The sequence below is a fragment of the Hemitrygon akajei genome, chromosome 17, assembly GCF_048418815.1.
Source record: "Hemitrygon akajei chromosome 17, sHemAka1.3, whole genome shotgun sequence".
Lineage (NCBI taxonomy): Eukaryota > Metazoa > Chordata > Chondrichthyes > Myliobatiformes > Dasyatidae > Hemitrygon > Hemitrygon akajei.
In genome coordinates this window covers 84,748,289-84,871,712 of record NC_133140.1, presented here as the reverse complement: position 1 = coordinate 84,871,712, position 123,424 = coordinate 84,748,289, and the positions used below count along the sequence as shown (strand labels likewise).

The 123,424-nt window shown below is 48.2% G+C and overlaps 2 protein-coding genes across 5 annotated transcripts; one reads left to right on the top strand and one right to left on the bottom strand.

The window, feature by feature from the left end:
* The first annotated feature begins 14,073 nt into the window (after positions 1 to 14,073).
* On the top strand, positions 14,074 to 98,853 carry cmtm4 (CKLF-like MARVEL transmembrane domain containing 4). Of its 3 annotated transcripts, XM_073070433.1 has the most exons (4): positions 14,075 to 14,450; positions 60,576 to 60,752; positions 83,342 to 83,440; positions 93,539 to 98,853. In XM_073070433.1, the coding sequence occupies exons 1-4, from the start codon at positions 14,265 to 14,267 to the stop codon at positions 93,713 to 93,715; spliced, it is 639 nt and encodes a 212-aa protein (XP_072926534.1). In that variant the 5' UTR covers positions 14,075 to 14,264; the 3' UTR covers positions 93,716 to 98,853. The 3 variants fall into 3 exon arrangements, with proteins under 3 accessions (XP_072926536.1, XP_072926535.1, XP_072926534.1); XM_073070435.1 differs by lacking the exon at positions 83,342 to 83,440 and having other exon boundaries at positions 14,074 to 14,450; XM_073070434.1 differs by lacking the exons at positions 83,342 to 83,440; positions 93,539 to 98,853 and adding an exon at positions 68,210 to 68,694 and having other exon boundaries at positions 14,074 to 14,450.
* A 10,964-nt stretch (positions 98,854 to 109,817) lies between these two features.
* cmtm3 (CKLF-like MARVEL transmembrane domain containing 3) lies at positions 109,818 to 120,083 on the bottom strand. Of its 2 annotated transcripts, none has more exons than XM_073070432.1 (5): positions 119,706 to 120,083; positions 118,821 to 118,976; positions 113,336 to 113,428; positions 112,446 to 112,485; positions 109,818 to 110,435 (listed from the first exon to the last, which is right to left on the bottom strand). In XM_073070432.1, the coding sequence occupies exons 1-5, from the start codon at positions 119,820 to 119,822 to the stop codon at positions 110,398 to 110,400; spliced, it is 444 nt and encodes a 147-aa protein (XP_072926533.1). In that variant the 5' UTR covers positions 119,823 to 120,083; the 3' UTR covers positions 109,818 to 110,397. The 2 variants fall into 2 exon arrangements, with proteins under 2 accessions (XP_072926533.1, XP_072926531.1); XM_073070430.1 differs by having other exon boundaries at positions 112,446 to 112,569; positions 119,706 to 120,067.
* Positions 120,084 to 123,424: the final 3,341 nt, after the last annotated feature.

Genomic DNA, 123,424 nt, shown 5'->3' with positions numbered 1-123,424 from the left:
AGCCACCAGGACGAGTGAAGTCTGTCCAGGAGCCAGTGGCACTGAGTTTCTCAGTTCAGCACTGTGGCAATGGCTGCAGGCCGCAGAGACAGGAGCCAGTGGCACTGAGTTTCTCAGTTCAGCACTGTGGCAATGGCTGCAGGCCACAGAGACAGGAGCCAGTGGCACTGAGTTTCTCAGTTCAGCACTGTGCCAATGGCTGCAGGCCACAGAGACAGGAGCCAGTGGCACTGAGTTTCTCAGTTCAGCACTGTGGCAATGGCTGCAGGCCACAGAGACAGGAGCCAGTGGCACTGAGTTTCTCAGTTCAGCACTGTGCCAATGGCTGCAGGCCACAGAGACAGGAGCCAGTGGCACTGAGTTTCTCAGTTCAGCACTGTGCCAATGGCTGCAGGCCACAGAGACAGGAGCCAGTGGCACTGAGTTTCTCAGTTCAGCACTGTGGCAATGGCTGCAGGCCACAGAGACAGGAGCCAGTGGCACTGAGTTTCTCAGTTCAGCACTGTGGCAATGGCTGCAGGCCACAGAGACAGGAGCCAGTGGCACTGAGTTTCTCAGTTCAGCACTGTGGCAATGGCTGCAGGCCACAGCTGCAGGCCCAGTTCTGCAATCTCAGCATTTCAGAGAAATGTGCATGTGAACATGGATGGGAGAGCTGTGCTCTAGGTGCAGGTTAATGGGACTAAAAAGGCCTGTTTCTGTGCTGTAGTACTCTAATTGGACAAAGGAAATATTTCTGTTCAGCTGTGGCTGAGATGGCCATGTTGGTGGGTTAATGGGGCTGGTGAAGAATTGAAGAAAGGAGTCTAAAAGGTACAAAATGAGGGCAGTTAAAATGTAAGAACATAAGTAGGTTTTTAATTTTGTTCAGAATGCACTTAATTGCCAGAGCTTGTATTTGTTGTCCATCCTCAGTTGTCCTTGAATTGAGACACACGCGTGTTTTGGTGTAGAACAGATTTCAATCTCTGAAGGCCATTAGTGGCTAGAAGGTTGTCACAAAAATCCACTGATACTAATTATTTAATTAGTTTTTTTTAAAGAGATGTAGGCCAACAGGAACAGGTACTACCAGCCCAAGAAGCTTATGCTCCCCATTTATACTATGTGACCAGTTAACCTACCAACTCGATACATCTTTGGAATGTGGGAAGAAACTGGAACACCCAGAAGAAACCCATATGGTCACAGGAAGAACATACAGTACTGTGCAAAAGTGAATAGCTCGGGTGCCTAAGACTTTTACACAGAACTGTACATTATTCCTTTCCAGTTACCAAATAACACTTAATACTACAAAGCTAAGTACTCCTATTTCTGTTTCCCAACCACCTTCCTATGGTAACCAATATATAGCACTGTGCAGAAGTCTTAGACACCTTAGCTATATATGTGTGTCATAGAGAACAGCACAGAAACAGGCCCTTTGGCCCATCTAGTCTATGACAAAACCATTTAAACTGCTGACTCTTATCGACCTGCACTGGGACCATAGCCCTCCATACCTTTACAAATCATACACCTATCAAAACTTCTCTTAAATGTTGAAATAGAGCTTGCGTGGACATTTGTGCTGGCAGTTTGTTCCACACTCTCATAACCCTCTGAATGTAGAAGTTACCCCTCGTTTCCCTTAAACTTCTCACCTTTCACCCTTAAGCCATAATCTCTGGCTGTAGTCCCACCCAAACTCAGTGGAAAAAGCCTGCTGCATTTACCTTATCTGTATCTCTCAAACAGTTTTGTATACCACTATCAAATCTCTCAATCTTCTACTTTCTAAAGAATTCAGTCCTAACCTATTGAATTTCTCCTTATAACTCAGGTCGTCCTCCAGACCTGGCAACATCCTTGTAAAGGTTCTCTGTAACTCTTTCAAACCTTGTTTATATCTTTCCTGTAGGTAGGTGACCAAAACTGCACACAAAACTCCAGATTAGTCCTCACCAATGTCTAATACAATTTCAACATTACATCCTATCTTCTGTACTCAGTACTTTGATTTATGATGGCCAATGTGCTAAAAGCTTACCATACAACCTTATCCATCTGTGATGCCATTTTCATTGAATTATGTAGCTGTATTCCCAGATCCCTCTGTTCTACCACACTCCTTGGTGCCCTACTGTTCACTGTGTAAGATCTACCCTGGTTGGTCCTACCGAACGGCAAAACCTTGCACTTGCCTGCATTAAATTCCATCTGCCATTTTTCAGCCCATTTTTCCAACTGATGTAGATCCCTCTGCAGCCATGATAGCCTTCACCACTGTCCACCAAACCCTTAATCTTGGTGTCATCTGCAAATTTGCTGATCCATTTAACCATATTATCCAGACAATTGATATAGATGACAAACAACAAAGGACCCAATACCAATCCCTGCAGCACACTCCCTCACAGCCCTCCAATTAGAGAGGCAACCTTCTACGCCCATTCTCTGGCTTCTCCAACAAAGCCAATATCTCATCCAATTTATGACCTCATCCTGAAAGCCGAGCAACTGAACCTTCTTGACCAGAAAGTTGACCAAGTTCTGTGGGACCTTATCAAGTGCCTTACTAAAGTCCATCTGGACAACATCCACTGCCTTGCCTTCATCCACTTTTCTGGTGGCTTCCTCAAAAGATTGATTAGCAACAGGAGAGGTACCAGCAGACTGAAGGATAGCAAATATTGTTTCACTGTTCAAAAAAGGCTCTAAACAGGATCCAAGAAATTATATGGTTGATAAGTCTGACATCAGTTGTGGGAAAGTTATTGGAAGGTATCCTAAGGGATCAGATATAAGTATTTGGATAGACATGGACTGATTAAGGATAGCCAGCATGGCTTTGTGTGTAGTAGATCTGACAAGTAAAGCCACCCCTTCTCCTTTAATTCCCCCCTGCTCGTCACGTCAAAAACCACTGAACCCTGGAACATTGAGCTGCCAATGCTGCCCCTCCTGCCGCCAAATCTCAGTAATGGCTACAAAGTCATAATTCCAGGTGTGAACTCATTCGCTTTTACTGCGATACTTCTTGCATTGAGATATACGCAGCTCAAGACACTAATTGCACCATTCTCAACCATTTGATTCCTGACTTTGAGGTCTTACCATCTGTCTTCACAACCTCTCCACTAACTGTCCTGGCACTCTGGTACCCATCCCCCTGCAACTCTAGTTTAAACCCCACTGTGCGATATTAACAAACCTTCCTGCTAGGATATTAGTCCCCTTCCAGTTCAGGTACAAGCTATCCCCTTTGTACAGGTCCCACCTTCCCTGCAAGAGAGCCCAGTGCCCACCCTCCCTCCTTGTTACACCACCTCCTTAGCCATGTATTTGTGCTCTTCACTCTCTCCATGGCAGAGCCAATGATGAGCAAGGGAGAGTGGTGGACAACTCTTGTCCATGTTGAGACTCATGTTGACACTCAGGTGGTTGTTCTCACACCGTTTGACAAGCCTCTCTGTACACCGCCCCCTCATTGTGCTGATGAGGCCAACTGTTGCTTGAACTGGGTCTGGCAGTGCAGTTGTGAATCAACAGCGTGAACAGCAACGGACTGAGCATTCAACCCTGGGGGAGGGGTACGGGGGGGCACCGGTCCTCAGCATGACGTTGAGGACAACTTTGACTGACTGGGTTCAAGAAGTCCAAGACCCAATTACAAAGAAGGGTGCTGAGACCCTTCGAGGCCTCTGAACAATGATCATCTTAAACACTGAGCAGAAATGGATGAACAACACCCTGGTGCATGGGGAATCTTTTTCTAGGTGGGATAGGACCGAGTGAAGGGCTGAGGCTATGGCATCATCAGTGGACAAGTTTGAGCGATAGTCGAACTGGAAAGGGTCAAATGTTGCTGGGGGTTTATGTGATCCATTACACGTAAACAAAACCAGAGGAGGTGGTGAGTATTTTAAGATGCCGTTGTACCAAGCAGGTGAGAGACAAGATTGGCAGCAATGGTTTCAGCAGTCTGTGTGTGGGACACAGTAGCCAAGAGACTCAAACAGACTAGGGGTCTGTGAATTGCCCCTACTGTATCTGCCTCTACCACTGTCCCTGGCAATGTTTTCTGCACACCCACCACTCTCAGTGTAAAAAAACTTAACTCTGACAACCCTCTATACTTCCCTCCAATAACATTCAAATTATGCCTCGTCATACTGGACATTTCCACTCTAGGAAAAAGGCTTCCACTCTATTTGAACATGAGATTCTGCTGATGCTGGAAATTCAGGGCAACCATACTGAAAATGCTGGAGGAACCCAGCAGGTCAGGTAGCATCTCTGGAAATGAATAAACAGTCGACATTTCGGTTCGACACCCTTCTTCAGGACTGAGAAAGAATGGGGGAAATGCCAGAATTAGAAGGTGGGGGAGGGGAAGGAGTCCAAGCTAGAAGGTGATAGGTGAAGTCTAATGGGTGGGTGAGGGGGGATGAAGTAAGAACCTGGAAGGTGATAGGTGGGACAGGTAAAGGGCTGGAGAAGAAGGAATCTGATAGGAGAGGAAATTGGAGCATGGGAGAGAGAAAAAGGCACTGGGGGAGGTGATGGGCAGGTAAGCAGAAGAGTTATAATTTCCATAGATGCTGCCTGACCTGATGAGTTCTTCCAGCATTTTGCGTGTTGCTCCACTCTAAGCTTCTTATAAATACTGGGAAATTGTTCCCAAATACTGCCACAAAGGCCATGCACACCTAAGATTTGTCATATTTCTAACCTGCCCCATATATGTAAATGTGGAAAAACTGCCCCATAAAATCAATGAACTTGAGCTACAATATCTATAATTTCCAAACAGACTTTCCTAATGGAAATCTATCTCATCAAATTGGGCCCAGTGCCCATTGGCCTCTCAGTGCCCTTAGCGATTGTTTATGGGACGAAAGTTGTAATTTGAGGCCTTAAACTGACCTGCCCAATTCTTAAGTAAAAATTCACTTGGTAATTTCACAAGGGGTGTGGTTTGTGTTTATGTGAAGTTGATTTGCTGCCTTCTGGCAGAACTACTGTTTTTGACAGTTTCTCTCTCACAGGAAGGCAAGTTTTTTTCATAAGTGAGGTTGTCATTAGTAACTGGTGGAAATTACATAAACCAAGTACTTTTCAGGTCATTTTCTGAGCAATGCTTCCATAGCTTTTTCTGCCTGTTAGACACACCTTAAAACCCTTCTCTGGAACGGTGGTGTGGACCTTTATTTATGTATTTATTGAGATATAGCGCAGAGAGTAGACCATTCTGTCCCTGCGGGCCAGGCCCCTGATTTAACTAGATAATCCTGGGAAATTTACAAAGACTAATTAGCCTACCAATTGCTACATCTTTAGACTGTGGGAGGAAACTGGAACACCCAGAGGAAACCCACACAGTTATGGGGAGAGCGTACAAACTCCTTACAGACAGCGGTGGGAAATGAACCTTGGTCACCTGTGTTGAAAACCACTGCACTACTGTGCTGCTCTTATGATGACTGACCAGAGGTCTAAGTTCATAGTTCCCTGAAGGTGGCATAGGGTGATAAAGTAGGCACATACCATAAGGCAGGATTAGGCCATTTGCATATCGAGTCTGCAAAACCATTCCATCATGGCTGATTTATTATCCCTCTAAAATCCCATTTTCCTGCCTTCCCCGTATAATCTTTGATGCCCTGAGTAATCAAGAACCTATCAATCTCTACTTTAAACATACCCAATGACCTGGCCTCCACAGCCACCTGTAGCAATGAATTCCATAGATTCAACACCTTCTGGCTAAAGAAATTCCCCCTCATCTGTTCCAAATGGACATCCCTCTATTCTGAAGCTGTATCCTCTAGTCCTAGACTCTCCCACTATAGGAAACATCATTTTCACATCCATCCTATCTAGATCTTTCAATATTTGATGGGTTTTAATAAGATTTCCCCCTCATTCTTCTAAACTCCCACAAGTATAGGTCCAGAGCCATTTAACGGTCCTCATATGTTAACCTTTTTGTTCCCAGGATATTTCTCATCACCCTCCCCAGTGCCAGCCTATCTTTTCTCAGATAAGGGGCCCAAAACTCCTCACAATACTGCAGGTGCAGTCTGACCAATGCCTCATAAAGTCTCAGCATTAATTCCTTGCTTTTATACTCTAGTCCTCTGGCGGGGATGTACACCAAAGAATTCAGCAGTATGTAGACCATTTGGAAATATGGGCAGAGAGTTTGAAATGAGGTGTTACACTTTGCGAGGTCAAAATGTATTGGAAAAATACATGGTTGACTGTTCCTAATCAGAATATAGTTTTCCTAAATTTGGAATCCTTGCTGATAGTCCGCCAGCTGCTGATGTAAGACTCACTGGTCTCTAGTTCACAGGATTAGTCCCGTTACTTTCCTTGAACAAAGGAGTAACATTTGCCACCCTCCAGTCTTCTGATACTACTGTGTCCAGTAAGGACACAAAGATCATCACCAACAGTACAGCATCTGTCTCTTTCTCCTCCCATAGTAAACTGGGGTATATCCTGGGGACTTACCTATCCTAATGTTTTTCAAAAGTCCCAACACTGCCTCGTCCTTAATCTTGTCTAACTTTCATCGGAAGTAGCCAGTCTGCAACCAAACCAGAAAGACCGGTTATCTGAAATTGTTAAATCCAAGGTTGACTCCTGGAGGGCTGTGCCTCATTGTGACTTGACATGATGGTTAGAGCTTGCTCAGAGCAAGGGTTAAAAGACAAAGTGTGAAGGTGACTGAAACCTGCAGCCTCATGGTTGCCCTTCCAGACTACACCGAGATCAGGAAGATAGGTCAGATCAGACATCAACAGTTTTTCCCAGGGTAGAGGACAGATTTAAAATGGACCATAAGGTGGCATGGTAGCAAGGTGGTTATTGAAACATTTTACAACATCAATGATCTGGGTTCGTGTTGGTGTCTCTGAGAGGGTAAAACCTGGCTAACCATAGAGATAAGCTGTTAGCAAGGTTAACTGGTTCGTGACTAAATGGGGCAATTAGAGAGTGAGAATGGAGACAAAATTGTGAAATACAGAGCAGGAGGGTGTGGCTGGCAGCTGATGTGAGACGCATCCTCCACTCCCCAAGAGAGAAAGAGGAATTAAAGAGAAAAGAAAGCTGAGCCAGATTGACAACGGAGTGCAGGTGCTGGAACCTGGGGCAAGACAAAGTTCCTGAAGAACTCATTGAACAGGCGGCATCTGTAGAGGCAGAAGGATGACCGAGACCTGGAACTGACAGGAAGCTGAAATAAAGTTAGATGTGGCCCTTGTGGCTAAAGGGATCGGGGGTATGGAGAGAAAGCAGGTACAGGGTTCTGAGTTGGATGATCAGCCATGATCATACTGAATGGCGGTGCAGGCTCGAAGGGCCGAATGGCCTACTCCTGCACCTATTTTCTATGTTTCTAAATCAGAACAGATTAGGAAGCACCGTGGGGTGTGCCCTGGAAGTGAAGTGCAGTCTTGATGATGTTCAGCAGGGTCTTCAGGAATGTTAACTCCACTAGGACAGAGAGGTTGGGAGAGACGGGAAGAGAGGCTGAGAGAGAGGGGAGAGTGGGCTATCGAGAGAGAAAGCAGATTGGATGATAGGGGATAGAGAGAGTGAGCTGGAGAGGGAGAGAATGGGGATAGAGAGAGGGTTTGGAGGGGAGAGGAGAATAGAGAAATAGAAGATGGGAGAGAGGGCAGATGGGGTGATTGAGAAAGCAGATAGAGAGACATGGGCAGACAGTGAAGGGGACAGAGAGAGAAGGATATAAGGGGGATGGGTAGAAAGGGAAATACAGGGGGTGATAGAGAGGGGAGTGGATAGAGTGAGGGGATAGAGAGGGAGTGGATAGAGTGAGAGGGATAGAGGGGGGAATGGATAGAGTGAGATGGATAGAGTGAGGGGGATAGAGGGGGGAATGGATAGAGTGAGATGGATAGTGAGGGGATAGAGGGGGGAATGGATAGAGTGAGGGGGATAGAGGGGAATGGATAGACTGAGGGTGATAGAGGGGAATGGATAGAGTGAGGGGGATAGAGGGGTAATGGATAGTGAGGGGATAGAGGGGGAATGGATAGAGTGAGAGGGATAGAGGGGGGAATGGATAGAGTGAGGGGGATAGAGGGGGAATGGATAGAGAGGGAGTGGATAGAGTGAGGGGATAGAGAGAATGAATAGAGTGAGAGGGATAGAGAGGAGTGGATAGAGTGAGGGGATAGAGAGGGAGTGGATAGAGTGAGAGGGATAGAGGGGGGAATGGATAGAGTGAGAGGGATAGAGGGGGAATGGATAGAAGTGAGGGGGATAGAGGGGGGAATGGATAGAGTGAGAGGGATAGAGGGGGGAATGGATAGAGGGGAATGGATAGAGTGAGGGGGATAGAGGGGAATGGATAGAGTGAGGGGGATAGAGGGGTAATGGATAGTGAGGGGATAGAGGGGGAATGGATAGAGTGAGGGGATAGAGGGGGAATGGATAGAGTGAGGGATGGGGGAGTGGATAGAGTGAGGGGGATAGAGGGGGGAATGGGCAGAGTGAGGGGGATAGAGGGGTAATGGATAGAGTGAGGGGGATAGAGGGGGGAATGGATAGAATGAGTGGGATAGAGGAGGAATGGATAGGGTGAGGGGGATAGGGGAAATGGATAGAATGAGGGGATAGAGGAGGAATGGATAGGGTGAGGGGGATAGGGGGAATGGATAGAATGAGGGGATAGAGGGGGAATGGATAGAATGAGGGGACAGGGGGAATGGGTAGAATGAGGGGATAGAGGGGGAATGGATAGAATGAGGGGATAGAGGGGGAATGGATAGAATGAGGGGATAGAGGGGGAATGGATAGAATGAGGGGACGGGGGAATGGATAGAATGAGGGGACATAGGGGGAATGGATAGAGTGAGGGGGATAGAGGGGAATGGATAGAGTGAGGGGGATAGAGGGAGGGGTTGGTGGGAGGAGTAGGGGAGAGGGGAGTGATGGGATTGTTTTGGGAGTGCAGATTGGAGATGATGGAGAGAGGGGAGAAGGGGGGGTAGGGAAGGGAAGAAGAGGGGGGTAGTATTGTTTTGGGAGAGTGAGAGGGGATTGGAGATGATCGAAGGGGAGTGTGGAGGGAGGGGAGAAGGGTGGGGAGGGGGATTGGAGATGATCGGAGGGGGAGAAGGATGGAGAGGGTGAGGGAGGGGATGGGGAAGGATTGTTTTGGGAGAGTGAGAGGGGATTGGAGATGATCGGAGGGGGAGAAGGGTGGGGAGGGGAGGGGGAAGGATTGTTTTGGGAGAGTGAGAGGGGATTGGAGATGATCGGAGGGGGAGAAGGGTGGGGAGGGGGAAGGATTGTTTTGGGAGAGTGAGAAGGGATTGGAGATGATCGGAGGGGGAGAAGGGTGGAGAGGGTGAGGGAGGGGAGGGGGAAGGATTGTTTTGGGAGAGTGAGAGCGGATTGGAGATGATCGGAGGGGGAGAAGGGTGGAGAGGGTGAGGGAGGGGAGGGGGAAGGATTGTTTTGGGAGAGTGAGAGGGGATTGGAGATGATCGGAGGGGGAGAAGGGTGGGGAGGGTGAGGGAGGGGAGGGGGAAGGATTGTTTTGGGAGAGTGAGAGGGGATTGGAGATGATCGGAGGGGGAGAAGGGTGGAGAGGGTGAGGGAGGGGAGGGGGAAGGATTGTTTTGGGAGAGTGAGAGGGGATTGGAGATGATCGGAGGGTGAGAAGGGTGGGGAGGGTGAGGGAGGGGAGGGGGAAGGATTGTTTTGGGAGAGTGAGAGGGGATTGGAGATGATCGGAGGGGGAGAAGGGTGGGGAGGGGAGGGGGAAGGATTGTTTTGGGAGAGTGAGAGGGGATTGGAGATGATCGGAGGGGGAGAAGGGTGGAGAGGGTGAGGGAGGGGAGGGGGAAGGATTGTTTTGGGAGAGTGAGAGGGGATTGGAGATGATCGGAGGGGGAGAAGGGTGGAGAGGGTGAGGGAGGGGAGGGGGAAGGATTGTTTTGGGAGAGAGAGAGGGGATTGGAGATGATCGGAGGGGGAGAAGGGTGGGGAGGGGAGGGGGAAGGATTGTTTTGGGAGAGTGAGAGGGGATTGGAGATGATCGGAGGGGGAGAAGGGTGGAGAGGGTGAGGGAGGGGAGGGGGAAGGATTGTTTTGGGAGAGAGAGAGGATTGGAGATGATCGGAGGGGGAGAAGGGTGGGGAGGGGAGGGGGAAGGATTGTTTTGGGAGAGTGAGAGGGGATTGGAGATGATCGGAGGGGGAGAAGGGTGGAGAGGGTGAGGGAGGGGAGGGGGAAGGATTGTTTTGGGAGAGAGAGAGGATTGGAGATGATCGGAGGGGGAGAAGGGTGGGGAGGGGAGGGGGAAGGATTGTTTTGGGAGAGTGAGAGGGGATTGGAGATGATCGGAGGGGGAGAAGGGTGGAGAGGGTGAGGGAGGGGAGGGGGAAGGATTGTTTTGGGAGAGAGAGAGGATTGGAGATGATCGGAGGGGGAGAAGGGTGGGGAGGGTGAGGGAGGGGGGGGAAGGATTGTTTTGGGAGAGTGAGAGAGGATTGGAGATGATCGGAGGGGGAGAAGGGTGGGGAGGGTTAGGGAGGGGAGGGGGAAGGATTGTTTTGGGAGAGTGAGAGGGGATTGGAGATGATCGGAGGGGGAGAAGGGTGGAGAGGGTGAGGGAGGGGAGGGGGAAGGATTGTTTTGGGAGAGAGAGAGGGGATTGGAGATGATCGGAGGGGGAGAAGGGTGGGGAGGGGAGGGGGAAGGATTGTTTTGGGAGAGTGAGAGGGGATTGGAGATGATCGGAGGGGGAGAAGGGTGGGGAGGGTGAGGGAGGGGGGGGAAGGATTGTTTTGGGAGAGTGAGAGAGGATTGGAGATGATCGGAGGGGGAGAAGGGTGGGGAGGGTTAGGGAGGGGAGGGGGAAGGATTGTTTTGGGAGAGTGAGAGGGGATTGGAGATGATCGGAGGGGGAGAAGGGTGGAGAGGGTGAGGGAGGGGAGGGGGAAGGATTGTTTTGGGAGAGTGAGAGCGGATTGGAGATGATCGGAGGGGGAGAAGGGTGGAGAGGGTGAGGGAGGGGAGGGGGAAGGATTGTTTTGGGAGAGTGAGAGGGGATTGGAGATGATCGGAGGGGGAGAAGGGTGGGGAGGGTGAGGGAGGGGAGGGGGAAGGATTGTTTTGGGAGAGTGAGAGGGGATTGGAGATGATCGGAGGGGGAGAAGGGTGGGGAGGGTGAGGGAGGGGAGGGGGAAGGATTGTTTTGGGAGAGTGAGAGGGGATTGGAGATGATTGGAGGGGGAGAAGGGTGGAGAGGGTGAGGGAGGGGAGGGGGAAGGATTGTTTTGGGAGAGTGAGAGGGGATTGGAGATGATCGGAGGGGGAGAAGGGTGGAGAGGGTGAGGGAGGGGAGGGGGAAGGATTGTTTTGGGAGAGAGAGAGGATTGGAGATGATCGGAGGGGGAGAAGGGTGGAGAGGGTGAGGGAGGGGAGGGGGAAGGATTGTTTTGGGAGAGTGAGAGGGGATTGGAGATGATCGGAGGGTGAGAAGGGTGGGGAGGGTGAGGGAGGGGAGGGGGAAGGATTGTTTTGGGAGAGTGAGAGGGGATTGGAGATGATCGGAGGGGGAGAAGGGTGGGGAGGGTGAGGGAGGGGAGGGGGAAGGATTGTTTTGGGAGAGTGAGAGGGGATTGGAGATGATTGGAGGGGGAGAAGGGTGGAGAGGGTGAGGGAGGGGAGGGGGAAGGATTGTTTTGGGAGAGTGAGAGGGGATTGGAGATGATCGGAGGGGGAGAAGGGTGGAGAGGGTGAGGGAGGGGAGGGGGAAGGATTGTTTTGGGAGAGAGAGAGGATTGGAGATGATCGGAGGGGGAGAAGGGTGGAGAGGGTGAGGGAGGGGAGGGGGAAGGATTGTTTTGGGAGAGTGAGAGGGGATTGGAGATGATCGGAGGGTGAGAAGGGTGGGGAGGGTGAGGGAGGGGAGGGGGAAGGATTGTTTTGGGAGAGTGAGAGGGGATTGGAGATGATCGGAGGGGGAGAAGGGTGGAGAGGGTGAGGGAGGGGAGGGGGAAGGATTGTTTTGGGAGAGAGAGAGGATTGGAGATGATCGGAGGGGGAGAAGGGTGGGGAGGGTGAGGGAGGGGGGGGAAGGATTGTTTTGGGAGAGTGAGAGAGGATTGGAGATGATCGGAGGGGGAGAAGGGTGGGGAGGGTTAGGGAGGGGAGGGGGAAGGATTGTTTTGGGAGAGTGAGAGGGGATTGGAGATGATCGGAGGGGGAGAAGGGTGGAGAGGGTGAGGGAGGGGAGGGGGAAGGATTGTTTTGGGAGAGTGAGAGCGGATTGGAGATGATCGGAGGGGGAGAAGGGTGGAGAGGGTGAGGGAGGGGAGGGGGAAGGATTGTTTTGGGAGAGTGAGAGGGGATTGGAGATGATCGGAGGGGGAGAAGGGTGGGGAGGGTGAGGGAGGGGAGGGGGAAGGATTGTTTTGGGAGAGTGAGAGGGGATTGGAGATGATCGGAGGGGGAGAAGGGTGGGGAGGGTGAGGGAGGGGAGGGGGAAGGATTGTTTTGGGAGAGTGAGAGGGGATTGGAGATGATTGGAGGGGGAGAAGGGTGGAGAGGGTGAGGGAGGGGAGGGGGAAGGATTGTTTTGGGAGAGTGAGAGGGGATTGGAGATGATCGGAGGGGGAGAAGGGTGGGGAGGGTGAGGGAGGGGAGGGGGAAGGATTGTTTTGGGAGAGAGAGAGGGGATTGGAGATGATCGGAGGGGGAGAAGGGTGGAGAGGGTGAGGGAGGGGAGGGGGAAGGATTGTTTTGGGAGAGTGAGAGGGGATTGGAGATGATCGGAGGGGGAGAAGGGTGGGGAGGGTGAGGGAGGGGAGGGGGAAGGATTGTTTTGGGAGAGTGAGAGGGGATTGGAGATGATCGGAGGGGGAGAAGGGTGGAGAGGGTGAGGGAGGGGAGGGGGAAGGATTGTTTTGGGAGAGTGAGAGGGGATTGGAGATGATCGGAGGGTGAGAAGGGTGGGGAGGGTGAGGGAGGGGAGGGGGAAGGATTGTTTTGGGAGAGTGAGAGGGGATTGGAGATGATCGGAGGGGGAGAAGGGTGGGGAGGGGAGGGGGAAGGATTGTTTTGGGAGAGTGAGAGGGGATTGGAGATGATCGGAGGGGGAGAAGGGTGGGGAGGGTGTGGGAGGGGAGGGGGAAGGATTGTTTTGGGAGAGAGAGAGGGGATTGGAGATGATCGGAGGGGGAGAAGGGTGGAGAGGGTGAGGGAGGGGAGGGGGAAGGATTGTTTTGGGAGAGTGAGAGGGGATTGGAGATGATCGGAGGGGGAGAAGGGTGGGGAGGGTGAGTGAGGGGAGGGGGAAGGATTGTTTTGGGAGAGTGAGGGGATTGGAGATGATCGGAGGGGGAGAAGGGTGGAGAGGGTGAGGGAGGGGAGGGGGAAGGATTGTTTTGGGAGAGAGAGAGGGGATTGGAGATGATCGGAGGGGGAGAAGGGTGGGGAGGGTGAGGGAGGGGAGGGGGAAGGATTGTTTTGGGAGAGTGAGAGGGGATTGGAGATGATCGGAGGGGGAGAAGGGTGGAGAGGGTGAGGGAGGGGAGGGGGAAGGATTGTTTTGGGAGAGAGAGAGGATTGGAGATGATCGGAGGGGGAGAAGGGTGGGGAGGGTGAGGGAGGGGAGGGGGAAGGATTGTTTTGGGAGAGTGAGAGGGGATTGGAGATGATCGGAGGGGGAGAAGGGTGGGGAGGGGAGGGGGAAGGATTGTTTTGGGAGAGTGAGAGGGGATTGGAGATGATCGGAGGGGGAGAAGGGTGGGGAGGGGAGGGGGAAGGATTGTTTTGGGAGAGTGAGAGGGGATTGGAGATGATCGGAGGGGGAGAAGGGTGGAGAGGGTGAGGGAGGGGAGGGGGAAGGATTGTTTTGGGAGAGAGAGAGGGGATTGGAGATGATCGGAGGGGGAGAAGGGTGGGGAGGGTGAGGGAGGGGTGGGGGAAGGATCGTTTTGGGAGAGAGAGAGGATTGGAGATGATCGGAGCAGGGAGGGGCTGGGATGGAGTGTTTGGGGCGGGGAAGATGGGAGGAGGGAGGGAGGGAGAGAGAGAGCGGGAGGTGTCGGGGAGGCGGGCGGCAGAGAGAGGGAGCTCGAGTCCCGGTCATGTTGCAGCGGCTCCGTCTCCACACAAAGTTTGCCGGCGGCCGCGCTCCCCGGGTTGTTGGCGCCGCCGATCCGCGCTGCATCCCCGCCGCTGCCGCTCGGTGCCCCCGCCCGTGAGCGGGGATCCCAGCCGCCTGGATGATGAGGAATTCCCGGGAAGCGGACGGGTTCGAGGGGGAGGCGGCCAGCACGTCCATGATGAGCGGGGCGAGCAGCCCGTATCAGCCGACCACGGAGCCGGTGCTACCCGGCCGCCGGCTGAATCTCAGGTGTGACCCCGACTACCTGCGCTCCACCCTCGGGGTGCTCAAAGTGCTGCAAGTGGTGAGTGCGGGGCGGCTGGGGAGGGGAGCTCAAGCACAGACATTCACAGGTAGAGACAGACAGACGCACAGAGAGAGGACACACACACACACACGCACACAGACACAGAGACACACAAACACACACACAAGCACACAGACACAGACACACACACAAACACAGACACACAAACACACACACAGACACACAAACACACACAGACACACACACACAGACACACAAACACACAGACACACACACACAGAGACACACAAACACACACACACACACAAACACAGTCACACACACACACACACACACACACAAGCACACACACAGAGACACAAACACACACACACACAGTCACACACATGCAGACAGACACACACACACACAGACTTATCCACACTACATGTAACAATGCTGCTGAAAGAAATGGAGGAATAATGGGGAATTGTGGCCCATTTGGACTAACTTCAAATGTTGGCAAGATGCTTGCTGCGATATTTTATGGAAGATGTGTTAACGGCGCACTTTGAAAATGAAGTGCTTATGCAGAGTCAACATGGAATTTAGTTGTGTTTGGCAAATCTAATAGAATTTCTTGAGATGTCACTAGCAGGGTGGTAGAGCGCCTTCCGGCAGGCAGCTGGACATAAGGTTCACGGAATAGGAACTCCTGGCGCTCTCGGGGACAGAGTCACTGTTCGACAAAATGACGGGAAATTGTATTGGAGCGAGGTGTTTGTGACAGGTTTGTACCGGGTTACGAACAGGACCTCAGCTGTTGGTAACTTACAACTTGGAATCGGTTCACCATTGTGACGGGTACCAAGGTAGAGTGAAAAGCTTGTGGTGTATATTGTTTATCCAGATCAGGTCATTACACGGTGCGCTGAGCTAGAACATACTGTACAGGCCCTGTGGCCCACCATGTTGTCAACCTTTCAACCTACTCCTAGATCAACCTAACCCTTCCCTCCTACATAGCCCTCCATTTCTCTTTCATCCATGGGCCTGTCTAAGAGTCTCTTAAATACCCTGAATGTATCTCTCTGCCACTAGCACTGGCAGTACATTCCGCACACCCACCAGTCTATGTAAAGAAACCTACCCCCATACTTTCCTCCAATCAGCCATCTCCATGCTGGGAAGGAGTTTCGGTTGTCCATGATCTATGCCTCTTGCCATCTGGTAGACCTCTGTCAGGCCACCTCTCTTCCCCCAGCTCCAACAAGGTAACGAGGTAGAACAAGTTAAAGTAGTGACAGTGCAAATCAAAGTGTTGGTTACAAAGTGCAGTGCAGGTAAATGATAAAAGGCAGGATCATAACCAGGTAGATTGTGAGGTCAAGAGTCTGTCTTATTGTACGAGGGTCTGATAGAAGCTGTCCTGGAGCCTGGTGGTTCGTGCTTTCAGGCTGTTGTACCTTCTGCCTGATGGGAGAGGGACGAGAATGTCTGGGGTGATTCTGCTGGTGGCTTTACTGAGACCAGGAGGTACAGACAAAGCCTATGGTTTCTGTGATGGGCTGAGCTGTGTCCACAACTCTTTCCTGTTCATTGTGGTTACTGGCAAAGCGTGGCCACAGACAGCTGTGAAGGCAAGTGTCTTTGAGTATACTTAAAGCAGAGGTTGATAGGTTCTTGATTAATCAGGGTGTCAAAGGTTATGAGGAGAAGGCAGGAGAATGGGTTTGAAAGGGATAATGGTGGAATAATGGAACAGGCTCAATGGACCGAATGGCCTCATTCTGTTCTTATGGTTTTTTGCTGCTACAAACAGTGTTTATGCGTATCCATACGTCACTGCATTTTCGTGCTGTGTAAGCATGCAGGTACAGCAGGCAGTGAAGAAAGCTAATGGCATGTTGGCCTTCATAACAAGGGGAGTTGAGTATAGGAGCAAAGAGATCCTTCTGCAGCTGTACAGGGCCCTGGTGAGACCCCACCTGGAGTATTGTGTGCAGGTTTGGTCTCCAAATTTGTGGAAGGACATTTTTGCTGTTGAGGGAGTGCAGCGTAGGTTCACGAGGTTAATTCCTGGGATGGCAGGACTGTCATATATTGAAAGATTGGAGCGACTGGGCTTGTATACACTGGAATTTAGAAGGATGAGAGGGGATCTGATTGAAACATATAAGATTATTAAGGGATTGGACACGCTAGAGGCAGGAAACACGTTCCCAATGTTGGAGGAGTCCAGAACCAGAAGCCACAGTTTAAGAATAAGGGGTAGGCCATTTAGAATGGAGTTGAGGAAAATCTTTTTCACCCAGAGAGTTGTAGATCTGTGAATGCTCTGCCTCAGAAGGCAGTGGAGGCCAATTCTCTGGATGCTTTCAAGAAAGAGTTAGATAGAGCTCTTAAAGATAGCGGAGTCAAGGGATATGGGGAGAAGGCAGGAACGGGGTACTGATTGTGGATGATCAGCCATGATCACAGTGAATGGTGGTGCTGGCTGGAAGGGCCAAATGGCCTACTCTAGCATCTATTGTCTATTGCGCTGACAATAGGCTTGATTTGACCTTTCCTGTCTCCAGTGGCTCCTCACGTCAGTGACCTCATTCATCTTTAATGGGCATTGTACTCTCCCTCATCACTCTTATACTTACAATATAGAACAGCACAGGCCCTTCGGCCCACAATGTCATGTCGACCTTTTAATCTACTTCAAAATTAATCTAACCCTTCCCTCCCACATAACCCTTCAGTTTTCTATCATCCATTTGCCTATCCAAGAGTCTTACGTGTCCCTAATGTATCTGCCAAGCCATGATTCATCAGGCTAGGGTGCTTTATGCTGCAATGATAAAAATAGGTTTGGCTCAACGGGGACCAGCTGAATTTTTTCAGCCTCCTGGGGAAGTTGAGGCTTTGGCGAACTTTCTTGGTCATGATATCAACATACTTAGAAATGGACAGACTATCGATGAAGTTCACCATTCAGGAGTTTCAGGTTCTCAGCTGTCTCAGGCTCAACGCCGCTGATGTAGGCAGAAGCACCTCCACCCGATGTCGGCAGAGTGTCTGCACCAGCTGATATACCAACATGACCAAGTCTGCTGATGTACTTGTGTAGAATGATCTGTCTAGGTGGCAAAACTGTTCACTGTCGTATTTTGGTACATGCAATAGTGGTTATTATTCTATAGATTAATTGAGTGTACCCTCAAGAAAATGAATCTCAGGGTTGTATATGGTGACATATACAGTATATACATTGATTATAAACTTACTTTGAACTCTTAATAAACAACTCTAACGTCAGCACACACGTAAATGCTGGAGGAACTAAACAGTTCAGACAGTATCTATGAAGAGGAATAAACAGTGTCTTCATGAAGAGTCTTGGCCTGAATCCAGAGCACCCAAGGGAGACCCACCCTGGTGCAAACTCCATACAGACAGCACTCGACTTCACTTGCCCCATCATTGAAAAGTTCCTACAATCTATGGGCCTGCTTTCAAGCACTCTTCATGTTCTCGATATTTATTGCTTATTTATTATTATTATTTCTTTACTTTTGTATTTGCACAGTTTGTTGTATTCTGTACTCTGGTTGAATGCCCAAATTGGGCAGCCTTTCATTTCTTTCAGTTATGGTTATTATTCTATAGATTTATTGAGTATGCCCGCTAGAAAATGAATCTCAAGGTTGTATATGGTGACATACATGTAGTTTGATAATGAATTTAGTTTCAACATTGAACCGAAGGTCAGGAATGACCCTGGACCCCTGAGGCTGTGCGGCAGAGTCTCTACCAGCTACATTACTGTGTTGTCCTCTTAACTTGCTCTGCCTTCGGGCACTCATCACCAATCGCTCTTGGGCTGTGTGACTTGAGTCATATGCATCACTTGCTTTGGTGGGTCTGGAGTCACGTATAATCCCAGACCAGGTAAGGACCACTATGGGAAGTGGTGGAAGTAGGTAGGTCAGAAGTCTTTGAGAGTTTCCATTCCAGGCCCACCAGACTCAAAAACAGTGACTTTCCCCAGGCAGTAAGGCTGATCAACACCTCCACCCACTAACCCACCTCTCCACACCCCCCACCACCACAACTGAATCATTTCCTGTCAGTCACCACTCGTATGCCTGGAGTCACTTTATGAACATACAAGCAGCCTGAAGGCACACACTCAGCGATTCAGGAACAGCTTCTTCCCCTCTGCCATCCGATTCCTAAACAGACGTTGAATCTTTGGATACCACTCACTTTATTTAATATGCAGTATTTCTGTTTTTGCATGTTTTTAAAACTTTATTGAATATATGTAATTGATTTACTTGTTTATTATGTTTTATTTTTTTCTCTCTCTCTGCTAGATTATGTATTGTATTGAACTGCTGCTGCTAAGTTAGCAAATTTCATGTCACATGCCGGTGATAATAAACCTGATTTTGATTCAGTCTATGTGTATAGGCTATCTTATGTATTTATATTTATTGTGTTTCTGTATTCTGTTCTTTATTTCATCATGTGTTTTTTTGTGCTGCATTGAATCCGGAGTAACAATTATTTCATTTTCCTTTACCCTTGTGTACAGGAAATGTCATTAAACAATCTTGAATCTTTACCATGCAGTGATGGAGAGATGGAGTTAGGTGCAGGCAGAAGGAATTGAGTTAAATTTGACAGCGGGTTCAAAGCAGACTTTGTGGGCAGAAAGGCCTGTTACTGTTCTGTGCTCTGACACTGCTTCACCCTCCCTTACCTTCCCACCAGCTCTCCCCACTCTCCTCTGTTCTCTGCATCTTGAAACATTCTAAGTTAAAGATTCACTTTATTCGTCCCATGTACATCGAAACATACAGCGCTGCTTTGAATCAGTGGCCAACACAGTCCGACTGTCACCACGTTTCCAGCGCATACATAGCACGGCCACGATTTACTAACCCTCACCCATACGTCTCTAGAATGTGGGAGGAAACTGGAGCACCTGGAGGAAACACATACGGACATGGGGAGAATGAACAACTCCTTACAGAGAGTGACAGGAATTGAGCCTGGGTTGCTGGCACTGTAAAGCATTACACTGGGGCTGAATGTGGGCCAGATAATCTATCCCTGTGCTGTACTGTACTATGATCTATCACTGCCTTACCCTCCCCATCACTCCTCCTCACCCCTCCTTCCCTCACTCTACCCTCTTCTTGGAATCTTATATGCTGCCGAAATAGACTACTATGAAAGCTAGGATGTACTGCTGAGGCTTTATAAGCCATTAGTCAGACCCCACTTGGAGTATTGTGAGCAGGTTTGGGCCTCTGATCTAAGGAAGGATGCGCTGGTATCTGAGAAGATCCAGAGGAGGTTCACCAGCGATCCCAGGTATGAAAGGGTTAATAACATGTGAGGAGCTTTTGATGGCTCTGGGCCTGTACTCACTGGAGATCAGAAGAATAAGGACGGTTCTCATTGGAACTTAATCGGATATTGAAAGGCCAGGACAGAGTGGATATGGAGAAGATATTTCCAATAGAGGGAGAGTCTAGGACCAGAGGGCACAGCCTCAGAATAGAGGGGTGTCCATTTGGAACAGAAATTTAGCCAGAGGATGGTGAATCTGTGGGATTCATTGCCACAGGCAGCTGTGGAAACCAAGTTATTGAGTATATTTAAAGCAGACGATGATAGACTCTTGATTAGTCAGGGTGCCAAAGGTTACAGGGAGAAGGAAGGAGAATGGGGTTGAGAGGGATAATAAATCAGCCATGATAGAATGGCAGAGCAGACTCGATGGGCTGAATGGACTAACTCTGTTTCTATGGCTTATGATCTTATGCTGCCGCAAACAGCCTTTCGTTGTATTCGTACCTCACTGCACATGACAATAGACTTGATTTGAACTTTCCCATCTTCTGTGGCTCCATACATCAATCTTTAATGGGTCCTTTTCTCTCCCTACTCACTCTTTTGCCCTCAACATAGAACAGTACAGGCCTTCGGCCCATGATGTTGTGCAGACCTTTTAACCTACTCCAAGATCAATCTAACCCTTCCCTCCTACATAACCCTCCATTTTTCTTCCATCCATGTGTCTGTCTGAGTCTCTTAAATGTCCCTAATATATCTGTCTCTGCCTCCACCTCAAGCAGTGCGTTCCACACCCACCCACCAGTTTGTGTACCTACACATCTCTGACATCCCATATACTTTCCTGCAATCACTTTGAAATTATTTATTGTTTCATTTTTTGTTTTTTATTTAGAGATGCAAGGTGGAGTAGGTTATGCAGCCCCAGCCATCCCCAACAAACCTGATTAAGCCTAATCTACACACGGGAAAATTTACACTGACCAATTAATTATCCTACCTAGGATAGGGGAGGAGACCGGAAAACCAGGAAAAAACTGACTCATTCCTTGGGGAGGACGCACAGAAATGCCAGAATTGAACTCCGAACCCTGGAATGGCCCAAGCTGTAACAGTGTCGCACTACCCTACAGTGATACCTATGCCCCCTTGTGTCAGCCACTTCCACGCTGGGAAAAATGTCCACTCAATCTGTGCCTCTTATTACCGTGTACACCTTGATCAAGTCCCCTCTCACCCTCCCTCACTCCCAAAGAGAGAAGCCCCAGCTCACTCAACCTTTCCACGTGAGACGTGCAAAATGTCTGATATGTTGTGCAGATAGTATGAGACATACTATTGTCCCACTGGTAGGATTTCTTTCAGTTTACTTTGACATCAGCTGCTAAAGCTGTCTTATGTCCACTTTTTTTGCCCTTGCCATTTGCTTGCGGTATACTCCCTGTATACTCCAGGGCTTCATACGGTCCAGGGGTTTACGGAGCATAACAATTAGTACAGTTTGCAGTGTGCAGTTCGGATGTCAATTCCAGCTTTGTCTGTGGAATGTGTGGGTTTTCTCCCACAGTCCAAAGACTTAGTGGGTGGGTTAACTGGTCACTGTAAATTGTCCTGTGATTAGATTCGGGCACTGTGTTGGACCTACTGTATTGCTAAATAAACAAACAAATGGAGAAATAAAGAATTAAGACATAGATGCAGAATTAGGCCATTCAGCTCATTGAGTTTGCTCGGCAGTTCCATCGTGGCTGATTTTAAAAAATATGTACCTTATTGAGATACGGTGCGGAATAGTTCCTTCCAGCCCTTCGAGCCATGCGGTCCAGCGATCCCCAATTTAATCCGAGCCTAATCATGGACAATCTTCATTGGCAAATTAACCCAACAATTGGTACATTTTTAGAATGTGAGAGGAAGCTGGATGAAATCCACGCGGTTATGGGGGAACGCACAAAACTCCTCACAGACAGACAGGACCAGGGTCCCCAGTACTGTAAAGTGTTGTCCCAGCCACTACACTTCCCTCTCAGCCCCGTTCTCCTGCCCTCTCCCTGTGACCTTTGACACCCTGACTAGTCAATAACCTATCAACCTCCGTTTTACATGCACCCACTGACTTGGCCTCGGCAGCCTTTTGTTGTGATGAGGTGTAACTCTGTGCTGACCCTCCCTGACGTGCTGCACACCACTGGAGCGTGTGCAAGGCCGGCTGGCTGTCGGCGTCTTCCGCAGAACCAGCTCAACTGGTTGCACGAGTCCAGCAGGTTCAGCGGCAGCTCTGGAAGGAAGTTCAGACGGACAGGGCGAGTAGTCTCCCTATAAGAGAATTCATCGCTGTAAACATATATAGCTAGGGTGCCTGAGACTCTTGCACAGTATTCTTATTGTCAACATGGAGCAGGGAGTGAGTTTGTAAATCTGTCAGGAGCAAAGAATTTGGAATGGTGAGGGTGGAGCGCCGTGGGAGGGGTGTGGGGCAGGTGGCAGAGAAGGAGTGCCGGGGCAGGGGGTGGCGTGGGTATAGACTCACCCAGTCCTGAGACACCAGGCAAGGTCATTTGGTTCCAAACAATTGGTTTATTTATCATTACAGAATGCCTCTTTGGTGCTTCCCGCTCCCTCCCCCTCTCCCTTTCTCTTTTCCCAGCCATGATTCCTCTCTCCCCGCCCCCTTCCCGCTCTCAGCCCACGGTAGAGACCCAGATCAGAATCAGGTTTATCATTGATTCCATGTGCCATGAAATTTGTTTTTTCACGGCAACAGTGCGATACATAATATTACTACAGTACTGAGCAAAAGTCTTAGGCCCCTTTGCTACTGTATTGGTATATATGAGGCCTGCCATTGGTCAGTGTCAGTCATCGATATTACATCCTAACTATCTATGTGATACCCAAGCCAGGGCAGTGCGAAATGGAGAGCAAGCTGTTGCCCATGTAGCAGACTCCCCCCTCCCCACGCAGCTGATGAATCCAAAGGAACGGCAGAGACCGATACAGTTTGGCAGCAGTGGTGTCTCAGGAGTCGCTGGTCAGTGTTGAACTCAACATAACACTGCCTTAGGAACCTCAGCTCTGGACTCTTCCTCAGGGTTTACTCCCGAAACCTTCCCCGTGAGTGAATATAGCCGCAAGGCAGTGGTGTTTTGAGATCAGACTTTTCCTTCTCTTTGTTGAGCTGCCGACTATGGTTGATGAGCCCCGTTTGCTCGAAGCGACTGGTTTTAAGGAGCCTTTGCCCCTTCTCCTGTCAGTAGAAATGGTTCTGCCGTGCTTATTAGCTGGGCCACACATGAGGGCCGGGAGCTGGACTTGGTTGTCAGAGGCTATTTGAGATACACACCATTGGGAGCATTTAATAGGGAATGGGAGCTTGTCCCCACCACCATCCCTGACTAAGGAATCAAAGTATATACTGTATATATTACAATTTCTTATTGTAAACACTCAAAAACTTTTATAGTTGTACCGTGGAGAGCACTCTGACAGGCTGCATCACTGTCTGGTGTGGAGGGGCTACTGCACAGGACCAAAAGAAGCTGCAGAAGGTTGTAAATCTCTGGGCACTAGCCTACAAAGTACCCAGGGCATCTTTAGGGAGCGGTATCTCAGAAAGGCAGCGTCCATTATTAAGGACTCCCAGCACCCAGGGCATGCCCTTTTCTCACTGTTACCATCAGGTAGAGGTACAGAAGCCTGAAGGCCCACACTCAGTGATTCAGGAACAGCTTCTTCCCCTCTGCCATCTGATTCCTAAATGGACATTGAATCTTTGGACACTACCTTAATTTTTTTAAATATACAGTATTTCTGTTTTTGCGCGTTTTAAACAATCTATTCAATTAATGTAATTGAGTTAGTTACTTGTTTATTTATTAGTATTTTTATTTTGTTTACTTTTTTCTCTGTTAGGTTATGTATTGCATTGAACTGCTGCTGCTAAGTTAACAAATCTCACGTCACATGCCGGTGATAATAAACCTGATTCTGATTCTAATCTATAGTATATATTATGTCTTGCACTGTACTGCTACCACAAAACAACAATTTCATATCTATGTACACATCATTTATCTGCCAAAAGAGGGTAAAAATAGTGAGGTAACTCATCCCTCCCACATCACCGTCTGATATTCGTCATCCATGTTCCTCTCTAAGAGTCACGTAAATGTCCCAAATGTACGTATCTGCCTCTGCCACCAGCCCTGGCACCTACTTCAGTGGAGATTTGCGAGAGTGGGGACTGCAGATCCCGGAACCTGGGGAATTAAAAACACACAGAGCTGGGGGGAGCCCGGCAGGTCGAGCAGTGTCTGTGGAGGAAAATACTGATGTAAGGAATGATCTGTATGGATGGCATGCAAAGCAAACAGTTCCACTGTAGCCGGATGCACGTGACTCTCAGAAATCAATTCTCACTTGACTCTGTCTTGCTGCCTTGGGAAAGCAGTCAATGTTATCAAAGACCCCACCCACCCCAGACATTCTCTCTTCCCCACCCCCCAAAGAGGCAGAATGTACAGATCTTGAGAATGCATTACCAGAGAATGAGCGGAGATTTCATGGAGGTGGACAGATTTATGAGGGGTATAGATAGTGTAAGTGCAGGCAGGCTTCCTCCAGTGAGGTTGGGTGAGACTAGAGCATGAGGTCATTGATTGAGAGTGAAAGCTGAAATATTTCGGGGGAACCCGAGAGGGAACTTCTTATTTCAGAAGGGGGTGAGGGTGTGGAATGCTCGTCAGTTTGATTTGGTGCATTTCACTGTGTGTTTTGATGTGAATGTCACAAGTAAAGATAATATTTCTTTCTAATCTTTCTGAAAAGATTCATGGTACATTTATTATCAAAGTATGCATGAGGTATACAACCCTGAGATTTGACTCCTGCAGGCAGGCACAAAACAAAGAAACACCACGGAACCCCTTCAAAGAAAACATGTAACGCCCAACGTGCAGAAAAAAGCACAAATCACGCAAACGGCAAACCTCAGAATTAAAGCATCAAACTGCAGAATCCTTGAAGTAGTCTTGGAATGTTCAGTTCAGTTCAGTTTAGGGCTGTCATTCGTTAACTGCAGGCCCCAGGGCCAGTCCGCCCTGAACGAAACGGCAATGAAGCGAGGAATAACCAGAGCCACATCATAACATGACCCAGAGTCCAATCCACAAACCCCATGGATTGAACCTTGCACAAGGCCCAAGCCCCCTGCATGTTCCTCCGGCAGCGGCAAGTCAGAGCGAGACCGGTCAAATGTAGGCAGCGGTGCTAAATTGCTTTCCGCTCTCGTCCTTGTTGAATTCAATCTCGCTCGACACTTTGATTAGCGAGTACTGGAACCCATCATGGGCCCGCGCTCCATTAGGCCGCCCGCTCTGTTCTCAATCTCACTCTCAACCACACCGAACTTCCTAAAATGGCAACTTATCCTTCCAAATAGTAATCTTAACGAGACAAAAATACACAATGGGATTTCTGGGCAGTCAGAATCTTTATCCCGAGGAAAGATGTCAAATAGTTAAGGACATTTTTTTTTCAGATGAGAGGGAGAGAGTTCAAAGGAGATGTGTGGGGTGAAGTGGTTTTTGTGGTGGGAGGCTCAGATGTTGATAGAAGCAGGCGGTGTTAGAGATGCTGTGAGACGTGAATATGGAGGGATGTGGATAATATGAAGGCAAAATTGATGGTGATTAATTTGGAACACGAAATCCAGAGCAACACACACAAAAGGCTGGAGGAACTCAGCAGGTCAGGCAGCATCTATGGAAATGAATAAACAATTGACTTCAGCAGGACTGGGAAGGATGTGGAAAAACACCGGAATAAAAAGGTGGGGGAGGGGAAGGAGGACGCTGGAAGGCGATGGGTGAGACCGGGTGGGTGGGGGAAGGGGAGATGAAATAAGAAGCTGGGAGGTGATAGGTGGAAAAGGTAAAGGAATTTGATAGGAGAGGAGAGTGGACCATGGGAGAAGGGGCAGGTGAGGAGAAGAGGTAAGGGGCCAGAGTGGGGAATTGATGAAGAAGGAAAGGGAGTGGGGGAAAAAGTTACCGGGAGTTGGAGAAATCAGTGTTCATGTCTTCAAATTGGAGGCTGCCTAGACCGAACATGAGGTGTTGATCCTCCAACTTGAGAGTGGCCTCAGTGTGGCGGGAGAGGAGGCCATGGACTGACATGTTGGAATGGGAATAGTTTAAATTGTCATCGTGCTCAGTGCAGATACTGTGGGCCAAGGGGCCTGTTCCTTTGCCCTGCTGTGCAGGTTGCTGATAGCCAGTTACCGAATTCCTCTCAATAACTGATGATTTTCCCCTTGCATTCTCCAAATTCTTGAAAGGCCCCGATAAAGTGGCCATCGAGAGGATGGTGGGGAGTCTAGGACCAGAGAGCACAGTCTCGCAACACAAGGACGGGCAATTAGAACACAGGTAGAGTGGCCATGAAGAGGATGGTGGGGGAGTCTAGGACCAGAGGGTACAGCCTCACACACAGCCAATTAGAACGTAGATAGGGAGAAATTTCCTTAGCCTGAAGGTAGTGAATCTGCGGAATTCATCGGTACAGACGGCTGTGATGGCCACGTCATTGGGTATGTTTAAGGCAGAAGTTGGTGAGATATTTATTAATCAGGGCATCAAAGTTTACGGGGAGAAGGCAGGGGAATGGGGTTGAGAGGGAAAATAAATCAGCCGTGATGGAATGACAGAGCAGACTCAATGGGCTGAATGGCCTAATTTTTTTCCTATATCTTACATAGGCCATTACAACACAGTATAGGCCCTTCGGTCTGCAATGTTGTGCTGTCCTTCTAACCTACTTCAAGATCAGCCTAACCTTTCCTTATATAACCGTCCATTTCTCAGTCATTCTTGAGCCTAGGGTCTCTTGAAAAGTCCCTAATGTATCTGTCTCTACCACCAGCCCTGGCAGTGTGTTCCACATACCCACCACTCTGTGTAAACAGAAACCTTATGTCTGTCATCCCCCCAGAACTTCCTCCAATCACTTTAAACTTAAGTCTCCTGGTATTAGCCATTTCAGCCCTGGTCCACTTGATCTATGATTCTTATCATGTTGTACACCTCGATCAACTCACCTCTCATCCTCCTTCGCTCTAAAGAAAAAGGCTGTAGCTTGCTCAACCTTTTCTCTCATGTCTTATAGTTTCTCTCTGTATGTGTCTGGGAGCTGATCGATTTATCGATGCCTCCTTCAGGAATAAAGCAAGGATTATGGAAATCATATAATCGGTCTGAAAGGTGTGTAGGTGTAATTTCCCCTTACTGGCTAAGCAATGCTCAGAACCGGAATCTGACATTCCTGGTTTCAGGCAATTCAGAGGGAGAATTAAGTGAATTTTGTGTTTACGTTGGGACGGTGAACGTGATAGGGCAGTGGCGGCGGACTCAACAGGAACTAAACGCGTACACGTTGAGGGCTGTGGGGTAAAAGCGGGGTGGGGGGGAGGTGAAGGGGCGGTTTACCAGCCAGTCGGCAGACGCTGATGTCTGCCTTCTGTGCTCTGTCTCCACTGTGAAGCCTCTCCTCTGGGCTCGTGTTTGTTGTGTGGTAACCACTTGTTAGAGGCGGCCGTTGCCGTGGTGACTGGAGCTGTCCCCGGTGGTAACTGAGCTGTTGCAGATGGGTTGTTCTGGTGAAATACTGTAATCCAGATAACCGCGACGTAATTAGGAGCTCCAGCTCCGGGCGTCACTGCTGTGTTCCACCTCCTTCACTTGCTCTCTCGAATGTGATGGTGGCACTGTCTGTATGCTGCAGTGTGAGGGGTGACTGGCCTTTTCCCCTCGGGGTGGGTGAGACCAGAACTGGAGGTCATGGCTTTGGGGTGAAAGGTGAAATCTTCAAGGGGAATTTGAGCGAGAACTACTCCACTCATTGAAGCCAATAGAATATTGAAAGGCCTGGGTAGGGTGGATGTGGAGAGAGTGTTTCAATCATTGAAACCTATTTAATATTGAAAGGCCTAGATAGAGTGGACTTGCACAGGATGTTTCCTATAGAGGGACGTCTAAGACCAGAGGACACAGCCTCAGAATAGAGGGATTGCCATTTAGAACAGAGATGAGGAGGAATTTCTTTAGCCAGGGAGTGGTGAATCTGAGGAATTCATTGCCACAGATAGCTGTGGAGGCCAAGTCACTGGGTATGTTTAAAGCGAAGCTTGATAGGTTTTTGATTAGTCAGGGCATCAAATATGGGGAGAAGGCGGGAGATGGGGATGATATAAATCAGACATGATAGGAGAAGACTCGATGGGCCAAATGGCCTAATTCTGGTCCTATGTATTATGGCCTAAGATGTTGCGAGTGTGGAATGAGCTGTCAGTAGAAATGGTGGAAAAGGATTTGATTTCAACATTTAAAAGAAGTACAAGGACAGCATAATGCAATTGGACTGCCAGTGATCGGGGTTCAATTCCAGCCGCTGTCTGTAAGGAGTTTGTACTTTCTCCCTGTGACTCTGTCTTGAGTCTTACAGGCCCATCAGAGCAGTGCTTATGTTGGTTTCCGTGGCGTGAAGCGACTGAGAGTATGAGACTCTTCCCCCGGATAGGACGCCAGTCTATCGCGAGGTTAACCCCCAGCATTTTGCCGGTACCCATTTCAGCTGGGTGGACTGGAGCAGTGTGTGGTTTAAGTGCCTTGCTCAAGGACACAACACGGTGCCTCGGTTAGGGCTGAAACTCACGACCTTCAGATCGCTAGTCCAACACCTTAACCACTTGGCCACGCGCCACAGAGACATTTGGGGTAGTAAGTTAATTGGTCACATGGGTGTAATTGGGCTGGAAGGGCCCATTAAGGTGCTGAATCTTTGAGAACTGAAATATCGATAGTATGGATTGGAGCAAGTGCATTGTGACCGTGATTCGGAGATTTGGACAGGCTAGTAATCAGCACTTTGTGCTGCGGGGCGTCCGAGACAAGGATGGCACGTGTATAATGTGAGATGGGAGTTTTAAAGGAGAGCTGAGGGCTAAGTTTGATTTCACCCAGAATGCGGTTGATAGTGGGAACTTGCTGATAAAGTCCAATACAGTTACTGCATTCCAGAGGCATTTAGACAGCGCAGAATAGGCAGCAAGTCGAAAGATACTGTCCTAGTGTGGGCAAGCAAATAGCTGGTGTTGGCGATGGGCTGAAGGGCCTAATGTTGTAAGGCAATGACGTTGTGACTGTTGGTCACTCTGGGCTCCACTGCCTCACTTTGGCGTGTTGGTCACTCTGAGCTCCACTGCCTCACTTTGGCGTGTTGGTCACTCTGAGCTGTTACTGCCGAGTGCTTACTCTGGTCTGACCTGCTACTGGACAGTGGCCATTCTGAGTTCGTATCGGTCACTCTCGTCTTTCTGAGCTTCTGCTGGTCACTCTTGTCTCTTGGATGCTTTTGAACATTCGTCTCTCTGGGATGCTGTCGGTCACCGTTAGAGCATAAGTTATAGGAGTGGAATTAGGCCATTTGGCCCATCGAGCTGGTTCCACCCTTTCATCATGGCTGATCCAATTTTCCTCTCAGCTCATCTGCTGCCTTCTCCCCGTATCACTTCGTGCCTTGACCGGTCAAGAATCTGTGAACCTCTGCCCTAAATATGTGTAGAGACTTGGCCTCCGCAGCCTCTGAAGGCAATGAATTCCACAGTTTCTCCACCCTCGGGCTGAATAAATTCCTCCTCATCTCTATTCTGAAAGGATGTCCCTCTATTCTGAGGCAGTGTCCTCTGGTCCTAGACTCCCCCACTATAGGAAACATTCGCTCCACATCCACTCTATCAAGGCCTTTCAACATGTGAGAGTTCTCAGTTAGGTCACCCTCATTCTTCTGAATTCTAGTGAATACAGGCCCAGAGCCATCAAATGCTCCTCATATGAAGCTGTTCAATCCTGGAATCATTTTCATGAACCACCTTTGAACCCTCTCCAGTGTCAGAGTTTCTCTGGTCACCCTGGGCTGCCTTCGGCCACTCTGGTCACCCTGGGCTGCCATCGGTCACTCTGGTCACCCTGGGCTGCCGTCGGTCACTCTGGTCACCCTGGGCTGCCATCGGTCACTCTGGTCACCCTGGGCTGCCGTCGGTCGCTCTGGTCACTCTGGGCTGCCGTCGGTCGCCCTGGTCACCCTGGGCTGCTATCGGTCACTCTGGTCACCCTGGACTGCCGTCGATTGCTCTGGGCTGCCGTCGGTCGCTCTGGTCACTCTGGGCTGCCGTCAGTCGCTCTGGTCACCCTGGGCTGCCATCGGCCGCTCTGGTCACCCTGGGCTGCCGCCGGCCGCTCTGGTCACCCTGGGCTGCCGCCGGTCACTCTGGGCTGCTATCGGTCAGTGGTCACCCTGGGCTGCCATCGGCCGCTCTGGTCACCCTGGGCTGCCATCGGTGGCTCTGGGCTGCTATCGGTCAGTGGTCACCCTGGGCTGCCATCGGCCGCTATGGTCACCCTGGGCTGCCATCGGCCGCTCTGGTCACCCTGGGCTGCCGCCGGTCGCTCTGGTCACCCTGGGCTGCCGCCGGCCGCTCTGGTCACCCTGGGCTGCCATCGGCCGCTCTGGTCACCCTGGGCTGCCATCGGCCGCTCTGGTCACCCTGGGCTGCCATCGGCCGCTCTGGTCACCCTGGGCTGCCATCGGCGGCTCTGGTCACCCTGAGCTGCTGTCGGTCAGTGGTCACCCTGGGCTGCCGTCGGTCGCTCTGGTCACCCTGGGCTGCTGTCGGTCAGTGGTCACCCTGGGCTGCCATCGGTGGCTCTGGTCACCCTGGGCTGCCATCGGTGGTTCTGGTCACCCTGGGCTGCCGTCGGTCGCTCTGGTCACCCTGGGCTGCCGTCGGTCGCTCTGGTCACCCTGGGCTGCTGTCGGTCAGTGGTCACCCTGGGCTGCCATCGGTGGCTCTGGTCACCCTGGGCTGCCGTTGGTCGCTCTGGGCTGCTGTCGGTCAGTGGTCACCCTGGGCTGCCGTCGGTCGCTCTGGTCACCCTGGGCTGCTGCCGGTCACTCTGGTCACCCTGGGCTGCCGTCGGTCGCTCTGGGCTGCTGTCGGTCAGTGGTCACTCTGGTCACCCTGGGCTGCCGTCGGTCGCTCTGGGCTGCTGTCGGTCAGTGGTCACTCTGGTCACCCTGGGCTGCCGTCGGTCGCTCTGGGCTGCTGTCGGTCAGTGGTCACTCTGGTCACTCTGGGCTGCCGTCGGCTGCTCTGGGCTGCTGTCGGTCAGTGGTCACTCTAGTCACTCTGGGCTGCCATCGGCCGTTCTGGTCACCCTGGGCTGCCGTCAGCCAGTGGTCACCCTGGGCTGCCATCGGTGGCTCTGGTCACCCTGGGCTGCCGTCGGCCAGTGGTCACCAACGGCCGATCTGGTGTCCTTGGTTTACAGCACTGCTGTCCAGCCTGGAATGTCTCTGGGTGCAGTAATTTGTCAGGCCGGCCTCTTCCTGAGCCACATTACCATGGAAACCAGCGGCGGATAAGGAAACACTGCAACATCTGTGTGGCAAGCTCTGAGTGCACTGGGCCGTCTCGCTGTAATCTGAGCAATTTTATTCAGCCGGGAGCAAATTCCAGGCAACCTCGGTGCTGCTGCTTTGAAGGAGTTATCTCATTCTAGGCCACAGTGGATTCCTGAACTTCGTGGGCACAGGATGACACATTTCACAAACTCTAAATCCAGCCTGGTCTGTTCCTATTTACACAGCTCAAAGCATTGGCATTTGGTAGCCCCCCCTCCCCACCTCTGTATCACTCTAAGAACATCTACCCCCACCACCTCCTCCTTCTCTCAGTGCCTGCAGGCCTCTTTCTGTCCGTGAGTGCTCCCCTCCAGTGAGGAGACTCCTTAGACATCTTTCACCCTCGGGGGTGGGTGTAGAGTGGGCTGGGGCCAATGTTGGAGGGCAGCAGGGGCATTTTTCCCCATGGAGGGGTTGGAGATGACCCTCTGAATCATCTCATAGCAATCAATGACTAGTTGTGGCCGCAGACCTGTTAGTGGGATCTTGCTGTGCACAGATGAGGTGCTTGTTTCTTTTTGTTTCAATGTGGCCTTCATTGCCTGAGTTACCACACCAAGAGACCATTCTGCCCATCTTAGTAGAGTAATCCTATCAGCCCAATTCTCTTGTTTTGGTAAACTGGTTTATTACTGTCACGTGTACCAAGGTACCGTGTCTTGCATATAGTTCATGTAGATCAAATCATTACACAGTGTATCGAGGTAGTACAAGGGAAAGCAGTAACAGAATGCAGAATAAAGTGTTACAGTTTCAGAGAAATTGCAGCGTAGGCAGGCAATGATGTACAAAGTCATAACGAGGTAGACTTGGAGGTCACAGATCCTTCAGTTGTCTTACAGCAGCGGGATAAAAGCTGTCCTTGACCCGGTGGTCCGTGCTTTCAGGATTTTGCATCTTCTGCCTGGTAGGGGGAAGAGAGAATGCCTGGCGTGGGTGAGGTCTTCGATTGTTCTGACTGCTTTACTGAGGCAGTGTGAAGCGTAGGCAGAGTCCGTGGAGGGGAGTCTGGTTCTGTGATGTGTCCACAGCTCTCTGCAGTATTATACAGTCACAGGCAGAGCAGTTGCTGTGATGTACCCCGATAGGGTGCTTCTCCTTCCCTTTCCCTCTTCTATTCCCTACTCTGGCCTCTTATCTCTTCTTCTTACTTGCCATGGTGCCTCTCCTTCTTCCCTTTCTCCTATGGTCCACTCTCCTGTCCTACCAGATCCCTTTTCTCCGGCTCTTTACCTTCCACCTACCCTTACAAGATGAGTGGTAGGGCACTGGAGCACGGTGGAACGCTCTAACTTCGGATAGTGGGGGAAACCTGTACTGACACTGAGGAGAAAGGCAGTTGTCATAACACCACATCACTAAACTCTCTAGCTCCTTCCTGAACTATGACTCATGGTTATTTGGGATACAGCCCGCTACAGCGGTATCATCTGCAAACTTGTAGATGAAGTGGGAGCAGAATTTGGCCACGCAGTCAGGAGTGTAGAATAGAGGGCTGAGGATGCAAACTTGTGTGTTTTGAATAATCATGGCAGAGGTGTTGCTGCCTCTCCTTACAGACCATTGGTGGGGAAGTCAAGGACCCAGTTCCAGAGGAGATGTTGGCTTCCAGGTCGAGGAGTTGCAGATGAGTTTGCTTGGAGTTATGGGTGGAACTGCAGTCAATAAGTCATAGTCTGACATGGGTGTCTTTCCTGACCAGATGCTCCAGAGGTGAGTGTAGTGCCAGGGAGAGGGTAGTCCTGCTTTGGCGGTAGGTGAATTGTAGTGGATCGAGGTTGTCTGTGAGGTTGGAGTTAATGTACTCAATGAGTAGTCTTTCAAAGCACTTCATGATAGTGGAGCAGACAATCATCAACACAAGGGAGTCTGCAGATGCTGGAAGCCCAGAGCATCACACGAAATACTGGAGGAACTCAGCAGGTCAGGCAGCATCTATGGAAAAGAAATCTGAGACCTGGGGAAAGGTCTTGGCTTGAAACGTTGACAATTTATAGATGCTTTCTGACCTCTTGAATTCCTCCAGTGTATTGTGTGTGTTTTGATGATTGTGGATGCCAGTGCTAACATACTAATGATTGGTTTTTGCACAGGGTTTCCTGCCCTCATCCCTCTCATTCTATTATCTGTTATTTATGGTTTATGAGTATACACTTGGATTATTGTGGACAGTTTGGTTGTCTTGTTTAAGGAAAGACATCTGGAAAAGGATGTTGCCAGGGCTTGAGGGATCGAGTGGCAGGCAGAGGTTTGATAGCTAGGACTTAATTTTCCCTGGAGATGGTTGACCAAGAGATGATCTTGCAGAGGCGTGTAAAACCATGTACGTGGAGAAGATGTTTTCAGTTCTGGGAGAGTCTTGGACCAAAAGAGACAACCTCAGAATAAAAGGATATCCCTTTAGAATTGAGATGAGCAGTAATTTCTTTAGCCAGAGGGTGGTGAATCTGTGGAATTCATTGCCACAGACAGCTATGGAGGCCAAGTCATTGGGTATGTTTAAAGCGGAAGTAGACAGGTTCTTGATTAGTGTGTGTGGCAAGGTTACAGGGCGAAGGCTGGAGAATAGGGTTAGGAGGGATAATAAATCAGCCATGGTAGAATGGCAGAGTAGACTTGGTGAATGGTGTGGAGGCTCCCAAGCAGCTGCTACCTTTGTTGAGAACTGGTCTATGCACATCACTGCTCAGTCTCCTACAGATGTGCAGTGGACAGGTGGGCTGCATAGCCAGTAGTCAAAACTGCCCAGCGCATCACCAGCACCAACCAACCCGACATCAAGGACACGTGTATACTGAACGGTGGCAGAAAAGGGCCAGTAACATCATGAAGTATCCCACCCACCCTGCTCATGGACTGTTTGTCCCTCTCCCATAAGGGAGGAGGTTATGTAGCATCCACACCAGGACCACCAGCCTCTGAAACAGTAACTTCCCCCAAGCAGTAAAGGCTGATCAACACCTCCACCCACTGACCCACCACTCCACACCCCCCACCACCACTACTTTATCATTTCCAGTCAGTCACCTGATGTACAGATTCTCTTGTGCCTAGCGTCACTTTATGGACACACAATCGATCTATGTATATAAACTATTTTATGTATTTATAGTTATTGTGTTTTTAAATTATTGTGCCCTTTATCTCGTGATTTTTCTTGTGCTGCATCAGATCTGGAGGAACAATTATTTTGTCCTCATTTACACTTGTGTACTGGAAATAACATTGAAAAATCTTGAAGTCTGCACTGTTCTAATTTCTGAATGGACATTGAACCTATGAACACTACCTCACTACTTTTTTTCACTTTTTTCACTTATTTAACTTTTTAAATATATATATTTCTTACTGTAATTTAGTTTTAATGTTATGTATCGCATAACAACAAATTTCACCACATATGATGGTGATGTTAAACCTGATTCTGACTGTGTTCTTTGTATAAGGAAGGGGATTAATCATCATGTTCAGCACAGATGTTGTGGGCCGAAGGGCCTGTTCTGTGCTGTACTGTTCTATGACTCAGGTCTGTTACAATTTCGACCACCCTCTGCCTCCACAGATACTGCCTGTCCCACTTGTATCCCTCCAGCTGTTTGCATTCGGCTACCGTTTTAACCTTTCTCCCTTCTGACCCCTGCCTCACGTCCTCCACCACTGCCCCACGTCCCTCATTTCCCACACCAAATGCTGGAGGAACTCATTAGGACAGGCAGCACCTCTGAGCAGTCGATGTTTTGGGCTGAGACCCTTCATCAGGACTGGAAAGGAAAGGGGAAGAATAAGAAATTGGGGTGTTGGGGAAGGGAAAGGAGTGCAAGTTAGAAGGCGATTCCCCCTCTGCTTCGTCCCCCTTCCTTTCCAGAAGGGTCTCAGCCCAAAACACAGATAGAATTCTGGATGGCATAAAGACAGGTGGAGGGGCAATTAGTGTCGAGAAAGCAGGGAATCTGCAGGACAGGCAGATGAGGAGGATTGGCAGTGAAATTGCAGGTGAAGTATGGTGTTGGGAGGTGATGGTCCCACACTTTGATAGAAGGAATAGCCTAGTTCTGCTCCTCAGTCTTTGGAAACATCAACTCTTTATTCCCCTCAATTGATGCCTCCTGACCTGTGAGTCCCTTTAGTATTGTGTGTGTTTTGCTCTGGGCTTCCAACATCTGTAGAAATTATTATGTTCCTCATTTCTCACCACCTCATTCCTCCATGTACCCACTTGACCTTTCCCTTGGGTGGTAATGACCCGCCCCCTCGCTGCTGACATGGATCAGATGGACCGAGTGGCCTGGTTCTGGACTCTGTTTTGTGCGCCGAGAATCCTGCCAAACCCTGGACAAGTTTTTATTTGTGTTCAGTGCCCCTGTGCTTCAACAGAACAGTTTAAATTTACTCCAGAAACGCTGCTATTTTTTCCCTGGAATGCTCTTTGATTAAATTCTCTGTAATACCGAACTGCTGGTTTATTTTCTTTGACCTGTGGAATGTTACAAGCTGGCCTTAAATGCTAAACTGGCTGTTGTTTCATCGCAGCTTGTGAAAGTGAAGAGATAATCAGTCTCCTTTTCTTCACTAAGCCATTCCAGGAAAGTCTGCAAAAAGGCAAATCTCTTTTCTTAGGACTAAGTCTGCCTCGTCCAGGTGACCCCTCAGTCAGTCCTGGGAAAGTGGCTGGGGGATATCAGCAGGGAGTCAGCTTTCCCAGCCAGTGTGGCGATGCACACTGATAGAAGGAATAGTTCAATCCTACTCCTTGGCCTTTGGAAACGTTGACTCTTTATTCCCCTCAATAGATGCTGCCTGACCCGCTGAGTTCCTCCAGCATGTGGTGGCCTCTTATTGAATGTAGAATCGTAGAACACTGCAGCACAGGAACAGAGCCATCAGTCCATCTGTTCTGTGCTGAGCTATCACAAACAAGAGAAAATCCACAGATGCTGGAAATCCAAGCAGCACACACAGAATGCTGGGGATCTCGGCAGGCCAGGCAGCATCTATGGAAAAAAAAGTACGGTCGTTGTTTTGGGCCGAAACCCTTCGGCATGAATGGTCCTTCCCCCGAGTCTTGCCAAAGGTTCTCAGCCCGAAACTGTTCATTAGTATGCCTAGTCTCATCGACTAGCAGCCAGACCATAGCGCTCCATACCCCTCCCATACATGTACCAATCCAAACTTCTCTTAAATGTTGTAATTGAACCCACATCCACCACTTCTTCTGGCAGCTCATTCTGCGTTCTCACCATGCTCTGAGTGAAGAAGGTTTCCCTTAAACATTTCACCTTTCACCCTTTACCAATGACCTCATGTTTGCATTTCATCGAATCCCAGTGGAAAAAAAGCCTGCTTGCACTTAACCTATCATAATTTTATAAATCTGTGTTAAATCTCACCTCATTCTCCTTTGATCTAGGGAATTACGTTCTAAGTTTTCAATCTTTCTTTATAATTCACATTCCTCAAGTCCTGGCAAAGTCCGTGTCAATTTTCTCTGCAGTCTTTCAATCTGTTGACGTATTTCCTGTAGATAGGTGACCAAAATTGAACTCAACACTCCAAATTAGACCTCACCAACATCTCATACAACTTCAACATGACATCCCAATTCCTGTACTCAGTGCATTGATTTATGAAGGCCAATGTGCCGAAACAACACACACAAAATGCTGGAGGAACTTAGCAGGTTCAGGAAGCACCTATGGAAATGAATAGATAGTCGACGTTTGGGGCTAAGAGCCTTCTGCAGGACTGAGAAGGAAGGGGAGATGCCAGAATAAAAAAAGGATGTGGGGAGGGGAAGGAGGCTGGCTCAAAGGTGACAGATGAAGCAGGGTGAGTGACAACCGTGGCTGACGAGCGAAGTTAAGGACTGCATAAAAGCCAAGGAAAGGGCTTATAAAGTAGCAAAAGTGAGTGTGAAGTTGGATGATTGGGAAGCTTTTAAAATCCAACAAAATGCAAGTAAAAAAGCTGTAAGAAGGGAAAAGATAAAGAATGAATGCAGACTAGCAGGACAGCAGAAGCTTTTTTCAATTATATAAAACGGAGGTGAGAGTTGAAAATGATGCTGGTGAGGTAGTAAAGGGGGACAAAGAAATGGCAGATGAACTTAATGGGTACTTTGAATCTGTCTTCACTGTGGAAGACAGCAGTGTGCCAGAGGTCTGTGAGTGTCAGGGAGCAGGAGTGAGTGCCATTGCTATTACAAAGGAAAAAGTGCCAGGCAAACTCAAAGGAATTAAGGTGGATAAGTCACCTGGACCAGATGGACTACATCCCAGAGTCCTGAGAGAGGTTGTTGAAGAAATGACAGATGCATTGGTCATGATCTTTCAAAAATCACTTGATCCTGGCAGAGTCCTGGAGAACTGGAAGAATGTAAATGTCACTCCACTCTTTAAAAAGGGAGGAAGGCAAAAGGAAGGAAATTATAGGCCAGTTAGCCTAACCTCAGTGGTTGGAAAAGTGTTGGAGTCTGTTATTAAAGATGAGGTTTCGAGGTACTTGGAGATGAATGTTAAAATAAGTCAAAGTCAGCATGGTTTCTGTAAAGGGAAGTCTTGCCTGACAAATCTGTTAGAGTTCTTTGAGGAAGTAACAAGCAGGGTGGACAAAGGAGAGGCAGTGGATGTCATTTACTTGGATTTTCAGATGGTGTTTGATGAGTTGCCACACATGAGGTGCTTAACAAGATAAAATCCAGTGGTGTTACAGGAAAGACACTGGCTTGGATAGAGGAATGGCTGACAGGCAGGAGGCAGCAAGTGGGAATAAAAGGGGCCTTTTCTGGTTGGCTGCCGGTGACTAGTGGTGTTCCTCAGGGGTCAATATTGGGACCGCTACTTTTCACATTGTTTGTCAATGATTTGGATGGTGGAATTGATGGCCTTGTGGCAAGGTTTGCAGATGATATGAAGATAGGTGGAGGGGTAAGTAGAATTGAGGAAGCAATGTGACGGCAGCAGGACTTAGGCAAATTGGAAGAATGGCCAAAAAAGTGGCAGATGGAATACAGTGTTGGGAAATGTATGATAATGCACTTTGGTAAAAGGAACAATAGTGCAGACTATTAACTAAATGGGGAGAAGGTTCAAACATCAGAGGTTCAGGGTACTTAGGAGTCCTCGTGCAAGACTCCCAGCAGGTTGAGTTTGTGGTAAAGAAGGTAAATGCAATGTTGGTATTTATTTCAAGGAGAATAGAATATAAAAACAAGGAGATAATGCTGAGGCTTTATAAGAAACTAGTCAGGTTGCACTTGGGGTATTGTCAACAGTTTTGGGCCCCATATCTCAGAAAGGATGTGATGTCATTGCAGAGAGTCCAGCGGAGGTTCACAAGGATGATTCCGGGAATGAAGGGGTCAACGCGAGGAGCATTTGGCAGCTTTGAGCCTGTACTCACTGGAATTTAGAAGAATGTGGTTTGGGGGGGTCTCACTGAAACCCACTGAATGTTGAAAGGAGTAGATAGGGTGGACGTGGAGAGAATGTTTTCTGTGGTGGGGATATCCAGAACTAGAGGGCACAGCCTCAAAATTGAGGGGCAACCTTTTAGAACCGAGGTAAGGAGGATTTTTTTCAGACAGAAAGTAGTGAATCTGTAGAATGCTCTGCCACAGAATGTGGTGGAGGCCAAGTCCATGGGTATATTTAAGGTGGAAGTTGATCATTTCCTGATTGGTTAGGGCATCAAAGGATATGGTGAGGAGTCGGGTGTCTGGGGTTGAGTGGGATTTGGGAACATCCATGATGGAATGGTGGAGCAGACTCAATGGGCTGAATGGCCTAATTTTGCTCTTATGTCTTATGGGTGGGAAAGGTCAAGAGCAGGAGAAGAAGGAATCTGATAGGAGAGGAGAGTGGACCATAGGAGGAAGGGAAGGAAGAGGGCAGCTGAAAAGAGGTAAAAGGTCAAAGTGGGGAATAGAGGAAGGGGGTGGGGTTGGAATTTGTTTACCGGAAGGAGAAATCAATATTCACGCCATCAGGTTGGAGGCTACTCAGATGGAATATAAAGTGTTGCTCCTCCACCCAGAGCTTGGCCTTACCTTGGCACAAAGGGGGTCATGGACCGACGTGTTGGAATGGGAATTAAAATGTTTGGCCACCAGGAAGTTTCACTTTTGGCGGGTGAAGCGGAGTTGCTCGATGAAGCAGTCCCCCGGTTTAGGTTAGGTCTCACCAGTGTAGAGGAGGCCACATCGGGATCAGCAACCCCAGCAGATGGAGTGTCACCTCACCCGGAGGGACTGTTTGGGGCCCTGACTGCAGGTGAGTCACCTCGTCTGCTTGGAAGGAGAAGTGCCGGCAGGGACAATTGGATGAGGGAATCACGGAGGGAACGATCCCTGTAGAAAGCACAGAGAGAGGTGAGGTATAGATATGTTTATTGACGAAATTCCTCTGGAAACAGGAGTTTTCTTTACGACCCTATCAACCTCTTTCAAGGAATTATGGATCTCTTTGTTCCACCGCACTCCAGTGCCCTACCACTCACCTTGTAAGTCCTCCCAGAGTATCTGCATCTGATAACTTGTTGAGGAATGTACTTTCTCTCTGCAGTAACGGTGCTGTTTAAGGTACGATGTTGCAACACATCTAAACCATTCATCCTTTGACGAAACTGCTGAAATGTAGAACTTTGAATGCAGAATAGTACAGGAACAGGCCCTTTGCTCCACAGTGACAAACTGTACTAAATGCAACACACACAGAACGCTGGAGGAACTCAGCAGGCCAGGCAGTATCTATGGGAAAGGGTACACAGTCGATGTGCTGGGCCAAGACCTTTATTCTTTTACATTGATGCTGCCTGGCCTGCTGAGTTCCTCCAGCATTTTGTGCATGTTGCTCGGATTTCCAGCATGTTTGTTCTAAATGTATTATGCTGAACCATATTAAGTTTGAACTACATGGTAATGTGATACTTTACTAAAGTACTTTGGACTTTACTGCAGCAGCGACTGAGGTTGAATTCCTGCTGCTGTCTGTAAGAGATGTGCATTTTCCTCCTGGCCCTGTGGCATTTCTCCAGATACCCCACTTTCCAAAGACATAAGGACTTAGGGGTAGTAAGTTGTGGGCATGCTGTGTTGGCATCCTCGGACTTAGTCATTCGTTGATGCAAATGATGCATTTCCCTGAATGTTTTGATGCACATACAGATGACAAAATAAATACAATCTCTTTATTTTATATTTTAATCATTTCTGCCTTCACATGATCTGTACCCCTCCCCTCGCACGATCCACATCCCTCCCCTTGCACGATCCACGTCCCTCTCCTCGCACGATCCACGTCCCTCTCCTCGCACGATACTGTCCCTCCCCTTGCATGATCCAGTCCCTCCCCTCACATGATTCGTGTCCCTCCAGAGCAAGGTGAATCTGTGGGATTCACTGCCATGGACAATCACTGGGTATGTTTAAAGCAGAGTTTGACAGGTCTTTGATCAGCGAAGGCATCAAAGTTGCAGGAGATGGGGAGAAAATGCGGTTGAGAGGGATAATAAATGGGTCATGATAGAATGCTGTGCAGATTAAATGGCCAGAATGGCCTATTTGGTTCCTATATCTTATGGTCCTAATGTCTCTGTAAGTCCCTGTCTCTTTGGAGTGTAGAAGGTTGAGGGGGGACTTGATAGAGGTATTTAAAATTATGAGGGGAATAGATAAAGTTGACATGGATAGGCTTTTTCCATTGATAGTAGGGGAGATTCAGACAAGAGGACATGAGTTGAGAGTTAGGGGGCAAAAGTTTAGGGGTAACATGAGGGGGAACTTCTTTACTCAGAGAGTGGTAGCTGTGTGGAACAAGCTTCCAGTAGAAGTGGTAGAGGCAGGTTCGATCTTGTCATTTAAAGTAAAATTGGATAGGTATATGGCCAGGAAAGAAATGGAGGGTTATGGGCTGAGTGTGGGCCAGTGGGACTAGGTGAGAGTAAGCATTCAGCACGGACTAGAAGGGCCAAAATGGCCTGTTTTTGTGCTGTAATTGTTATATGGTTATATGTAATATAAAAAACTTGCCCGCACACCTCCTGTAAATCTTTCTCCTGGATGGGCCGAATAGCTGTACTATTCAGTGGTCAGTTCTGCCAGAGAGTGACTGCCTGACCTTGCCCACCATGCTGGGCCACAGGTGGGGGCTTGCAAACAGGCTTGTCTCTCAGTTTCTCTAACGAGGGTTAGCACTTTGATAGGTGACCTTGAGCTGCAAGTCAATGAGTATCCGCCCATTTGTTTTGTGTTTAATGTTCAACCGGGAGCTGCCAGTCAGTTGCCCAGATACTGAATCTTCACAAGTTCGAGTCACTGCTCTGCACACAACAAAGGAACAAATCAGAATCGGGTTTAATATCACCAGCACATCACGGTAGTCGGTAACTTAGTGGCAGCGGTACAGTGCAATACGTAATAATTTTTAAAACTATATATTACAATAAGAATTGCTTATAAAAAATTAAATAAAATAAGTAGTGTAAACAAAATTAGTGTTTATGGGTTCACTGTTCATTCAGAAATCTGATGGCAGAGGGGAAAAGCTGTTCCTGAATCACTGAGTGGGTGCCTTCAGGCTTCTGTATCTCCTACCTGATGGTAACAGTGAGAAGAGGGCATGTCCTGGGTGATAGATAGATAGATAGATACTTTATTCATCCCCATGGGGAAATTCAACATTTTTTCCAATGTCCCATACACTTATTGTAGCAAAACTAATTACATACAATACTTAACTCAGTAAAAATATGATATGCATCTAAAATCACCCTCTCAAAAAGCATTAATAATAGCTTTTAAAAAGTTCTTAAGTAGTTTACTTAAATACGTTGAGTCCTAACCCCGGCACTTTAACGTATCTTACTCCTGGCAGTTGAATTGTAAAGCCGAATGGCATTGGGGAGTATTGACCTCTTCATCCTGTCTGAGGAGCATTGCATCGATAGCAACCTGTCACTGAAACTGCTTCTCTGTCTCTGGATGGTGCTATGTAGAGGATGTTCAGGGTTTTCCATAATTGACCGTAGCCTACTCAGCGCCCTTCGCTCAGCTACCGATGTTAAACTCTCCAGTACTTTGCCCACGACAGAGCCCGCCCTCCTTACCAGCTTATTAAGACGTGAGGCGTCCCTCTTCTTAATACTTCCTCCCCAACACGCCACCACAAAGAAGAGGGCGCTCTCCACAACTGACCTATAGAACATCTTCAGCATCTCACTACAAACATTGAATGACGCCAACCTTCTAAGGAAGTACAGTCGACTCTGTGCCTTCCTGCACAAGGCATCTGTGTTGGCAGTCCAGTCTAGCTTCTCGTCTAACTGCACTCCCAGATACTTGTAGGTCTTAGTTGATGGGGGTCCTTAACGACGATGCCACCTTTTTGAGGCATTGCCTTTTGAAGATGTCCTGGATTCTGGGGAGGCCAGTGCCCATGATGGAACTGGTGGAGTTTACAACTTCCTGTAGCTTTTTCTGATCCAGTGCAGTGGCCTCTCTGTGCCTGACAGTGGTGCCACCAGTCAGCATGCTCACTGCGGTACGAAGTGACACACGCATAGTGTGAGCTTGGTGGCCTGGTAGCTGCAGACATTAACCTGGGCTTTGACTTCTACTGCCAGATGCCAGCATTGCCTCGTAGTGCAGTGGTTAGGTTCTCACTGTGTGCTGTGTCTTTCATGGTCTTTCATCTGTGCTTAATCTGTGGGGAAGACCCCTTTACAGGGGTATACAGGGATATCCATTACGGTGGTCAGCACTGGGACTGCTACTTTTCACATTGTTTGTCAATGATTTGGATGGTGGAATCGATGGCTTTGTGGCAAAGTTTGTGGATGATACAAAGACAGGTGGAGGGGTAGATACTGCTGAGGAAGCAATGTGATTGCAGCAGCACTTGGACAAATCAGAAGAATGGGCAAAGAAGTGGCAGATGGAATAAGGTGTTGGGAAATGTATGATAATGCATTTTAGTAAAAGGAACAATAGTGTGGCCTATTATCTAAATAGGGAGAAGGTTCAAACATTAGAGGTGCAGAGGGACTTAGGAGTCCTCGTGCAAGACTCCCAGAAGGTTAATTTGCAGGTTGAGTCTGTGGTAAAGAAGGCAATTGCAATGTTGGCGTTTATTTCACGGGAAATAGAATATAAAAGCAATGAGATAATGCTGAGGCTTTATAAGACACTAGTCAATCTGCACTTGGAGTATTGTCAACAGTTTTGGACCCCTTTTCTCAGAAAGGATGTGTTGTCTAGTCAAGTCACTTTTTATTGTCATTTCGACCATAACTGCTGGTACAGTACATAGTAAAAATGAGACAACGTTTTTTCAGGGCCATGGTGTTACATGACACAGTACAAAAACTAGACTGAACTACGTAATAAAAAACAACACAGAGAGAAAAAAAACCACTACTCTAGACTACAGACCTACCCAGCACTGCATAAAGTGCACAAAAACAGTGCAGGCATTACAATAAATAATAAACAAGACAGTAGGGCAGTAAGGTGTCAGTCCAAGCTCTGGGTATTGAGGAGTCTGATAGCTTGGGGGAAGAAACTGTTACATAGTCTGGTCGTGAAACCCTGAATGCTTCGGTGCCTTTTGCCAAATGGCAGGAGGGAGAAGAGTTTGTATGAGGGGTGCGTGGGGTCCTTCATAATGCTGTTTGCTTTGCAGATGCAGCGTGTAGTGTAAATGTCTGTAATGGCGGGATGAGAGACCCCGATGATCTTCTCAGCTGACCTTACTATCCGCTGCAGGGTCTTGTGATCCGAGATGGTGCAATTTCCGAACCAGGCAGTGATGCAGCTGCTCAGGATGCTCTCAATACAACCTCTGTAGAATGTGATGAGGATGGGGGGGGAGGTGGGAGATGAACTCTCCTCAGCCTTCGCAGAAAGTAGAGACGCTGCTGGGCTTTCTTTGCTATGGAGCTGGTGTTGAGGGACCAGGTGAGATTCTCTGCCAGGTGAACCCCAAGAAATTTGGTTCTCTTAACGATCTCTACCGAGGAGCTTTCGATGTTCAGCAGTGACTGGTCGCTCCGTGCCCTCCTGAAGTCAACAACCATCTCTTTTGTTCACATTCAGAAACAGGTTGTTGGCTCTGCACCAGTCCGTTAGCCGCTGCATCTTGTCTCTGTATGCTGACTCGTCGTTCCTGCTGATGAGACCCACCCTGGTCGTGTCATCAGCGAACTTGATGGTGTGGTTCGAGCTGTGTGTTGCAGCACAGTCGTGGGTCAGCAGAGTGAACAGCAGTGGACTGAGCACACAGCCCTGGGGAGCTCCCGTGCTCAGTGTGATGGTGTTGGACGATTCTGTATTGATGTAGACACACAAGCCACCACCGTGAGTCTTACCGGAGAGAGCTGTATCCCTGTCTGCTCGAAACAAGACGAGCCCGTCCAGCTGAATGGCGGCATCCGAAATTCCATCAGTGAGCCACGTCTCTGTAAAAACATACGCACAGCAAACTCTGTACTCCCGCTGAGTATCTCATTGGAGAGAGTGCAGAGGAGGTTCACGAGGATGATTCCGGGAATAATTTAACATATGGGGAGCGTTTGGCAGCTTTGGGCCTGTACTCACTGGAATTTAGAAGAATGCAAGGAGAATCTCATTGAAATGACTAGATAGGGTGGATGTGAAGAGGATGTTTCCTATGGTGGGGTATCCAGAACTAGAGGGCACAGTCGCTCAAAATTGAGGGGTGACCGTTTAGAACAGTTGAAGAATTTTTTTAGCCAGAGAGTAGTGAATCTGTGGAATGCTTTGCCACAGACTGCAATGGAGGCCAAGTCCGTGGGTATTTTTAAGACAGAAGTTGATCATTTCCTGATTGGTCAGGGCATCAAAGGATGTGGCAAGAAGGCAAGTGTATGGGGTTGAGTGGGATCTGGGATCAGCCATGATGGAATGGTGGAGCAGATCCGATGGGCTGAATGGCCTAATTCTGCTATCCATAACCATGATTATTCTTGGCAAATTTTTCTACAGAAGTGGTTTCCCATTGCTTTCTTCTGGGCAGCATGTTTACAAAACAGGTGACCAAAGCCATTATCAATACTGGGGCCGGTGGTTGCATAACCAGGACTTGTGATATACACCGGCTGCTCATATACCTTGCCCAAGGGGGACCTATGGACTAGCAGAGGAAAGGAGTCCCTCTCACCTCCTTTGGTAGAGATGTATCTCCACCCCACCACCCCGGTGGTTAAGTTACTTGTCCGATAATCCAAAGGTCTGGATTTATGATCCAAAACAAAACTTTAAATCTGACCAAGGACTTTTGTGTGGAAGTTAAATTTAGTTAATAACTAGTCTCAGTAACAGTGAACTGTTAGACAGTCAGACTGTTGTAAATTAATCTGGAGAGGGTACAAGGAAGTTTCAGGAAGTGTACACACAGAATGCTGGAGATCAGGCAGCGTCTGTTGAAATGAATAAACAGTCGACGATTTGGGCCGAGACCTTCTTCAGGACTGGAAAGGATGGGGGACGATGACAGAATGAGAAGTGGGGAGGGGAAGAAGTACAAGCTGGAAGGTGATAGGTGAAGCCAGGAGAATGGGGAAGAAGGGGGGTAAGAAGTAAGAAACTGGGAGGTGATAGGTGGGATAGGCAAAGGGCTGGAGAAGAAGGAATCTGATAGGAGAGGAGTGTGGAGCATGGGAGAAAGGGAAGGAAGAGGGGCACCAAGGGAGCTGATAGGCAGGGGAGGAGAAGAGGAAAGGGGCCAGAGTGGGGAAGTGGAGAAGGTGGGGGTGGTAGGGGGAAAATTCAGGAAGATGTTACTGAGACTGGATGGTTTGAGTTATAAGGAAAGTCTGGATAGGCTGTGACTTTTTAAAAATTAGAAATGCAACTTGGTAACAGGACTCTCTAGCCAAGTGAGCCCAGGCTGCCATTTACATCTCTGTCACCAACTAGCCCACTCACCCGTACGGCTTTGGACTGGAACATTCGGAGGAACACAGGGAGAACGTACAAACTCCTTACAGACAGCGGCAGGAACTGAACCCCGGTTGCTGGCGCTGTCATAGCCTTATGCTGTCAGCTAGGCTACTGTGCCTTTAACAAGCGTTTTCCCTTCCGGAGAGCTTGTAGAGTTTTACAAAATCATGAGGGGTGTAGATGAGGTGTACGGTCACAGTCTTTTTCCTAGGGTAGGGGAGTCTAAAACTAGTGGACAGGTTTTGACTGGGGGTGGGGGGATTTAAAATGGACCTGAGGAGCAATTCCCTCCTATTTTCGGGATATGGGAGGGAGTCTATCACCTCCTATAGCCCCTGACCACCCTTCCCTCCCATTCCACCACTAGCACAAAAAGATTGGTTAGCATGGAAGAGTGGGGCCAAAAGGCCTGTTACAGTGCTATCTAACTCTATCCCTCTGAAGCAGAACACTCGAAGGTCACTTGCGTAGTTGTAGGGCGAAAACGTGCAAACTCCACATAGACAGTGCTGGAGGTGGGATTCGAACCGGTGACTCTGAAGTTGTGAGGTGGTCACTGCAGCGCTGTGCCGCCCTGGAGCTTCCCAGGAAGGGGTGACCTGTGCGACCATTCAGCCTTGGGGCTGCCTGCATGTTTGGTGCAGCCATCCCATGTCTCCCCTTTCCACGGCGTTCCTATTTCCCTCACACGAGTGCATCGAACTGCCAAGGAGGGCGAGGGTCGGAGGAAATCCTAGGTGTGGTGTGGGCTGTTTGAGCCCCAGATTTGGGATGGAGTGGGGGTGAGAAGCATGTCAGGAGGCGAGGAACTTTATTTTGAGAAGCAATGCCGAACAGGCCCCTCCGGCCCAATGAACCGAGACACCCAGCAACCCAGCGATTTAACCGCAGCCTAATCACAGGACAATTTACGATGACCTATGAACCTACTAACCAGAACGTCTTTGGACTATGGGTGGAAACTGGGGCACCCGGAGGAAACCCACGCAGTTCATGGGGGGAATACACAAATTCATTAAGAATCATTCAGCCATGGAATGAACTCTGAACTCCAGAATGTGATGGCGTCATGCTAACTGTTGTGCTACCGTAGCAGTAAAATGGAGTCTGGAGGGAGGTTTACAAGGACAGGGCAATGTAGTTAATGGAAAACAAGATGAGGTTTTGCAGTGCCCTTTGCTTTCTAGATATTCAGTGTTCCAGAACGACCCCTCCCCCAGTGTACGGATTAACCAGATTTTTACAGCTCAACACCCTAGCTGTCAGCATTTAAAAAAAATTATTTCCTGAATCTGGGTATCATTGTGGAGGCCAGTATTCACTGGACCTTAGTAAGGCATTAGACAAGGCCCTTCATAGTCGGCTGATCCACAAGATTAAGATGCACAGGATTCATGTGATGTGATTGTTTGGAGTTCAAAATGTCTTGCCCATAGACAACAGAGGCTCGTGGTAGAAAGATCAAAGATTAACGATTAACTTCGTTTGTCACATGTACATTGTAGCATACAGTGAAATGCTTTGTTTGCATCAATGTCCAACGCGGTCCGAGGATTGTGTTGGAGTCGGCCTGCAAGTGTCACCATAGCCTGCTAACTGCAACTGTACATCCTCGGAAAGTGGGAGGAAACCGGAGCACCCAGAGGAAACCCACACGGTCACGGGAGAATGTACAAACTCCTTACAGACAGCCGTGGGATATAATCCTGGATCGCTGGCACTGTTATGCAAACCACTACGTTTATTCTGTCTAGAGTTCCATGGCCAGTGAGGCCTGCAGGGACCTCTGTTTGTCTGTGATGTATATATAAATGACTTGGATGAAAATGAAATGGGCGGGTTCGTAAGTCTGCAGATGATACAAGATTGGTGGATTTGTGGACAGTGAAGAAGATTATCAAAGATATTGATCAGTTATAGGTATGGGCAGGGAAGTGGCATGTGGAGTTTAATCTGGCCGTGTGAGGTGTTGCATTCTGGGAGGTCAAACGTGTACAGTCGATGGCAGGACCCTTAATAACATTGATGGACAGAGGGACCTCGGGGTCCAAGTCCATTGCTCCCAAAAAGTGACCAAGCAAATAGATAGCATGGTAAAGAAGGTGTTTTTACTGGTAGGGTTGTTACAATCAGAGTGAGGAAGTTGTGTTGCAGTTGGGTAAAACTTCAGTTTGGCTGTACCTGGAGTGCTGTGTGAAATGCTCGCCACTCTGTTATGGGAAAGATGTTGAAGCATTGCAGACGAGGTTTACCAGAATGCTGCCTGGTTTAGAGGGAACGTATTATAATGAGAGATTGGACAAATGGGTTGTTTTCTCTGGAGCACCGGAGGCTGAGGGGAGATCTGATAGAGATTATGGGAGGCATGGATAGAGTAGCTGGTCAAAAGATTTATCCCAGGGAAGAAATGTCAAGAACTAAGATGGTGTTGTGGTTAGCATAACACTTTTACAGTGCCAGCAATTACCGACTGTGGTTTAATTCCTGCCACAGTCTGTAAGATGTTTCTATGTTCTCCCTGTGACCTGGTGGGTACCCTCCTCACACATTTCCAAAGACGCAAGTGATAGGGTTAGTGAGTTATAGTGGCAATGGAAACGTGGCAACACTTGCGATTGCCCCCAGCACATCCTCATTGATTTGATTTGACACTAAAAGTGCATTTCACACAAGTTTTGTTGTACACGTGACTAATTGAGCTGATCTTTATCTGACCACGTATTTACGGTGAGGGAGGCAAGTTTAAGAGATGTGTGGGACAGACGTATGGAATGGGGGTGCTGGGGCAGATACGATACTGGTGTTCTTAGACTCATGAAGATGCAGAAAATGGTGGGATATGGATTGTGGAGACGAGATACTGCAGGTGCTGGAAATGCAGACCAACACACAGAAGCAGAAGAGATGTAGTTTAGCACTTGACGCTGGATTTCTCACCCCTGATGCTGCCTGAGCTGATGAGTTCCTCCAGCATTTTGTGCAATGCTATAGATTCCAACATGGACAGTCCCTTGCAGCTTCCTGGAGGTGGTGATAGCCGGGGTTGGTGGTGGGGACAAGCTCCCACTACCTGTTAAATGCTCCCACTGGTGTGTGCCTCAAATCGCCTCTGACAACCAAGTCCAGCTTCTGGCCTTCACGTGTGGCTCAGCTACTAAGCCCGGTGGGACTATTTCTACGGACAGGAGAAGGGCCGGTATTTGGCACTCCAGGCAGATGGGTCATCCCTAGTTGGCAGTTCTTCTAGGAGAAGGAAAACTCTGATCTCAGACATCTGCTGCCTTGCGGCTATACTCGCTCATGGGGAAGGCTTTGTGTGTAAACCCTGGGGAAAAATCCAGAGATGGAGTCCCTAAGGCAGTCCTACTTTGAGTTCAAGGCTAATTGACAACTCCTGTGATGCTGCTGGTACCAAACTGCATCAGTCTCTGCCGTTCCCTTGGGTGTGTCAGCTGTGTGGAGAGGGGAGCCTGCTGTATCGGCAACAGCTTGCTCTCCATATCGTACTGCCCTGACTTGTGTATCATGCAGAGAGCTGGGACACAACATCCATGGTCGACTGATGGCTCTGGCAGCTCTTGGGCTATAGTCCCTAGAGTCGGGGGAATGAAGGGGGATCTCATAGAAACATTCCGAATGTTAAAAGGCCTGAACAGATTATATATGGCAAAGTTATTTCCCATGGTAGGGGATTCTAGGATAAGAGGGCATGACTTCAGGATTGAAGGGCGTCCATTTAGAGCAGAGATGCAGAGAAAATACTTTAGTCAGAGTAATCTGTGGAATTTGTCGCCACAAGCAACCGTGAAGGGCAAGTCATTGGGTGCATTTAAGGCAGAGATAGGTTCTTGATTAGCCAGGGCATCAATGAGGATGGGGTGAAAGCAGGGGAGTTAGGATGACTGGAAGAATTGGATCAGCCGTGATTGAATGGTGGAATGGTCTCAATGGGCTGAATGGCCTACTTCTGTTCCTATATCTTATGGTCTGACCAATGGAGGGTCTCAAAGGAAGTCCGTTGTCTCTCTGTTGCAGATATCAGTTTGTTTCCAATGCATTTACTTTCTTTAGAGATACTGTGTGGAATAGGCCTTTCCAGCCTTTTGAGCTTCACTGCCCGTCAACCCCGATTTAACCCTAGCCTAATCGCAGAACAATTTACCATTATCCTACCAACCGGTATGTCTTTGGACTGTGGGAGGAAACCCACGTGATCACAGAGGGAACGTACAAACTCCTTACAGAGAGCGGCAGGAATCGAAACCGGGTCCCTGGCACTCTGAAGCATTGTGCTAACCACTGCACCACACGCCGACTCTCATTTCCTCTAGTAAGAATCCCAAACAGTCTGCAGATCTCTAAATATGAAGTCATCACGGCTGTTTATAATTGAAATATAACCTCCCTTCTGTTGTGTTCAGTTCCCATGAGGCAAACAATAGCCCTTTGTTAGTGGTAGTAATTAGTTGTAGTACCTGTGCGCCCGTCTGTGATTGTATGCTTCAGCGCACAGCTCCCTTTTTGTATCTGCCGTTCCCCAGCGTACCGTCTGCCAGCCATCGACTAATCAACTCGTGTCCCTTTGCATCACCCCACAGGCTAAAGGCATACTGGTTAGCTGCTTAACTGGTCTTAGTAAAATGTCCTGTGGTCAGGCTAGGGTTAAATTGGCGGGTTGCTGAGCAGTGCAGCTTGTTGGAGTAGAAGGGCCTTGTTCCGCGCTTTATCTTGAAATAAAAAATAACTATTTTTTCACAGCTGGTTTTCTTCCCCGTCTTTATATCGTAGGCACATTTCTAGGTTCCCTCCTCCAGTTCATTAATCCGTAATGAGATGGGGGTGAGGTATTGATCCTGGCACGTCAGTGGCTGCAGCTTGCTGACTTGAAAGTGATCCATTCATCCCAGCTCGTATTACAGCAGGGAAGAAGGCCATTTGGGCATCATAGAATGGAGAGTTGAAGTTCAAGATTAATTGTCATTCAGCCGTACCTGAGTACAGCCAAAAGAAACAGCGTTCCTCTGGGACCAAAGAGTGAACACCTTGCCGACAGTCACACACGGCACAAGGCAGGCAGAGCACATGTAAGATAGTGACAAACATGCAGTGACACAGAAATAGAATATAGCTCGTCCCTGAGTGTCATGTCCTGTAGATTGATGGTGCATGGGATGTTGGCAGGAACAAGCTCGCGTAGTCCGATTGCCATGCACTAGGGCAGCCACTGGCAAACGCAATCCAGCTCATCTTCCACGGAACGAGCACCAGAGTGCGGCACTGACGGACGTGGCCAGCCGCAACCCAGCGCGGGTACCCGGCGCGCCACACCGCCGCTTCCCCGGGCAGCTGCCACAGCCGATCCTGCGGAAAGGTGGCCTCGTCCGTGTTACAACTGAGGCCACGCAGGTCCCCCGCCGGCGGTCTCACCAGGAACTGGGCTTGCAGCATTCCACATACCAATGTCCAACGGGCTCTTCTGATCACACGGAGAGAGCAAAGAACGAACGGCGTGGGATCTGGTCTTCCGACCCAGCGTGTCTGTACTGCCCATGAAGCGCACCCCACGTGGTCCTTCCATTCGCGACCAGCTCATGTGAATGTCTAAATTAAATGTTGTTATCGTATCTGCCGCGTTGGTGCCTGAATGTGTGGCAACGCTTGCAGGCTGCCCCCAGCATGTCCTTGGGTAAGTTTCGCTGTATACGTGGCAAATAGATACAAGATTGTTCCCAGTACACAGTGTAAAGGAACTTGAAATAATTGTTACTCCAGATCCGATGCAGCACAAAAACAACACAATAAAATAAAGAACATAATAATTAAAAAACACAATAATACACAAAATAGCTTATATACATAGATTGGGTGGTGGGCTGGAGATATTCCTCCACCCAAGGAGGTGTAAGGCTCTCCTTCCCTTCAGCCTGCAGGTCACTTTGGACAAGGTGTAGCTCCTGCTTTGCCCCCGATCAGGGTCACACGAAGCCATGGGAGTGGGTGCTGGATGGTCGTATGAGCAGCTGGTGCACATCACAAGTCCTGGTTATGGGACCACTGACACCAGGTAAACAATCTTTGAAGAGTATTGATAACGGCTGGGGTCTTGTAAAGACACTGCCCAGAAGAAGGCAGTGGCAAAACCCTTCTGTAGAAAGATTAGCCAAGAACAATCATGGCTGTGGAAAGTCTTCGATCGCCCACATCATACGACATGGCACGTAATGAATGAACGACATATGCAGATTGTATGTCCATAATGTGATGCCAGGCTGTGCGCAAGGTGACTGTCACTCCTATGTCGGTGGAATGTGGGAGGAAACTGGAGCACCCAGAGGAAACCCACACAGTCACAAGGAGAGTGTACAAACTCCTTACAGACAGTGGCAGGTATTGAACCCTGATCACTGGTACAGTAAAGCATTACGCTATCCACTATGCTGCTGTGTCACCCAGTCTAAGTTACTGATTGTATCAGATTGCCTGAGCCTGTACTTCCCTCTGAAACTGGATCCTCTCCAGACCACAGTCAGTGCAGATTGGAAATAACCTCTCATCCTCGCTGACAGTCAACACTGGCACACCTCAGGGGTGTGTGCTTGGCTCACTGCTCTACTCTCTCTACACCCATGACAGTGTGGCTAGGCACAGATCAAACATCTGTAAATTTGCTGCATATGTAGTTATTATCGGTAGAATTTCAGCTGGTTGGGCAGTGTCACAACAACCTTGCACTCAGAATCAGTAAGACCAAGGAACTGATTGTGGCCGTTAGGGAGAGGAAATCAAGGGAACACATTGAGAGATCAACAGCGGGAAGGGTGAGCAGTTTCAAGTTCCTGGGTGTCAGCATCTCTGAAGATCCATCCTGGGTGCACCATATTGATGCAATCACAAAGAAGGCGTGGCAGTGGCTGTACTTCATCAGCAGTCTGGGGAGACGTCTGCTGTGGAGAGCATTCTAATTGGTTTCATCACCGTCTGGTATGGAGGGGCCACTGCACAAGATTGGGAAAAAGCTGCAGAAAATTGTAAATTCAGTCAGCCCCATCGTGCACACTAGCCTTCCTACCATCAAGATGATGCCTCAAAAAGGCAGCATCCATCATTAAGGACCCCCATCACCCAGGTCATGCCCTCTTCTCATTGCTATCATCATGAAAGAGGTAAAAGAGCTTGAAGACCCACACTCAGCGATTCAGGTACAGCTTCTTCCCACCACCATCAGATTTCTGAATGGACAATGAACCCATGAACACTTCTTAACTATCTTTTCCTACTCTTTTAGCACTACTTATTTAATTAATAAATATATATACTTATTGCAATGTATTATGTATTGAGAAGCACTGCTGCCATAAAGCAAAGAATTACACGACATATGCCAGTGATATTAAACATTATTCTGAGATAAGCAGTATTCGCAATTAAACAAAAATTGCATAAAAATTATACAAGAACAAACACAATTAGAAAAAAAATCCAAGTCACTGTAGGGCAAAATGTTGCTAAACTGCAGAGATGAAACTTTTGGTGTGTGGTTCAAGAACTGAATGGTTGAAGGGAAGTAGCTGTTCTTGAACTTGGTGTTGGGGGATCTCTGGCTTGTGTACCTCCTGCACTGTGATAGGGTGGCGTGGCCCGCATGGTGCAAGTTAATGGACTGGCTGAGCTGTGGATGTCTCACTGGGACAGTTACCTGGTCGGTCGGCTATTTTACAATCTGTTGGATGTTCGTTACCAACTACAAAGTCTCTGATCAAACTGAACAGGCTCCAACCATGTTGATCTGGAGACTCCAATTTCTGATTTGCATATTTTCAACCAAATTCAAGGTCTCGAGGAGTTTCAAGTGGTTTTGCATTTTCTGGCATGGGAGCTGGTATCACCATCACAGGATCAGAGTTGGATCCTTTCCTCTGAGGACAGAGAATCTCTGAAATTCTCTGCTCCCTAGTTGGGGAAAGGCAGACGTTTAGATATACAGAGATCACAGGGTCACCAAATGCTGCAGGGAATCACACAGGTGTAGCCTTATTCTCCCTTTCAAAGCCTGCATGAAAGGCAGTCAGCTTGTTGGAGAGTGAGACATCACAGTCGTTTATTATGTTACATCTCATGATCGATGTCAGATAGAACAAGGAATTGATTGTGGACTTCAGGGTCCTTGCTTGAAATGTTGATCATTTATTCCCCACTGAGTTCCTCCAGTATTTTTTGTGTGTTGTTCAGGAAGGGGAAGATGAGGGAACAGCAGTGAAAAGGGTGAGCAGTTTCAAGTTCCTGGGTGTCTGAGGATCTATCCTGGGCCCTACATATCAATGTAATTGCAAAGATTTCATTAGGAGTTTGAGGTGATGTGATATGTCACCAAAGACTCTTGCAAATTTCTGAAGGAGGAAGTACAGGAGGGCTCAACATCTTAGGAACAGCATTACCTAGAGAGCTTGTCTTACGAGGAAAGGCTGAGTGAGCTAGGGCTTTTATCTGTAACGTGGAGGATGAGAGTGCCTGATAGAGAGAGTGGATGAGTGGAGAGAGTGGATACTGTTCCACAGTGTGGAAATGGCCAATATGAGTGGGCATCCTTTAGAGGTGATTGGAGGGAAGTTTAGGGGAGATGTCAGAGGTAGGTCTTTTTACACAGAGTAGTGGGTGTGTGGAATGGACTGCCAAGGGTGGTGGCAGAGGCAGATACATTGGGGGCATTTAAGAGACTCTTAGATAGACCCATGAATGATAGAAAAATGGAGGGATGTGTGGGAGGGAAGGGTTAGATTGATCTAGGAGTAGAATAAAAGGTCAGCACAGTCTTGTGGGCTGAAGGGCCTGTACTATGCTGCAGTTTGTTCTATGTCATAAACATCATTCTAGTTGAGTAAGGTCCTCCAGGTGAGAAAATCTGCCAGTCTCACCTGGGCTGGGTTTATGTGTACTGTGCGAAGATCTCTCTCAGTCGAAAGGCAGTTAAGGACGGTCAATACTTTGTCAGTGTCACCTGCTCTTGTAAAATAATAAAAAATAACCCAACAGCTTCATGGGGAGTTTGCATAACCGTATTCAAATTCTCTGAGAGCTGAGCGTGCATTTGTATTACCTGATAGGTATTAGATGACAGATCTGGACTCTAACCCCCAGCAGTATTTTAAAGCAGTGTGCACTTTAAGTTCCTCAGTATAAACATCACCGAGAATCTCACGTGGTCTGTATGTACCAGCTGTGTGATGAATAAGGGACAACAGCGCCTCTTTCAACTCAGACGGTTGAAGAAGTTTGGTATGGCCCCCCCCCCCCCCCCCCCCAAATCCTAAGGACTTTCTACAGGGGCACAATTGAGAGCATCCTGACTGGCTGCATCACTGCCTGGTATGGGAACTGTGCCTCCCTCAATCGCAGGACTCTGCAGAGAATGGTGCAGACAGCCCAGTTGTGAACTTCCCACTATTCAGCTCATATTGGCCATTTCCACACTGTGGAAAAGTATCTGGCCGTCTCTTATTATTTTATACACCTCTATCAAGACAGCTCTCATCCTCCACATTTTAGAGACAGGTGTGTAAAAAGAGCCCGTAGGATCACTGGGGATCCGAGTCACCCCAATCACAAACTGTTCCAGCTGCTACCATCCGGGAAACAGTACCGAAGCATAAAAGCCAGGACCAGCAGGCTCCGGGACAGCTTCTTCCACCAGGCCGTCAGACTGATCAATTCATGCTGATACAATTGTATTTCTATGTTATATTGACTGTCCTGTTGTACATACTGTTATAAATTACTATCATTGCACATTGCACATTTAGGTGGAGACGTAACGCAAAGAGTTTTACTCCTCGTATGTGAAGGATGTAAGTAATAAGGTCAATTCAATTATTTTCTGTAAACGAAGGATAGTGAAAAAAGGCCAAAGTCAGAGTTGAGTTTGTTGTCATAAACACAAGAGTTTTGCACACTCTGGAAATCCAGAGCAACACACACACAAAATGCTGGAGGAACTCAGCAGGTCAGGCAGCATCTATGGAGGCTGAGGCCCTTCATCAGGAAGGGGGAAGCAGCAAGAATAAGATGGTGGGGGGAAGGGGAAGGCGTATGAGCTGGCAGGTGATAGGTGAGACTAGGTAAGGGGGAAGGTGGGTGGGTGGGGGGGATGAAGTGAGAAGCAGGGAGGCGATTAGTGGAAGAGCTGAAGATGGATCTGATAGGTGAGGAGAGTGGGCGATGGGAGAAAAGGAAGGAGAGGGGAACTGGAGGGAGGTGATGGACCGCTAAGGAGAAAGGGTGAGATGAGACCCAGCATGGGAATTGGAAAAAGAGAGGGGGCTGTGAGGAATTTATTGTTAGATGCACAAGCACACATATGCACAGACGCAGTGAAAAACACACAGAGTAACACACACACACAGTGCTGAAGGAAATCAGCAGGTCTGGCAGCATCTATGGAAATGATTAGGCAGTTGACATTTTGGGGCAAGACCCTCTCATGATAATTGCAGCGACTGTTTATTCCTCTCTGTAGGTGTTGCCTGATCTGCTGAGTTAAACATAGAACAGTACAGGCCCTTCGGCCCACAATGTTGTGCCAACCTTTGAATCTACTCTAAGATCAACCTAATCCTCCCCTCCCACGTGGTTCTCCATATTTCTACCACACGTGCTTTTCTAAGTGTTTCTTAAATATCCCTAATGTATCTGCCTCTACCCCCACCCTGGCCAGGCCTTCTATGCACTCACCACTCTCTGTGTAAAGGCCGTACCTCTGGCATTGCCCTGTACTGTCCTCCAATCACTTTAATATTATGTACTTCTATGGATTCCTAATTCCCTCTGCTGTCAATTCTTCGACTCTTTCCTAACTTCAGTCCTGTAAAATCGCCTCGATTTGTTCCCCATATAACTCTGTAACTACAGCCTTTGTTCCCTAGTCAGCGACTTCCTGCCCAGAGGCAAGTTTCTCTCCACCTCCCCTCTCTACTCTGGGGTATCGGCTATCGGTTCATGTCAGTGTTTTTCTGGAATCTTAGGACATGCAGACTTTGATATCGTTGAGTAAATCCATAACCAATGTCCGGCCAAGTGTCAAAGGTACAAAGCATGAGGATCACTCGTGGCTGTCAGTATTGGAGTTGGGTGAGAAACAGGAAGAAAAGGAGATTCGGTCTGCCTGTACCCTTCCCTCAAGTACCGTCTCAAAGTTGCTTTCTGCCCAATTTCTTGTGTTAAAACTTGCGTGGAGCCGAAGCAGGCCATAAAGTTTGCAGATGCCATATGGTGGAGTTGTGGGTAGTGTAGAAGGTTGCCATAGGTTACAACGGGACACTGACAGGCTGCAGAGCTGGGCTGAGAGGTGGCAGATGGAGCGGAAGCTGGAAAACTGTGAAGTGATTCACTTTGGAAGGTCGAACCTAATGGCAGAATTCCCAACGGTGTGGAGGGAGAGAGGGATCTTGGGCTGCATGTCGTAAATTCCTCAAAGACACCGGGCAAGTTGATAGGAAGGTTAAAAAGACATGTAGTGCTTTGTCCTTCATTAATCAGGGACCACCTGTACATCAAAACATACAGTGCCATGTGTCGTTTGTGTCAACAACTAACACGGTCCAAGGATAAGCTAGGGGCAGCCCCCAAGTGTGGCATTGCTTCTGCTGCTAACATGGCATGCCCTCAACTTAGTAACGCTAACCGGGGGAATCTTTGGCATGTGGGAGGAAACTCACACAGTCACAGGGAGAACATGCAAAGTCGTTACAGCCAGTGGTAGGAATTGAATCCCAACCTTCCACTCACTGAGCTCTGCTGGCCGTGAAAGGGGAGGATGTTTGGGCATGGGACTAGAAATGCCGTCCCTTAAAAACCCAATGCCTCAAAATCGCCAGGAGAAGCTCCAAAGTCCTCGTTCCTGGGAGAGAAAGGTTACACCAAGAAGGTGAGCTAGAGCTGGAGACAATGCGAAAGCCTGGCCCCGGACAGAGGACTCTATCAGGCTGCTGTCGGCAGTCTCTTCCCCAGCAGGCGAGCGAGCCTCCGATCGCTGCACCGTACCGTGTTACACTAACTGCTGTGCCGCTGTGCCGTGAAGCTCCTCCAGGAGTTGGTTATTTTTTCCTCCACATTCCTCCATCTCCTCTCTGGTGGCTCTATGTTGAGTTTCATAGTTACAGTGTGTGTGTGAGACTGAGAGCAGGGATGGAAAATGGTTAATTAGCACCGAGGCTCTAGGGGTCTAACACAGTTATTAATCTGCTCTCTCCAGAGGCAGCTGCTGTCCGTGGGGCACACACGGACCCGGGTTTCATGCCGTCTGATTAACCACATCCACTGGGTTCGCGTCTTGTGTCTCGGAAGTATTCCAACAGGCACAAGCAGTCAATGAAGTTCTGCCAGTGGAAGAAGACAGGTTCACCAAGGGTGCCATGGTAGCGTAGTGGTTAGCGTGACACAGTTACAGCTCAGGGCAATCCAGAATTCAGAGTTCAATTCCCGCCGCTGCCTGTAAGGAGTTTATACGTTCTCCCCATGACTGCAAGGGTTTCCTCCCACAGTCCAAAGGTGTACCGGTTGGTAGGTTAATTGGTGCTTTGGCCTGTGATTAGGCTAGGATTAATAGCTGGGTTGCTGGGCAGTGCAGTTCATTGGACCAGAGGGGCCGGCTCCGTGCGGAGTCTCTGAATAAATAAAATTAAACAAATCCTCAGCTTGGCCTGTGTGTGGCTCCTGCCCAGGATACTCCAACATTAATGTTTGTGTGTGGTTAGTGTCGGTGAAAGGGGTTCGATTCCTGTCGCTGTCTGGACATTCTTGTGAGTTCTGTCTGTGACCACGTGGGTCTCTTCCCACATTGCAAAGACGTACGAGTTAGGATTAGTTAATTGTGGATATGTTATGTTTTGGCTGGAAGCGTGGTGACGCTCGCCCAGCACGATCTTTGCTGATTTGATTTGATGAAAATAATGCATTTCACTGAATGTTTCAATGTGCATGTGACAAATGAAGCTAATCTTTAATCTTTAGTTCAAGTTTAGTTCAGTTTATTGTGACTTCAACCATACAGATGTATCCCACTGAATGAAACAACTTTCCTCCGGACCAAGGTGCATAACACAGTACATATAACTCACAACTGTACACGTGTATATCACTGAACGAAACAATGTTCCTCCAGACCCAGGGGCACAACACAGTGCATATAACTCATATACAACACATAAAGTTACATTTATATGTTCGTCTCTTATAGGCCATGCTGTGTGACATGGGCGATTATGGTCCCATGACACTGACTGGTATGACGTGGGCGATTATGGTCCCATGACCCTGATTGGTATGATGTGGGCGATTATGGTCCCATGACCCTGATTGGTATGACGTGGGCGATTATGGTCCCATGACCCTGATTGGTATGACATGGCGATTATGGTCCCATGACCCTGATTGGTATGACATGGCGATTATGGTCCCATGACCCTGATTGGTATGACGTGGGCGATTATGGTCCCATGACACTGACTGGTATGACGTGGGCGATTATGGTCCCATGACCCTGATTGGTATGACGTGGGCGATTATGGTCCCATGACCCTGATTGGTATGACATGGCGATTATGGTCCCATGACCCTGATTGGTATGACGTGGGCGATTATGGTCCCATGACCCTGATTGGTATGACGTGGCGATTATGGTCCCATGACCCTGATTGGTATGACGTGGGCGATTATGGTCCCATGACCCTGATTGGTATGACGTGGCGATTATGGTCCCATGACCCTGATTGGTATGACGTGGGCGATTATGGTCCCATGACACTGACTGGTATGACGTGGGCGATTATGGTCCCATGACACTGACAATTCTTGACAAATTTTACTACTGAAGTGGTTTGTCATTGCCTTCTTCTGGACAGTGTCTTTTCAAGACAGGTGACCCCAGCCATTATCAATACTTTTCAGAGATTGTCTTCCTGGTGTTGGTGGTCACATAACCGGGGCTTGTAATAAGCACCGGCTGCTCACACGACCATCCACCACCTGCCCCCATGGCTTCACGTGACCCTGATCGGAGGGGCTAAGTGGGTGCTGCACCTTGCCTAACATTGATCTGCTGGCTAGCAGAGGGAAGGAGTGCCTCACACTGTCTTAGGTGGAGATGTATTTCCACCCTGCCACCCCAAAGTAATATTACCACAGATAAATTAACAAATAATCGTTCATTGTTGTCTTTGTGTTGAAGAGGTATAAATTTCTTGGCAGGTGAGTCCGATTCTCTGGGCACTCGGTCTGGGAGGTTCACTGACGTTTATATTCCATGTGCCTCAGTTTCAGTCAGTCACGGCAGCCTGATGTTAACGAGCGCGTCTTTCTTTCAGCTGCTGGCCCTGATCGCCTTCATCTGCATCGAGACCGTGAAGGAGTGTCTGCCGTGTGGGGGTCTCTACCTCTTTGAGTTTGTCAGCTGCACCACCTTTGTGGTGACCGGGGTCCTGCTGCTGATGTTTAGCCTCAACCTGCATACCAAAGTGCCACAGATCAACTGGAACCTGACGGTGAGTCAGCCCGAGATCACACCATGTCAGGGTGGTGCTGCTGGGATGTGGGAATTATTCATCGTTTCTACAGTGTCTCCTTTTGCACAATGGTTGTCTGTCAGTCTATTTGTGTAGTTTTTCCACTGATTTTATTGTATTTCTCTGTTTTCCTGTGAATACCCACAAGAAAATGAATCTCCAGCTTATAGTATTTTTTTTTAAGCTGCCTCAGATCATTTCATTCTCCTTTGCACTCGTGTACTGGAGAATGACAATTAAACAATCCTGAATCCTGAATCCCAAGGTAGAATACAGTGACATTTATAAGCCTTGATAATAAATTTACTTTAAACTTTGATCTGGACTGTGAACTGCACCAGGGATCTCAATGTCATATTCTGCTCCTCAAGAGTGAAAGTTTATAGAACTGAAAACTGTTCCAAAAAATAAATCTCCCTCCACATCGACCCATCACACACTCCTGGGGTTGGACACAGTGTAAAACTCCCTCTGCAGTGTCCCATCACACACTCCTGGGGTTGGACACAGTGTAAAACTCCCTTTGGAGTGTCCCATCACACACTCCCAGGCTTGGACACAGTGTAAAACTCCCTCTGGAGTGTCCCATCACACACTCCCGGGGTTGGACACAGTGTAAAACTCCCTTTGGAGTGTCCCATCACACACTCCCAGGCTTGGACACAGTGTAAAACTCCCTTTGGAGTGTCCCATCACACACTCCCGGGGTCGGTCACAGTGTAAAACTCCCTCTGGAGTGTCCCATCGCACACTCCCGGGGTCGGTCACAGTGTAAAACTCCCTCTGCAGTATCCCATCACACACTCCCGGGCTTGGACACAGTGTAAAACTCCCTCTGGAGTGTCCCATGACACACTCCCGGGGTTGGACACAGTGTAAAACTCCCTCTGCAGTGTTCCATCACACACTCCCGGGGTTGGACACAGTGTAAAACTCCCTCTGCAGTGTTCCATCACACACTCCCGGGGTCGGACACAGTGTAAAACTCCCTCTGCAGTGTCCCATCACACACTCCCGGGGTCGGTCACAGTGTAAAACTCCCTCTGCAGTGTCCCATCACACACTCCTGGGGTCGGACACAGTGTAAAACTCCCTCTGCAGTGTTCCATCACACACTCCCGGGGTCAGTCACAGTGTAAAACTCCCTTTGCAGTGTCCCATCACACACTCCCGGGGTCAGTCACAGTGTAAAACTCCCTTTGGAGTGTCCCATCACACACTCCCGGGGTCGGTCACAGTGTAAAACTCCCTCTGCAGTGTCCCATCACACACTCCCGGGGTCGGTCACAGTGTAAAACTCCCTCTGCAGTGTCCCATCACACACTCCCGGGGTCGGTCACAGTGTAAAACTCCCTCTGGAGTGTCCCATCACACACTCCCGGGATTGGACACAGTGTAAAACTCCCTCTGCAGTGTCCCATCACACACTCCTGGGGTTGGACACAGTGTAAAACTCCCTCTGCAGTGTCCCATCGCACACTCCCGGGCTTGGACACAGTGTAAAACTCCCTTTGGAGTGTCCCATCACACACTCCTGGGGTTGGACACAGTGTAAAACTCCCTCTGCAGTGTCCCATCACACACTCCCGGGGTCGGTCACAGTGTAAAACTCCCTTTGCAGTGTCCCATCGCACACTCCCGGGGTCGGTCACAGTGTAAAACTCCCTCTGAGCTGTCCCATCGCACACTCCCGGGGTCGGTCACAGTGTAAAACTCCCTCTGAGCTGTCCCATCGCACACTCCCGGGGTTGGACACAGTGTAAAACTCCCTTTGGAGTGTCCCATCACACACTCCCGGGGTCGGTCACAGTGTAAAACTCCCTTTGCAGTGTCCCATCACACACTCCCGGGGTCGGTCACAGTGTAAAACTCCCTTTGGAGTGTCCCATCACACACTCCCGGGGTTGGTCACAGTGTAAAACTCCCTTTGGAGTGTCCCATCGCACACTCCCGGGGTTGGTCACAGTGTAAAACTCCCTTTGGAGTGTCCCATCACACACTCCCGGGGTTGGACACAGTGTAAAACTCCCTCTGGAGTGTCCCATCACACAATCCTGGGGTTGGACACAGTGTAAAACTCCCTCTGGAGTGTCCCATCACACACTCCCGGGGTTGGTCACAGTGTAAAACTCCCTTTGGAGTGTCCCATCGCACACTCCCGGGGTTGGTCACAGTGTAAAACTCCCTCTGCAGTGTCCCATCACACACTCCCGGGGTCGGACACAGTGTAAAACTCCCTTTGGAGTGTCCCATCGCACACTCCCGGGGTTGGTCACAGTGTAAAACTCCCTTTGGAGTGTCCCATCACACAATCCTGGGGTTGGACACAGTGTAAAACTCCCTCTGGAGTGTCCCATCACACACTCCCGGGGTTGGTCACAGTGTAAAACTCCCTTTGGAGTGTCCCATCGCACACTCCCGGGGTTGGTCACAGTGTAAAACTCCCTTTGGAGTGTCCCATCACACACTCCCGGGGTTGGTCACAGTGTAAAACTCCCTTTGCAGTGTCCCATCACACACTCCCGGGGTTGGACACAGTGTAAAACTCCCTCTGGAGTGTCCCATCACACAATCCTGGGGTTGGACACAGTGTAAAACTCCCTCTGGAGTGTCCCATCACACACTCCCGGGGTTGGTCACAGTGTAAAACTCCCTTTGGAGTGTCCCATCGCACACTCCCGGGGTTGGTCACAGTGTAAAACTCCCTCTGCAGTGTCCCATCACACACTCCCGGGGTCGGACACAGTGTAAAACTCCCTTTGGAGTGTCCCATCACACACATTTCCAGGCTAGGGACTGAAAGGATTAGTGTGTGACTTCCATCGGTCATGGTCGACCATGGGTACTGCGTCTCTGGTGGTCACTGGGAATGGCCTCTCCAGGGCGCAAGCCAGGTCAGAGTTGAGATGGAGATCCGTCTGTTGCCAATGCAGTGGGACCCCCCTCTCCATGCTGATGACAGGTCCAAAGGAACGACGGAAGTCGATACAGTTTGGTGCCAGCAGCACCGCAGGAGTTGCCGTGCTGGTGCTGGGTACAGCAGTCAGCCGGCTTCGGGACTCCGATTCTGGATTCTTCTTTAGGGTTTACCCCCAAAGACTTTCCCGTGAGCCGGTATAGTCGCAAGGCAGCGGAGGTTTGAAATCGGAGTTTTCCCTCTCCTAGATGAGCTGCCATCCGTGGTTAGTGAGCCCCGTCTGCCCGGAGCAACTGGTTTTAAGGTGCCAGTGGCCCGCCTTTGCCCCTTCTCCAGTCAGTGAGAACAGCTCCGCCAGGCATAAGAACTATGCCACACGTGAAGGCCATGAGCTGGACTTGGTTGTCAGAGGCTGTTTGAGACGCACGCATGAAGAGCATTTGTTTAGCAGTGGGAGCTCGTCCCCACTACCACCCTTCAGCTAGGACTACCCTTGGACTAGACATAAAGTGAAACTCCCTCTCCTCTGTCCTGTCACACACTCCCCACATGCATGTTAAATTTCTTTGCCGTTTGCAAGTTGTGGGTGCAGCAAGTGAGGGAAGTCTGTCCATCCTGAACTGTCCCTGGACTGCTAGTGCTTGGATGTACGAGAGGAATATCGGATTATCTGCTCTTTCCTTGTAGAAATACTCTACACCTTGTTCCTTTGCAATCTACACTCCGTAGACACTTTGTCATATAGCTCCTGTATGTTCCTGGTCTTCTGCCGCTGTAACCCATCCACTTCATGGTTCGATGTGTTGTGCGTTCAGAGATGCACCTCTGCACACCACTGTTGTAACGTGTGGTTATTTGAGTTACTGTCACCTTCCTGTCAGCTTGAACCAGTCTGGCCGTTCTCCTCTGACCTCTCTCATTAACAAGGTGTTTTCACCCACAGAGCTGCCACTCACTGGATGTTTTGTTTTTGATTTTCACACCATTCTCTGTAAATCTAGAGTCTGTCGTGCATAAACATCCCAGGAGATCAGCAGTTTCTGAGATACTCAAACCACCCCATCTGGCACCAGCAATCATTCATATAAAAGACATTTCTTCCCCATTCTGATGTTTGGTCTGAACAACAACTGAACCTCTTGACCATGTCTGCATGATTTTATGCACTGAGTCGCTGTGAGATTAAATATTTGCATGAATGAGCAGGTGTACAGGATTACTTAATAAAGTGGCCACAGAGTGTATAACTGAATCTCTTTTGAAAACTTATCTTGAAATTTATTGAGGAGCAAATTTATTCATAACTATCAAAAACAGTTAGTGATCTACTCAGGGCAGGTAACAGTGGATACAGGCTGGCACAGTGGGTAGATAGATCGATACTTTACTGATCCCAACGGAAATTACAATGTCACAGTAGCATTACAAGTACACAGGTATAAATATTAGAAGTGAAGTAAAAAAGAATAAAAAATAAGTGACCTCAAACAGTCTAACAGGAGGGGATCATCGCTTCCCTGGCTATAAGTTGGCTCGTAGAGCCTAATGGCCGAGGGTAAGAATGACCTCATACAGTGCTGTTTGGAGCAGCACAGTCGTCTTAGTCCATTACTGAAAGTGCTTCTCTGTTCAGCCAAGGTGGCATGCAGTGGGTGAGAAGCATTGTTCAGAATTGCCAGGATTTTCTGTTGGGTACTTTGTTCTGCCACAGCCTCCAGTGTGTCCAGTTTGACTCCTGTAACAGAGCCAGCCTTTCTAACAGTTTATTGAGCCTGTCGCCTCTGTTGATGCCATTGCCCCAGCTCACCACTGCATAGAAGATCATACTGGCAACAACAGACTGGTACAACATGTGAAGGAGAGGCCTGCACACTCCAAACGACCTCAGTCTCTTGAGGAATTAGAGGTGACTCTGGCCCCTCTTGTACACAGCCTCTGCTTTGGTGTTCCTTTCAAGTCTGTCCTCCAGGTGCACCCCCTAGGTATTTGCAGGTCCTCACCACATCCACGTCCTCACCCTCAATAGTAACAGGGAGCAGTGCAGGCTTAGTCTTCCATCACCATCTCCTTGGTCTTACTGATGCTGAGCCGGAGATGATTCAGCTTGCCTTTCAGCTCCACAGACTTGGGTTCAATCCTGACTTTGGGCTGTCCGTGTGGAGTTTGAACATTCTCCCTGTACCTTTGTTCCTCTTGTCCTAATTGTGCTTTCTTGCAAAGATTGTGTATAGTTTATACAAAGTGCAGAAGGAACTCCACAAGTCAGGCAGCATCTGCGGAGGAGCATAAAGGGTCTCGGCCTGCAACTTATAACCAAATAACAATTACAGCACGGAAACAGGCCATCTCGGCCCTTCTAGTCCGTGCCGAACGCTTACTCTCACCTAGTCCCACCTACCTGCACTTAGCCCATAACCCTCCATTCCTTTCCTGTCCATATACCTATCCAATTTTACTTTAAATGACAAGATTGAACCTGCCTCTACACTTCTACTATGTTCCACACAACCACCACTCTCTGAGTAAAGAAATTCCTCCTCCTGTTACCCCTAAACTTTTGCCCCCAACTCTCAACTCATGTCCTCTTGTTTGAATCTCCCCTACTCTCAATGGAAAAAGCCTATCCATGTCAACTCTATCTATCCCCCTCATAATTTTAAATACCTCTATCAAGTCCCCCCTCAACCTTCTACGCTCCAAAGAATAAAAACCTAACTTGTTCAACCTTTCCCTGTAACTTAGGTGCTGAAACCCAGGAAACATTCTAGTAAATCTTCTCTGTACTCTCTCTATTTTGTTGACATCTTTCCTATAATTCGGTGACCAGAACTATACACAATACTCCAAATTTGGCCTTACCAATGCCTTGTACAATTTTAACATTACATCCCAACTCCTATACTCAATGCTCTGATTTATAAAGGCCAGCATACCAAAAGCTTTCTTCACCACCCTATCCACATGAGATTCCAAAATGAACTTCAACTGTTCATTCCCCTCAATAGATGCTGTCTGACCTGCTGAGTTTCTCCAGCACGTTGTATGTGTTACCCAAGATTTCCAGCATTTGCAGAACCTTGTGTGTACGATTTATGTCTAATTTATAGTTTTCTTGTGAATGTTGCTTATATGATGTTAGGCATTGCCTTTTTAATTGCAACTCTGCCTGCATGTTCTTGTGCTTGTGATGGTAAACTCATCTTTGACTGCTCCGGTTTCCAGCAACATCACAAAGATGTTAATTTCTTTTCTGGAAGTTGCTGTTTCTATGCTGGTGAGTGGTATGGGACAGTGTGGAGGATTAAGGGAAGGAATGGGTTGCTGTGTATGCCAGTAGGCTCGATAAGCTGAACAGCCTCCTCCCTATGTGGTAAATAAATATAGATCAGCTCCTGTAAAGAGCCTTTGGGTCAGGTGACTTCCCATAATGCTGTTGCATGCTGGTGCTGAAATTCCCACCCCGAGTCTCCACGTTGTTCCCATGGTGAGTTCTATTGTTGCAGAATCCATTTAGAATCAGAATCAGATTCATCATCACTGACGTACACCATGAAATTTGTTATTTTGCAGCAGCAGAAACAGAGCTGTGTTATCATAACAAATACAGTGGATTCCAGGGCCATCGGTTAAAAACGGGGCAGCCACTTTATTTGGGCAACTCTTAAAGAACAAAAACTAGTTGAGAAAATAGCTGGGATTCCCCTTGTTTATTTGGGACACTACTTTGCTTAATTGGGATAGGAGACAATTGCCGAATGGTTTCTAAATAGCAGCAGTCACGTGTGCTTGTGAGACTGTTAGACATCTCACCATGCTTAGAGTGAACCGCTTTTAAATAGCATCAGTTGCATGTGATTATGTTCAAAAAGCAGTGATTTTTGTCGCTGATTATTGGCAAGAAGTCAGCAGTAAGATAATTCAGAACTGTTTTGCTCACTGCGGTTTCAATTGAATTGAATTGACTTTATTTCTTACATCCTTCACATACATGAGGAGTAAAAAATCTTTGTTACATCTGTGTGTAAATGTGCATGTGCAATTTATAGTAATTTGTAATAAATAGTATGTACAACAGGACAGTCAATATAGCATGGGAATACAGTTGTATCAGCGTGAATTAATCAGTCTGATGGCCTGGTGGAAGAAGATGTCCTGGATCCTGGTGGTCCTGGCTTTTATGCTGCGGTACCGTTTCCCAGATGGTAGCAGTTGGAACAGTTTGTGGTTGGGGTGACTCAGGTCCCCAATGATCCTTTGGGCCCTTTTTACACACTTGTCTTTGTAAAGGTCCTGAATAGTGGGAAGTTCACAACTACAGATGCACTGGGCTGGCTGCACCACTCTCTACAGAGTGCTGTGATTTAGGGAGGTACAGTTCCCATACCAGACAGTGGTGCAGCCAGTCAGGATGCTCTCAATTGTGTCCCTGTAGAAAGTCCTTGGGATTTGGGGGCCCATACCAAACTTCCTCAACCGTCTGAGGTGAAAGAAACATCTTTGTGCTTTTTTCACCACACAGCCAGTATGTACAGACCGTGCGAGATCCTCGGTGACGTGTATGCTGAGGAACTTGAAGCTTTCCGGCTTGGAGGTGCCAGACACAAAAAAAATCTGCAGATGCTGGAAATCCAGAACAAACTGGTGGAGGAACTCAGCTGGTCAGGCAGCATCTGTGGATACGAATAAACAGTCAACGTTCAGGCCGGGCTCTATATCCTGATGAACGGCCCTGGCCGGAAACATCAACTCTTTACTCATTTCCATGGATGCTGCCTGGCCTGCTGAGTTGGAGAGGACAGAACTGCTGGGAGTGAAAATGAAACAATTTCACCATTTCAACAAGTTAGGAGCTATGAAGAATTTGAAGGCATGGACAGTCATCTTGAATGTTATGATGAAAATGATTTGGAGGATGCAGTTGTCGAAAGCGTTGTATTATCTGTACTAGGTGTCTGTGCTGATTTTGTTCATTTCCAGTCAATAAAAAGAAAATGTCAGCCCACACTGGATGAATTCCTCCGTTGACAACTATTAGGAACTCATACACAGTTTTGAGGTACTGTGGTAGTATTGGGAGTCATAGAGTCAGAGAGAAGTACAGCACAGAAACAGGACCTTCAGCCCATCCAGTCCGTGCCAAATCATTTAAACTGGCTACTCCCTTCAACATGCACTGGGACCGTAACTCTCCACATCCCCAGCATCCATGTACCAATCCAAGCTTCTGGATTGATGAAGGGTCTCAGCCCAAGACATCGACTGGTTATTCATTTCCATAGATGCTGCCTGACTTGAGTTCCTCCAGCATTTTGTGTGTGTTGTACATAATTTGTTATTCGGTTAAACAACAGTTCATCTTTTTTTTTTATATACCTTTTCATCTGCTTCCATGAAACTTTGGCAAATTGGGGCAGCCATTTAATTGGGCCAAGATGAGAGCAAACTAGGGAAATAGTGTTCCTGGACCATTCACAGCTTCACCCAACGATATCTGTGGCATCCGCAGTGTCAATTTACATTAATCCCACCTGCCAGCCCGTGGTCTAAATCCCTGCGTTCCATGCCAGTCTCTTGCTCTTTCCTCGTCCTGTCCTGCTCCACTGACAGTCTGGAGTGGGACTTGGGCTCACACTGACCTCGGTTGTGAACTCAGGCAGGAGTGGCATTGGCACGTTGTAGGTACCTGGGGCACGTTCCTACCAGCTGTCTGATGTTGGAGGGGAGTGTGATCTGCAGGCTCATGGCTCATCCACAAAATCCCAGCCAGCCGGAGCCGTTTCCAGCTTTCAGAATCAGAAGCAAAGCCATAAGACATTGGAGCAGAATTGGGTGATTCAGTCCATTGAGTCTGCTCCGCCGTTCTCACTGACAATGTCATGAAACTTGTTTTGCTGCAGCTGAGCTTTGCAAAAATAAAAACTACAGTAGCTGCAAAAATAAATAAACAGTAAAAAAAAACAAATAACGAGGATCGTTCACAAGTTCATGGACCGTTCAGAAATCTGATGGCGGAGGGAAAGAAGCTGCTCCTGAATCGTTGGGTCTTTAGGCTCCTCCTTGATGGTAGTAACGAGGAGAGGGCATGTCCTGAATGGTGAGCATCTGCAATGATGGATGCCAGCATCAGGAAGATGTCCGCCATGGTGGGGAGGGTTGTGCCCATGTTGGAATTGGCCGGGTCTACAATTTCCTGTGGTTCCTGTGCATTGGAGCCTCTACACAGGACGTGATGCAGCCAGTCAGAACACTCTCCAGAAATGACCCAGCAGCATGTGATCTATCTGTTGCCCCTGGCAACGGGCTGTTCATATAGTGGTCAAATAAAGTGGATAGAGATAACATCTGAAGTTAAACATGAGATTGGGTCACAAGCCAGATTTAAAGGAATGAGGAATGATTACAAAGAAAACAGCCTCTGTTCGACTGAAAGACCTTTCCAAGATCCAGGAGGTGCCTCAAGGAAGAATTAACCCTCGCTTGAGCAGCTAGTAACTCTGCCATGGATGGTCCCAAGCTCAGTTTGCAAAAGGAGGAGAGTTGGGCATGGGGCTAACAACCCCATCCCATAAAAAAAACCTCAGAGCTACAGACACACCAACAGAAACTCCAAAGACCTCATCGTGGGAGAGGAAGGATCTTCTTGGACGGGCTACACCCGGAGACAACTTGAAAGACCAGCCCAGCATAGAGGACTCAGGTGAGCTGTTGCTGATGGCCTAAATTCCAGAGTGAAGAATGCAAGGTGGACGTCTCCAGAATGGAAGGACGTTAGGTGGTGACATCTAACACACACGTCTGTCTACATCGGTGGTGTCGAGGTTGAGAACTTCAAGTTCCTTCGAGTGACATCACCAAAGGCATCACAGTGACATCACCTGGTCCAACCACATTGATGTGACGTCCACAAAAGCTTCCCAACACCTGCACTTCCTCAGGAGGCTAGAGGGATCCGGCAAGTCCCAGTCGACTCTTACCAATTTTTATTGGTGCATCACAGGAAGCAACCTGTCACAGCTGGGTACGGCAATAAGATGCAGAGAATTGTGGGTTCAGCTCAGCACATTGCAGAAACCAGCCTCCTCTCCGTTGACCCTGTTGCCACCTTGCTGCCTCAGTAAAGCAGCCAGCTTAATCAAAGACCTCACCCACCCTGGGCATTCACACTTCTCCCTCTCCCATCGAAATCCTGAGGCACGTACCATCAGGCTCAATCACAATCACAATCAGGTTTATTATCACCGGCATGTGTCGTGAAATTTGTTAACTCAGCAGCAGCAGTTCCATGCAATACATAATCTAGAAGAAGATAAAATGAATAATAATAAATAAATAAATTGCAGTAGACGTATATTGAATGGATTAAAATAGTGCAAAAACAAATAATATATATTTTAAAAAGTGAGGTAGTGTCCAAGGGTTCAATGTCCATTTAGGAATCGGATGGCAGAGGGGAAGAAGCTGTTCCTGAATCGCTGAGTGTGTGCCTTCAGGCTTCTGTACCTCTGACCTGATGGTAACAGTGAGAAAAGGGCATGCCCTGGGTGCTGGAGGTCCTTAATAATGGACGCTGCCTTTCTGAGACACCACTCCTTGAAGATATCCTGGGGACTTTGTAGGCTAGTACTCAAGTTGCTGACTAAATTTACAACCCTCTGCAGCTTCTTTCACTCCTGTGCAGTAGCCCCTCCATACCAGACAGTGATGCAGCCTGTCAGAATACTCTCCACGGTACAACTATAGAAGTTTTTGAGTGTATTTGTTGACATGCCAAATCTCTTCAAACTCCTAATAAAGTATAGCTGACGTCTTGCCTTCTTTATAACTACATCGATATGTTGAGACCAGGTTAGATCCTCAGAGATCTTGACACCCAGGAACTTGAAGCTGCTCACTCTCTCCAGTTCTGATCCCTCTATGATGATTGGTGTGTGTTCCTTCGTCTTACCCTTTCTGAAGTCCACAATCCGCTCTTTCATCTTACTGATGTTGAGTGCCAGGTTGTTGCTGCAGCACCACTCCACTAGTTGGCATATCTCACTCCTGTACGCCCTCTCGTCACCACCTGAGGTTCTCAAGATCAGCTTCGATCCTGCTGATGTAACACTATGAATGGACCCCTAGTTCAATAAAATAGACTTGGCCTCACAACCTACCTTGTAATGAATTTGAACCTTATTGTCTGCAGGCACTTTCCCTGTAACTAGAATAAGACGTTCCATTCTTGCTTTCCCTCGTACCAAGGAACAACAACAGGTGTAAGCCATTCACCCTTTTTAACCTCTCCACTATTCTATAAGAACTTACTGTGTTCAGTTCTCGCCACTACATTATAGGAAGGATGAGAAAACTTTAGAGAGAGTGCAGAGGGGATTTGCCAGGATGCTGCCTGGATTAGAGAGTTTGTCTCATGAGGAAAGGTTGAGCGAGCTGGGGATATTCTCTTTGGAGCGAGGGAGGATGAGAGGTGACTTAATAGAGGAGTACAAGATGATAAGGGGCGTAGATCGAGTGGATAGTCAGAGACTTTTTCCAGGGTGGAAATGGCTAATATGAGAGGGTTTCATGTAAAAGTGTTTGGAGGAAAGTATAGGGGGGATGTCAGAGTTTTACGTAGAGTGGTGGGTGCATGCAACGTGTCGCCAGGGACGGTGGTAGAGGCAGATACATTGAGAACATTTAGAAGACTCTTAGCTGGGCACACGGATGAAAGAGAAGTGGAGGGCTATGTGGGAGGGAAGGGTTAGATTGATTTTGGGGTAGGCTAAAAGGTCGGCACAACTTCGTGGGCCAAAGACCCTACACTGTGTTCTATGTTTTAAGTAACTTCTATCACAGCACCACTTTCTAACAACTTCATATCTTTTCATTCTCTTTGTATGTAAGAATCTTTTCATCTCTGTCTTGAATAAACCCAGTGACTCCTCTTGTGTCTGGAATTCCAGGGAATAAACCAGTGACTCTTCTTGTGTCGGGAATTCCAGGGAATAAACCAGTGACTCCTCTTGCGTCTGAAATTCCAGGGAATAAACCAGTGACTCCTCTTGTGTCTGGAATTCCAGGGAATAAACCAGTGAGTCTTCTTGTGTCGGGAATTCCAGGGAATAAACCAGTGACTCCTCTTGCGTCTGGAATTCCAGGGAATACACCAGTGACTCTTCTTGTGTCTGGAATTCCAGGGAATAAACCAGTGACTCCTCTTGTGTCGGGAATTCCAGGGAATAAACCAGTGACTCCTCTTGTGTCTGGAATTCCAGGGAATAAACCAGTGACTCTTCTTGTGTCTGGAATTCCAGGGAATAAACCAGTGAGTCTTCTTGTGCCTGGAATTCAAGGGAATAAACCAGAGACTCTTCTTGTGTCGGGAATTCCAGGGAATAAACCAGAGACTCCTCTTGTGTCAGGAATTCCAAAGGTTCAGCTCAGAATCAGATTAATTTATTTGTGGCATGTACGTGGAAACAGTGAAATGTGTTGTTTGTGTCATCAACCCACACAATTTGTGGGAGAGCTGGGGCAAGTGTCGTCACACATTCCATTCCAAAAAAGTATGTCCAAAACGTTCAGCAGAACAACACAGAACAAAACAAGTAACAAAACAACAGAAAAACAAGTCCCGTTCCTCCCACCCACCCACATAAGTCCACAGTCTTCCAGCCCTAGGACAGGATGTGCTCAGCCTCCAGCCTGAGGACAGGCCCTGTTCAGCCTCCGGCCGGAGGACAGGCCCTGTTCAGCTTCTGGCCCGAGGACAGGCCCTGTTCAGCCTCTGGTCGGAGGACAGGCCCTGTTCAGCCTCCGGTCGGAGGACAGGCCCTGTTCAGCCTCCGGCCCGAGGACAGGCTCTGTTCAGCCTCCGGCCCGAGGGCAGGCCCTGTTCAGCCTCCGGCCCGAGGACAGGCTCTGTTCAGCCTCCGGCCCGAGGACAGGCTCTGTTCAGCCTCCGGCCCGAGGGCAGGCCCTGTTCAGCCTCCGGCCGGAGGGCAAGCCCTGTTCAGCCTCCGGCCCGAGGGCAGGCCCTGTTCAGCCTCCGGCCCGAGGGCAGGCCCTGTTCAGCCTCCGGCCCGAGGGCAGGCCCTGTTCAGCCTCCGGCCGGAGGGCAGGCCCTGTTCAGCCTCCGGCCCGAGGGCAGGCCCTGTTCAGCCTCCGGCCCGAGGACAGGCTCTGTTCAGCCTCCGGCCCGAGGACAGGCTCTGTTCAGCCTCTGGCCCGAGGGCAGGCCCTGTTCAGCCTCCGGCCGGAGGGCAGGCCCTGTTCAGCCTCCGGCCCGAGGGCAGGCCCTGTTCAGCCTCCGGCCCGAGGGCAGGCCCTGTTCAGCCTCCGGCCGGAGGGCAGGCCCTGTTCAGCCTCCGGCCCGAGGGCAGGCCCTGTTCAGCCTCCGGCCCGAGGGCAGGCCCTGTTCAGCCTCCGGCCCGAGGGCAGGCCCTGTTTAGCCTCCGGCCCGAGGACAGGCCGTGTTTAGCCTCCGGCTGGAGGACAGGCCGTGTTCAGCTTCCAGCAGACTTGTGGATTCACAGAGACTGGGCCTTCAGCTTCCTAGTGGACGTGGAGTTAGCAGATTCAGGGCTACAGCCTTTGGGCCTTGACCTCTGGATATAAGAACCTAAGAAATAGGAGCAGGAGTAGGCTATCTGGCCCATCGAGCCTGCCCCGCCATTCAATCAGATCGTGGCTGATCTGTCCATAAACTCAGCTCCATCTACCTGCCTTTTCCCCATAACCCTTAATTCCCTTACTATGTGAAAATCTATCTAACTGTTTCTTAAATATATTTAGTGAAGAAGCCTCAACTGCTTCCCTGGGCAGAGAATTCCACAGATTCACCACTCTCTGGGAAAAACAGTTTCTCCTCATCTCTGTCCTAAATCTTCTCCCTTGAATCTTGAGGCAATGTCCCCTAGTTCTAGTCTCACCTACCAATGGAAACAACTTTCCTACTTCTATCTTATCCCTTTCAAAATTTTGAACGTTTCTATAAGAAGATCCTCTCTCATTCTTCTGAACTCCAGAGAGTGTAGTCCCAGGCGACCCAATCTGTCCTCATAGGTTAACCCCTTCATCCCTGGAATTAACCTGGTAAACCACCTCTGCACTGTCTCCAAAGCCAGTGTATCCTTCCTCAAGTACAGAGACCAGAACTGCACACAGTATTCCAGGTGCGGCCTCACCAGTACCCTGTATAGTTGTAGCATGACTTCCCTGCTCTTGAATTCAATCCCTCTAGCAATGAAGGCCAACATTCCGTTTGCCTTCTTAATAACCTGTTGTACCTGCAAGCCAACTTTTTGCGATTCATGCACAAGCACTCCCAAGTCCCTCTGCACAACAGCATGTTGCAATCTTTCACCATTTAGATGATAATCTGCTCTTCTATTATTCCTCCCAAAGTGGATGATCTCGCATTTACCAGCGTTGTACTCCATCTGCCAGACCTTGGCCCACTCACTTAACCTATCTATATCCCTCTGTAGACTCCACATCCACTGTACAATTTGCTTTTCCACTCAGTTTAGTGTCATCAGCAAATTTTGCTACGCTACACTCAGCCCCTTCTTCCAAATCATTAATGTAAATGTTGAACAGCTGCGACCCCAGCACCGACCCCTGCGGCACCCCACTCACCACTGACTGCCAACACCCATTCATATCAACTCTCTGCCTTCTATTATTTAACCAATCCACTATCCATGCAAATACACTTCCTCCGACGCCATGCACCCGTATCATATTTGTAATTCTCTTGTGCGGCACCTTATCGAACGCCTTCTGGAAATCCGAGTACACGAAATCCACCTGTTCCCCTCTACCCACTGCACTCATTATGTCCTCAAAGAACTCCAGTAAGTTTGTCAAACAGGACCTGCCCTTTCTGAATCTGTGCTGCGTCTGTCTAATGGAACCACTCCTTTCTAAATGTTTCACTACTTCTTCCTTAATGACAGCTTCAAGCATTTCAAGAGAAAGAAGATAGTTAAGAACAATGTTGGGCCCTTGAAGAATGAATTGGGTGAAATTGTTATGGGAAACAGAGAAATGGCAGAAGAATTTAATGAGTACTTTAGATCTGTTTTCACTAGGGAAGACAAGCAATCTCCCAGATGTATGGATGGGCCAAGGACATAGGGTAACAGAGGAAATGAAACAGATTGACATTCGGAAGGAAACAGTGATGAGAAGACTGATGGGACTGAAGGCTGACAAATCCCCAGGTCCAGATGGTCTGCACCCTAGGGTACTAAAGGAGGTGGCCCTGGAAATTGCGGATGCATTGGTAATCATTTTCCAATGTTCCTTAGATTCAGGATCAGTTCCTGAGGATTGGAGAATGGCTAATGTTATCCCACTTTTTAAGAAAGGAGGGAGGGAGAAAACAGAGAACTATCGACCTGTCAGCCTGACATCGGTGGTGGGAAAGATGCTAGAGTCCATTATTAAGGATGAAATAGTGGCATATCTAGATAGCAGTGATAGGATTGGGCCGAGCCAGCATGAATTTACCAAGGGTAAATCATGCTTGACTAATCTGATGGAGTTTTTCGAGGATGTAACCAGGAAGTTAGACGAGGGAGATCCAGTGGATGGAGTGTACCTCGATTTTCAGAAGGCATTTGATAAGGTCCCACATAGAAGATTGGTGGGTAAAATCAAAGTTCAGGGCAACGGGGGGAAGGCATTAACATGGATAGAAAACTGGTTGGCAGATAGAAAGCAAAGGGTAGCGGTGAATGGGTGTTTCTCGGAATGGCAGGTGGTGACTAGTGGGGTGCCACAGGGCTCGGTATTGGGACCACAGCTGTTTACCATTTACATTAACGATTTGGATGAAGGCATAGAAAATAACATCAGCAAATTTGCTGATGATACTAAGCTGGGTGGCAGTGTGACATGTGATGAGGATGTTAGGAGAATTCAGGGTGACTTGGATAGGCTGGGTGAGTGGGCAGATACTTGGCAGATGGCGATTAATGTGAATAAGTGTGAGGTTATCCACTTTGGGAGTAAGAACAGGAAGGCAGATTATTATCTGAACGGTGTAGAGTTGGGTAAGGGAGAAATACAAAGAGATCTCGGAGTCCTTGTTCATCAGTCATTGAAGGTGAATGAGCAAATGCAGCAGGCAGTGAAGAAGGCTAATGGAGTGTTGGCCTTTATTACAAAGGGAATTGAGTACAAGAGCAAGGAAATCCTCTTGCATTTGTACAGAGCCCTGGTGAGACCACACCTGGAGTATTGTGTACAGTTTTGGTCTCCAGGGTTAAGGAAGGACATCCTGGCTGTAGAGGAAGTGCAGCGTAGATTCACGAGGTTAATTCCTGGGATGTCTGGACTGTTTTACGCAGAGAGGTTAGAGAGACTGGGCTTGTACACGCTGGAATTAAGGAGATTGAGAGGGGATCTGATTGAAACATATAAGATTATTAAGGGATTGGACAAGATAGAGGCAGGAAATATGTTCCAGATGCTGGGAGAGTCCAGTACCAGAGGGCATGGTTTGAGAATAAGGGGTAGGTCATTTAGGACAGAGTTAAGGAAAAACTTCTTGTCCCAGAGAGTTGTGGGGGTCTGGAATGCACTGCCTTGGAAGGTAGTGGAGGCCAATTCTCTGGATGCTTTCAAGAAGGAGCTAGATAGGTATCTTATGGATAGGGGAATCAAGGGAAATGGGGAAAAGGCAGGAACCGGGTATTGATAGGAATTGATCAGCCATGATCTCAAAATGGCGGTGCAGGCTCATAGGGCCGAATGGTCTACTTCTGCACCTATTGTCTATTGTCTATTTTCCTGACTACAGATGTTAAGCTAACTGGCCTATAGTTGCCCGTTATTTGCCTACATCCTTTTTTAAAAGTGGCGTGACATTTGCTATCTTCCAATCCGCCAGGACCTGCCCAGAGTCTAGAGAATTTTGGTAAGTGATTACCAACGAGTCTATTATAACCTCCGCCAATTCCTTCAGCACCCTGGGGTGCATCCCATCAGGACCAGGGGACTTATCTACCTTCAGGCCCTCTAGTTTGCTCATCGCTATCTCTTTAGTGATAGTGATTTTATCGAGGTCCTCATCTCCCATTTCATCCATAACATCCTTCTTTGGCATATTAGACATGTCCTCCACCTCGAAGACCGACACAAAATAGTTGTTCAATGTCTTAGCCATTTCCTTATCACCCAATATCAATTTCCCCTTCCAAGGGACCTATGTTGACTCTAGCCACCCTCTTCCGCTTTATATATTTATAAAAAATTTGCTATCTGTTTTTATATTTTGTGCTAATTTACTTTCATTATCTTCCGTTTTGTTATTTCTTGTTTAGTTGTTCTTTGTTGCTTTTTAAAGTTTTCCCAATCTTCCAGTCTCCCACTACTCTTTGTGACTTTGTACACATGAGCTATTAATTTGACACTATTTTTTATTTCCTTTGTTATCCAAGGCTGGCTCTCCCCACACTTACTGTTCTTACTTTTGACTGGAATATACTTTTGTTGAGCACCGTGAAAAATCTCTTTGAAAGTATTCCACTGTTCCTCAACTGTCCTACCAAAATAGCCTGTGCTCCCAATCCACACTAGCCAACTGCTCCCTCATCCCGTTGTAGTCTCCGTTGTTCAAGCATAATACACTAGTTTTAGATCCATTTCATCAGCACCTCTGATTGACCTTTGGGCTTCAATCGGATTGACCCCAGAGCTTGCTGATGACATTGAACAAGATGAGATCCCCAAACTTCAGACGTGTTGATGATGGGACCCCAAACCCTAGCCCTTGACCAACAGACTCACCAATAACTGGACCCCAAACTCTAGGCCTTGAACACTGAACTCACCATTAACTGGACCCCAAACTCTCAGCCTTGAACACTGAACTCACCAATAACTGGACCCCAAACTCTAGGCCTTGAACAACAGACTCACCAATAACTGGACCCCAAACTCTCAGCCTTGAACAATGAACTCACCAATAACTGGACCCCAAACTCTCAGCCTTGAACAATGAACTCACCAATAACTGGACCCCAAACTCTAGGCCTTGAACAATGAACTCACCAATAACTGGACCCCAAACTCTAGGCCTTGAACAATGAACTCACCAATAACTGGACCCCAAACTCTAGGCCTTGAACAATGAACTCACCAATAACTGGACCCCAAACTCTAGGCCTTGAACAATGAACTCACCAATAACTGGACCCCAAACTCTAGGCCTTGAACAATGAACTCACCAATAACTGGACCCCAAACTCTAGGCCTTGAACAATGAACTCACCAATAACTGGACCCCAAACTCTAGGCCTTGAACAATGAACTCACCAATAACTGGACCCCAAACTCTCAGCCTTGAACACTGAACTCACCAATAACTGGACCCCAAACCCTAGGCCTTGACCAACAGACTCACCAATAACTTGACCCCAAACTCTAGGCCTTGAACAATGAACTCACCAATAACTGGACCCCAAACTCTAGGCCTTGAACAATGAACTCACCAATAACTGGACCCCAAACTCTAGGCCTTGAACAATGAACTCACCAATAACTGGACCCCAAACTCTCAGCCTTGAACACTGAACTCACCAATAACTGGACCCCAAACCCTAGGCCTTGACCAACAGACTCACCAATAACTTGACCCCAAACTCTAGGCCTTGAACAATTAAATCACCAATAATTGGACCCCAAACACTAGGCCTTGACCAACAGACTCACCAATAACTGGACCCCAAACCCTAGGCCTTGACCAACAGACTCACCAATAACTTGACCCCAAACTCTAGGCCTTGAACAATTAAATCACCAGTAACTGGACCCCAAACACTAGGCCTTGACCAACAGACTCACCAATAACTGGACCCCATACTCTAGGCCTTGAACAATGAACTCACCAATAACTGGACCCCAAACTCTAGGCCTTGAACAGTGAACTCACCAATAACTGGACCCCAAACTCTAGGCCTTGAACACTGAACTCACCAATAACTGGACCCCAAACTCTAGGCCTTGAACACTGAACTCACCAATAACTGGACCCCAAATGCTCACCCTTGAACAATGAACTCACCAATAACCCCAAACTCCAAACCCAAACTCTAGGCCTTGAGTAACAGACTTGCAATGATTGGACTCCAAGCACTTGGCCTTGAATTCTGGTCTCACTGATTTGTGTACCTGGGGGGTGCTCACCATTATTGGTGCCTCTTGCCCACATGGACCTCCGATCCTGGAACCCCCTTCCCATTAGCTCGTTGACCTGGGGGTGGGGTGGGCACCAGCCCTCATTCTGACATCCGACGTCCAACTGCGTTCATGTTGCTGGCCTTCAGACGCAGAGTGGAGGTTATACTCCGGCCGGTCCCTTAATCTCCCCACATCCCTGTCCGTACTTCCTAACCTGACCCCTAACTCCCCTCTCTGTCCCCAAAACCATGACTACAAATGTACAAACTTGACATTGACCGAAAGGGCTACTCATTGGATGAAGAAATGCCTCCTCATCCTGAACAGCAGTTCCTTTGTCCCTGCATCCTGGACCCCTCCATACACCCCGTCAAGACCCGTAAGAGTCGTGTTTGTTCCAATGAGTTTACCCCTCATTCTTGTAAACTCTCGAATATAGAGCATAACAGTACAGCACAGGCACAGGCTTTTGGCCCGCAATGTTGTGCCGAACCAGTCAAATTAGTCTTCACGTGGCCAACTAAGCTAATTGCTTTTGCATACACAATATCCATGTCCTTCCAATTTCACCGCATTCATCTGCCTATCTAATGTTTCTGCCTGTACCACCACACTGGGCACCCAACACAGTCTAAAAAAACTTGCTCCTCGCACCCCTTTGAAATTACCCCCTCCCATGTTAAATGCATGGCCTCTGTTGTTAGACATTTCAACCCTGGGAAAAAGTTTCTGTCCGCTCTGTCTGTGCCTCTCGTAATCTTATAAACCGCTATCAGATCTCCCCTAGATCCGCCACTCCAGAGAAACCAACCCCAGTCTGTCCAACTTCATGCCCCTGAAACCAGGCGGCATCCTGGTAAACCTCTTCTGCACCCTCTCCAAAGCCTCAACATCCTTCCTATAATGGGGTGACCATAACTGTATGCAATTCTCCAGATGCAGTCTTACTAGAGTTTTATAAAGCTGCAACTTAACTTCCTGACTTTTGAACTCTGTGCCTCGACTAATGAAGAGGGTAAACCCAGTGCCTCTGATACCTCCGGGATGGTAATAATGAGAAGAGGACATGTCCTCGATTGTGAGGGCTCTTAGTGACGGATGCTGCCTTTTTGAGGCATTGCCTTTTGAGGATTTCCTCGAAGCTGGGGAGGCTAGCGCCCATGATGGGCCTGGCTGAGTTTACAACCCTCTGCAGCTTTTTTCTGATCCTATGCAGTGGCCTCTGGATGCCAGACAGTGATGGAAACAGAATTTTTGACTGCATTCCAAATCTCCTCAGACTTCTAATGAGCAACAGGATGTTATACTTCTACGTGACATGACATTTATGACATACTGGAAGGCAGAAAAGTAGCAAAAAGCACTTTGCAGATGTGTTACCAACTGGAATTAATGCCAAGCCAAATCAGGAGATATTAGGTCACAAACTTGGACAACAATGAAGGTTCCAAGAATCACTTTACGGAAGGGGAGGGGAAGGGTTAGAGGGAAATTTTCAGAATTTGGGGCAGTTGAAGACATGGTTGCCAGAGGAGGTACAAAGGTGGGGGCTTTGTGAGAAAATGCAGTGGTTTTTGCAGTGTACTGTAGTGTTAGTGTGATGCTGTTACAGCCCGGGGAATTCAGGAGCTCGGAGTTCAATTCTGGCACTGTTCTCTAAGGAGTTTATATCTTCTCCCCACGGGTTTTCTTCAGTTACTCACTTTCCATCGCACACTCCAAAGACGTATGGGTTAGTAGGTCAGTTGGTCAGTGTAAGTCGTCCTGTGACTGGGCCAAAGTGGGCTGCCGGAGAGTGCAGCTCGTTGGGCTGGAAGGCCTGTTCTGCGCTGTATAAAATACATAAATAATAAATCTGAAGTCACAGCCGGATGGAGGTTGGAACCACAGGGCTGGGGGTAGGGGGGGTGAGACCATGCAGGGGGAGGGGGAGGAAGTTCCAGGATGTAGGACCAATCTTAGAAATCAGGAGGACGAAAAATCCTTGGCAGGTAAGATAAGGGAAATCCCAACAGATGCTAAAAGTATACTCAAGCAGACTAGAAGGGCCAAATGGCCTAATTCTGCTCCTGTGTCTTGTGGGCATACATCAGGAACAAGGGGGTAGAGTGGATCCCTGTAGGGACCAAAGGGATGAGAGGGGTTTCGAGGGATATGGCCCAGGTGCAGGACCCAGAAGAAGATTGGCACGGACTAGATGGGCCACAGGGCCGGTTCCTGTGCTGTCGTGCTCTATGACTGAAACCTCGATCTGACTTTCAGTGACCTGGGTGCAGGGGTTTGTGAGGAGAGGGGTGGATGGAAGGGGCTTCCTAGACGGGAGGAGGGGGTGTGTAACGGTGCAGTCTGAGTCGTCTGGTCCACAGTCAGCGTGAACACAGACAGAGCACATCTGGAATACACTTCCTGGTGAAGCTCAGACCGCACGGATATTAAACTCTCCGACTGGAATTGCTGACATTTTTGTGGTTGGGTTGGCAGCGTGTGCTGAGGAACGAGTTCCGAGAGAAGGGCCAGAGCAGGCCGACTGGGCTCCTACCTCACCAAGAAGTACCCAGACCGCTCTGTCCCCACCCACCCCTACAGCCTCTCAGCTGCCTCCCAAGTCTGTTTTTGGCACGTAGATGAAAAGTGGGGGGCTATGTGGAAGGGAAGGGTTAGACTGATCTTAGAGTAGGTTAAAAGGTTGGTACAACATCGTACTGTTCTGTGATCTTCCATTGTTAACCCTCCCACTTCACACTGGAGTTTACAGGTGTCAGATGTGCATGGGTAACTATAAACCCCAGACACTGACTGATACACAGAACAGCAGAGGCCCTTCAGCCCACAATGTTGTGCCGACCCTTTCCCTACTCCAAGATCAATCTAACCCTTCCCTCCAACATAGCCTCCATTTTCCTATCATCCATGTGCCTATCTAAGAGTTTCTTAATTGTCCCTAATGTATCTGCCTCTATCACCACCCCTGGCAGGGTGTTCCACATACCCTACCATTCTCTGTGTAAAAACAACTACCTCTGATACCCCTCCATACTTTCCTCCTTAAAATTATGCCCCCTCGTATTGGCCGGTCTCTGGCTGCCCATTCAATCTATGCCTCTTACCACCTTGTCCACCTCTCATCCTTCTTCGCTCCAAAGAGAAAAAGCCCCAGCTCGCTCAGCCTGTCCTCATGAGACATGCTCTCCGGTTCAGGCAGCGCCCTGGCAAATCTCCTCTACGTCCTTCCTGTAATGAGGAGAGCAGATCTGGACACAGTATCGCAAGTGTGGTCCAATCAGGGGTTCCTACAGCTAGACTTGTTTGTGTCAGTTTAATGTTTCTGGATACACAACCTCAGACCTCACCGTTCTGCCAGTTTGTGTTTATAGTTGTAGTTAATATTTCCATGTAGATTGTTTATGTGGTGAGCTTCACGTGATGAGGACTCACTGCATGCTGCTGTACATGACCATAAACCGACTGCGTTCTCCCTCAGGATTTGATCAACACCATCGTCAGTACCCTGCTCTTCTTCATCGCCTCCATCGTCCTGGCAGCCATGAACCACAAGAGGAAAGGGGAGATCGCGGCTGTGGTGAGTGTCTGGAGCTAACCTCAACCCTACCACCCAGATCGTGCTCCCTTCGCTCTGCTGCCGTCAGGAAGGAGGTACAGGAGCCTCAGGACCCACACCACCGGGTTCAGGAACAATTATTACCCCTCAATCATCAGGCTCTTCACTCGCCCCACAACCTATGAACTCACTTTCAATGATTCTTCATCTCGTGTTCTCGATATTATCTATTTATTTGTGTATTAATTATTCTCTTCTAACTCTTTGTATTTGCCCAGTTTGTTGTCTTTTGCACACTGGTTGTCTGCCCTATTGGTGCAATCTTTCATTGATTCTATTATGGTTCTTGGATTTACTGTGTAAGCCCACAAGAAAATGAATCTCGTGTTTGTATATGGTGATATACAGTATATGTATTTTGATAATAGATTTACTTTGAACTTTGGAACATAGGAAGTATGTTTTTGACCTCTCGGGAGTGTGGCCTGATCTGTGACCTTAGAGTGAGTATTCCCTCACCTGTGGCTTCAGGGGAGAGTTCCCTGACCTGTGACCTTGGAGTGAGTATTCCTTCACCTGTGGCTTCAGGGGAGAGTTCCCTGACCTGTGACCTTGGAGTGAGTATTCCCTCACCTGTGGCTTCAGGGAGATTTCCCTGACCTGTGACCTTGGAGTGAGTATTCCCTCACCTGTGGCTTCAGGGGAGAGTTCCCAGACCTGTGACCTTGGAGTGAGTATTCCCTCACCTGTGGCTTCAGGGGAGAGTTCCCTGACCTGTGACCTTGGAGTGAGTATTCCCTCACCTGTGGCTTCAGGGGAGAGTTCCCTGACCTGTGACCTTGGAGTGAGTATTCCCTCACCTGTGGCTTCAGGGGAGAGTTCCCAGACCTGTGACCTCGTTAGCAAGCATTCCCTGACCTATGTCCCCAGGAGACTGTTCCCTGACCTGTCACCCCCAGTTTCTCTGAGTGGCCCCCAGTGAATCTACCGTCACTGCCCGCAGACCACGGCCCCAATCACAGCTTGTCACGCAGAAGCCTCCACGCCTCCCACCATGACCCCTTCGCCGGGCTTCCACTACCCCTGTAGGAGGCCCTTTGTTGGGGTCTACTATGGATATTGCATCCTAGCTGTCATACTCAAGCCAGGGCAGTACGATGTGGAGAGTGTGCTGCTGCTCGTACAGCAGCTGATGAATCCAAAGGAATGACAGGGACCGATACAGTTTGGCACCAGCAGCATCACTGGAGTTACCAGTTAGCATTGAGCTCACATAGGACTGCCTTAGGGACTTTAACTCTAGATTTTTCCCTCTGGGTTTACTCCCGCAGTCTTTTACGTCAGTGGTTATGGCCACAAGACAGTGGAAGTTTGAGATCAAAGTTCTGCTTCTCCTAGATGAGCTGCCAACCACAGCTGATGAGCCCCATCTGCCCAAAGTGACTGATTTTAAAGCTTCAGTAACTTCTCTTTGCCTGTTCTCCTGTCAGTAGACACACTTCTGCTGGGCTTAGCAGCTAAGTGACATATGAAGGCCAGGAGCTGGACTGGGTCGTCAGAGGCTAATTGAGACACATGCCGTTGGGCGCATTGCCCCCATTACTGCCCTCAGCTATAACAACCTTAAGGAACCCTGTCTCCATCAATCCCACAGGAACCCCTCCATGCACCTCCATCGTACAGACCCAAATCCTGCAGTCCCAATCAGCCATGAGATGAAAATTAGTTCAGTTCCTGAGTTCTGGGTTGTGCAGTGAAGCAGAGATTGGTGTTGACATTTCCCTGTGGGTGGGGTGGAACCTCCATCAATACCACCCTGTCCTCCCCTCGAGATCATGACCTGCTCCCTCAGAGTTGGTAAAGGGTGAGTTAAAACTCCTTCAGACGGGTGACAGCTCCCTCAGAGATGGATTAAGGTGGCCTCGGAGTCGGGGTCAAAGATCACTCACAGAGAGAGGTCAAAGCTACATTGCTGATGGGTGAACACTCCCTCAGATGGGTGAAAGCCCCCTTGGAGATGGGGTCAGGGCAGTGACAGGTTAAAGCTCCCTAAAGGAGCACAGGAGTGCCCTCTTGTGGCCACCCCTATGTTGCAGCTCAACCGACATCAAAATCAGATACCTATCACGGAGAGGGGGCCCTTTGGCCCATTGAGTCTGTACCCACCATCAAGCCGCTGTCCATACTGGCCATCCACGGGTTGTGGACACTCTCCACCTACAGACAAGCTCCAGTAATGTTATTAGATTCCCCAGCCTGAAGTAGAGACATGCCAAGTACAAAGTATTCATCCTGTCAGTGCCAGAAAGCAGGTTCACCAGGGGCACTGCGCTAGTGTAGCCTTTAACATGATGCTATTGCAGCTCAGGGTGTTTGGAGTTCAGAGTTCAATCCCAGCATCCTCTGTAAGGCATTTGTACATCCTCCTTGTATGGCCATGTGGGTTTTCTCCAGGTGCTCTGGTTTCCTCCCACAGTCCAAAGATGTACTGGTTAGCAGGTTAAATTGGTGATTGTAAATTGTCCTGTCACTAGGCCGGAGTTCAGTCAGGGGTTGCTGTTGGCATAGCTCGAAGGGCCGGAAATGCCTGTCTCATGCTGACCAACTAAATAAATATAAACACAAGGGATCTCTCCAGTTGTGGGAATCTCTCTCTCACCAGCTGTGAGTTCCTGATCTCAGCCTCTCCTCTGAGTGAAACGTCTCTTCCTCAGATTTTTAGCTCCCTCAGAAATGAGGCAAAGTTACCTCAAAAGTGGGCAAAAAGCTCCCTTAGATGACTCAATATTCCCTCAGACAAATTAAGGCTCTTTCAGATGGGATAACTGTAGCTTCATCAGACAAATGAAACCTCCCTCAGAGATGGGATAATGCTCCCTCGCAGACAGAATAAAGCTCACTCAAAAATGGGGTAATGCTCCCTCAGAGACGGGTTAATGCTCCCTCGGAGACGGGGTAATGCTCCCTCAGAGACGGGGTAATGCTCCCTCGGAGACGGGTTAATGCTCCCTCGGAGACGGGGTAATGCTCCCTCGGAGACAGGGTAATGCTCACTCGGAGACGGGTTAATGCTCACTCGGAGACGGGTTAATGCTCCCTCGGAGACGGGGTAATGCTCCCTCGGAGACGGGGTAATGCACCCTCGGAGACGGGGTAATGCTCCCTCGGAGACGGGGTAATGCTCCCTCGGAGACGGGGTAATGCTCTCTCGGAGACGGGGTAATGCTCTCTCGGAGACGGGTTAATGCTCCCTCGGAGACGGGTTAATGCTCCCTCGGAGACGGGGTAATGCTCACTCGGAGACGGGTTAATGCTCCCTCGGAGACGGGGGTAATGCTCCCTCGGAGACGGGTTAATGCTCCCTCGGAGACGGGTTAATGCTCACTCGGAGACGGGGTAATGCTCCCTCGGAGACGGGTTAATGCTCTCTGGGAGATGGGGTAATGCTCTCTCGGAGACGGGGTAATGCTCCCTCGGAGACGGGTTAATGCTCACTCGGAGACGGGTTAATGCTCCCTCGGAGACGGGTTAATGCTCACTCGGAGACGGGGTAATGCTCACTCGGAGACGGGATAAAGCTTTAAAGATAAAGATTGGAGAAAGTTCTCTCAGAGATGATGCAAGATGAGATAAAGCTCCCTTAAGGGGACAGCTGCTCCCTCTAGTGGCCGGCCCTTAATTGACTCTTGCTCAGGTCCCCTCTCAACCTCTTACCCCTTTGCCTTAAAGCTGTGTCTCGTTGTAGACATCTCCATTATGGGTAAAATTTACCCAGTCTACTCCCACACAATGGTATCACCGGGGAGCCACTCCCTCTCTCTACAGACCCCGGTCAATCCCGACCTTGGGTGCTGTCTGTGTGGAGTTCGTATGTTCTCCCTGTGACTGCGTGGGTTTTCCCTGGGTGCTCCCATATCCCCCACATCAGACGATGTGTGGATTAGGGAGGTTAATTGGCCAGTGTAAATTGTTGCTTGGTATGCAGACAGGGATAGAATCGGGTGGGTGGTGGGAGTGTGGGGAGAATTAAATACGGTCTGTGTAAAGTATGTAAGATTGCAGATGCTGGAAATCTGAAATAAAACTTCCTTTAGAAGTAGTAGAGGCCAGTTTAGTTGTGTCATTTAAGGTAAAATTGGATAGGTATATGGACAGGAAAGGAGTGGAGGGTTATGGGCTGAGTGCGGGTAGGTGGGACTAGGTGAGATTAAGAGTTCGGCACGGACTAGGAGGGCCGGAATGGCCTGTTTCCGTGCTGTGATTGTTATATGGTTATATGGTTATAAAACAGAAAATTCTAGGGAGAAAAAATCAGGTCAGGCAGCATCTGTGTGAAAGCCCTGCAGTTTAACACCAGTTGAAGATAACTGGGGTTAGGGTGTCAGGTGAGAATGAAGGCAGTGCAGACCGGAACATTAGCTCGATTTCTCTCCACAGAAGCTGACTGGCCTGCTGGCTGTTTCCAGCTTTTTCTGTCTGTATTTTGGCGTAAGTGGATGGTCAATGCATCGGCACGGACAATCAACAGATTTGTTCAAAGCGCATTTCTTATTTAAGTTTGTGTACCGTATACAGACTTGAGATTCATCTTCTTGCAGGCAGCCATCACAATCGAACCCATGAAAACCCCACACCACAAAGACCGTCAAACGTGCAAAGTGTACAAAAACGAACAAATCATGCAGACAGTAAAAAAGTACACAAATAACACGCAGATCATGAACTGCAGAGTCTCTAAAGGGGAGTCCGCAGCCACGGAGGTGAGCGAAGCTGGTTCAGGAGCTTGACGTTTGCAGTCTGCAGCTGCAGAGTTGCTTCAGCACTGAAGTGAGTAAACCTCGCAGAGTAGTGAGCAGCTCACCACATTATCATCCAGATCATTGATCGTGTACAGCCCAGAAACAGGCCCTTCGGCCCACACTGCTGTGCTGAACCAGTTAAATTTTCAAATAACCAACTAATCTAAACTCTTCTGCTGACACAACATCCATGTGCCTATCTAAATGTCCAATAGAAACACCGAAAAACCCACAGCACAATACAGACCCTTCGGCCCACAGTACTGTGCCGAACATGTCCCTACCTTAAAAATTACCTCGGGTTACCCATAGCCCTCTATTTCTCTAATGTATCTGGCTTTACCCCCATCCCAGGGATTGCAATCCAGGCTCCCACCATTCTCTGTGTAAAAACACTTGTCTGTCTCCTCTCTTTTGAAATTACCCCCCCCCCCCCCACCCTTTAAATGCATGCCCTCATTTCATCCCAGGAAAACAGACACTCCCTGGCTACTCTGTCTATGCTTCTCATACGAAACTCAAAACACAGGAATTCAGCAGGTCAGGTATGGAGAATAACGAGTCGACTTTACATCGGCTGTCAATGGTTCAATATAATATCAGAGAATGTGTACAGGACACAACCTGAAATTCTCACTCTTCACAGACACCCACAAAACAGAAAAAAACCCAAAGAACTAATGACAGAAACATCAGAAATCCAAAGTCCCCCCTCCCCCCACATTTACACCAGCAACCCCCCCCACCCTTACACCAGCAAACCCCACCCACCCTTACACCAGCAAACCCCACCCACCCTTACACCAGCGAACCCCCCCACACTTACACCAGCAACACCCCCCACACTTTCACCAGCGAACACATCAACCCCCCCCCACACTTACACCAGCAAACCTCCCACATTACACCAGTGAACCCCCCCACACTTACACCAGCAAACCTCCCACATTACACCAGTGAACCCCCCCACACTTACACCAGCGAATACATCAACCCCCCCCCACACTTACACCAGCAACCCCCCCCCACACTTACACCAGTGAACCCCCCCACACTTACACCAGTGAACCCCCCCACACTTACACCAGCAAACCTCCCACACTTACACCAGCAACCCCCCCCCACACTTACACCAGTGAACCCCCCCCACACTTACACCAGTGAACCCCCCCCACACTTACACCAGCAAACCCCCCACACTTACACCAGCGAATACATCAACCCCCCCCACACTTACACCAGCAACCCCCCCCCCACACACACCAGCAACCCCCCCACATTTACACCAGCAAACCCCCCCACACTTTCACCAGCGAACACATCAACCCCCCCCCACACTTACACCAGCAACCCCCCCCCACACACACCAGCAACCCCCCCACACTTACACCAGCAAACCCCCCACACTTACACCAGCAAACCCCCCACACTTACACCAGTGAACCCTCCCACACTTACACCAGCAACCCCCCCCCACACTTACACCAGCAACCCCCCCACACTTTCACCAGCAAACCCCCCACACTTACACCAGCGAATACATCAACCCCCCCCACACTTACACCAGCAACCCCCCCCCACACACACCAGCAACCCCCCCACATTTACACCAGCAAACCCCCCCACACTTTCACCAGCGAACCTCCCACATTACACCAGTGAACCCCCCCCACACTTACACCAGTGAACCCCCCCACCACTTACACCAGTGAACTCCCCCACACTTACACCAGCAACCCCCCCACATTTACACCAGCAAACCCCCCCACACTTTCACCAGCGAACACATCAAGCCCCCCACACTTACACCAGCAAACCTCCCACATTACACCAGTGAACCCCCCCACACTTACACCAGCGAATACATCAACCCCCCCCCACACTTACACCAGCAACCCCCCCCCACACTTACACCAGTGAACCCCCCCACACTTACACCAGTGAACCCCCCCACACTTACACCAGCAAACCTCCCACACTTACACCAGCAACCCCCCCCCACACTTACACCAGTGAACCCCCCCACACTTACACCAGTGAACCCCCCCACACTTACACCAGCAAACCCCCCACACTTACACCAGCGAATACATCAACCCCCCCCACACTTACACCAGCAACCCCCCCCCACACACACCAGCAACCCCCCCACATTTACACCAGCAAACCCCCCCACACTTTCACCAGCGAACACATCAACCCCCCCCACACTTACACCAGCAACCCCCCCCCACACACACCAGCAACCCCCCCCACACTTACACCAGCAAACCCCCCACACTTACACCAGCAAACCCCCCACACTTACACCAGTGAACCCTCCCACACTTACACCAGCAACCCCCCCCCCACACTTACACCAGCAACCCCCCCACACTTTCACCAGCAAACCCCCCACACTTACACCAGCGAATACATCAACCCCCCCCACACTTACACCAGCAACCCCCCCCCACACACACCAGCAACCCCCCCACATTTACACCAGCAAACCCCCCCACACTTTCACCAGCGAACCTCCCACATTACACCAGTGAACCCCCCCACACTTACACCAGTGAACCCCCCCACACTTACACCAGTGAACTCCCCCACACTTACACCAGCAACCCCCCCACATTTACACCAGCAAACCCCCCCACACTTTCACCAGCGAACACATCAAGCCCCCCACACTTACACCAGCAAACCTCCCACATTACACCAGTGAACCCCCCCACACTTACACCAGTGAATACATCAACCCCCCCCACACTTACACCAGCGAACACATCAACCCCCCCACACTTACACCAGCAAACCCCCCCACACTTACACAGCAAACCCCCCCACACTTACACCAGCGAATACATCAACCCCCCCCACACTTACACCAGCGAATACATCAACCCCCCCCACACTTACACCAGTGAATACATCAACCCCCCCCACACTTACACCAGCGAACACATCAACCCCCCCACACTTACACCAGCAAACCCCCCACACTTTCACCAGCAACCCCCCCCACACTTACACCAGCGAACACATCAACCCCCCCACACTTACACCAGCAAACCTCCCACATTACACCAGTGAACCCCCCCACACTTACACCAGCGAATACATCAACCCCCCCCACACTTACACCAGCAACCCCCCCACACTTACACCAGCAAACCCCCCCACACTTACACCAGCAACCCCCCCACACTTACACCAGCAAATCCCCCCACACTTACACCAGTGAACCCCCCCACACTTACACCAGCGAATACATCAACCCCCCCCACACTTACACCAGCAACCCCCCCACACTTACACCAGCAAACCCCCCACCCTTACACCAGCAACCCCCCCACACTTACACCAGCAAACCCCCCCACACTTTCACCAGCAACCCCCCCACACTTACACCAGCAAACCCCCCCACACTTACACCAGCGAACACATCAACCCCCCCACGCTTACACCAGCAACCCCCCACACTTACACCAGCAAACCCCCCCACACTTTCACCAGCAACCCCCCCACACTTACACCAGCAAATCCCCCCACACTTACACCAGCAACCCCCCACACTTACACCAGCGACCCCCCAACACTTACACCAGCAAACCTCCCACACTTACACCAGCAACCCCCCCACACTTACACCAGCAACACCCCCCACACTTACACCAGCGAACCCCCCCACACTTTCACCAGCAACCCCCCCACACTTACACCAGCAAACCCCCCCACACTTACACCAGCGAACACATCAACCCCCCCACGCTTACACCAGCAACCCCCCACACTTACACCAGCAAACCCCCCCACACTTTCACCAGCAACCCCCCCACACTTACACCAGCAACCCCCCCACACTTACACCAGCGAACCCCCCCACACTTACACCAGCAAACCCCCCATGCCAGCAATAGCAAAGCCCCTGAAGAGACCTTGACCATTAAAAACTGCAGTCCATCCCAACACTGGGATACCTCAGACAGCCCCTCTCTGTCCGGTGAGAGAGAGAGACTTTGCTCCTGCAACATGAACAGAGACCAGCAGCTTGCTGTTCCAAAGTCCCAAATTAGTGCCGCTTCTCCAAGCCCTCCAACTCTAGGACCGGCAGGCACTCACTCACTATTAAGCAGGGAGGGGGAAGGATCGCTCAAGCACAGGGGGCTGCTTCCAACGGCAGCGCACACCGCCTGCTGTCTCCATGTTGCAGTCTCCCGTGACGCTTCAGTCGGTGAAATCGACGAGGAACGGGGTGTTCACGGCGCCACACACCGAAGTCGCACGTGAAGATATCCCAACGCCAGGCCGCATGGGGTGTCCGAGAACCCACCACTCGGGGAGAACTGTACTACAAGCTGCAGCTGTAGATCACGGGCTCCAACAGCAGCCCAGCCCCCTTGGAAGGAAACAAAGACAAAGAAAAGATAAATAAGCTGTTTTACGGACAAATTGGAAGGTCGGCAAAAACCTTTGGTGGTATCTTAACCGGTTCCTGCCACCACTGCCAGGACTGGAGAGCATGGGGGAAGAAGGGGGCGGGGAGGGAGAGGGAGGAGGGGTTAGGTAAGACCAGGTGATGGGGAATGAAGTGGGAAGCTGGGAGGGGATAGGTGGAAGAGGTAAAGGGCTGAAGAAGAAATCTGATAGGACACTAGTCTGTTCATATATTAGAATTGTAACCGCCAAAGTTTATTTTCTTTTTGATTTCCACTTCCTTGTGAAGTGCCTCTCAAGTTCAAAGTTAAGTTTATTGTCATCTGACTGTACATATATACAACCAAATGAAACAACGTTCCTCCAACCAATGTGCACCCACAAAATATATATCCCACACAGCACAGCTATGACCATAACTAAGTTAATATTAATGAAATATTATTCTAAATGCAGTAAGCAGCTCGCTGTCCTAGTGTCGGGACCCTGGTGGTGGCAGGGTATTCATTAGTCTCACAGCCTGGGGGAAGAAGCCGTTGCCCAGTCTGGCAGTCCCAGTCCTGATACTCCTGTACCTCCTTCCTCAATACCAGCGTGCTTCTGTGTCCTCGTCCTTCACTTCCGACGGCCGTTTTCTCGAGACCTGTAGCAAGAGCCTGCTCCACACATTAGTCCGTAACTGTACAGCACTCTGTTATTCTGCTCGCTAGGGAGGTAGACTTGCAGAATTTAGTGTCCTTAATAATCAGCAGTGTTTTCCGATGCTAGCGAAGATGAACAAAACAATGAATTTCACCATCGACTGGAGCCGGAGAGCCCACTCCAACCTTGCATCTTGTGACATACTGTATTCTCTCAGGCCGCTGGTCACCATCTCTCCTTCTGTCCCTCCCTGCAGGTGTTCGGCTTCCTGGCCACGGGGGCTTACATGGTCAACTCGTACCTGGCCATCAGGATCTGGCGAATGACCAGCTCGAGGCAGGCAGCGGGGCAGGGCAGCGAGTACACACGGGCTCGCTCGGAGTCCCGGGGGGAGGCGGAGAGCCGGCCGGAGATACAGAGGCTGGAAGAGTGAAGGAGGTCCACTCCAATCCCCTCCCCCACCCCACACCACCTCCCCCTCCCCATTCCACCCCACCTCTGCTCGGTGCAGAGCGAGCGAGGGAGTGACCGGTCAGACCGCTTGACCAGCAGCTGAGGGAACGAACATCCTTTGTCTCAAGAATCTTGTCTCCGTGTCTGAACAACTGCGATCGTTCAAGATGCTCCGCAACCAGAGTTTAATACTGGTTCGACCTCTAAACCCACATCTCTTGAACAGATGGAATAAGAAACAAGATTGGCGTTATCCTGTGATCTCAGAGTTTGTAGGAGTTTCCCCAATTGGATCAGAAGAACCAGCTCCAACCCTCTCCGTCCCACCTGTCTGAGATGTCCCTCCTTCACCTGTTGGCAGTGCGAACCGGTCAATGTGACTTATTTATTGATGAAAAGTGTTTGTGCTTTGCAATCAACACTTGGAGAAGAGCGAGTGGAGGGGTGGAGGGTGTTGGCACCAGCGAGCCGGGTCTACGCCCCAGCCTGCTGCCAACAATGCACTTTACGCAGAGGGACGTTGGGCAGTGTGCTGTCCCCAGAGGCTGCAGGGGAGTTGACTGTGCCAGGATTTCAACATCGACTGCAAACACAGATGCTTTTGGAGACAATGCACTCACCCCCTGCCTGATTCAGTTGTCTTCATCCAGGTTGCCTTTCCTTAATGAGAAAGTCCAAAGATTGATTGTAACCTTGTCTGTCTGTCTCTCTTTCTCTAGTTTTCTCCCTCCCTGTCTCTCTCACACAGTCTAGCTCTCTTCCTCTCTCTTATTTCTCTCTGTCTCTGTCCACATCTCTCTTTCTGTCTCTGTCTGTCTGTCTCTCCCTCTATGTATCTCTGTCTCTGTCTATCTCTCCTCACTCTGTGTCTCATTCTCCCCCCCTCTCCCTTTCTGTCTGTCTCTCTGTCTCACCTAGACTCGCCTGACTTTGCTGTTTCTTGATGAAACCGTTGTGTGATCTTCGTGCATGGTCACCCAAGCCTGGTGTCCATGGAACTGCACAGTCCCACCTGCCCTGCCGGTGAATAGAAGATGGTTTGGGAAGGGCGTTTGCACACACTGAAACGGGTCTCCAGTTTACTGATCGTCAGGACACTGGGATTGTTAGTACCTGGCTATTTATTGCAAGACAAAGGTACTGAATCTAAACGTTTAACAGATCTGGTCTTTAATGGGCAAAGACCGTGACTTGCTTTTTTTGATATGAACCATTCACAATTCCAGCAGGGCCCAAAGTGTTGTACAGCCAGTGAGGCAACGTGAGATTCTGCAGATGCTGGAAATCTGGAGCAGCACACACAAAATGCTGGACGGGCTCGTGGGGTCGGGCAGCACCTGTGGAGGAGATGGACACTCAGGGTTTTTGGTTGAGACCCTTCACCAGGAATGTGTGCTGTAGCTCCGCGAGGCAACGGTTGTTTTTTATTTTGGACCTGCCGATCGAGGGATTAATTTTGCCTGCGGGCAAGTAGATCCAGATACTGTAGCTCTTGTTTGATGGAATCCTCGTTTCAAAGGCGTGAGAGCAAACCGGGTTGTGGTTCCCTGTTCAGGGCAGTTTTGTCAGAGATACTGAGACCTGAAATCAATGGCTTGGCAGGTTCAGAATCAGGCGTGTTATTACTGACATATGTTGTGAAACTTGTTGTTTATTTAGAGTCACAGAACGCTACAGATCAGAAACAGTCCCTTTGGCCCGTCTAGTCTGTGCCAAATTGTTATTCGGCCTACTCCCATCGACTCATGCCTGGACTCGTAGCCAACAATCCCTCTAGTTGTTTTTTACAGCTGCACAGACCACCCATCCCTCTGAGCAGGAAAGCTTTACATGGCCTGAAAACTGCGTGGCACTTCATGTAAAAGAAAATTTCAGCTGTGCGGCAACAGAGGCTACGTGCATGGGAGCACACCGCGCAACGTAGAGGGAACAGTGTCCATAGCCCTCCCGCCCTTGTACCCATCCAAACTTCTCTTAAATGCTGAAATCGACCTGCATCCATCGCTTGCGCTGTCACACTCACCGCCCTCTGAGGGAAGAAGCTCCCCCTCAGTTCCCCTTAAATATTTCACCTTTGACCTTTAACCTATCACCTAGTCTCACCCAACCTCAATGGAAACAGCCTGCTTGCATTTTCCTTATCCATACCCCTCATAACTTTGTATACCTCTATCAAATCTCCCCTCATTCTCCTACACTCCAGGGAGTAAAGTTCTAACCTATTCAACCTTACCCTATAACTTGGGTCTGCAAGCTCTGGTAGCGTCCTTGTAAATTTTCTCTGTACTCATACAGTCTTATTGATTTCTTAGGCAGGTGACCAGAACTGCATACAATACTCCAATGCCTTGTACAACACAATGTCCCAAGTCCTGTACTCAATGCTCTGATTGGTTCATGTGCCACATTCCTACTCTCCTGATTGGTGATGGAGTGAGAGAATGGGGGCGAGGAGTTGGAGAGAACATCGTAACAAGGTTTCCCTTCCCGTCACCACGTCTGGAATAACTGTCAAGTCACCTCATCCACCCACCACCTCTTTCCACGGGAAACGTCCACTTGTGTTGATTGTAAAGCAAATAGCTCCTTGTCGAAGGAAGAATGGAACTGTTTTAATTTTGTGCATTATCTGTGCACGATGGAAGCTGCTGGAAATGTCACCTGAAGTGCCTATTAGACCATAGACCAAAAGACATAGGAGCAGAATTAAGGCCATTCAGCCCATTGAGTCTGCACCACCATTCCACCATGGCTGACTGTTTATCCCTCTCAACCCCATTCTCCTGCCTTCTCCCCATAACCTATGATGCCCTGACTAATCAAGAACCCATCAACCTCCGCTTTAAGTACTCTCATTGAGCTGGCCTCCACAGCCATCTGTAGCAATGAATTCCACAGATTCACCACCCTCTGGCTAAAGAAATTCCTGCTCATCTCTGTTCTAAACGGATGTCCCTCTATTCTGAAGTTGTGCCTTCCGGTCCTAGTCTCTGCCACTATAAGAAACATCCTCTCCATACCCACTCTACCTTGGTATTTGCAGATTACAATGAGCTCGGGCAGTGTGGTCTCATGTTTCCACAAATTAGACGCCATTAATTATGACAAAACCCTCTGGGCCACAAACTAGCCACAGTTCTGGATATTGTGGTGCGGGTCAAAGTGCAGGAAACTGTGTACAGGAAGTACTGTTTTGAAGTTGGTAGATCAGACTTCTCCCCGAACCTTCTCCAGGAGGAAACATCTGCTCTCCAGAAACGTGCATGACAGGGGCACTGTAGAAGGGTGGTTCTACCCCATTCTGAGGCCAGAGGTTCAATCCAGAACCAGGATCAGGTTTAATATTAAATCGAATTAAATCAAGTTTAATTATCATTCAAACTCAGCTGAACACTACAGTGTTCCTCTCAGGCCAAGGTGCAAAACATTCAGAAGCAGCAAACACACATTATAAAATAGTGAATAACATAATTCAAGATATCAAGCAAAGTATTTTCACTCGAGGGAACAAAAAAATATTTACATAGTCTACGACCCTGAGCGACAATGTCCGGCAATCGAGGTACAGTCGTACGTACACATTCCAGCATGTCATTACAGCGCTGGAACATGGGGGGGGGGTAGCACTGATGGGAGAGGTCAGGCCCCAGCCGAACTTGAACACCGCGCTGTAAAGCTTCTGCGTCTCCCACCTGCCCTGCAGCAGCAGGCAAGCTCAAGGTTTGAGGCCTAGTTCTTGCTACAACTGAGGCCACACACCTCCCATGCCACCAGAGAAGGGCAACAAGCTTGCGGCACTGTGTCTTGCGATCGCAGGCGAAATGTCCGAGACAATCTCCCCGGTTACACTTTGATGCTTCAGAGTAGTGGACAGCAACACAGACTGCAGCCAGGGCATCGCCCTCATACCCAAACCGGTTCCTCTGAGATCCCAACGGGCTCCTTCAACACCTCGGCTGACTCTCTCTGACACCAGTCCAGCTACTCTGATCAATGAGCAGCCCTGCAGTGCCCAATGTTCTTGGAGTAGAATTGTATTTCGATTGTAAAAAACTAATTTGACCCCTGAGAGACCACCACATTCGCACGAGCTGCCATCCTTACCAGAAGTTTCCATGTACTGGTCACTGGCATGTGTCATGAAATTTACTGTTATGTGGCAGCAGAATATTTCAATACGTAATAAAAACTATAAATGACAATAAAATATATATATATATATAAAATAAATTAAGTAGTGCAAAAAGGGAGGAAAAATAATGAGTTAGTGTTCATTGTCTTTTCGGAAATCTGATGGCTGAGGGCAAGAACCTATTTCTGAATCATTGAGTGTGTGTCTTCAGGTTCCCTTACCTCCTTGGTGGGAGTAATGAGAAGAGGGCATGTTCCTGGTGGTGAGGGTCCTTAATGATGGATACTGCCTTTTTGAGTTTGTCTACTGCTGGGGTTGCTGGAGGAATTATACGGACTGTGGACTGTTAACACATCCTCTTTGCTCCTGCATTCTTGACAGTGTTATAGCAACAAAACAAACCCTTTGGTCCATCTAGTCTGTGCCAAATTATTAACCTAGTCTCATTGACCCAAACCTGGTCTACAGCCCTCCATACACCTCCCATCCATGTACCTATTCAAATTTCTCTTAAACATCTCTGCATCCAGCTGGCAATTTGTTCCACACTCTTACCACTCTCTATGAAGTTCCCTCTCATGTTCCCCTTAAACATTTAGCCAATTAAAAAGTCAATTCTCCCAGGAAGGAAGTTTTCCACGTTCCACGCTGCAGTGAACAGACCGGGAATGACGCTTTGCTCTCCTGATCTTGGTACGGGATGGGACGGTGTTTTAGAATGGAGGGACTAAGGGAGACTCCAAACGTTAAAGCAGATCAACCACGTTGAGCTGTCAGTCTGGGTTTAATTGAAGGTGAGATTTTCCTCATTCTGTGTTGTGGTTTTTGTAACTCATTGTGTCTCTGTTTTCTTCAAACTTCAGCTGTTCTTTCTCTCCACCATCAGAGCGGTATTTTTGTAGTTTAGATTTTACCAGGATTTCTGGAGCCACTTGTACAGATTCTCTGTGTGGTGACATTATCAAATAAACTGATTTTCACTGTCATGTTGCAATGTGCTCGATTGGATAAGTGTTTTGCTAAAACAAGAGGTTCTTGGATCTGACTCACTGAGACAGAAAGACACAAGCTCCAATGATCTACTTACAACTACAAAACTACATTAATTATGACAGAGCATTAGAATAGGTAAGCGTTGGCCCCTCTCACTGCAGCACACCTCCCATTCTAACGAGCTGTCTGCGCTTGTGACCAGCGTGTCGATGATGCTCTGAAGCACCCCGTCCCGACCATTCTACTTATATACCCTCTCCACTGATATGTAACGCTACAGCAAGTGAACCGATGCATTAGCACCACCTCAAACCACCGAATTAGAACCTGTCACTGATAATAAAATAACTAAACTACCTTGGCCTCGAAGTTCAAGTTTAATTGTCATTCAACCATACATGAATGCCCACGTATACAGTCAAACCAAACAGGGTTATTCCAGGGGCAAGGTGCAAAACACAGTCCCAACAGTCATAGGCAGCACAGAACCCATACAGAACAAGAAAGATACCAGTAAAATACAGTCCAAGTCCATGAACGTTGCTGGAGTCTACAGTTGAACACAGTACAGCTTGTCTTCCGCCAAGCAGACACTCGGGGGCAGCACCGATTCCCGCTTGGGCACCGTGCCACACCGACTCTGAACACGCGCACTCTTACAACTCAAACGTTCCTTTTGCTTGTGCTGAAGGACAATGACATGGGCCCCTGTCACTCTCACTGTTCTGAAGCATGAACAGAAAACTGCTACTTTGATACAGAATTGGCTTATTAGTTACCAATATTGATGTTTGTAAATTGTGGATGTTGGAGTTCCTTACTCGCAAGATCAATTGCTATTTACAATAGAGGTGTTACAGTTAATCGAAACTTCAAGCAGATAGCCGATGATACTGAAAAGTTAGTAAAGACAATAGAGTCTTAGTTGTTGGTATGTTTCACACCTTTCCTATACTGTACCCTGATCTTGTCTGTCTCTAGCGCCCCTTATTGTAAAGGGATCCTATGCTTTTTCCTTTCTGGAAAAGACTCACTACAGAGGCTTGAGTGCACACTATCTCATCTGTAGTAAGCAGAGGAGTTTCCAGTGGTCTCACTCCAAAGGTCTTGCTTGACTACAATGACCCCAGGCTATCTTTGCCTTACAGTAACTTCCACATCACCTCTCTTCATGAGTGTCAACCCTGTGTTCAACCAATTTTCAAAATGTGCCCATAGGCTATTGCATTCTCATACACTACTGTGTTCAAAATCAAAGCGCCTGAAGCCACTTCTGTCACATTCAAGGCCACAGTGGAGATGAGACATCAGAGAAGCACAAAGATTAACCCTTTACAATACAGTCCACAGTGGTGATGAGATATTGGACAAGCACAAAGATTAACCCTTTACAATACAGTCCACAGTGGTGATGAGACATCAGAGAAGCACAAAGATTAACCCTTTACAATACAGTCCACAGTGGTGGTGAGACATTGGACAAGCACAAAGATTAACCCTTTACAATACAGTCCACAGTGGTGGTGAGACATTGGACAAGCACAAAGATTAACCCTTTACAGTACAGTCCACAGTGGTGGTGAGACATTGGACAAACACAAAGATTAACCCTTTACAATACAGTCCACAGTGGTGATGAGACACTGGACAAGCACAAAGATTAACCCTTTACAATACAGTCCACAGTGGTGATGAGACACTGGACAAGCACAAAGATTAACCCTTTACAATACAGTCCACAGTGGTGATGAGACATTGGACAAACACAAAGATTAACCCTTTACAATACAGTCCACAGTGGTGATGAGACACTGGACAAGCACAAAGATTAACCCTTTACAATACAGTCCACAGTGGTGATGAGACATTGGACAAACACAAAGATTAACCCTTTACAATACAGTCCACAGTGGTGATGAGACATTGGACAAGCACAAAGATTAACCCTTTACAATACAGTCCATAGTGCAGGTGAGACATCAGAGAAGCACAAAGATTAACCATTTATAATATAGTTCACAGTGGTGGTGAGACATTGGACAAGCACAAAGATTAACCCTATATAATACAGTCCACTGTGGTGGCGAGACATTGGCCAAACAAAAATTTTCAAAGCAATAAGGTTTCACAATAAGGGAGCCATGGTAGCGTAGCTGTTAGTGTAGTACTCTTACAGCTTGGGGCTTCAGAGTTCTGGAGTTGTCTGTAAGCAGTTTGTACATTCTCTCCGTGACTGCATGGATTTCCTCTGAGTGCTCTGGTTTCCACCCACAGTCCAAGGACATATTGGTTATTGGGTTGATTGGCCATTGTAAATCGTCCTGTGATTAGGCCGGGGTTGCTGGGCGGTGTGGTTTGGTGAGCCAGAAGGGCCAATTCGGCTTGTATCTCTGAATAAATAAATTATTGATGAAAGGTCGAGGGAGGACAGTGGGGCCCATCGGTTCAACTTGTCCATCTGGGATTCAGATTCATTGACTTATCACATGTGTACATTGAAACATTCAGTGATATGGATCAAATGATTAACAAGTAACAGAATGTAAGGGATGTGCTGGGGGCAGCACGTGTCGTGGTTTCTCGTGCCCCACAAACGACCAGGAGACGCAGAGGATTCTTCAAGAAGGGTTAAACTTTAATTTGCAAATCAAAGCTGAGACAGTCATTGAGCTAGTCGCTGATTGCCCACCGATCCTTGTACATAGCATTTTTTATAGCAATCTCCTGGTTTAGTTGTATTAGCATATCCAATCGGTCTACAGTTGCGTATCGCAAGTACATCCGCCACTATTGTTTCTACCCATTGACTTAATCCTGTTCTAATCTACATCTCTTAGCTAGCCTCTCATTAACACACCATTGTCTTCTACATTCTTAAGATTTCATTCTCCTACTAAATTGGATACATGCATAGCAAATAGCAAGCTCAAAGCTGACTACATAGTTTTGGTTACACAGCAAGCAATGCAACTTTTATACTCCAATACACGCAGGTGCTCCCACACATTCCGCATGTTCACGATACTCGGCAGAACAACAAAAACAGCCAAACATGCCCCTTTCCTCCTCGCACGCAGACAGGCGGGAAGGTGGAAGGAAGATTGTAAGGATGTTGCTGGAGCTGAGAGATGTAACTGTCAGGGAAGATGGTGCAGGCTGACAGATTAGTTTAAGCAAGGGCAGGAGGATGGGAATGGAGTAGGCTCGTAAGACCATAAGACCCAGGGGCAGAATCAGGCCATACTGCCCTTCAAGTCTAATCCATCATGGCTGATTTATTATCCCTCGCAACCCAGCCTCCTGATTTCTCCCTGTAACCTTTGATGCCCTGACTAATCAAAAAGCTATCAACCTCTGCTTTAAATATACCCAGTGACTTGGTCCCCACAGATTCACCATTCTTTGGCTAAAGCAATTCCTCCTCATCTCTGTTCTAAATGGACCTCCCTTTATTCTGGGTGAATTCATTGAGGAAGTTAAACTAATTGGTCATTTTAATAAGTTAGCTATTGCCATTTATATTGGAAGTGTGATGAAAAGAGTCTGGTCTGCCGTTTGATCAGGGCTGATCCATTTTGGGGTTGTCAGGGGTTGCTGGTGGTGTGGCTCGAAGGGACAGAAGGACCGAGTCCGTACTGTATCACTAAATAAATATACCAGGCTGTAGGCCGGATGTCATGGTCCATGTAGGGTAGGAAGAGTGAGGAGGTCCTGAAAGGTGAGTTTAGGGAGTTAGACACCAAGTTAAAGGACAGGACCACCAGCATAGCAATCTCAGGATTGCTACCAGTGCCACGTGCAGGTGGGTTTAGAAATAGTAAGATAACGCAGATCAACACGTGGCTGAAGACATGGTGCAGGAGGGAGGGCTTCAGATTTATAGATAATTGGGCAGTTTTCCAGGGAAGGTGGGACCTGTTCCGGCGGGACGGTTTACATCTGAACTGGAGGGGGACAAATACTCTTGCAGGTAGGTTTGCTAGAGAGGCTCCAGTGGATTTAAACTAGATACAAGGGGGAGGGGAACCAGAGTGTAGGAACAGATGTATGGGAGAAGGAAGAAACAGAAGATAGTAAAGTTGTTTGCACCGTTAGTGAGGAGGTGGAGAATTTCTCAAATGCATTTATTTTAATACTAGGAGCATTGTAAGAAAGGTGGATGAGCTTAGAGCATGGATTGATATCTGGAAATATGATGTTGTAGCTATTAGTGAAACATGGTTGCAAGAGGGGTGTGACTGGCAACTAAATATTCCTGGATTTCATTGCTTCAGGTGAGATAGAATTGGAGGGACAACGGGGGGAGGTGTTGCGTTGCTTGTCAGAGAAAATATTACTTCGGTGCTCTGGCAGGATAGATTAGAGGGCTCATCTAGGGAGACTATTTGGGTGGAATTGAGGAATGGGACAGGTGTAGTAACACTTATAGGGGTGTATTATAGACCACCTAATAGGTAGCAAGAATTGGAGGAGCAAATTTGTAAGGAGATAGCAGATATTTGTAGTAAGCACAAGGTTGTGATTGTGGGGGATTTTACTTTTCCACACATAGACTGGGAAGCCCATACTGTAAAAGGGATGGATGGTTTGGAGTTTGTAAAATGTGTGCAGGATAGTTTTTTGCAGCAATACATGGAGGTACCAACTAGAGAAGGGGCAGAGTTGAATCTCCTGTTAGGGAATGAGATAGGTCAGGTGACGGAGGTATGTGTTGGGGAGCACTTCGGGTTCAGTGATCACAATGCCATTAGTTTCAATATAATTATGGAGAAGGATAGGACTGGACCCAGGGTTGAGATTTTTGATTGGAGAAAGGCTAACTTTGAGGAGATGCGAAGGGATTTAGAGAGAGTGGATTGGGACAATTTGTTTTATGGGAAGGATGTAATAGAGAAATGGAAGTCATTTAAAGGTGAAATTTTCAGGGTACAGAATCTTTATGTTCCTGTTAGGTTGAAAGGAAAGGTTAAAAGTTTGAGAGAGCCATGGTTTTCAAGGGATATTGGAAACTTGGTTTGGAAAAAGAGAGATATCTACAATAAATATAGGCAGCATGGAGTAAATGAGGTGCTCGAGGAATATAAAGAATGTAAAAAGAACCTTAAGAAAGAAATTAGAAAAGCTAAAAGAAGATACAAGGTTGCTTTGGCAAGTAAGGTGAAAATAAATCCAAAGGGTTTCTACAGTTAAATTAATAGCAAAAGGATAGTGAGGGATAAAATTGGTCCCTTAGAGAATCAGAGTGGACAGCTATGTACGGAGCCAAAAGAGATGGGGGAGATTTTGAACAATTTCTTTTCTTTGGTATTCACTAAGGAGAAGGATATTGAATTGTGTAAGGTAAGGGAAACAAGTAGGGAAGTTATGGAAACTATGATGATTAAAGAAGAGGAAGTACTGGCACTTTTAAGGAATATAAAAGTGGATAAGTCTCCAGGGCCTGACAGGATATTCCCTAGGACCTTGAGGGAAGTTAGTGTAGAAATAGTAGGGGCTCTGACAGAAATAGTTCAAATGTCATTAGTAACAGGGATGGTGCCGGAGGATTGGCGTATTGCTAATGTGGTTCCATTGTTTAAAAAGGATTCTAAGAGTAAACCTAGCAATTATAGGCCTGTCAGTTTAGTGTCAGTGGTGGGTAAATTAATGGAAAGTATTCTTAGAGATGGTATATACAATTACCTGGATAGACAGGGTCTGATTAGGAACAGTCAACATGGATTTGTGCGTAGAAGGTCATGTTTGACAAATCTTATTGAATTTTTTGAAGAGGTTACTAGGAAAGTTGACAAGGGTAAAGCAGTGGATGTTGTCTATATGGACTTCAGTAAGGCCTTTGACAAGGTTCCACACGGAGGGTTAGTTAGGAAGGTTCAATCGTTAGGTATTAATATTGAAGTAGTAAAATGGATTCAACAGTGGCTGGATGGGAGATGCCAGAGAGTAGTGGTGGATAACTGTTTGTCAGGTTGGAGGCTGGTGACTAGTGGTGTGCTTCAGGGATCTGCATTGGGTCCAACGTTGTTTGTCATATACATTAATGATCTGGATGATGGGGTGGTAAATTGGATTAGTAAGTATGCAGATGATACTAAGGTAGGTGGCATTGTGGATAATGAAGTAGGTTTTCAAAGCTTGCAGAGAGATTTAGGCCAGTTGGAAGAGGGGGCTGAAAGATGGCAGATAGAGTTTAATGCTGATAAGTGTGAGGTGCTACATTTTGGTAGGACTAATCAAAATAGGACATATATGGTAAATGGTAGGGCATTGAAGAATGCAGTAGAACAGAGTGATCTAGGAATAATGGTGCATAGTTTCCTGAAGGTGGAATCTCATGTGGATAGGGTGGTGAAGAAAGCTTTTGGTATGCTGACCTTTATAAATCAGAGCATTGAGTATAGGAATTGGGATGTAATGTTAAAATTGTACAAGGCATTGGTAAGGCCGAATTTGGAATATTGCGTACAGTTCTGGTCACCGAATTATAGGAAAGATGTCAACAAAATAGAGAGAGTACAGAGGCGATTTACTAGAATGTTACCTGGGTTTCAGCACCTAAGTTACAGAGAAAGGTTGAACAAGTTAGATCTTTATCCTTTGGAGCATAGAAGGTTGAGGGGGGACTTGATAGAGGTATTTAGAATTATAAGGGGGGATAGATAGAGTTAACGTGGATAGGCTTTTTCCATTGGGAATAGGGAAGATTCAAACAAGAGGACATGAGTTGAGAGTTAGGGGGCAAAAGTTTAGGGGTAACATGAGGGGGAACTTCTTTACTCAGAGAGTGGTAGCTGTGTAGAACGAGCTTCCATTAGAAGTAGTAGAGGCAGGTTCAATATTGTCATTTAAAGTAAAATTGGATAGGTATATGGACAGGAAAGGAATGGAGGGTTATGGGCTGAGTGCGGGCCGGTGGGACTAGGTGAGAGTAAGCGTTCGGCACGGACTAGAAGGGCCTAGATGGCCTGTTTCTGTGCTGTAATTGTTAATATGGTTATATGTAATGCAACCAGTCAGAATGCTCTCGGCCTCATCTCTCTGGAAATTAGTGCTTCTTTCAATGCTTTATTCTCCCTTTGACTTCTCTGCTTCTATAATTTGCCAACAAATTTACCTCACACTTCTGAATTTCTCCCAGTTCCGAACGAAGTGACATTTTGCTGCAGGAACAGCGACCACCTCCAGATGGCAGTGGTGGGTATGCGCGCCCTGCCCGGCAGCGCCACCACTAGGTTCCCTACGGTACCGCAGACACAGTGACTGCTTTGTCTTTCCAAGTCCACTCCGTTATTTTGTATTCACAGTATATTAAACTGTAGGTAAGCTGCATCTGGCGTTTTTCACTCAGTTCTGGTTGCTCCATTATAGGAATTATAGGCTTTGAAGGGTGCAGGAGAGGTTTACTAGATGCTGGAGGAACTCAGCAGTCCAGGCAGCATCTATGGAAATGAGTAAACCACCAACGTTTTATGCCAAGACTTTTCATCAGCACTCAGTTGCCAGCATGTTGCCTGGATTAGAGGGCACGTGCTATAAACAGAGGTTAGACAAACTTGGATTGCTTTTTCTGGAGCACCATTAGCTTGAGGGGAGACCAGATAGAGTTTTATAAAAAAACGAGAGACATAGCCAGAATTTTATCCCCAGGGTTGAAATATCTAATACTGGAAGGCACACATTTCAAGTGAGACAGGTTAAGTTCAAGGGAGATGTGTGGGGCAAGTCTTTAAATAGAGAGGGAGACTTGCAGGAATGGTGGTGGACGCAGATATTGTAGAGATATTCCAAGGCTCTTAGACAGGCACATGAATGTCAGATGGTGTCTTGTTTGATCTATCTATCCATCCATCCATCTATCCATTCATCCATCTTTCCATCCATGTATCCATGTCTAATCTATCGATCTCATCCATCTGTACACATTTATTGTGTACAGTTCTGGTCACCGAATTATAGGAAAGATATCAACAAAATAGAGAGAGTACAGAGAAGATTTACTAGAATGCTACCTGGGTTTCAGCACCTAAGTTACAGAGAAAGGTTGAACAAGTTAGGTCTTTATTCTTTGGAACATAGAAGGTTGAGGGGGGACTTGATAGAGGTATTTAAAATTATGAAGGGGATAGATAGAATTGACATGGATAGGCTTTTTCCATTGAGAGTAGGGGAGATTCAAACAAGAGGACATGAGTTGAGAGTTAGGAGGCAAAAGTTTAGGGGTAACATGAGGGGGAACTTCTTTACTCAGAGAGTGGTAGCTGTGTGGAACGAGCTTCCAGTAGAAGTGGTGGAGGCAGGTTCGATATTGTCATTTAAAGTAAAATTGGATAGGTATATGGACAGGAAAGGAATGGAGGGTTATGGGCTGAGTGCAGGTTGGTGGGGCAAAGTGAGAGTAAGCATTCAGCATGGACTAGAAGGGTTGAGATGGCCTGTTTCCGTGCTGTAATTGTTATATGGTTATATCTATCCATGTACAGTATCTATCTAATCTATTTGAATTTCTATCCATCTATCTACTGGTCCATCTTTGGACTGTGGGAGGAAACTGGACACCTGGAGGAAACCCACACGGTCACAGGGTAAATGCACAGACAGTGGTGGGAATTGAACCTGGGCTAGAAGGAATTAGTTTAGTTAGGGATTTGGTTACTCGGGATTGTTTCTGTGTTGTACATTGTGGGGTAAATTGCATAATATTGCACCATTGAATATTAAACAATTTGGTTTAAAAAGAGAGAGTTGGTATTGTTCTGAGTTTCCAGTTCCGATATTTACGGCTAGCTGTGGGGGAAATTATGAATCATTCCCTGCCCGCAGATCACAGACATTCGGTTTATGCCGAGCTACTTCCTTGGGAAACCTGCCGATGCCCAGCATGACTCCGAAACACAGAACCTACACTGCAACTTCCTCAGTACAGCCCACTTCCACTTTCTGAGCTGCAGAGACAGGCACAAGGAGAGAGAGAGATTAATCATATGGACTGCGTTGGGGTGGGGGTAGAGTTCAGCAAACACCACTTCATTTTCTGGGGAAGGAAGTGTGCATGCCCCAGTGGGGGGTGATTAGGGTGGGGAGGGGAGAGTGCAAGGAGTGCCGTGTTATTAGAAAAGCATTACTGAGGGAGGGGCGGAGGAACCCAGTGGGTTAGGCACCTCTGGAAGGAGATAAGCAGACAACGGTTCAGGTCAGTACCCTTCATCAGGAATGGAAAGGTGAAAGAAGCCAGAATAAGAGGGTGGGGAGAGGGGAACGGGAGCAAACTGGCAGGTGATAGGTGAGGGGGAAGTGGTGGGTGGGGAGGGGGATGAAGTGAGAAGCTGGCAGATGATAGATGGAAGTGGTAAAGGGATGAACAAGGAATCTGATGGGAGAAGAGAGTGGACTGTGGGAGGAAGGGGAGGAACCAGGAGGTGATGGGCAGGTGAGGAGAAGAGAAGGGGTAAGAGGGGAACCAGTATGGGGAATGGAAAATGAGAGGAGGAGGGGAGGGGTGGATGTTGGAGAAATTGATATTTATGTCATCAAGTTGGAGGCTTTCCAGACAGAATGAGGCATTGCTCCCAAGTTAGGCCTTATCACAGCAGTAGAGCAGGCCATGGACAGTCATGTCAGAATGGGTTATTTGGTTAAGTTTGTTCAAAAGGATTTGATTTTCACCTTGTGGGTGTGATTTTAAATGTAAAGGTATATTAAGAAATGCCCTTTGTTTCTGCATCGTCAGAGACTCATTATCAACGCCCCAGAAGGGTATTCTGGAGGGCAGAGGGTCCCACTGGCTGTTATAGCCATTATGTGAGAGCAGCTGACAGTGACCCCTATTCTGGGAGCTGAAACACTCTGAAACCGTCCGGTTCACACCAGGGGCCCAGGGAGTATGGGTGATCATAGGAGATTTAGGGGTGCCCTTATAGAAAGGTCTAAGATTATAGGAGACTTAGATAAGGTGGGCAGTAATAGTCTTTTCCCCAGGGTAAGGGAGTCTAAAACAACAGGTGCAAGTTTATAGTGAGAGCGAAAAGATTTGAAGGGGACAAAGGGCAATGTTTTCACACAGAGGGTGATGGGCATATGGAACAAGCTGCCAGAGGAAGTGTTAGAGCTGAATACAATTATAATGTTTAATAGACATTTAGGCTGGTACATAGCTAGGAAAGGTTTTGAGGGGTAGGGGCCTAATGCGGGAAAATGGGACAACCCAGCTCGTCAGTATGGACGGGTTGAGCTGAAGGACCTCTTTCTATTTCAGCAGGGAACCTGAGATCAGGGTTCAAGGAAAGATCTGCCCCCAGTTATCCGTTCACCATAGATCAGAGTTCAGGGCTGATACTGTTTCAGGAAAGGGAGTGTTAGGGTCGTGTGGGGTGGAGATACATCTCTCCCAATGGAGGTGTAAGACACTTCTTCCCTCCGCTAGCCTGCAGGTCACCCTTGGGCAAGGTGTAACACCAGCTTAGCCCCCCAGAGCAGGGTCACGTGAAGCCATGGGTGCAGGTGGTCAATGGCTGTATGAGTAGCTGGTGTACATCACAAGCCCTGATTATGTGACCACTGACACCAGGCAGACAATCCCTAAAGAGTATTGATAGTGCCTGGGGCCGCCCGTCTTGTAAAGACACTGCCCAGAAGAAGGAACCATGCAAACCACGTCTGTAGACAAATTTGCCAGGAACAATCATGGTCATGGGACCATGATCACCCACACTATGCAACACGCCACATGATGTCATACATGACACGACACATAATGATGATGTCATACAACACGCCACATAATGTCATATGACACGGCACATAATGATGATGATGAGCATTACATATCCAGTCGCCTGCTCTCGAGACACTTACTCCGTTTGACTGGCTTTACCTTCTGTTAACCACATTCCACCCAATGTCTCCCATCGCCCTAACCAGTTCCTGTCTAATATTTGCTCAATAATGTGAAGACACACACTTGTTAATCCACAGTTAACACATACTTTTAATTGTACAATTTGTCTATGGCTTCATCGACCCACAGAAACGTTCGGTCAGCAGGGAGTCACGGCAATTCCATACTAAGGTGAATCAAGACACGTTTGACCTGAGGTTTCTGGTTTAACATCGAGTGCTTCTTCGGAAGTCACGGGGTGATCTTCCTGCTGGCCCACACGTTTGCAAAGCTAGACTGACCAGAAGTGGAGAAAGAGTTGGAACGAGGACACATGCTGGAATCTGGAACAATACACAATCTGCTGACGCAGCTCTGCGGGTCGAGCATCATCCGAGGGGGAGAAAGAGTCATCGACGCTTCAGGTCATGACCCTGCAACGGGAGTTAGGGTGGTGTGAGAAGAGCGAAACAGGGCAGCAGGTCGTGTGAGGATGACCCATGTCCCCAGGGATCACGTGGGTAAACCTCCACCACTCACCATCCGAAGTCACAATTGGGAGGGAGGTGAGAGAGTTGGCACACTAGCGTTGTACATTGTAAACATTACACTGGTCTGGCAGAAGTGAGCGATGAACAGGGAAAGAGGAGGGAAGCTCCTTGCTTCACTCGCTGTCAGAGTCTGAGGGGACAACGTCGTCTCCTAAAGGAGGTAGAGAAAGACATGTAATGTAAATTAGTCCTTGTACAGGATGTCACCGCGCCTTGGGGGTGGGGGGAGCGGATGAAGTGTTCACTCTGATTCCGAGGAACAAGCTCCAGGTGAACTCTTTTAGCAAGGTACTGAAGGAGGGTCAGACTGTGGGAGGGGGTGATACTGAGAGAAAGTCACACTGTGAGAGGGGTGGTGCTGAGGGGGGGTCAGACCGTGGGTAGGTGGCAGGACTGAGGGAAAGTCACACTGAGGGAGGGGTGGTACTGAGGGAGGGTCACACTGTGCGAGGGGTGGCACTGAGGGAGGGGTGGTACAAAGAGAGGGTCACACTGAGGGAGGGGTGGTACTGAGGGAGGGTCACACTGTGGGAGGGGTGGTACACACTGAGAGATCGTCACACTGTGGATCTTCACACCACAGAGGAGGCCAACCAGTCCATCAAATATATTCTGGATCCCAGAGCCATTCCTTTCACCCACTTTATTTCCATGGTCTTTCTCTCCCCATATTCCCACAAACTGCCCCTATTCCCCATGGAAGCACCTAGAGGTCACCGGAAGAACTCCAAGCAGAGAGTGGCGGAGACAGGGATTGAACCCGGGACCCTGGAGTTGTGAGGCAGTGCCTCTACCCACTGTGCCACTGAGCCACCCTTGCTGCATCACCGTTCTCTGCCGTTACACACTGCTCTAGTGAAGCGCTTCACCTCTGCCTACGGGTCGAATATTTAGCGGGCACGGATTAGCGCCAGTGATTGGGGTTTGATTGCTGCTGCCGTCTGTAAGGAGTTTGAACGTTCTCCCTGTGACCATGTGCAAGGAGTACTCCAGTTTCCTCCCACAGTCCAAACACCTGTGGGTTAGGGTTAGATTCAAGATTCCAGATCGTTTAATGCCATTTCTAGTATGCAAGTGTAAAGGAGAACAAATTAATTGTTACTTTGGATCCAATGCAGCACGGAAAAACAAGATAAAGAACACAATAATAACAAAACACAATAAATACAAATACATAAAGTAGCTTATATACGTACACTGACTGAATGTCCGTAAAGTGACACTAGCCTGTACATAAGGTGACTGACAGGAAATGATAAAGTAGTGGTGGTGGGGGGTGTGGAGAGGTGGGTTAGTGGGTGGAGGTGTTGATCAGTCTTACCGCTTGGGGAAAGTAACTGTTTTTGAGGCTGGTGGTCCTGGTGTGGATGCAACGTAGCCTCCTCCCTGATGTTCCTGGCCCTTTTCCGACACCTTTCGGCAGGATTAACTAAGGATTTGATTCACACTTGCAGGCTACCTCAGACTGTGTTGGTCATTGACACAAACAACACATTCACTGTGTGTTTCACTCTTTCAAGGTACAAGGGACGAACGAACCTTAACAGGACACTACTGTGCAAGTCTTAGGCACACATTAATAGCTTCTGCACAGCAGTGTAGTAATTTAACGTATTGTGCTGTACTGCTGCCACACAATAAATCTTGACAGATGTGAGTGATGATAAACCTGATTCTGATACGGGTCTCTATTGTGGACTGAGAGATGGAAGTGGGGAGGGAGAGGGGAATCATGGTTGGGAAAAGAGGGGAGAGGTTAGGGAGCAGGAAGTACCAGAGAGATATTCTGTGACGATCAATAAACCAAATGTTAGGAATCAAATGGTCTTGCCTGGTGTCTCAGGGCTGGGTGTGTCTGCACCCGTCCCACCCCCTGCCCGACACTCCTTCTCTACCACCAGCCCCATACCCCACCCGCAGCACTCCACCCTTGCCATTCCCATCATCCTTTGCTCCTGCCAGATTGACAGACTCGATCTCTGCTCTGCATTGACACACACAGTACTCTGCAGAAGGCTATATATATATATGTATATGTATATGTGCCTGAGACCTCTGCACAGTGCTGTAGCTGTGAAACTTCCGGGGACCTTCTGCTGGATGGAAAGCAGGATTTGAATACCGGTCATTGTTACGTTACCATCATTGCTGTCCTCCTCACCTGTGGCCTTCCTGATGGTGGCGGTGTGAGTGGGGAGCTCCTGGGGGTTCAGGAAGACAATCAGTTGGTTGAAGATGCCATAGAAGTCAAAGGCGAAGACGACAGTTGCGATGAAGCCGAAGATCTGGGGAAGAGAGTGGGAGGAGAGTGTAGTGGGGAGTAGGGGAGGGTTGGGAAGGAGGGCCATTGGAGGAAGGTGGTCGGGGCAGGAGGAGGTAAAAGTGAGGGTAGCAATTGGCAGGTGGTAGTGGAAAGTAAGTTGGAGAAGCGAAGGGGGGTAGGAGGGGAAAGGGTGATATGAGAGGAGGGTATATGGAGTGGGGTTAGGAGAGGAGGGAGATATGGAGTAGGGTATTTGGAGTGGGGTAGAAGAAGAGCAGGGAGATTGGGGAGATACGGGAGGAGGGAGTATAGAGTGGGAGATGGAGGAGAGAGGAGGAGAGAATGAGGAGTGGAGTGAAGGTAGGGGAAGATGAGGGCCAGAAGGGAAGTAGAAAGAAGAGGATAGAGGTGAGATTGGAAAGAGGCAAAAGGTGAGAATAGGAAGGGGAGGTAGGGGTGGAGGGGAGATGAAGAGGTAAATGGCAGGTAGGAGAGGACAGGGTGAGGAGGAAGGTGGGGGAGGGGTGGAGAGGGGAGATTGAAGGGCAACATAGGAGTAGGAGGAGTGAGATGTTTGGAGAGAGGAGGGGAGATGGATGAGGAATGTGGGAGGAGGGGGAAATGGAGGAAGGAGATGGAAGAAACGATGGACACGGGAGATGAGCGGATGAGGTGAAGTGAGCAGGAGGGGGAGGAGCCAAGAGGAGGACAGGACCAGCATTACTGAGAGTTGACACACTGAATGACGATGACATAGGTTTGTGTTATGACCGCGTAACGTTACTCACCCCGGCTGCTTTTGAAGCTGAGTTGCCTTTAGTAACAGCGTAAATGGAGATGGCAAAGTAAATGATGGCAGCAGTGATACAGCGGATGAAATCCTGTCGGGGGGGGGGGGGGGTGGTTGGATCAAAATAAATTATATTAAAAGGAATTGCAGTTCCAATACATAACTAAAAGTGAGATTTAAATTAGCTTTATTTGATGTATGCGCATCAAAACAGAGTACAACGTGTTGTTTGTATCATGTGCTCGTGTGACAATGAATGCAGTTCATGTAACTGTACACAGAACCCGTAATGAACAAGAATGCTTAATCAAACAATATATTTACCATATTACATAAGAACGTAAGAAATAGGAGCAGGAGTCGGCCATCTGGCCCGTCGAGCCTGCTCCGCCATTCAATAAGATCATGGCTGATCAGGCCATGGACTCATCTCCACCTACCTGCCTTTTCCCCATAACCCTTAATTCCCCCACAATGCAAAAATCTATCCAACCTTGTCTTAAATATATTTACTGAGGTAACCTCCATTGCTTCATTGGGCAGAGAATTCCACAGATTCACCACCCTCTGGGAAAAGCAGTTTCTCCTCATCTCCATCTTCAATTTACTCCTCCAAATCTTGAGGCTATGTCTCCTAGCTCTAGTCTCACCTACTAGTGAAAACAACTTTCCTGCCTATATCTTATCTATCCCTTTCAAAATTTTATACAGTTTGCCTCTATAAGATCTCTTCTCATCCTTCTGAATTTCAGCAAGTACAGTCCCAGGCGACTCAATCTCTCCTCACAGTCTAACCCCCCGTTTCTGGAATCAATCTGGTGAACCTCCTCTGCACCACCTCCAAAGCCAGTATATCCTTCCTCAAGTAAGGAGACCAGAACTGCACACAGGACTCACCAGTACCCCGTACAGTTGCAGCATAACCTCCCTGCTCTTAAACCCAATCCCTCTAGCAATGAAGTCCAATATTCCATTTGCCTTCTTGATAGCCTGCTGCAGCTGCAAACCAACCTTTTTGTGATTCATGCACAAGCACTCCCAAGTCCCTCTGCACAGCAGCATGCTGCAATTTTTGTTACAATTTAAATAATAATCTGCTTTCATTTTTCCTTCCAAAGTGGATGACCTTGCATTTACCAACATTGTACTCCATCTGCCAGACCCTTGCCCACTCACTTAACCTATCTATATCTCTCTGCAGACTCGCCATATCCTCTGCACAATTTTCTTTTCCACTCAATTTGGTATCATCAGCAAATTTAGATACACGACACTTGGACCCCCCTCAAGTCCTGACAAAGGGTCTCGGGAAATGTCGACAGTGCTTCTCCCTATAGATGTTGCCTAGCCTGCTGTGTTCCACCAGCATTTTGTGTGTGTTGTTGTTTGAATTTCCAGCATCTGCAGATTTCCTCCTGTAAGCCTACAGTTACCTGCATTTTGCCTACATCCTGTTTTGAACAGTGGCGTGACATTTGCCTTCTTCCAATCCGCCGGGACCCGCCCAGAATCCAGAGAATTTTGGTAAATTATCACCAAAGCCTCCACTATAACTTCTGCCATTTCTTTCAGTACCCTGGGATGCATTCCATCATGACCAGGGGACTTGTCTACCTTCAGGCCCACAAGTTTGCTCAGCAATACCCCTTTAGTGATAACTATTGTATTGAGGTCCTCACCTCCCATCACATCCATAACATCTCTCTTTGGCATGTTAGACGTGTCCTCCACCATGAACACCAACACAAAATAGTCATTCGAAGCCTCGGCCATTTCCTCATTACCCAATATCAATTCCCCCTTCTCGTCCCCCAAGGCACCTACATTCACTTTGGTCACTCTTCTCCGCTTTATATAATTATAAAAACTTCTACTATCCATTTTATATTTTTGTGCTAGTTTATTTTCATAATCAATCTTCCCTTTATTGGCTGCTTAGTGGCTTTTTGGTGCTTTTTAAAGTTTTCCCAATGTTTCAGTTTTCCACTACTATTGGTGACTTCGTACGCACGAACTTTTAGTTTGATGCCTCCCTTTATTTCCTTAGTTATCCAAGGCTGGATCTCCCCACCCTTACTGTCCTTGCCTTTAACTGGAATATACTTCTGTTGAGCACCGTGAAAAATCTCTTTGAAAGTCTCCCACTGTTCCTCACCATCCCACCACATAGCCTGCGTTCCCAGTCTACCCTATCCAGCTCCTCCCTCATCCCATTGTAGTCTCTGTGCACTGGTTTTAGATTGAACTAATTGTATAAGAAACTCACTGTGATCACTCTTTCCAAGAGGATCCCTAACTACAAGATCGCTGATTTTGACCTGTCTCATTGCACAGGACCAGATCCAAGGTAACACATTCCCTTGTAGGTCCTGTAACGTGCTGTTCAGGAAAGCTATCACAGATGCATTCTATGAAGTCCTGCTCAAGACTGTCTCGACCAACTTGATTCACCCAATCTATGTGCAAGTTAAAGTGCCCCGTGATAACTGCTGTTCCATTCTCACCTGCCTCAGGTATCTCTCCGTTTATTGCCTGTGCCACTGTCATGTTATTCGGTGGCCAATGGACAACTCCCATCGGTGATTTTTCCCTAATCTCGACCCAGATGGATTCAACATTCTGCACCTTAGATCTTATATTGTCTCTCATTATTACGCTGATCTCATCTTTAATTAATAGCACCACCCCCCTCCCTTACCTTCCCGTCTATCCTGCTGTTTTACCTGATATCCTTGGATATTTAATTCCCAATCCACTCCTACCACGTTTCTGTAATGGCTAATAAACTGATCTGTGCCACAAGTTCACTGACCTAGTTTCGATTACTCTGGGCAATCAGATCATGTGCTCTTACACTCATTGTGTCTTTAAAATCTTCTAATCTTTGTCTCTTATGCACTTGACCTTTCTGCACTCCACCCTTACTTTTCTCTTAACTTTTACTTTATCTTCATCCACACTTTTCTCTTTTACTTTATCCATACTGCTCCAATCTGTTGACCCCCCCCCCCCCGTCCCTGCTATTTAGTTTAAAGCCCTATCCACAGCCCTAGTTACCCAATTCGCCAGGATCCAGGTCCCGTCCCATTGGTACAGCTCCCTCCTTCCCCAACACTGGTGACAATTTCCTATGAATTCCAACCCACTTCCCCCACACCAATCCATGAGTCACGCATTTAACTCTCTACTTGACCCTATGCCAATTTGAACATGACTCAGGTAGTAATCCAGAGATTACCACCTTTTTGGTTCTGCTTTTTAATTTAGTCCCTAGCTACTCAAAATCTCTCACCAGAACCTCTTTCCTCATTCTACCTATGTCGTTGGTACCCACAGGGTCATGCCAACTGGATCTTTCTCCTCCCACTGTAAATGCCTCTGCAGGTCAGATAAGATGTCCTGAACCCAGGGCACCAGGCAGGCAACACAGCCTTCGGGATGCCCTATCCCCACGACAGAGAACTCTATCTATTCCCCTGACTATACTATCCCCAATTACCACTACATGTCTCTTCTCAAACCCCTCTAGAATGGCTCCCTGAACTACGGTGCGACAGTTAGGTTGTTCATCCTTCCTACAGTCCCACTCTCATCCACACAGGGAGCAAGAACCTCACACCTGTTGGACGAGCTCAGGGGCTGAGGCTCCTCCAGCACTGTCTCTTGGATCCCACTACCCACCTCACTCGCAGTTACACCCTCTTGTCCCCGACCACAGTCCAAATTTGAGGCAGCTAATCTAATGGGTGTGACTACCTCCTGAAACGGAGAATCCAGGTAACTCTCCCGCTCCCTGATGTGCCGCAGTGTTTGAAGCTCAGATTCCAGGTCAGCAACTCTGAGCCTGAGTTCCTCGAGCAGCCAACACTCGCTGCAGATGTGGTCACCAGGAACCACAATGGGGCCCACCAGCTCCCACATCATGCAGCTACAGCACATCACCTGATCCTGCATCATCCCTACTTTATTTACTTAGTTGTACTTTGGTGATTTTTTTATTCAACCGCTACAGAAGGTTCACCCACCACTCAACAGCAAAGCCTCTTGAGCCAAAGTCGGTGAACTCTGCTCTCTCTGCCGGTGAACTATACTGTGAGCCAACTTTCAGTCCTGTCTTGTTAGGCCTACAACAGCTTCGCCACGATTCTAATTATCAGTTCGCTTTTCTCTTTGAAAAACACGCTAAGTGTCTCTATTACCGCTAGTGAACTGCTTATGCAAAGGCGAAAAAACCAGCCACCCAAAACAAGGGACAAGCCAAAGAAATAATTCTTTTACCTTTACTGAAATATTAAATACACAACACACGCGAACATGCGAACTCCTTACAGACAGCGGTGGGAATTGAACCCCAAGTGGTTGATGCTGAAACATTATACTAATGTTATGTGCACCAGCTGCTCCTATGACCATCCACCACCTGCTCCCACGGAGTTTTTTGACCCTGATCAGGGTGGGGGTGTGAGCTAAGCAGGTACTACATCTTGTCCAAGGGTGACCTACAGGCTAGTGGAGGGAGGGAGTGCCTTACACCTCCACCAGTTAATGTACAAATACCAAAGGCAACAGTGTGACAAGTTGGATTCTTGACCTCACAATCTATCTCATTGTGACTTTGAACCTCGTTGTCTACCTGCACAGTAACATGATGGTTAGGACAACGCCAGTAATTAGGGTTCAGGTCCTGCCAGTGTCTGTAACCCACCCTGTGATCACGTGGGTTTCCTCTGGGTGCTCTGGTTTCCTCCCACATTCCTAAAACATCCAGGTTTGGGCTTGTAAGTTGTGGGCGTGCTATGTTGTCACCGCTTGGTGACACTTGTGGGCTGCCCCCAGTACTTCCTTGGACTGTGTTGGTCATTGACACATTTCACTGTATGTTTCGATGTACAAGTGACAAATAAAGTTAATTGTTAATCTCTCTCTGTGTAACTGTAACACTTCATTCTGCATTCCGCTATTGTTTTACCTTGTTCTACCTGAATTGGACAGACAGGAAGGGGTGCAGGTGGACGGCGGATGACATAGAACGGTACAGCACTCTACTTTTTCAGTAGTTTTATTCTGCATTGTTATAGTTTTTCCTTATGCCCAATGCACGGTGTAATGATTTCATGTGTAGGAACAGTATGCAAGACAAGTTTTCCACATGCACAAGAGATGCTGGAAATTCAGAGCAACACACAGAGAACGCTGGAGGAGCTCAGCAGGTCAGGCAGCATCCATGGAAATGAATAAACTGTCGATGCTTTGGACCCAGACCCTTCATCAGGACTGGAGAGGAAGGGGAAGGATGCCAGAATAAGAAGGTGGGAGAGAGGAAGGAAGACAAGCTAGAAGAAGCTAGATGAAGCCAAGTGGGTGGGGGAGAGGCAGAAGCCGGGAGGTGAAAGGTAAAGGGCTGGAGATGAAGGGATCTGATGGGAGAGGAGAAAAGGCTCTCTCATAATAAACCAACGTCCAATGCCCATGAAGATACTCACCATCAGGGGACAGTGGAAGCCGCTGAACCGCTCAATGAACTTTGTCACATACACGTAGTAGACGCAGATAGCCAGCAGGAACTCGATCAGCGGGGCCGTCATGAGGGAGACCACGGACGATGCCAGGTAGCACACAAAGATGATGAAGGACAGTACCTGAAGCAACAGGATGAACACTCACAATGCGAGGTCTTGCTGACCCCAGGGTCACAGCTGTCTGTCCGACTACGAAAGGCTTCCCCGCCGGGTTTCAACACCAGACATCAACAAATCCTCTCCTCCCACAGACGCTTGAAAATGCAAGCAGGCTTCTCCCTATAGATGCTGCCTAGCCTGCTGTGTTCTACCAGCATTTTGTGTGTGTTGTTGTTTTTCCACTAAGGTTGGGTGGGACTACAAGAGGTCATGGGTTAAGGGTGAAAGGTGTTTAAGTGGAACCTGAGGGGTAACTTCTTCACTCTGAAGGTGGAGAATGTGGAACTAGCTGACAGCAGAAGCGGTGGATTTCAGTTAAATTTCAACATTTCAGAGAAGTTTGGTAAGTACTGTACACAGACCAGAGGCCCCAGTGCAGGGAGATGGGACTAGGCTGACTAATAGTTAGGCACGGATTGGATGGGCCGAACGGCCGGTTCCAGTGCTCTTGTGTTCTGTGACTCTGTCTCACTATAGATTCCCCAAGTGCAACCAACACATCGCTTGTACCGTCTCCAAAGGAAACAGGAACTCTCCTGATAAACAGCGGCTTTTTCTTTTGACACGGTGGGTGAAGGATAATGAGTGATAACGTAACTCCGTAATTACATGGAAAATTGCCATGGAGCCGATGGTAAAAAGGGACAAGAACGCAGATAGGCGTTTCTTTTAGCGATTACAATCACTCACCACCTCAGCAGCCAACAGCAGCCCCTTCCGAGAGGTCGGGAAACTTTTGTCCGCGATCAAGTCACTCAGTCCCGGCCGGGACGGGGAGGGAGGCTCCGGCGAATCACGGTCACTCATTGCGGCGCTGAGTGTGGGTAGATTGGGGAAAGGCAGAGACGGAGGGAGGGTGGGGGAGGTGAAGGAGAGCGAAAGAAACTTAAGTGCAGGAAATCGGGGAAACGAAGACACTTTTTAAAAAAATGTACAAGTGGGTCTGCAGCGGGAGACCGGAAATAGTGTGCGGAGACCAGGGATCGTCCAATCTAAGGATTTGAGACAATGGGACGATTGGAGAGTGAACAAGTATCAGCAAACAGGAAATTAAAAAAAAAAGCGGACTGGGTGCAATCAGCCACACCACTGACTTGTCAAAAATTCAACCGGATTTCATCGATGCGAGAGCTCTGCAGAAACCTTCGGAAAAAGCTTCAGAAACGCGTTGCAATTCAGTAATACCTTGCAAATGAGTTACCGACAACTTTGCAAACTTCATTAATTGCTTTGCACTGGGATCTTTGCCAGCAATCATAAATTTCATGATTACCATTTTTTTTTGCAGACAGTTTTGTGAAACCAAATTAAATATATAAGAGGTTTGCTATAAAAAAAAATCGGCTACACCAAAGCCCTAAAGTCGTGGAAAAAGTTTGTCGTTAACATTGCTATATACAGTATCTTTCAAGTTCACATGTCACATGTATACCGCCAAATGAAATAATGTTCCTCTGGACCAAGATGCACAGCACAGCACAGTATATATAACTCTCACACAACACATAAAGTAATAGTAAATTAACAAATAGGTGCATTTATAACCGGGTAAACAGTATAACGCGACTGGCGCTTCACGTGATGGGGCCTGGGTGGTGGCAGTGAGTTCAGTGATCTGAAGCTGTTGTCCTAATGCTATGGTACCTCCTGCCTGGTGGATTGTTGGATGGATGGGAGGGATCACTGACAATGCCAAGGGCCCTGCATATGCAGAGCTCCTGATAGATTTCTTTAACCGGTGAAAGAGAATCTACAATGATTCTCTCAGCAGTCCTCGCAATCCTTTGTAGGGACTTGCAGTCAGAATCCTAGCAATTCCCGTACCAGGCGGTGATGTAGCTGGTCTCTCAATGGTGCTCCTGTAAAAATTGGTTAAAATAATGGGGAGAGATGGAGCCTCTCTTGTCTCAATCTCCCCAGGAAGTGAAATAAATACAAAATTCATATCTAAAAATAAACTGTACAGAAACGGATGCAGAATGATATCTCTAGGGCAGAAGCTGTCATTGGTTTGTGCTCAAAATGCTGATAGACCTCGTAAAGGAGATTCTAAGTTAGATGAAGAATTTAACACCCCCACTCAGCTGGCCTGTGGTTAACTTTTGGTCAGAGCATGCAGTTTAGGTCTTAAATCCCTCTGGCCAGCAGTTTGAAAGCACCAGGGGCAGCTTAGATTAATGATGCATCACAGTTTCTAAAGTTCCATTTCCTGTGACTTCTCACCTGATTTTCTTCTAATCTTTTCAGAGCAGTGGAATTGATGTTGGATTGACAGTGAAATGCTTGTCAAAGTTTAAAGTTCAAAGTAAATTTCTTTTTAATCAAACTCCGAATGTGACGCCATATACTACCCTGAGATTCATTTTTTTGCAGGCATTCCCAGTAGATACAAAGAAACACAATCGAATCAATGAAGAACTACACACAAAGACGACAACTAACCAGTGTGCAAAAAACAATAATAAACAAAGAAGCCAATAAACACTGGACAACAAAGATTTTATTTCCCGAATACTTTTGGGTGATCTTATGGATTTTGGGCAGGTGATCATTAAAATAAGACCAAAGGACTATAAATAAGATATAGGAGCAGACTTCGGTCATTTGGCCCATTGATTCTGCTCCACAATTTTGTCATGGCTGATCAATTTTCCCTATCAGTCCCAATCTCCTACCTTCTCCCCAAATCCCTTCATGCCTTGACTAATAAAGAATCTATCAACGTCTGCCTTAAATATACCCAATGATCTGGCCTCCACAGCCACCGGTGGCAAAGAATTCCACTGACTCACCACGCTCTGGCTAAAGAAATTCCTTCTCATCTCAGCTTTAAAAGGACGCTGCTCTATTCAGAAGCTGTGTCCTCTGGCCTTAGACTCTCCCGCTATGGGAAGCATCCTCCCCACATCCACTCTATTGAGGCCTTTCAACATTGGAGAGATTTCAATGAGGTCATCCATGAATTCCAGTGAGAAGCCCAGAGCCATCAAACACCCTTCATATGACAAGCCTTCAAAATCAGGTTGGTGCTCGATCCTAAGAGGGTATTTTCTGGAGTGCCTACCAGATGGCTTTTTAGAGCAGCTCGTGGTTGAGCCCATTAGGGGACCAGCAATTCTGGATTGGGTATTGTTCAATGAACCAGAATTGATTAGAGAGCTTAAGGTAAAGGAACCCTTAGGAGAAATTGATCATAATATGATTGAACTCATCCTGAAATTTGAGAAGGAGAAGCAAAAGTCATATGTATTAGTATTACAGTGAACTAAAGGGAATTTCAGGAGCATGAAAGTGGAGTTCACCAGAACTGACTGGAAATGAATTCTGGCAGGGTTGATGGCAGAGCAGCAATGACGAATTTCTGAAGACAATTCGGGAAGCGCAGGGTATATACGTGTCAGGAACAGGGGCCGGATGGACCCAAACGCAGGATGCAGACACTGAAGTACTAGGGGGAGGACAGGATGAGGATGCCATGGCATTTAAGGGTTAATGCAGGCAGGAGGATCCCAGAGTTCAGACGAGGCAGGCAGGCAGGCAGATCCCACGGTTCGGGGCAGACAGGCAGGTAGATTCCTCATGGCGGGCCGCAGGGATCCCGGGCAGGGCCGCCTCCCAGGTGGGAACACAGAAGCCTGGGCCAGTCGCAGACACCTGGGCAGGTGCGGGGCACAACCCTTAGGGAGCAATAGGTGGAAGGGGCAGAACCTCTGCCGGGCAGCAGCAGTCCGGCCGGACCCGCCCGACGGAAGCAACGGGTAAGAAGCTGGGTCCAGGGTGAGCAGCAGAACTACAGTGATCTACCGGGTACATTGGTAAAGGCAACCGAAAGCACGGGCAAGACGAATAAGACGGGACGGCGGGGCCAGCGCACCTGAGAGGAGCAGGAAAAGCATGAGGAACCGGGTAAAACAGGTACAGAGTGGGTTGCAGAGCAGAATAGAGAGCCGGTTGCAGAACAGGCAAAAGGCAGGATTCGGAGCAAACGAACCAGGTGCAGAGTGGGTTAAACCGACTTCGGAGCAGACAAGGAGTAGACAAACCAGGTATAGAGCTGGTTAAACCAGCTTTAGAGCTAACAGGATACAGAACAAAACGACCACCTGCCCAGTCTCCATCCCACGGCCCCTTACAAACACCTGCAGCCGAATTGGCCACAGGTGTGCCTCCTTGATCCAGGATGATCTTAACAGGCTCAAAGGGGCCGGGAGGGACAGCTGCACGACCCGGAGTCCGGAGCACTCGGACCGGATCGAGACCCGGAACGCAGGTTACGCACCGGACCGGATCGGATCAGATCGAGACCCGGAACGCGGGTTACGGACCGGACCGGATCGGACCGGACCCTGACAGTACATCCCAAAGAGGAAGAAGTATTCTAAGGAAAGATGACGCAACCATGGTTAACA

Excerpts from the sequence above, each read along its gene's own strand:
- cmtm4 (XM_073070433.1), top strand. The coding sequence starts at position 14,265 with ATGATGAGGAATTCCCGGGAAGCGGACGGGTTCGAGGGGGAGGCGGCC. Across the intron at positions 14,451-60,575 it reads TGCTCAAAGTGCTGCAAGTG|CTGCTGGCCCTGATCGCCTT; the intron begins GTGAGTGCGGGG and ends TCTTTCTTTCAG. Across the intron at positions 83,441-93,538 it reads AAGGGGAGATCGCGGCTGTG|GTGTTCGGCTTCCTGGCCAC; the intron begins GTGAGTGTCTGG and ends CCCTCCCTGCAG.
- cmtm3 (XM_073070430.1), bottom strand. The coding sequence starts at position 119,822 with ATGAGTGACCGTGATTCGCCGGAGCCTCCCTCCCCGTCCCGGCCGGGA. Across the intron at positions 118,977-119,705 it reads TGCTGTTGGCTGCTGAGGTG|GTACTGTCCTTCATCATCTT; the intron begins GTGAGTGATTGT and ends CTGTTGCTTCAG. Across the intron at positions 110,436-112,445 it reads CACCATCAGGAAGGCCACAG|GAGACGACGTTGTCCCCTCA; the intron begins GTGAGGAGGACA and ends TACCTCCTTTAG.